A 144,179-nucleotide genomic window follows, 5' to 3' on the forward strand; every position below is an offset into this window, starting at 1 on the left:
CTGTTCTTAGCTATCTTTCTTTGTTTGTTCGCTAGGGTATGATAAGTACCCGTTCTGCTAACAAAGAAGTTTTGCAGTTTGATCCAGAAATTGAAAGGAATATTTCCAGGTTGCGAAAAGAGGCAAGAACAACCCCCAGTGAATCAACGTACTCCTTCAATATTCAAGAAGAAGAGGAGATGGCTGACAATCGAACTCTAAGGGAACTCACAGCTCCCAACTTGAACCAACAACCGTTGTGCATTGCATACCAGCAGTTGGAGGAAGGTACTAATGTTGAGATCAAATCCGGTCTAATTCATCTATTGCCGGCATTCCATGGCATGAAAGGCGAAGATCCGAATAAACATCTGGCAGAATTTCATGTGGTTTGCACTAGCATGAAACCGATTGGGATGACTGATGAACAAATTCAGTTGAGAGCGTTTCCTTTTTCTCTCAAAGATGCAGCAAAGGATTGGTTTTACTATCTTCCCCCAGGTAGCATAACAACTTGGGCAGATTTAAAGAAGTGTTTCCTTGAGAAGTACTACCCAGCCACTATTTCTGCAAGCCTTAAGAAAGCTATCAGCAATGTGGATCAGAAGGAAGATGAATCCTTGTATGAGTATTGGGAGAGATTTAAGAGATTGTGTGCTAGTTGTCCTTACCATGGGTATTCCGATCAAGACCTCATCCTATACTTCTATGGAGGTCTAACTGATGATGACTTGAGGATGGTGAATGCAGCAAGTGGAGGAGGGCTAGTGAATAAGACTCCAGGAGATGCAACTAGGCTGATTGCAGAGCTAGCAGAAAATTCTAGGCAATTCAGTCAGAGAACTCCCACGCGCCGGGTGAATGCAGCAAATTCAAATACGTCTGAGTTAGAAAGTCAAGTAGCTGATTTGACTTCTATGATGCGTGAGTTCATGGTGAACTCAAGGAATCCGCAGCAACTGAATGCTTGTGGTATATGCACCTCCATGGGACATCCCACTGATGCATGTCCTCAATTACAAGAGGAGCAAAATGAGCAAGCAAATGCAATGGGTTTCCAAGGGCAAGGTCCTCAGAGAAGATATGATCCCTATTCAAATACATACAATCCAGGATGGAGGGATCATCCAAATTTGAGATATGGGAACTCCCAAGGGAACCAACAACAACAAAATGCTCAAGGCCAGCAACAGTATCAGCAATATAGGGCACCATTACCCAAACCTCAAGGCCAAAGCTCAAATTCGAATAATATGTCAACTGAAGAAATGATTAGATCATTAACTTCTAATGTTTCTACTATGCAGCAAAATATGGTGCAATTTCAGCAAGAAACCAGATCAAGTATTCAAAACCTAGAGAATCAATTTAGTCAAATCTCTAGTGCAGTAAGCCGACTTGAAGCTAAGGACTCTGGAAAGCTTCCATCTCAAACGGAGCTGAATCCTAAGCAACAGGTCAATGCAATAACATTGAGAAATGGCAAAGAGTTGCAAGAAACTGCAGTTGCAACTAAGAGGGCTAAAGACTTGATTGGAACTGAAGAGCAAGAAGTAGAACATGAAGTTGTGGCGAATCCACCAACTTTTCCCTCTTATGAACCCACACCACCTTTCCCTGAAGCCTTGCAAGATACTCGAAGGTATGAGAAAGACAAGGATATTTATGAGACTTTTAGCAAATGTGAGGTAAATATTCCCCTCTTGAATGTGATTAAAAGTATTCCTCGTTTTTCTAAGTTTATGAAAGAACTGTGTACTATCAAGAGAAAGCATAGGTTGGGAGGAAAAGAGAAGGTAAAGGTGAGTGCTCATGTTTCTGCGGTTTTCCAAAAGAAAATCCCAGAAAAATGTGGTGATCCTGGTATGTTTATTGTTCCTGTTACAATAGGAGACACCACATTGCACCGAGCTATGTTGGACCTAGGTGCATCAATCAATGTCATTCCCTACTCCCTGTTTAAATCTTTAAAACTTGGACCTTTACATGGAACTGGGGTAGTGATTCAGTTAGCGGATAGGTCTAATGTGTATCCTAAGGGGGTGGTGGAAGATGTGTTGGTTAAGGTTGATGGTTTGATTTTTCTTGCTGACTTTTATGTGCTTGACATGGAACATGACAAACAAGCAGTCCCCATCTTGTTAGGAAGACCTTTCTTGAAGACTGCTGAAACAAAAATCGATGTGTCCACCGGTTCCTTGATTATGGAGGTTGATGGGAAAGCAATTGGGTATAACATTTATGATTCCATAAAGTATCCTGTCAACACTCATTCTTTATGTTCTCTTAATGTTGTCGATCCAATGGTGCATGATGTTCCTAACAATGATCGTGGGGATGAGTTCCTCACACCTATAACTAATGTTGTATCTGGTGATTGCTTGGATTTCTCTATGCCTACTAATGTGCAGGTGAAGGTGGGGGAATTGAATGAACATTCCAAGCTTCCACCTATACCACCAGGTTCAACAATCGGCCCGTCTGCAATTCCGGGCAAGAAATTGTCCCATTTATACCACAAAGCAAAGAATAGGTTGTGGCATGACAAGATGATTGCTAGGAAGAAGGTTAAAGTCGGTGAAAAAGTACTCCTATATCAATCCCGACTTAGATTATTTCCGGGAAAACTTCGGTCCCGTTGGGAGGGCCCTTTTCAAGTGGTGAACGTATATCCGCATGGAGCAGTTGAAATTCAAAGCCCCGAGACCGATAAGGTTTTCAAAGTCAATGGACAAAGGCTCAAACCCTACTTCGAGGGTTTCAAAACCGAGAACGTGGAGAGCATCGATCTCTACGAGCCATCAATGGAGTAGCGAAGTGGGATGAGCCGCGTCGAGCCAACGACGTAAAACAAAGGCGCTAATCGGGAGGCAACCCGATCGAAAACTCTTCCCCATTACTTTTCGTAGTTTAGTTTTTATTTTTTCGTGTGATGTGAAGAGTGTTTTTATTGTTTTTGTGTAGGTGGAGGCCTTGGGAGCAATTTTTATGCGCGAAACGCAGCAAAAAAAGAGCAAAACAGAGACAAGGGGGGCCTTCCCTGCAGAAGCCGCTGGCAGCTGCTCTGCAGCCGCTACCAGCGGGTCTTCTTGCAGCCCAAACCCCTTTGTATCTGTCCCAGCCGCTGGTAGCTGCTCCTGAGCCGCTGCCAGCGGGACCCCCCTCTACGTTTTTATTTTTTTTTCAAAATAAAAAAAAAAAAAAAAAGTTGGTTTAGCATCAGCCGCTGCCAGCTGCCCCTTACCCGCTGGCAGCGGGTCTTCCAGCACAAAAATCTTTCAAAACCTACCAGAGCCGCTGGCAGCGGGCCTCAAGCCGCTACCAGCGGCTCCACCAGCTTCCCCGAGTTTTTTTTTTCCCCCTATTTCCCCTTTTCCAACTCCAACTTCATTATTTCTTCCCTCAACCCCAATTCACATAAACCCTTACTCCTTTTCTTCTCCTTCTCTCTACTCATTCATTCCCCTACTCCAATTATACCAAATTCCTACCAATTTCCCTTTCCCAAATCTTCATCTTTCATCAAATTCTCAATTCCCATCACAATTTCACCTAAGGTTTACCATTTTTCTTGATTTCAATTGTGAAATTGAGTTGGTTGTGTGGAATTGCAAGCTTAATTTATTTTCATTGAAGGTGAAGGTGAAGGTGCAAGTGAACATATTCCTTTTTATAGCCATGGGTAGAGACAACAAGAGGTCTAAAGCATCATCTCCATCAAGACCCCCAAGGGGCAAGAAGCAAGGTGCTTCTTCTAGTCATGGTGAGGCACCTCCATTGCCTCAAGGAGATGCCTTCATGGGTGTGAGGTTGAACTCCAAGGAGAAGGGTATTTGGACTAGGCTACAACAACAGCGACGAATGGTGCAATGCACCAAGTTTTTTGACTTAGAAGCTTTGCAAGAGCTAGGCATGGAGGAAGTAGTGCGGCTCTTGCTACGGAAAGTGGGTCTGGAGAATTTCATGACCAAATGCGCCCCCACCTATGTCAGGTATACCTATGAATTCCTTTCAACTCTTACTAAAGGACGTGATCAAATATCCTTTAATTTGAATAATAGGAATTATGTTGTGTCTTATGATGATATGCGAATGGCATTTGGTTGGGATGCACCCCCATTGGTGAACCATTAGGGTGATTATAGCACGTACTCGTCCCGAACATTTTGGAGGGCTATAACTGGTTGTGAAGTTGACCCTCATGGTGATCATAGCTTCAAGATCACTCACCCATGCCTTAGACTCGTTCATAGGTTTATTTCTTCCACCATACTATGTCAAGGAGAAGCTACTAAGGTTCCCAAGGCTACATTATCTTATTTGTGGGCGATGACCCCTGAGGGTGTCGGCACCCCCAATTGGGTCGATATTTTTGTAGATAGCTGTGTGAAAGTGCGGTCAAATTCAAGTGGCCACATTAGCATGGGTGGTATGGTCTCCCTGCTCGCTTGTTATTTAAATGTTCCACCCCCCGCAGATCTTGTGCCAGTAGATTCGACGTACCTAACTTATAACATCATGACTCTGGTCAAGATTTGTTTGTTATCGCGTTCCCCCGTCGTCGGTAGTTATTTCTGGCGATATGGGCCACAGGGCCTGAACTATTTGAGAATTCCTCGTCCCGAGGGACGAGCTTTGCCTTATGGCCCTGCCATCACAGACTTCCTCCTTGCGCCCGACCCAGATGTTGCTCCTTATTTAGGAGATGCCAAAGTGATAGTTGAGAACATGGGGGAGGAGAATCCCGATGTTCAAATGGGCGGGGAGTATGTGGATGAAGAAGGGGGTGAGGATGCTGCTGGAGTGCAGCACGATGATTGGCCTCACTGGAGGGCTGATGTAGATGATAGACTAGAGGAGGTGTGCGATGGGATGCAAGAGCTGCTTGCATATCATAGAAGCATGAGTCAGTTTTATACCGCTCAATATCCACTGTATGAGCCCCCAACTGAGGCGTTCATGGATCACCTGGCATCCCGTGCTTTGCGTCGTTCCGAGAGGCGTGCTTCTCGGGGTGATGCCGGCTCTTCTTGCTCTGGAGGTCCCTCTCATTGAGATGGTAACGATTTTCTTCCTTTTCCCTTACTTTTGTTTTCATTGTAGTTGTTCTTGCATCGAGGACAATGCCTCATTTAAGTAGGGGGGGGGAAGCTTTTCATTGCATATTTTTGAAATTTTGTATAGTTATCTTGATTTCATGATTTGTATAACTATCTTAATTGTGGTTCAATGAAAAAAAAATGCAAAAAGAAAAAGAAAAAAAGAAAAAAAATTGAAAAAAAAAGAAAGAAAAAGAAAAAGAAACCCGCTAAGCCGAAAACCTAAAAAGGCGGCTTAGGCAAAAATGGGGGCCCGGTTAGGTTGAAAACCCGAAAGGGCGACCTAAGCAAAAAAGTGGCTAATGAGTGGGTGAGAAAGTGAGATTTGGAAAAAGATGAGAGGCTAGGATGAAAACCCGAAAGGGCTCCTAGGCAAAATGAGAGAAAAGAGAGAAAAGTTCGTGAATTTTCAAATCTATTTGCCGGAGTCGGTGTCATAAGGGGAGGAGATATAAGGAGGTGTCGGGTAGGTCTCATCTTGATGGTTTAGGGAGTTAGTTGAAGTTGGGGGAAGTGTTGATCATGCTTAGAAAGCTAGAGTTATTTTTCTTGACTTTTGAGTGTGGAAGTGTTTTCTTTTGTGGACTTTTGGTTTAGTTGAGTCTTGTTTGCCCAATTTTATCAAAAGTTTCGTGTGGTAGGATAGTTGAGAAAATCTATGCTCTTGGCTATGTGCTTGTTGTTCTAGGTTGGTTTTGGGGGATGAGTTGAATGTAAAAAAAAAATGAAAAAGGGAGTTTGTGAAGTGAGAAGGCGGTTAGTTGGTGGTTGCTAGGATGTCTTCTTGAGTTTGAATGCGTAGAGCTTGTTCGGTTCCGCCATCTTCTGTTTTGAACCTTAATGGGGAGATGTGTTCTATTCTCTAAGTTTACTCGAGGGCGAGTAAAGGTTCAAGTATGGGGGAATTGGATAAGCCGTCTTATCAAGGGTTGAGAGAAGAGTTTTAGGGTGTGTTTTGATGTTGTGCATGAGTTTTTAATAGCTTTTGTGAGTTTCGGGCGGTGATCTCACTTGTGTGCAAAAGCCGGGATTTATAGGTGTTAGTGAGTGAGTTCGGGAACTAATGAGGAGGATTATAGAGTATGGACCTTAGCTCGTGATTTGAGAAGCGTGATGGAGCTTGGAAGAGCAAGGGAGAAAGCTTGAGTAAAGGTGAAGCAAAGCTAGAAGAAAGACAGCAGAAGACAGCAGAACCGCTGCCAGGGCCGCTGGCAGCTGGCCAGAGCCGCTGGCAGCGGGTCAGCCAGAGAGGACGAAGTGTTTTGCTGCTTTAGCCGCTGCCAGCGGGTCCCGAGCAGCTGCCAGCGGGTCTTCCAGATTTCGGGGCCTGTTTTGGTTATTTTTCAGTAGTTTGCTTTGTCTTGGCTCGTGTTTTGTATTTATTTATTATTTTTATTATTGTTTTATGTTATCTTAAGTATGGAAACATATATATAGTCTATTTTTATGAAGAGTTAGAAGAGGTTAATTAGTGAGAATTAAGTTAGAGAAAAGTAAAAGTTTTCTAGGGTTCTTGGCAAATTTCAGAAATCTTTGTTTTTGAATTAGAATCCATGGAAGCTTAATCTTCCGGATTCTTGGTTAAAGATTGAAGCTTTTGGCTACGAATTGTGAGATTTCTCTTCTCTTTATTATCTATTTAATGTTTATTATTCCTTTGAATTATTTCATGATTTGCTTTAATCAATTGCTAGGTTAGAATTGTTAGATTCGCTTGCATCTAATTAATCTTTCCAAAGTAGCAACTTTGGGTTATGAATGCATGCTTTTGATTGATAACTTAAAGAGGGAATAATATTATTGAAGAAATTAGACCGCTTGTGTTAATTTATTCAATCCTTGTTGATTTCTCCGTTTATGTTCTTCTTGTGGATGATTTAAAGCGCTTGTCTTAAATTATACATTAGAAAGGGTTAGAAAGGAGCGCTTTGCTATTTCTAACTAGCTTATGAGAATTTAGAATTTAGAATTCTACAACAAGGTGTTCAATAGTGTTTGATTGAAGAGGCTTCTATGATCAATTTGTATGTTCAATTGTGGATTTCGCATAACCAAGACCGTTATTCTCATTGATTGCATACTATTTACGTTCATTGTTCTGATTTAGTTTAATTGTCACCATTGCTTGTCAAAACCCCCTTGTTACTTAGATTACTACGTTCCTAGAGTAATTCCACTTAGGTTTGCAGTTATTAGTCCCTTTTTCCCTGTGGATTCGAACTCGACTCCCCTAACTACGTTTATTTGCAGTTAGCTTAGTTGTGATATTTTTGGTTGCATACGACTGAGGCACACCAAACATATGTCTTTATTTTTTTAGTCGTCCCCATTTTTGACATAAAAGTTGTGTTTTGTAGGTCGACCTTCGCCCTTGGGGCTTGGTCGTAGGGGTCCCTGAAGCCGTCTAGGCAGACGATATTCGCTCCCGTTTTCGGGCACTCTATTAGGGACTCTCTTTGTTTCATCGGTCGGACGCGTGGTTTTTAGGCGAGCGCGTCGTCTGGCAGTTCTCGTCCGATTAGCCATGGTTTCCGCGGACTCTCTAATCCGGTTGCTGCGTCTGGTTCCGCTGTTTACCGAAGATCGAGCTCAGGCAATCCTTAGTTATCAAACGGAGCAGCTGGTGCTGCCTAAAGCATCTTACCGGGAGTTTGTCGCATCCAAACTGACTCCATATCCAGCTTTTGTACCGGTTAGTCTTTCTTTCTCTAGATTTTGTTATATTTTTTTTTTCGACATTCGAAATCTAACCTCTTGTTTGTTCTTGTTTTATTATTATTTTTTTAGAGGGTCGAGCTGGGTGGTTGGGTGCCTCCTGTGGCAGAGATCTCGTATACCGACGCTTTCGGATCGGTGGTTCACGAGACTCTTCCAGCAACGGAGGACGAGGACATACCGTATGTCCCGGAGACGGTTAAGTCGGTATGTTTTGTTTCATATACGTACATAAGTTCTTTATTTATCATATACGTTTTTATAATTGTCCTATTTTGGAACAAGTTCCGCGGGAAACTGCGAACGGCATGGTGAGGACCGTACGTGATTTCCGAGCTATTTATCGGAGAGCCCTCGTGGCTTTGTCATGCCGTGATCATCGGATGGTTGCGGTAAGTTTATTTTCTTTCTTCTTTTTATTTTATTTTACCAAAGTTATTACATAAATGTGTATTCATCTTTGATTTGGATTTTGCAGGATGTGCAGCAGCCTTCCAGGAGCCGCCGGGCACCCTGATTCCATTATGTATATATTTTTTCTTTTATTTATGGAAAATGTATATATATTTTTTTTCATTTTTATACATACTATTTTTATACATATGACGTATTTTGTATATATCGCCATTTATCATATTTTATTTTCCATAAATATGTGTGCAAAATTTTGCAAAAATTTCTGAGGGAGGAAAAGGGTACCCGACTTACCCCCCCTTGAAAAAAAAAACAAAAAAAAGGAAAAATGATAAAAAGTAGAATAAAAACGAAAAATAAAGAAAAGAAAAGAAAAGAATAAAAGGAAATAAAGTAAATAAAAAAAATAAAAAAAAAAGTAGAATAAAGAAAGGAAATAAAGAAAATAAAAAAGAAAAAAAAATAAGAAAAGGAAAAATAAAAAATAAAAATAAAAATAAAAAGAAAGGAGAAGGAAATAAGAAAAAAAGGAAGTAAAATAAAATAAAAAATAAATAAAAAAGCAAGCGTATGAGTTAATCATAAAAACCGTAATAATGTTTGTATTATTCGTTAAACGAAACACGGAAATAACCAAAAATAAGCTGCGAAAGATCAAGCGCGCGCAACTCTGCGGGTTGTGCGCGTGTGTTGCGTGCATATAAATGGGTAGCGCACGGATGGCGCGCGCAACTGCTTGAGTTGCGCGCGTAACCTGCGGGTGAACTTTCCGTCGTGCGAATTTTGCCAAAAATCGGATCGTTTTGGTCTATTTAAACTCGGTTACGTCTAGGCCTTTGATCATTTCACATTCATTCGACACCAAAACAATACATTACTACAAATCTCGTCCTTTTGTGACGCTTTTTTCCATTATTTACGACATTGAAAAGCGTCGCTATTTTTTTCCCGACGCTGTATAAAAGCGTCGAGAAAAAGTGAGTCGAGAAATTCGCGACGCCTTTTCGTGTCACAAATTTCAACACCCTTTTATATCCCAATATTTTGTGACGCCTTTAAGTGTCTTCAATATCAACGCTTATTAATGTCTAATAAAATATACTAACCGTCGAAAATATCGGTATTCAAGCGCCACCACCAATTTTCTAAACGCTTTTTCCCGTCCATATTGTCGACGTTGTTTACAGTCCCAATATCAATTGAGACACTTTTTTATGTCCGTACAAAAATAGTGTCGGGAAATTTTGAAACTGATTAAAGCAAAATTTCTTGACAAGAAAAAGCGTCTAGACTTATTAATGTTTTTTTTATATAATTTAAATAAATTTTTTTTCAAAAAAATAAATAAATAAATATGTGTGTGTGTGTGTGTGTATATACATATATATATATACATATATATATACATATATACATATATATACATATATATATATACATACATATACATATATATATATACATACATATATATATACATATATATACATATATATATATATATATATATATATATATATCATAAAAGCAACGATAAAACATATATAAAATAATAAAATTTCTGTCAAAATTAACGAACAAAAAAGAGTTGAAATCCAATCCCTGGCCTACATACTATCAGCCTACTATCTCTGATGGATGTTCAAAAAAAAACCTAGCCATGTCCAAAATATCATCATTATTATTATTACATATATCAACTGCCAACCAAATTAAAAAGTTAGATTGAAGCCTACATAAGTTAACTACTATCTAACTAACTATAAACAAATGAAGGTGCATAGTAGGCTAATTTCCAGCTTCAGTAGGTTTCCTTTGTTCTCCTATTGCATCCATAACCTTCAAAAAATATAATTAATAAGTATATAAAATAATACAAATAGTCATATAATACAAATGAAACCACACAGACACCACTCCTTTTAAAAAGAAATTAAAAATCCAACAGAATTTTCACAACTAACCTCCCTCTCCCTGAGTACAAACCTTCCCTCTCCCTGCCTACACACCTGCCCCCCTACCCTGCTTGTACACTACCTCATTGCCTGCCTGCACACTCCTCCCCTCCTCGTCTGCCCCCTTACTTGCACACTGCCCCCCCCCCCCCTTGTGGCACACCTGCCCTCTCCCTTCCTACACACCTTTCCCCTGCTTGCACACTTAACTCATCCCCAAACTGCACTTTTATCCCATCCCTGAATGCCCCCATCCCTGGCTTCACATATGCACTATCCCTGGCTTAACACCCCTCACCTGCTTGCACACAAAAGTCATGAGCATCATCAAGTGGCAACAAAAAAGCTAAGACGTACATAGCAATTAAGCATAGCAGTTTTTATCCAGCCAACTTAGCTCATTAATTACGCAATAACATGGAAATTAACAACATAGAAAAAAAAAAAGCTATACAAGAATTGCACCGATCATTGGCAGCATTGCAGCTATACAAGCTATACTCAAAATTTGAATGTAAAGAGGCAAAGAATTAGCTGGTAGACTTTCTGTGAGGGAGACATAATTTGATGATACCTTATGATCAATACCATTCAGTTTTATAAGCAAAGTCAGCTAAAATGACCCAAATGAATATATATTCCACATAATTCAGGTAAACTACAGAACTTAAATTCTAGCACCTAAAGTTGAGTAACAAGTTAATTAGATAAACTGCAGGAATCAAGTTACAATAAAAAGTTCAAAATCAACATATCAACCGTAAAAAAAATAAAAAATAAATAAATAATAATAAAATAAATAATAAAATAAAATAAAATAAATAAATAAATAAATAAATAAGTCAATTAAGTCATGCTCGAGGAGAATAAGATATTAAAATTTTCAACTTCATTGAATTTAAGCAAATACTCAGCATTTAACTTCTGAAAACGTGATTATCAACATGTTACTTCTATAAAGTAATAACTGTAACAACCACAAGAACTTATAAAGTTAAATCAACTAATACAAATAGTCATATAATACAAATGAAACCACACAGACACCACTACTTTTAAAAAGAAATTAAAAATCCAAATGAATTTTCACAACCAACCTCCCTCTCCCTGAGTGCAAACCTTCCAAGTATTATTCAAAAGAATTTTATCACTCTCTCTTTTAATAATTACAATGGTGAAAACTTTTGAGCAACGATTGAAATAATGAGGCACCTCCCTTTCTAGTGAGGATAAGCTAGCTTTCAAAATATTCCATCTAGATGCCCAGTTAAGCTATATGCAACTCAACATTAACTTTGATTTTCTTCATGCCGCCGTTAATCATTGGGACTCTAACCATCATCTTTTTCTCTTCAAAGGGAATGAAATAATCCCATTACCCGGCGAGTTTGAGGCTCTACTAGGCTTCCCTGCAAATACTCTCCCTGTGACTTATGCCCCTACCTTGTCAGATTCCAAACCTGATTTTCAGGGATTTTTTGGCTTGAATGACAATGATATGGCCACAATTGATACGGAGCATAGCGTGAACTTGATTCAATTCATCGAACACCTTGTAACTCCTCAAAATAATTTGACTGAACAACGTTTTAAGATTCGTGCTTTGTGTTTTTGTCTTGTTGCCAATTGTTTACTTAGGACAGGCAAAGAATTTGGAGATTATTCAATGGTGTCCATAGTAGAGAAAATAAAGGAATGTCATCCACCCGCCCTAATGGCCTTGGCGGAAATCGTGTTGTGCTTGAATCGGCTTAGAGGAGATCCAAACAAGAACGGCTTCACCAGAAGTCCACTGCTTTTACACGTACATTTCTTTTAACGTACTCGTCTACATGCGCAACTTTGGAAGTTGCGCTGGTATGCCCAGTGCAATCTTCATGGTTGCGCGCGGATGTCGCGTGCGACTGTTACCCTTGCGTGCCACCTGCTGTTGTAATATTCGCAATCTGACTTTCGTGTTTTGCTTATTTTAGATTTGGCTCATGGAGCGCTTGCGAATCCTTGATCAGCCACAAAACCTTGAGGCTAATGGAGTGAGATCTTTCCCTGGTCATCGTATTCTTTACAAGCATAAGAATGAAGAAGAATAGACGGTCTTTTTCTGTCATGGGGTTCCTAACATACCCTTAGTGATTCCTTGGTGGAACATAAGTAGTATGGTTGGGAATAGTTCTAATTGTCTCTATATTCGCCTTTTAGGCCTTTCTAGTACTACTTACATATTTTCTTGTAGGGTTATGAAACAATATGGGATGAAAAAACTTATCCCTCCACAAGATTGTGATGCTCCCAAGGATGTGAATTTTAGGGCCGAAAGAATTCCCCGGGATTGAGTATTGGACTAGCCTTCCTAAGTGGGTAGTGCAAAATCCCACGGCAAGCATAGTTTTATCTTCCTTTTATAAGGCTTGGATGAATGCAACTGACAAAGGAGAATTAAATAAAGCTCGTCAACAAAACCAAACCGCTTTGGCTTGCAATCCACCTAAGCCTTTAGTGCAATCGGCCACCATTACTCCTACTAGTGGCCAAAACAAAGGAGTGAGGAGAAAATTTGTCCACATCTCCTAAGGCTCGTCCAAGAGAACTTAAGAGGAAGGTTGCTCCTAAACCTGCGCAACAAGGAATAAAAATTAAAGAGCCATCCTCAAATCCTCGAAAAAAGGCTCCTTCAAACTCCAAAGATAACGGGAAAATGGTAGAAAGGGCTCCTATTCCCAAGTTGAAAAATAATGTGTGGGTCAAGAAGAAGGGAGAAGGCAAAAATTCTAAGGTTGCTGAAAATACTACAATGGATACCACTCCTCCTTCAACTGTCACGATTGAGGATATAGTAAAACCTTAGAGTGTTACACAATATTTAGTAGTACTTTTTTTTTAATAAAAAAAGTGTAATCACTACTAGAAGTTTTTTTTTTATTATTATTACTATCTAACTTTCAAGATGTACTTTTTGAACGATTTTATGCTTTAGAATAAAGAGCTCTTTTTATTTAATTTGTTATTTGATTTGACCGGATCAAAGAATGCCTACGTATTCGTATCACGAAATCAGGTCTCGCGTAGTTCTTGCGCAAATTTATTTTTTTGTTTTATTTTTTCTTTAATCCTACTTGTAAGAATTAAATGAAAAATTAATCAAACTTTGTTCAATAATCAAAGTTTAATTTTGTTTTCCGAATATAAAAATTGAATACCTCTTCGTTTTATCGCTAGTAAAAATCGTAATGAATTTTCTTCAAGCGTAAAACTTCAAGTTCACAGTCCATCATCAGGTGGCGCGCGCAACTACAGGGGTTACACGTGCTTACTACGCACAACTAATTCTGTTGCGCGCGGCAGCCTGGCGCAACCTTGCTGCAAGTGTTATTTTTTATTTTTTCGACCAAGGTTTGAAACCAGTGAAATTTTTTTTTTGATATCTTATTACCCCTCCAAGTGTGAGAAATTTTTCGTGGAGTTCGAAAAAATCTGAACACTTGAATGGCTTGTTTCGATTAACATTTTTTTTTGTCTGCCCCCCCCCCCCCAAGTATTATAAATTTTACCGTGGAGTTAAGTAAAATTTAAAACACTTAGGATCTTTTATTTGAATGCTATGAAATTTGATTTAGAATATTTGAAGGAATGAGTTTATCCGAAATTTATATGTAATACTTTCTAAGATGATCAATGTTTATTAGTTGACGGATTTCATCGCCACCAATATCCATTAATCTAATTGCCCCTCCTGATAGAATTTCAATTACACGGTATGGTCCTATCCAATTGGGTTTGAATTTCCCTCGTGGATAAGTCGGAGGACCTCTAACCTCTTGTAGTACAAATTCACCTTCTTTAATATTACGGGGTCGTACCCGTTTGTTAAAATGTCGCACAATGCGTTGTTGGTAGACTTGTACATGATGCAAAGCTTTTAATCATCGTTCATCGAGGAATAAAAGCTCTTCATACCTAGCTCGTACCCATTCAACTTCCGGTAGCTTACTTTCGAGTACGATGCGTAGGGATGGTATTTCCAATTCAATCGGTTGAACTGCATCCATGCCGAACACTAAGGAGTATGGAGTTACCCCTAGTGATGTTCGTATGGACGTTCTATAACCCCAAAGAGCAAAGTGTAGTTTATTCGGCCAATCTTTATAATGTTCTGCCATTTTCTTAATGATGACTGTTATGTTATTGTTTGTCGATTCTACTGCTCCATTCATTTAAGGTTGATATGGGGAAGAATGGTGATGTTTTACTTTGTAACAAGCTAAGAGGGATTCAACTTCCGCTTTGAATTGAGATCCCTGGTCACTAATTAGTTCGTGTGGAACTCCATATCTATAAAATATGTTTCGTTCGAGAAACTTTGCAACATGTTTAGAAGTAATATTAACGTAAGAGGCGGCCTCGATCCACTTAGTGAATTAATCGATGGCTACTAATACGTACTCGTGTCCTCCCGTTCCTATTGGAGAAATGTTACCTGTAATGTCAATTCCCCAAGTCGAGAATGGCCAAGGGGAAATGAGATATTATATAGTTCAGATGGTGGAAGGTGTTTAGGTTAGCAAACATTTGGCACTCTGGACATTTCTTGACCTATTGAATGCAATCATGTTCCATTGTGGACCAAAAGTACCCTAAACGTGAGATTATTTTGGCAAGAATTTTTCCATTCATGTGAGGTCCACAAACACCTTTGTGAGTATCCTCTATAAGGCGTGTGGACTCGGGTTGGTCTATACACAATAGGCTTTGACCATTTGGTCCCTTTTTACACAATCGACCATTAACCATCCCATAATAGGCTGCTAGCATTCTCAAGGCGCGTTGGTCTTTAAATGAAGTATTTGCAGGATATGTGCCATGAGTAATATATTGGAGGATATGATCATACCAGGGGCTTTCCCCTTCGATGTCATTCACTTCCTCTATTGCGTTGCAATAAGCTGGTTCATCTCTTCTTTCAACGCATAATGGCATCATATTTAATTGATCGTTAATGTTGATCATAGAGGCTAATTTTGCTAGTGCATCGGCAAATTGACTTTCATCCCTTGGAAGATATTTAAAATCAATATAATCAAATTGCTCGATGAGTTGCTCTAGGTGTGCTTGGTATAATAACATTGTGGAGTTTTTTATTTTCCATTTTTTGGGTATATGATTTATTATTAAATTGGAATCTCCATATACCTCTAATTTTTGCACACCTATGCTAACAGCTGCTTCTAATCCAATAGTGCATGCTTCACATTCTGCGGCATTATTAGTAGCCTCAAAGTCTAGTTTGGCAGAGGTTGGAGTATCTGCTCCCTTTGGACTTATGAGTAACACTCCTACGCCACACCCCTTTTGGTTAGATGCACCGTCGAAATACATTACCCATTTGTCGTCTTGTGTCATGAGAATTTCCTAATCTGGAAGATGAGTGGTTTCTGCACGACTTGTTCGAATAGGATGTTGAGCGAGGAAATCGGATATTACCTTTCCTTTTATTGATTTTTCAGGAATATATTTGAGTTCGAATTCGGCCAACATCACCAACCACTTGGATATTCTTCCTTGTACAGGTGGTTCTTCAAACAAATACTTTATTGGATTGTATTGAGAAATCACATGAGTGGTGTGGGGAAGCATATAATGTCGTAGTATTTTAGTTGCCTACACTAATGCTAAACACTTTTTTTCTAAAGTGTTATACTTTGTTTCATATTGAATAAACTTTTTACTTATGTAGTATATTGCACGTTCCATTTTATCTACCTCTTATGCGAGCATAGCTCCTGTGGCCGTGTCCGTGACAGTGATATAAAGTTTAAGAGGAAGTTTGGGTACTGATGGTGCGAAAACTGGAGGACTTTTGAGATAGTTTTTTACTTCCTCAAAGGCCTCTTGGCATTGGTCGTCCCATTCATGTTTTTCTTCTTTTTTCAATTTTTTAAATATTGCTTACAAGTCATTGTCAACTTACTAATGAATCGACTAATGTACTGTAATTTGCCAAGAAACCCCCTAATTTGTTTTTCTGTTTGTGGGGGAGGCATGTCAACAATTTCCTTTATTTTTGAGGGATCGATCTCAATGCCACGTATGCTTAATTACTACGTATCCGAGTAACTTGCCGGAAGTTACTACGAAAACGCATTTTTGTGGGTTCAATCTCACCTTATATTCTTTGATTCGAGTAAAGAATTTGTGTAAAGCTTTTACATGACCCATTCTATCTTTGGATTTTACGATCATATCATCCGCATATACCTCAATTTCTTTGTGCATCATATCATGCAAGAGAGTCGTAGCCGTTCTTTGGTACGTAGCTCCTGCATTTTTAAAACCAAATGGCATGACTGTGCAGCAATAAGTACCCCAATGGGTAATAAAACATGTCTTTTCTTCATCTTCTTTTGCCATTAGAATTTAGTTGTAACCTGCGTATCCATCCATAAAGGATAACATCGCGTGTTCAGCCGTATTATGTACCAATATGTCAATATGCGATAGAGGGAAATTGTCTTTGGGACTAGCTTTGTTAAGGTCCCTAAAGTCGACACACATGCGAACTCGTCCATCCTTTTTAGGGAGTGGGATGATGTTTTCTACCCATTCCAGGTAATTACATACGTGAATGAAACCTGCATCCAATTGTTTTTGTACTTCTTATTTTATTTTTAAAGCAATATCAGGTTTCATTCGTCGAAGTTTTTGTTTTACTGGTTTAGACATAGGGTTCAAGGGAATGGTATGTTCCGCAATTTCCCTATCTATTCCAAGCATGTCCTTGTATGACCAAGCAAACACGTCTTCGAATTCTTTAAGCGTCGATATGAGAGTCGATCGCTCTTCCGGATTTAAAGTTAATCCAATTTTGACTTCTTTCTTGTTTTCGTTTGTTCCTGTATTGATCGTTTTAGTTTCTTCGATCATAGGATTCTTTGTTCTCGTTCATTCATTAATTCATTCAATTTATTAATATCATCATCTTCGTTAGATTGACTGTTATAGCATTCAAAAGATTCAAGAGAAGGCATATACTCGAAAATAGAGCTCATATTATTGAAATCAAAATAAAGTACATCAAGAGAGGAATCCTTTTTGGGATCCTCATCCTTAGAACTAGAAAGTAAATACTTAGTAATGGCCACAAGGCCTAAATTCTTAGCTTCCTTAATCTAAACTAGACTCATCGTCGGATTCTTCAAACATTTGTCCTTTGCTTGTGGTGATTTCCAGCTTGTCACCCTTGTGGTTAGTCCACTTGAAGGTCTTTCTCCATCCATGCTTGAAAGTGTTATTGAAAGGGGTGATCAATGAGGTTGGGTCGAAAGCTTCATCTTGGATGGCAATTTGATAGATCATGGTGGCAACATGGTTTTGCTTTAGTCCAAATAGCAAGTTAAAGGCTTGCCTATCATAGCACCCTAGGGTAGGGTGTTTTGATTGAACGACACTTAAGTCATCATTCAAGAAGTAGAAATTGTGAAAAATCTCGAATCCAGGCTTCTTAATACCTTCAAGAACTAGTGGTTCTGGAAAGTCATAGCATAGGTAATTATCCCCCTCCCTAATGAATTGCTCATTAAGGGTTTGATTGTAGAATGGGACTAAGGAAATTATCCTTTCTTTTTGTTGTTCCTACGTGCCTTTATTTTGCCATCATGGGCTTCAAGTTCTTTAGTTGGCTTATATCTCAATCTAAAGGAGAAACTTTTATTTGGGATAGGAAGTAAGATAGATTTCTTCATTCCTATTCCCAAAGGCATCCCAGGAAAGTAACTGCTCTTGAATAATATGTTGTTTACTATTGGGGTGGAATATGGATCAAGCTTGAAAGGTACTTCAAGATTTTCATCCATTTCTAGTGTGCAGATAGCCTCGCGGCAAATCCCCACATATCTTCTTCATCATTGTCATGATTTATCTCTAGAAGAGATTGATCGTTTATTGCGACTTTGAGGGGAGAAGCATGTATAGTCATAGGAAGACCTTGATAGTTCAATCTAATCATTTGATGGAGCGAAGATGGTATTGCTCCAAGTTCATGTATCCAAGGACGTCCAAGAAGAAGGTTAAATGTAGGTTTTATGTCCATGACATGGAATTCAACCATACATCTTTTGTATTGGGCTTGTGGTAATTGGTAGCTTAACGGTTCCACACACCGATCTCCTTGAATTATCATAGGCCCTAATGCTTCGTGTTGTTGCATGAAAATCATTTTCTGGGTCTAGGCCTAGATATTTTGCGGTTTGTAATGGGCACACATTGACGGCGGACACATTGTCCACTAAAGTAAGAGGGATTTTGTATCCCTTGCACCCCACAGTTAGATATAATGCATTATTGTGAGTGGTGTCTTTTGATGGAAAATCATCCCTAGTAAAGATGATTGATTTGTCGGATTTCTCACTAGTAAGCAAGCTAATGAGATCCTGGGGAGTTGTATCCGTGCTTACAGACAAAGCAGTTAGAGCATTCATTAGAGAATTCCTATGTTCCTTAGAGGTACTTAGGAGTTCCCAAATTATAAAATTCGCCCTAAATTGACGAAGTTGTTTAACAAATGGATCTTCTACCTCAGGTGCAGGTGGTATTGGATTTTAAGTTTGACCTTGATTAGTCGAAGGTCCATTTGGTTGTGTTTGATAGACTCGCCCAGAACGAGTTATGTGATCAATCTCGTTTGGATTAGTCTTGGTACTCGTGAACCAATTTTCTTCTAGAGGCGTTGAATGTGCCTCCATTTCTAAATGTTCTATGAGTTGTGCTTGATGTCATTGTTCATCTAGGGAAAGGTTTTGACAAATCTTGTAATTTTCCCCAAAAATGATCCCAATCAAGCGCTCCACTTGTTACAACTTGGAGACAAGGTGGAGGTGAGACGGCGGCATATTTTGAGACATATAAGTCTTTAAAGTCATCGTCCCATAATCCACACACTTCATTAGTTGCCCCTATGAGTGTTGTGGTTAGAGGTTTCCTTATGGGAGTGATGTAATCTAAGGGATTGAACACATCGCTCCTCACATGGTCCTCATTGATATGAAATATTCCCAATAGGGAAACATTATTATTAGGCGTGGGAATTTTCCCATCGTCTACTAGATCTTGAACCTTGTGTTTCAAAACAAAACAACGTTCAATATCATGCCCAACACCCCTATGATAAGTACAATAAGCATTGCCATCCCATTGAGGATTTCTTCTTTCTATGGGTGGAGGAGGTGTTGGCCCAATTGGTGAGAGTAACCCTTTTTCATTTAATTTTTCCAATAATTCTTTATAACTCACAGGGAATTGCGTGAATTTTCTTTCTCTTGTCCACCTTTTTTCAGGATCATTATTATTATATTGTGTGGACGTTGCAAAAACATCAACAGAGGATGAAGTGTTATCATTCCCCTTCTTGTAGTTATTCTTAGGTTGATGATGATGAGGCTTGTTTGCCTTTTCTTTAGCAAGATCATCTTCAATCCTAGTGGCCACAGAATAGACCTTTTGAAAAGTGTCTAGATCAAGGTAGCGTAGATGCTTGTTGTACTTTTCATGACAATTCTCAATGAACTTTTGTACTAAATCGAGTTCTGGCGGCCTTTGGGCAAGGTGAGCCGCCTTTTCACGCCATCTACCATAGTAAACAAGGAAACCTTCATTGTCTCCTTGCTTAAGCATTTCAAGTTCACGAAAAGTTGATTAATATTTGAACTCTACGTTACTCTTATATTAGGTGATGAAAGCCGAGACTACATCTTCCCATATGTTTTTGAACTTGGCATCTAGCCCATAGTACCACTCTCTTGCGGCTGGGTCTAAAGATAAAGGGAAAGTCAAAGCATAAAGCTTAGGATCAACCCCCTTTAGAGCCATGGTGCTAGTAAAACTCATTAAATGATTTTTTGGATTATTGGTCACCTTAAATATTGGTAAGTCTGTAACTACAAACTTTTCAGGTAAAGTAAGTCCCACATGAGGAGCAAACTTTTCTGCATCGAAATACTTGTTCCCTATTGTAGAATGAAGAACAAGTTTCTCTAACGACTTCTCTCATTCGGCTAAAGCATCCATTTTTTATTTTAAAGCTAGCGCCTCAGCTTCTTTCTTTTTGGCCTTTTCAAGTTTCTTAATTCTTCTAGCCTCGGCTTCTTGAGCCTTTTCCTCTCTCATAAGAATATTCTCTTCTTGGAGTTGTTCGATAATTGACATTGTTGGACTAGGATGAGTTGACAAAGCGAGATGGTTCAAAAGGGGTGGATTGTTTGATGGTAAACGTAGAATGCGAAGTGCCCGAGTGTCTTCGTTCCCAAGCTTGGTAACCATCCCTAAAGGAAGTACGAGAAGTTAAGAAATCTGACACGCTTGCTTCAAAAAGAAAATAAAAGAAAAGAAAGAGAAAGGAAAAAAGAAGATGCAAATTACGTTTCAAGGGATATTATCGCCTTTTAACAATTCATTAACAACGATATTGTTTGGACTAGCCAAGTAGTTCACAAAGAATCAAAATGGTCTCGCAACAGAAGGCGCGCAAGCTACTAAGTCGCGCGCGGTTGGCGTGCGCAGCCCCATTACTTGCACTGGGTGTGGTCGCGCAACTCAATGAGTTGCACGCGCTACCTGTTCGAGCAGAATTTTTTTTTTTTAACGATGGTATTTTCTTTATATTTTTTAAATTTTTTTTTGAACGTTTTTTTTCATATGGTATCCCTTGAATGTGAGTCAAAACTACGAAGGGAAAACATAGTAGTTGGGAACCTAAGTTAAGACTAAAAGGAGAAAAGTTATCCTAAACACGTCACAAATAGTCATATAATCACATAAGCATACGAGAAAACCATTAAATCACATAATGTCACTCTAAGGTCAAGGTTTTGGGTGTCCAAAGGTACCATATCTTAAGAAACGATGCATGAATCAATCACTCAACGTGTTGACCCATGACATAGCTTTCCCAACATTTTGTTGGCGGTATGGGTGGGATGATTGTTATTGATTTTGGGATAGAAGCCTATTGTAGGCGACCCCTAGTCAATGAGCCAATCCCCAATGGTTAAAAGGTGCTTATGATTATGCACGATGCAATCTTGCTTGTTTGGCTTTTACTTTTGCGAAAAAGGAAGATATTATGCTTTCAAGTCTCGCTCTCTAACTAGAGATTATCCAAGTTAGCTCTCGTTACAACTCATAGGTAACCTAAGTTGGAAACCTTGAACCATAACTAAGAACTAATCCTGTAACCTCTAAGTCCTCAGTGGAGTCGCCACTATGAGGAGGGTGTTCCCATCATAGGGGATCCTTCTCCTCTACGCCTATGTCCCTTTAAAAGCCTAGGACTTTACACTTTTTAGGGTGTATTAGGATTTGAATTCCTAACTGTTTGGAAGACCTTGAATTAGAGTTGATCCTATCATTACGTTTTTTTGTAAGAAACTAATAAGGAGTCGCTAATGAGTTTTAGGAAAACTCATAAACCTCGTTCATGCCTTTCTCCCAAGTAGAGTTCAAGGGATGTTTAGCATGAATCATAAGTTTACCCGTGCCCAAATTGGTCTACTTGTACCAGAAATGAATTCGGGAACGAGGGTACTAAATTAATGTTCCTTTTAGGGAGAAATCGCTATTCTGGCCCAAGTGTGGCCTCTACTAGCTCTTCCTTTTTCACAATTTTATCACCAAAAAATATATGCAACGTGATACCTAAAACTAAGTTAGTTGATTTTATTTACACACGTTAATCACATATCGATTACATTACAACGAATGTCATTATTCTTATTTATTCAAATTCGTGAAAGAACAAAAGTAAACAAGATTCGCCTTGGCTTAAGTGATAAAACAACAATTAATTATTCAAGTTCTAGTCTTGATTAACGCAAGAATACTATGTGAATTAATTAATTATAGTTTATTTAAAGTGATCAAACAACACTAATTAATTAATTAAAGTTGTTTAAGTAAGAAAAGAAAGGTGATTTATCTAAGGTGCTCGGGAATTTACCACTTTTCCTTGCTAGATCTTCGTTTAGAACACTTATGGACTCCTACTTGTTCGGGAACCTCCACCGTAAGCACAAATAATTAAAGGGTGAGTGTTTAGGACAAGGGAATGATTAATGCATAAGTTCATAAAGTTTCTGCTGACTTCTTAGGTTAATTTTTGTCTGTTCAAAGCTCGTATTGTACCTTTATTTATAGGGAATGAGTGAATTTAGGGTTTTGAATATTCGGCCGTAGCATGTGGCGCGCGCATCTCAATATGTCGTGCGCGACTACTGCGCGTAAGTGATTAAGCTGCGCTGATTAGGGAAGCGTAACCTATTGTCCTGCGCGTGGCTTTATAGTAAGATTCGATTCAGTATATTCATGAATTCTGAATCTTCCGCAAGCGCACCACTGGAGGTTGCGCTGGGTGTTACGCGCAACCTTGTGAGTCATACGCGCAGCAGACCATTGCGACTCCTTGTGTTGCACGCGGATTTTCCTGCGGCAACCCTAGATTTTAACCTAGGTGCTTCTAAATCCGTCAAAATTAGGTTTAATCTCGGGATTAGGCCTAATTGCTAATCGGGCTTAGTAATAACAAGCTTTGGTTCATTTCGTATTGGGTCAAGTTAGTTGTTTATGTGTTTAAGCCTTAATCAGTGGTCCTTAAGTATTTCTCACTTCAATAATCTAGCACAAAGATGGAATTATTTATCGTCATAGCACTTCCAGTCGGGACGGGGTACCAAATAGTAGTTCTCTACAGTAGTATTGTTAGAGGGATTTGGAATCTAAATACCCCCTCTAAAAAATAGTAATCTTATGGAAAATGATCTATAATAGTCTTCCAACTAGAACAAATCTTGCTTATATAATAATAAAATGCTTCTAATTACAACTATTAGATTAAGTATGTGTACGTTTAAAAAAAACAAGAATAGAGATACTTAGTGAAAAATATTGATAATTGGGAATTCAATTTGGGGTAATGAAAAAATAATTCAGTGTACATTTAGTACATATATACATAATAGGAATTCAAAAATAGAATATGGAAATTTTTGTTCTAAAAATGTGCTATCATTATTATTAGGAAGATTCTTGATAGAAAGAATTTTTTTAATTTTCCCAATGGGGGAATATAGGAAGAACAAAATAAAACAATAAGGGAGTATAAGTATTATACGAGTATATGGTTTGAATATATTTCATCATGATCCCTAATTAAAATATATTGTAATTATAGTTGCATTGGAATTTTAAATTGTTTAGATATTTGCAAAGCTATTTTCGATTTTTATAAAAGAATTAAGCTAATTCGTCCAGAAACTTAGAATTGATTTCTATATTGTAAAGTCCCGCATGGAATATTACTATAAGACAAAAACTAAGAGGCTTATAAAATCAAAATTTGACGGTCTAGGGATTTCACAAATTAAGACCTCATGTTAGGGCTTTAGGTTATTTTAAAGTTCTTATAGGATTTTAGATCTGGTTAGAAAAGAATTAAGTACTCATATTTAAAATTATTTTTCATGAATTATTGTACTTAAAGTGTGAGTAAAAAGTTAAACAATGTTTGTTAATGAGATTATTAATCTATTAAATTTGACTTATAAGTAGTGCATGCATAGAATATAACGTGTGGCAGAATCTCCCATTCTTGATTAGATTTTTTTTTCTTAAAAAATGATTGTATAATAGAATCTTCTACAAGATCAAAGTTCAAACTTTATTAGATTAGGAAACCATATTGGATCTTTAATTTTATTAGTAATATGAGATTTTCATATTTTCATAGTCATTATTTTTGAAAACTCCAACCTATATTTAAATATAATCTCAAATTTTAACTCATTCAAAAGTTTACATATATCAAGTAGTCAAACATTCACCCAAGGATAATTAACAAAAAGCTACAAAGTATTAAGCTATTAAGTAGATAAAGTAAATAAATAATTCTTAGAAAAAAAAAGTTGTATTATCAGTTTGTTAGGACAAAGTAACATATTTTTACAAGAAATTAATTCAATTACATATAAGAGTTTAGATTACTTAAACTAAACACTGAGTCTTAACAAGAATATACATAAATTTGAATTTCAAAGTTATAAAAAAAAAAAAAAAAAAAAAAAGAGAGAGAGAGATGGGTGAAAAACATTTCATGTTAAAGCTAGGTCAGGAAAAGAAATAGATAGGATCTGCTTAGGTTATGAGTAGGTTGAAGTCAAGTAAAGTAAAAAACAAGTCAGGATCGGAGAAAATCAGATATTTTTTGTGTCTAAGTGATTTCGTGCAAAGTTTCTTTTTGAGTGCAAATCGGGTTTAAATGAAGATTATCGGGTCTAATCAGTTCCGGTAGACTAGGAGTCAAATAGTAGATTAACAAATAACGTCGATTTAAGACTAATTGTGGGCTAATTCATGGTTAGTTTTAGAGCAAACTTCTCGGATCAAACCAATTTGGGTTCAATTCAATATCGAGTATCTCCACTTCTTTCCGATGTGGTCAACTTTTGACACCTTTTTCGATAATCCATTTAAACAACTTCCATATAAAGTGTAACGGACTAACGGTAAATAAATTAAAATTGTGACAATAAACCGGGTAACACTCCTCCTTAATTTACCCCCACAATGATCAAATGTTGAAACCCCAGTTTACCGGGGATTTGAAGTTGGACAAGCAAAGCAGCATAAAATCCGCTACAAATTTCAAAAATTAAATACAACTCCGTAGTTCTTGCTTCCTTACTTCCTTCCATCAAATGTCTTCCAATTCTTTCTCACTCTACTGTAAGTCATACTACTACCATTGAACTCATCAATCTTTTTTTGGTTTTTTTTATACCCAATTAAATATTGGAAAAAAAAAAACCCAATTTGTAATTTTTTCTACTCTTTCAACTAAAACTATTCTTTAATATTCTAGGGTTTCAAAATTTTGTAAATAATTCTTTAACTTTTGAGCCCCTCATCTTGTTCTTCCCCAAAAACCAAGTTCTTTACTTTCTTTTTTTAATTCCATACGCACGTTTTTCCTAATGCACGTTTTTCAGAATTAGTCTCTGAATTTGGATTTATTTGGGTTCATTTTTTTTGGGTTTGATTTTTGTTGTTCATCATTTTTGTTTTGAAGGGAGTATCAGAAGAAAATTATCAATTGGGGAGTTTGTTTCTGTATTTGATTCTTGCAGAAAAGTTGCTGATTCTTGTAAATCATCTTTCTATTTCTGGTATGAAATTCTTTTCTTTTTAAGCTAGATTATGCTGATTCTTTGATTACCCATTTGGGTTTTTAAGTAGCTTCAATTATTGTTTTTGTATTTGTAATTCATGCTTTGTTTGTTGTTGATTTTGTTTGTTTTGGGTGTTTATTTTCGCAGTTCATGTTCTTGAATACTGTGTGTTTGGTTTGAAGATGTGGAAATAGAATTAATCAGTATATAGTGTAACTGTATAAACGATGGGTTGTGTTTATGGTAAATGTTGTAAGCGACATCACGGTAAAGGGAAGGAAAATGGTGTTGTATATGGTCAATCTGGGGTCCAAGGAATGCCAGTTTTTGCTGAGAGAACATTAGAATCTGTCTCTGTGCCTTCACACAATTTCTGTTTGGAGTATTCGGTCCTTACGCAACGAGGGTATTATCCCGACTCACCTGAGAAAGAAAATCAGGATTGTTATTGCATTAGGACACAATTGTGTGGCAATTCGAATGTTCATTTCTTTGGAGTGTTTGATGGACATGGTCAATTTGGTGCTCAATGTTCTAATTTTGTGAAGGATAGATTGGTAGAGATCTTGTCTAATGATTCCTCTTTGTTAAAAGATCCTATAAAAGCTTATAATGATGCCTTTCTTAGGACGAATGAGGAATTACACAACAGTGACATAGATGATGCAATGAGTGGTACAACAGCGATTACTGCTCTTGTTATTGGGAATACCCTTTATGTTGCTAATGTGGGCGATTCTAGAGCTGTGATTGCTCTTAAGAAGGGAAATCAGATAATTGCGCAAGATCTATCTCGTGATCAGACTCCATTTAGGCAAGATGAATATGAGAGGGTGAAGTTATGTGGGGCTAGAGTTTTGAGTGTTGATCAAGTGGAGGGTTTGAAGGATCCAACTGTACAAACATGGGGTGATGAGGAGACTGAAGGCAGTGATCCTCCTAGATTGTGGGTTGAGAATGGAATGTATCCTGGCACAGCTTTCACAAGGAGTGTTGGGGATAGCACAGCTGAAAATATAGGTGTTATAGCTGCTCCAGAGGTATCAGTGGTTCAACTTACACCAGATCACTTGTTCTTTGTTATTGCAAGTGATGGCGTCTTTGAGTTCCTACCAAGCCAGGCAATTGTTGATTTGGTATGTAATTCCAGTTACAATGGAATATTTGCTATCTTCTTATTAATCTTATGCATATGCATCTTTCTGTTGCTTCCAGCGGATGTCATTCTCTTTGGTTGGTCTGAAAATTTTCTACATTGAGTATGCTTCTTGTGTATTATAACTATTTTGAAATATAAGTAGCTTTTTTCTCAAAGTGTTACATATTTCTTTTTTGGTGCTGTAATGCAGTATCACATTGCAACATGTGACAGGACATTGTAACTGTTTTAATTTTGCTCTTTGTAGCTTCTGAGACCAACTGTACAGACTAAGCCATAACGAGTAAGATAGTTTGAGCGTAGATGCTCTAAAGATTGAAACTTTTTTAATGGTTAACATCACATAGCTGTTCGGTTTTTTTTAAAAGTTCTCTGTAAATTGCTACTTAAATGGTTTGTTATAAACAATTGCAAAACTTTTCAATGCTACCACAAATGGCAGCATCTGCCTTTGGTGTATGTCATTTTAAAGCAATGGCATTTGGATTTCTCAGTAACATCATCATTTACAATGTGCTACGCTGAGAAAAGGAAAACATGCTTGTGCACTATTAAATTGTGATCTGATGCCTGTTATTTTCTTAGCTATATGTGATCACAGTAGAGACTTTCATTGAATGAAATTGAAATTAATTTATAGCAATTTCCATATCTTTCTTCATAACTCCCTTTTGCTTGTAACTATTATACTCTTGGGCTAGCCCAAGGGTCCTTTGTTTGTTATGTGCATCTAATACTGTTTTCGATTTTTGTGTTGTGTGTTTAGGTTTCCAGTAATCAAGATCCTCGAGATGCATGTTCTGAAATAGTAGGAGAATCATACAAACTATGGTTAACTCATGAAAATCGTACTGATGATATTACGATCATCATTGTGCACATCAAAGGTCTTTCTAATGTATGTATGCCTTAAACTTTTTTTAATGACCTTTTCATTTGGATCACTAGCTGTTCAGATGTTTTAAAATCATGATCTTTATCACATACTTAATCAAATTATAATGACATTGGAGTACTAAAACAGCCTCTAATGTCATTCTAATTTAATGTATACTTTTGTACATATTTATTCAAAATCTTGCTAGATATTGATCTTTTTTGTCACTGAACTTGTCGTACACTAAACTACCTATTGTCCAGATTGATTTGGCTTGTTTTTCTATATTTCTCTTTTTGCTTCATGATTCTTTGGAGGAAAAACAGATGGAGTGTATTGGTCTTGCATGAGTAGGCATCACAGGTTTTTTTTTTGGTGTTTTCAAACTAAAATTAAATCTCCAGATCCCAGAAAATTCAAGAGGTTTTGTCACACTTCATCATTATTTAGTTAACGAAGGTGATGAAGCTAGTAAAATTAGTTACACTTTCTATTTAACCCCAAATGTAGCAACTCTTTTACTAAAAGCTAACTAAAACTATGAATTCCATATCAAAATATAATGTACTATCAAAAGTCTTGCACCTCTGACAGTGCTGTCCCCAATTACTTGCAACACTTCTATGAAATGAAATGACTCATTTTTGTTAATATTAATTCATTTCCTCCCTCAAATAGTAAATAACTCATTACTGTCTAAGTATAATACGTCCTCTCTTTTTTTTTTTAAGTTGTACCATATTAACTTACATTTACATATTGATACAAAATTAGCAAGATTACCCATGACTACATTTGTTCAGTTGTATAAATAAATAAGATAATCAAATGATAGTGCAAAAAGGCAATGGTATAACTAAAACATAGAGGAAGTCAAATAATTACCATTCACCACAAAACACAATATGAACTAAATTACCTAAAACCATGCAATGGTCAAGTAGTGCGACTAATTTGGGACAGGATACTAGGTTTTTTTTTTTTTGAAAGGGACAGGATACTAGGTTAGAGGAACTAGTTTATTTATTTTTCATCATTTTTTACTTTTGCACTCTAGTTTACACTTTGGACTCTTTTGTGTTTAGTTCAAATCTGATTTGAACTCTTTAAACTCTAATTCAAGTCCATTCTAAACAGTTAGTCAAGTGCAGCTTGATTAGCACTCTACTTTGTCTGATTAAACTCGAATTGTGGTAATTTTGTGAAACTTGAGATCTTTGGGAAAAAAAATATTGAGTTTTGGGTAGTGGGCAATTTATTTTTTTGATTGTGTAAGGGTGATGGATTTGGAGGGAAGAAGTTGGATAGGGGGGTAGGTTCTGTCTTAGAGTTGGATAAAGTCCAGTTAGTCTAAAGTAGCTGCCAATATGTGCATACAGTTTGCCAGATTTGAGCTAACTGCAGCCACATAGCTTCAAATAGAAGCTTGAAAACAGAACTAAAGCTTAGTGCCATTAACTGTAATTCAAATGATGCAGCATTTGAGATTTTGATATATTTGATAATTATGTCTTCTTATTATGTATCAGTAGGAAACTAAGAACACTGATGGGATGAACTAAGCATGTTCATCTGGGGTTATGGCTCTGTTAATAGAAACAAAACAGTCGTGTAACTCTACAGATGATGCTGCTGGTGAAAAGGGACTCGACACACTCATGTTATTTAGCACTGCTTATGCATATTTGCATGACCATGCTGTTTATACAATTTGTAGCTGTCGATCCGCTGCAGCTTAGCTGCTGCAGAAGAGGGGTTATACTGCCAATTGCTCTAAAATCTCTCTGTTTGCTCTGTGTTGATGGTTTTCTGATTCCTAAGCAAGTATAGGCATGTATCCGTAGCAACGTTTATCAGTTAATAAGTAAGAGGATGCCATTGATTGGAAACGATCCTATATATGTCATTTGCACTTAGTTTTCATGAAGAGAACAGCATGGGAGGGATGCTTTCTCATCAATTAGGGAGAGGAGGAGGAGGATGGGGGGGGGGGAGACCCACTTTATAATTGGTAGCAAAGCCTGGTTTTATTGTTTGTGACATTTTCCGAATGATTTATTTGTGCTCAGTAATGTTACAAACAAGCTTACAACTTATACTTGCTTACTGTTAATAGGTAGCATTTAAAGTTTTAAACTCTTTCTTAAAAAATGTGAGCTTCTTTACATTTTTGTTTGTTGTATTTATTACAGTCGTATGCAGGGCTCTCTGGTCAAGTGAGTAAGGGAGATGCAAAACCACCTGCAGCGAGGATGAAAAATGCTGCTTCTGACTTATCTGTTACTACCAGATCTGACTTAAACCCTTCAGAAAGAAATAGTCCCTCAGATCAGCAGCCTTGTCGACCTATAATTTCTGTTGATCGAAGTGCTGTTGCTCTGTCTCCATCGTATTCTCAGCCAGCATGATGATTGAGGTTTGTCTACATCTTTTAAGCAAGACTCTTATTTATTGCAATTGGAAGATGCAAATGATTTTCTGTGTCTATTCGTGACAGTTGCTTGGCTTGGATTAATTTTAAGAAGCACTGCATCATTTTTGCTGATCTCCTCGTGAAATGGTAGGGCTCTTGATTCATGCTGTTTGCTTTATCAAATATCCATGCCTTTGATTATGCTAGTTAATTTAAGCAGTCATGTAGTGCTCTTCATTGTTGTTGTTAGTGGTGTAACATGCTTTATGACAAAAACACTACCATTTTATGTTGGTTTTCTAATATTTTCTTTTTCACAAGCATCCTGATTATAGTGAGGACATGGTCCAACTCATCCAATCGAGATAATTAAAACTCAGAAGCACTTATCAGCTAATTTCAATTAACACAAATGATTTAGTTATTCTTTTTCGTCTTTTTTTATTTTATTTATTTTTTATAAAGTTTAGACTATTAGTCAGTCATGTTTTGTAACAGTTTAGCACAATAAGAATCTCATATGTAATTCTGTTTGTCAGACTAATGGAAGTTGTTGAATGCAAGCTACGGACCAGAAAATGCAGGAACTTCTGTCCAAAAATAATCTGTTGGCCTTGCTTCTGAGCTTTTTTGGGAGCGAAATACCCCCTTTTTTGAAGTATGATCTTAGGAGTAAATAAGATGGGATTTTGCTGGTGATTTGCCTTCATTTGTTTTTATCTGTCATCTGCAACATACGCTTCTCAGTTTCATGTCTTCTCAGATCAACATTTGCCAACGATAGCTACAAATGAACACTTCAGCATAGTGGGACTCTGGGATCTAACTGCTGACTGTATCAATGTATGTGAAAGAAAATCATGTTTGACAACCATGACTTTAGTTCAAATTCTGAATGATTCTATTTGTGAATCATCGATTATTGAATACCATATTGTTAATTCATGGTTATGATTACTGATTCTCACTGTATATCTCCCTGTACAATTATCAATTTGAGTAGTTTGCTGGTATATTCTTTAGTTATTCAGTTATTGTCAATATATTCTTGATTAATGGCGTTTATTGAATCTACTATACATAAGCTAAGGGGAGGTTGTGGTGTCCCCCTAAAATTACCTCAATCTCAATTTTCATTTAGCTCTAATGAGTTGAGACATTTTAGACAATTAGTTATCCCACATTATTATTTTAAAAATAATAAATAAGGAGAAAAAATAATGACATTAAATTGCAACCAAACAATTTTTAAAATTTTTGCTACTTTATTAGTAAATGACACAGGTTAACATTTATCAATCAAAGTTCAAAATTTCAAAAACTATTAATCATTGACATTATATTTTTCCATTAATGTCTCAATCACTAAATATCATTGGCATTAATTTTCCAAAAACACAATTAATAACCAAAGTTTTATTATTAAACAATACTCCTTCTGTTTCATAATATTAGTCTCATATACTATTTTGGACGTTTTAAAAAGATCTACCCATATTGAATATGTTATAATTTTTAACTTAATTTTTTTGGAATTAATTGAATGTGGATTGATGGCATGACTCTAAATAAGGAAATCTCTACCTTAAATTATGCATTATGATTTATGCTTTCCCCAAAAAAAAATCAAAAAACTTAAATAAGATAAACTAATTATGAATTATTTTGTACTTTAATGTTAGATTCCAAATATTCTTCTTTTCTTATTTCATGTGATTGATTCCATATGGGACTAACATTATGAAATGGAGGGAGTATTAAAATTTTACCCTCAAATTCAATTTCTTACCCTCAAATTGAGTAAATTACTAATCATACAAACATAATACAGAGAGAAAGAGCAATCAAAATTACAATACTACCTCCGTTAATTATTTGTGCAACTCTGGAATATTTTATATCTCACAAATAATACCCAAAGGCCAAAAGTTACACAATAATTAAATAATATCCCGCCTTCAATATAGCCATTTTTTTTAATAGGAAATATAGCCAATCTAATATCATAGCACTAATATATAAAGCCGGTCTTGTAGTCAGGCCACGAAACAGCGACACTTGGCATTCAAATTTTTTGCCAAGTGTCTAGCCACGTAGACGACAAATAGATATTATTGTGACACATATGATGATAAGTAAGCAAATTTTAGATAGATTTTTTTTAAGATAAAAATATTGTATAGAGTTTTATTATGGATATACTTCTAAAGTTCTAATATTTATATAATCATAACTTTTAATAAATATCCTATTCTCGATTGTCATTTCCATTATAAAATTCGTTTTAAAAAGTTCTTTAAAATAAGAACCATTTATAATATATTTAATTTATTTAAAAATTACGGAGTAATATTAAATCAATAAAAATAAGTATTAATCAATAAATATAATTTTAGTTTGGTAAAAATACTTTTATTTCAGTATATAAAATTTAAGTTCATAAAATAATTTCAACTTAATAATAACAAAACTACTAAAAGTACACTATTATATAAATAAGCGATATGATATCATGTCTAAATATTTTTCATTTTCAAAAGGTAAAAGTTTACCTAAAATTTTATCAACAATCCAGGCATCACCCGGGCACAAGGGGAGTTTTTCCCGAGTTCTTAAAGAGCTACGTAGGATTAAATTTTCTTAGTAGGATTATAAATGTTAGCTACAACCAATTAAATAAGAGATTTATAAATTCTTTTAGAATTAAATAATTCAAATTCCACATAAGCAAAATTGTCAAATGAGATTTTAAAGTTTAAATTAATTAAATATAAATTCTTATCTTTTGATATTAGGAATTTTATCTAAATATATAACGAAGGGAAGGAAATTCACAATTTATTTTAAAATAAAAATATTAATTAATATACTAATTACAACGAATAAAATTTGTTTTAGGTTTCAAAAATAAATTATGTTTAAAAAATAAAAACAAACCGTACATCGCACTGGCTTCATCTAGTATATATATAAAGTGGAGTTTTTTCCCGAGTTTTTAGAGAGCCGCGTAGGATAAAATTTTCTTAACTCGTCACAGTTGATAATAAATTTTTGTGATAGCCAATCAAATAAGAGATTTGTAAATTCTTTTAGAATTAAATAATTCAAATGCCACAAAAGCAAAATTGGCGAATGAGATTTTAAAGTTCAAATTCATTAAATATAATATATTATCTTTTGAAGTTAGGAATTTTATCTAAATATATAACCAATGAGAGAAAATTCACAATTTATTTTAAAATAAAAATATTAATGATATATTACGCACAACGAATAAAATAACAAATTAATCGCATAAATACAAAAAATATTTGTTTTGAAATCTAGAAATAAACTGTGCTACTTGTCTTCTTTCCTTGATATAATACTCCTTCCGTATTTTAATACGAGTACTTACTCCACTTTCATTTTGCGACTGTATTTTAGAGGGCACCCCAAGCAATCAATCTGATGGACGAAATATTGTCAACCAGTTGCTTTTGTGGGCCCCGTTGCCAGACAAATCTAATCTAATCTAATATATCTGGTAACTATAACTAAAACTAAAACAAAACATTGCTGCACATTATCAAACCTCAAACTATTATCAAACCTCAAACTATCATACGTGTCATTTTCACATTAAAATTTGTCCCTCCAATTCTCTATATGATGTCATCAATTATTATTATTATTTTTTTAATCTACTTTTTAAGTGTATGTATTGAATATCCAAGTTTTTCTCCTAAATTATAGTTTTACATATCTAATTTGTTTGATATTTGATCGTAGATTCAATTTTTTTACTTTCCAATAATGTAAATTATTTTTATATCTAATTCTAATCTTCATATACAATGTAATGCAACAGAACATATATTACAATAAAGATTAATTCTAACTATGCATTGCACGGGTATAACCTAGTATATATATAAAGGGGAGTTTTTCCCGAGTTTTTAGAGCGCCATGTAGGATTTTATTTTTTAAAAAATTATTAGAGCGCCACTTAGGATTAATATTTTTAGAACGCTACAATCAGATTTTGCCACGTATAATTAGTTTCTTTTGAAACGCTACGTAGGATTATTATAAAAAAGCGCCACGTAAGATTAATAAATTTAAAACGCTATAATAGAGTTATGCCACGTAAGATTAATTTTAGAGCGTTACCTAGGAAAATGTTATATTTTAGCCAATGAAAAAAAAAGAATTGCAATTTTTCTTAGATAAAATTTTTTATATTAATTATTAAAATAAAATCAGCACATTTTTTGTGTGGCTGACCATATCGTGTGGTCGATTGAGACAGACCGAAACACTGACCGAGTAACTCTAACCGTCTGAGTAACCCCTGATCAATTGTGTAACCCTTGATCAACTAAGTAACTCCTGACCAAGTAATCCCGACCACACGGTGTGACCAGCCAGCCACATATGAAACTTTGTGAAATAGAATGTTGTCTTTTTATATTACGAATTTTATCTAAATATGAGAAATAAAGTTAATAATTCATTTCATAATAAAAAAAATTCAAGTAGTAAGCAAGCCAATATCACAACGTTTATTAGATAAATATATATTTAGTAAAATGTTTTATTTGAAAAAATACAAACATAGCGTGTATTAGGGGTGAGCAAACCGGGTACCCGGTCAAAATTTTAGGATCCGGACCCGGAATTGGTTGGCACCGGGTCCTAAAATTTGGAACCGGAATTGGAACCGGTACAACCGGGTCCTAAAATTTAGGAATTGGAATTGGTTCCACCGGGTACCGGTTTCGATTCTGGGTAACCAACTAATATATATAAGTGTTGAAATATAATACAAATCATAATATTTTTTTTATTTTTTTTGGTTTATTTTTACTTTTAGCGTTTAATACTTATATTTTTATATATACATTAAGCTATTTTAATTATATTTAATATTAATATTTTTTTTTTACTAATTAGTTACGTTCAGCATATTTTTGTTTTTTTAAATATATTTTGTACAATATATGTTGGGTAACCGGTATAGTTGAGCGGAGAGAAAAATCTAGAAGTTTTAGGGTTTTGTTTGATAGTGGGTTGGGAGATTTATAAGCAATTGGGCTTAGAAATTAAAATGGGCTGTTGAAAACTCTTTAATTTCTTAAAAACACAATCAATCCACATACTATATCATATACAACCGGGTACCCAATGGGTACCGGGTCCAAAATTTTAGGATTTGGAACCAGAACCGGTTACAAACGGGTCTGAAATTTTGGACCCGGTCCCGGAATCGGTGAGACCAGTTCTGGGTCCGGACCCGGCGAGTCCTAATCGGTTCTGGGTCCGGTACCGGGTGCCCTGGGTCTTTACTCACCCCTAGTGTGCATTGCACGGGCTTCATCTAGTATATTTAAGAATGCTGAATTTACTTTTAAAAAAAAGTTTTAATTTGTTGCACTGTGCAACATCTTTTTTAGCAAATATTGTACATAATATGAAACAGGATAGGTTGTTTTTTTTTTGGGAAGGGGAAAGTATTTGAATCACTATTTAAAAACGGAGATGAGTATTAAATTACTCCGTATTTTTCAATATGAATTTCTCGAAAAAGTAGAACAAGTTTGGAGTAGGGGTGTCCATAATTTGGATTAAAACCGAAATCCAATCTAACCCAAATCGAATTATCAATTCGGATCGGATCCGAACTTTAAATCGGATCGGATTAAGATTTTTTGAAAATTCGGATTTTCGGATTGGATCGGATTGATCCTAATTGGATCCAATCCAAACCGAAAACCGAATTGTAAAATTAAGCTTGTATAAATATGGATTTCTTTGTTTTTTAAAGTTTAACTCAAATACTTACTACTACATAAAATTAATTAGGGAGACTTTGTATTAATTAATTAATGACTTGATGTTGAACTATTTATTTTAATCATGATTTTGAAGACTTGTATTTATATTAAAGCTTAATTTTTATAATCGTATTAGGCGCTAAAAAATAATACGTATATTATAATTCGGATTTTCGGATCGGATCCAAATAACCGAATTTTAATTCGGATTGGATTAGGAGAGAAATTCGGATCGGATCGAATTGGAAAATTGAAAACCGAATTATATTTCGGATTGGATCGGATTTAGACTAAATCCAAACCGAAAACCGAACGGACACCCCCTGGAGTGCAAAGCAATTGAAATTTGTCAAAGTTAGCAAACTGGTGTGCCACACTAACAATGAACAAAGCTGTTTCCTCCGATTTCAGAAAAGGTGAAGAATTTGGGTTTGTTCTTTGAATTCAACTGAGCTTCAAAATATGTTATGTCTTCAAATTTGTTCAAAACCACATCAATAATTGTGGCAGCTGTAAGAGCAGGACAAATAGTGTCTGCTCGCAAGATGTTCGACGAAATGCCCATTAGAGATACAGTTGCTTGGAATGCGATGCTCACATCTTATTCTCATCTGGGTATTTACCCAGAAGTGTTTTCGCTGTTTCGGAAGATGAGAATTGCTAATACAAAGCCTGATCATTTCACATTTACTGCTACTCTAAGTGCTTGTTCTGGTGCAGGAGATGTGAAATATGGTTCTGCAATTCATGGTTTAGTAGTTATTTCTGGGTGTCAGAATTCACTTCCTGTTGGTAATTCTCTTATTGATATGTATGGAAAATGTATGATTCCTTACAGTTCTGAGAAAGTGTTCGAGGAGATGCAACTGCGGAATGTAGTATCATGGTGCTCACTTCTGTTTTCCTATACAAATGCTGGTCATTTAGGTGTTGCTGCAGAAGTATTCAGCCGTATGCCGGAAAGGGTTGAAATATCTTGGAACATAATGATTGCAGGTCATGCGCGGCATGGAGACTGTGAGTCGTGTTTGAATTTGTTTAGACAAATGAGAGAAAATGGCGGTTGTCCTGATCAATGGACTTTGAGTGCCCTCGTAAACTCGTGTGTTGGAAGGGAGGAAACCAAATTTGGACGCATGATCCATGCTTTTGTGACTAAAAGCGGATGGTATACTTCTGTTGAAGTGCAAAACTCAATTTTAACCTTTTATACTGAGTCAGAATCTCGCGATGATGTTAGCAAGGCCCTTCAGTCCATGGACTGCTGGAATCAGGTTTCCTGGAATTCTGTCATTGATGCTCATATGAAAATGGGGAATACCCATGATGCATGGATTCTGTTTCAGCATATGCCAGAAAAGAATGTTGTTTCCTGGACATCGATGGTTGCTGGATATGCTAGAAATGGACAGGAATCAGAAGCTATTTGGCTGTTTGTTCATATGATGAGAGATTCTGTTAAACCTGACGAGTTAGCGTTTGGTGCATTCTTCCTTGCATGTTCTGGTTTGGCTTTACTTGGGCATGGTTTGATGATACATGGATGCTTGATACGGCATGGTTTCCGTGCCTCTGTATATGTAGGGAATGGTTTGGTTAATATGTATGCTAAATGTGGAGACTTACCAGGAGCAAGTAGAGCATTTGGTGATGTCGTCAGCAAAGATTTAGTGTCATGGAACACAATGTTGTTTGCATATGGGTTGCATGGACGGGCCAACCAAGCCCTGCAGCTTTATGAAGAAATGTTGGCACAAGGGAATAGACCAGATGTTGTGACATTCATTGGTTTACTAATGACTTGCAGCCACGCTGGTCTTGTTGAGGATGCTCAATTTTTTCTGGATTCTATGTCATCAGTTTATGGCCTATCTCATGAAATGCATCATGTAGCATGTATATTGGATTTGCTTGGGCGTGGAGGATTTTTAAAAGAAGCCAGATCATTAGCTAAGGGAGTAAAAGCTTTCAAGGGAAAGTCATCTGAAACAATGCTTGGAGCATGTTCCATAAACTTAGACGTACCATTAGCAAAAGAAATTGGGGATGATTTGATTATAATAGAGCCTCTTGATGAGATGAGTTATGTTTTGATGTCAAATTTCTATTGTGCTAGTGGGCAGTGGAAAAAAGCTGAGACGGTAAGGAAGATTATGGCTGATCAAGGAGTAAAGAAAACGCCTGGATGTAGTTGGATTGAGTTAAAAAATGAATCGATAAGTTTTGTTTCAGGAGATTTTTCACACCCATACATGGGCAAGATGTGTAAGATACTAAGCAATCTTGAACTTGAATTGAGATATCCATGCATTTTGAATTGCAACAGTTAAAATTTTTATCTCTGTCATCTATATCTTGCCACTTTTCCTGCTTCATACTGAACACATCTAACTCACATTATATAGTTGATTCGGTCTATAGTTCTATACTATACTTTGTGCTCAGAATTATGCTAACATTTTCTGAATACATGCATGTGTATTTACTTTTGTTCAAGTTTTACTTTGTGTTGCTTCAAGAATATCTTTTGCTGATGCTGAAGCCAGACATCCACACTTTTGTACTTTTGGCAAGTGAGCTGTTCACTTATCTCAAACTTACTTGGTGAGTAAACTTTCTTACTGCGTGTTGTTCATGGAAAGGCCTTGTGAAATCCAATGAGAAGAGGAACATCAAACTTCCCTCTGCTCATTGAAAAAGAATGAACTCCTGGCTTATAGCTTCACAATGAATGTTTTTCCATTTTTTGAATTGTAAAGATGATATACAAGCACTATATTTCATTGGCGATTAAGACATTTATGGGAACACAGCTCTTGAATCTGAGCTGAGCAGTAACACTCAAAATAATAAAAACCTTAATTTTTTTCTTTTTTTTTTTAAATTTTTTTTTAATGCTATATTGCGATACAGGGTACTCTTTATGAAATCAACAATTGAAAAAAGTGACCTTTTTCTCTATGCTAAGGATCCCCTTAGTGCTTTACGCATCACACATTCACACCTCTACTAATGCATAGTATCAACTGATGACTGATATGTATGATGTTTATACTTTCTTCTTATTGGCTGCACTAAGCCACTGTCTATAGAGCTGATTTCTCTATTTGAACTAGTACAAGTAGTTGCTAGATTTGCACATTGAAAGATCAAATGCTCTAGATGAATATGTGAATTACAGAGTGTATATCTAATTGTGATTGATTTATAGGTATACAATTGTGAATGATTTTGCTAACAAATTTGTATCCTCAAAAAGCATATGATTGTGAGTGATTTACAGAATGTTATGAAATACCAACAGAACCTTCACTACTTGAAAACCCTATTAGCCAGGCAAACCAAAAGGAAAAAAGCGGTCATATGGTAGATAACCAGGAACCAGAAGAGATTTCAAGCATCTAGAAGTCTACAAGTAGTGAAGCACATATTGGGAAGGTTTACCTTCATAATCAATGAAGGGGTTGGACTGAGTTGCCTGTGGGACATTAGAAGAAGCAGCAAAGGGATCCATCAATGCTCCACCTCCATTCTTAGCTTGGCTGATATCTTCGTCAAATACCTCCCATTTATCTGTAATTACTGTCTTCAAGGATGGCTTATCTCTTTCCATTTGATCAATATCTTTTCTCTCACTAACTAACACTATTGTTCTTGTACCTGTACCAGGATTCTCCTGATTGTAAGAACCTTTTTCTTCATGATCAGCTTTACCTGACATTGCTGCTGAAGGCGAGACCCCATTTCCATTAATAATTTTCTCAAGTTCTAATAAGTCGTCCTCTAGGATTTGCTGGATTTGTGGACATTCAGTTGCATGAAGCACCCCAATTATTTGGCAAAACTCAAAATAATCAGACAAGTCTTGTCCTTGTTTGTTGGCTCTATGTACTACATCCAGGGCCATAGAAGCTTCCACTTTTTCCATCCGATTAGAGTAGATTTTCACTAGAGCCTTGGCAATTCCATCACAAATCTTACTATACAATTCAAAAACCTCAATAACCATACAATCCATAGCCTCGAGGACCACCACTTCATCTGTCATCCTGATGCTCCCATATGGCCTGACATGTAGTACGGCTTCAAGCAGATCCTGCCACCGTTTCACCCTTTCTAGTTGCATCCTTATTCCATCTTTCTCCTCTACAATCACTGGGAGCGCCATCTCATCCTGCAACTCTGCTGACAGCGTGACAGACTTTAGGTCTGAGAACAAGAAGTAGGCCTGAACAAATGAACTGCAAGCCCCACGATGAGGTCCATCACGAATATACCCATCCTGAAACCCCGACAGATCAAAGGGAAGCCGTCCAATCTTCCGTGTGCCAGGAGCCTTGGTGCAGAGGACTCCATGGAGGAGGATCAGAGACTTAAGAGCCACAATCCAGTCATGTGTACGTTCCAACCGGCGTGTTAAAGCCCACAGCAAAATGATCAAATGAGATGGTGAGGTCCTGACCCACATGAACACCCTCTGAGCATTCTTGTAATCCACACAAGAATCATCATGACTTGTTGCTCTGATCAATGCTGCCTCTAGATCAGGATGCCTGTGCCTCGTCTTCCTCGATAGGCTTGCCATTATAATGCTGTTTCGATCCTTTATTATACCCGATGCTCTCTTCCATAGCTGCTTCATTGTGAAGACTATCTAGCTGTTTCGAGTCACCGGATGATCGAATATGATTGATGATATTGAGTTTTTGATTTCGTTTGTTGTTGATTTGTTTGAGTATTGAAATTGTTGATATGATATGAGGTGTTGTGGAAGTGGCAAAATCGAAGGAAGAAATCAAGAGGGAACAGAAACTGCTGGTCGGCAGAAGGCTGTTTCCTCTTGATTTCCTTCTTCCTGTTGGAGTTTCAAGCCAACAGCCTGTTGAATATAAACGTGCGCGCATGCACTTTGAAGCAATATGCCTGATTTTTTTTTTTTTTTTTTTTTTTTTGATCTTTCTATCTAGTTTTATCTGATTGAAACTATGTTTTTTTATTTTCTATTTACTTTTCTTTAAAAACTAAATTTATTTATTTATTTATTTTTATTATTGAAAACAAAAAACTAAATTTAATTTTGGTAGTGCTGGAAATTACATTTAAAAATAAAAATAAAAATAATTAAAATCTTGTTAGATTTGGTTTAATGCATATTATTCATAGTATCAACTTCTTATAAATTTAACTTAATAATAATTATACCAGTGGATCGGCAAATATAAATATCAAACAGTTGCAAGCAAAATATTGTTCTATAGAACAATGGAAGCTTTATTAAGGGGACTCCATTACCGAGCCACGCTCAACCTAGCAAGGTGCACGGACCAACACACTTTTGTCCTTTTGTTGGCAACCTTTTCTCCTTTTGTGATACTATATTGTGAGCAAATGACAATAATAACACTAACAGTGACAAGATAAATATTATCAAGGCAATATTCATACTAGTATTGACAATATTGTTTTTAGTGTTTAATCAACACAAATTCACTTTTATGGTAGTAGTTATCTCTACTCTACTACTTATATGCCATAATGAATCCTCTTTTCAAGTTTAATGCCCACAATGCTTCGCAATAATAACTGTTTACTAAGAAAGTTTTGACCAATATTTGAACTTAATTGGCAATGGAATCTCCGGCGTTCTTCAGCTTCCGGCTTTACCAAGGTAGCTAACCCCAACCCTGCTTTCCTTAGATCAAGCTCAGCACAGATCTAATTCGTTTCCTACCTTAGACCGTAATTTAATTTCTACTTAAACAAGTTATATTGTGTTTCCGATGAACTTTCGAACAGCAAAGTAAGAGATATAAGGTTCGAGAGGATAACGTTCCCTCTTGAAAGAAAACTTTTTATTTAATAAGAAAAGATTACAACACTCATATCTTACGATACTCAAACTGAAAGCTTAAACAGACATGAATTGAACTATAGTTTCTCTACTTTAAGAGAGATGGAGAACCGATCTGTCTCTTAAGGTAAGTATTTTTCTCTTGAGGACTCTCTCATGTTTTCAGAGAAACGCTCTAGCTTGCTCCTTCAATTCCACCCTTCTTCTTATTCTCTCATCCTTTATATAGCAAAGGATTATCCTCTACCGACACTCATGACTCAGCAAGTTCATAAGAACCACTGCTTTTACAAAGATATTTTCAAAAGAAATACAGAAGATAAAAACATGGCTACTATAGACTGCATGATTGTTGTTGTGGGCTCAAGAATCCATTATCTCGCCCATCATCATGTCTTGTAAACCACCTTCACTGTCTTTACTGTCTTCATAATGGACATACATAGGATTATCATCCTCTATGCCGAGATCCTTAACAAATTTGGCAGCATAAGATTCGTCCCATGTCATGAAAGCTTCAAACAGATACTCATGTCCTTCGAACGATAGAAATTTCCACTCTCAACATCTTCTAAATATTTGTAGATCGACTCGGTATTGTTTATGCCATCTACTAAATATTCTCTCATTTCGTTTGGTGCTATAATTGTTGTATTACCCACATGGAATATAATAGGAGGATTGTCGATTCTGTTTATAAAATCATTGAGATATTGCGAGATGTAGAAGAATCCCAGTGCTATTGCTTCAGTAGGAATTTTTAACAGTCTTCTGACGAACTAATATGGGATCGTGAGTACTAAATGCAACTTTTCCAAACATTATCAAATAATGAGGCGGACTGATTTTTCCTTCTACAACTTCAATATTCGCACATTGCACCCTTGCTTCTAACTGAAGATTTTCCTTTTTGTCATCAAAAAATCTTCGACCTTATTGAATGCATATTGTTGGAACTTTGTATGATTTGAAAAGAATGAATCATTAGGAGTAGGGAAATCATGAAAGGCATATACCATTCCATAATCCCAAGCTTTGTAATGTATCCAAATGAATATAGCATCCCGACAGAGTGGATACGGATTAATGCGTAATGATGCCACTTTAGAGTTTGTAGGAAACTCTACTTATTCTCCCCATAGGTCTCGAACATCAAAGAATCGACTGGATTTTGTTACTACCAGCTCGTACCATGTTCTAAAATCATTATCCCTTATTTTATTGAGTATTATATTTTGTAAATCAGGAATGAGTTGAAATAACATAATCGTTACTTCAAACATCAATAGCCTTTGGACTGCTCGATGGAAACCCTTGATTAAACCATCTCGTGATCGTTGCTTTGCTGAATTGATCAAGCCCTGCATTAGGGCCCAACTGGAGGGTGAAGCCCGCTCCATTGCTTTCTCTGTTTCATCAATGAGAGTTTTTCTCTCTGCATCCATCTTTTAAAAATGGTGTGCAGGAGGTTTTTGTGTTGCCTTGAGCTTCTTTGACATTGGTTAATACTTTGGTCAAGCTGTCTGCCAAAGAATTCTCTGATCCCTGAATATATTCAACAGTAAATAAAAATTGGTTAAGCCATAATTGCCAATGCAGGAGTCTCCCTTGCGCTTGCATATTAGACAAGTTCTTTTTAACAAAACCAAGTATGCCTTTGCAATCTGTTTTAATTAGAAATTGCTTTGGGGCTAAGAAGATTAAAAACTTCTCGATCCCTCTAATTTTCCTTTTATTGTAGGATAATTTAACTCAGATTTATTAAAACTTCCACTGCTGTATCTGCAAAGTCTTTCTCCTTCTTTGATTTTTAACACAGCACCCCAGTGCTCATCACTAGCATATGTTTCAAGGATTATATCATCTTCCCTAGTAAGAAGTGTTAGTATAGGAAGATTTTTACACATAGCTTTTAAATCTTGAACAAGTTTGAAATCATTTTTCTTCCAATTCCAAGTTATTTCTTTCTTGAGTGTTTGTTGTAATGGTTTTCTTAATAGAGCACGATTTTCTGTGAAATCGGAAGTATAGGTTAAACATCCTAGAATCCTATCTAGTTGCTTTCTATCTTCAATTTCATCTAGGAATTTTTCAATCTTTTCTTAGATATGTTTTTGCAAGATTATTTGTCCGCTTTAATTTCTAATCCTAGAAACTCAATTTCTTGTTTAGCATAGACACATTTATCCTTTCCAAGATAATACCAAGTTCAACACATTTCTGAGTTACTGCTTTAAGATCATCTTTATGTTGCTCTAAATCTTTTGAGAAGATTAATACATCATCTATATAGACTAAACAACAATGATTAAGTTCCCTAAAGATGTTATCCATTCTTCTTTGAAATATTTGTGGGGCATTTTTTTAATCCGAATGGCATTACTAGCCATTCGTAGTGTCCTTGAGGGGCACTAAATGCAGTTAATGGAATGTTTTCTTCTTCCATTATAATTTATCAATAACCTCAATAACCATTTTTACAATCCATTTTAGAAAATCACGTGGCTCATTGTATTCTATTGAATAATACTGTTTTATTAGGAATGTAATAGCCATCAAACACAGTATTATTATTTAGCTGTTTATAATTAATGACCATCCTAGCTAGCTTTACCTCTTTTTTCTTCTGCATGATTTCTTACCATGAATGTTGTACTGTTATGAGGACTCTTGCTATTCCTAATTAAATTCTTATTCAACAATTCTTTTATTTGTTCATCAAATTCTAATATATCTGAGTAGGTATAAACCATTTGTCTTACTCTGATAATCTTATTAGGATTTGTTAGAGTTATCTTAGCAAATGCCTTATCCTTTTCCCAATGTTCTAATGGGTTTGTTGAATATAATTTTTCACATAATTTTTCTTGTTGCTTAATTATCTGATCTATTAATGATGATTCACACTCAGAAATTCTAAGTGCAACCTCTCGTTGTGTAGGTGTAACCTTATCACCACGCTGGTTGCGCGTAAATTCCGAAGTCTAATGAATATAAGCCTTTGTTATTTTCTGTATAGGAACCGAATGACCATTAATAGTAAAAATTATTTGATCAATAGTTTGAGTGCATGGAGAGTACAGTCTTTGAAAGTTATTTCCTATTATCATATCATGACTAGGCTGATCAGTTGCCCATTAGATAGGAATAACACATTAAACACCTCCAATTTCTATATATTGGCAATTCCTCTATTATTTCCGTATGCATCATAACACTATTATTATTAGCAATTCTTACCTACATAGGATTTTTAGCCTTTTTCCACAAGAATTCTGGAAATGATGACCTTTTTCCAAAACATGTAAAACAACCATTATCAATATATGCACATAATTTATATCTATTATAATCTTCAATGCATATATAAATTGGAATATAAATGCTATTAGGATTAGTACTAGATATTTCATTATAGGCTTCCATTTGCATATTAACTTCATCTTCATATACTGGTTCACTCACAGTTTTGGTCTTATATCCAATTACCTTTCTTTTTTCAAAAATAGGATTATTTAGATCCTTATTTATCTCTAAGTTAGAACATGAACCAATATCAATACTATGTCTTGCTGGTTGTTTCAAGGCTGTCTTAATTTCATATTTTTCATTTAGCTTCTTTATTAAAGCTAATATTTCTTCTTCATCCTCTTCTGGCTTTTCATCGACTTGTTTTTTTCATCTTTATTATAGTTGAATTATGTCTACTTAGACTTGGTGATCTAAGACTCATACTTCTCTGTATTTTAGGTTTTGTAGTTATCCCAATATGAAGCAATCCTGATTCATCAATTAACAACTTACTTGACCTATTTTTACAGCAGGATTCACGAAGAATTCTTCCCAAGTTTTTTCAATTTCTATTTCATTAGGATTTTACCTTTATAAGGACAATCTTCTTCTTAAGACCTCCTCCTTGGTCATATTTTTGAGCATCTACTATTTGTTTCTTGAAAGATGTATCTATAGTGTTGACCAACTTATAGACTACCTTCCATCTTAATTGTGTAGGTCGAGTTCCTTTATGCATGTTTACTCCATCAGTTAATAACTTGATTGCTAGAAACTTTGGAGCATATGAATCTTCTAAACTCACATAATATTTCGGTTCACATATATGACTTACCGTTCCTTGACTTAAGCTACATGTGATACCACTAATAATATGTTCATAGAACTCTTTATGTCTAACATCACAAACAAAACTTAAACATTTAACATTTTTACCAAAATCTTGTAAAGTAGCTATGTATACTTGTACTGCACCAATACAAATATAACTATAATTTCCTTTTTCTTTATGGTTCTTAATGCTTTTCCAGTTTATGATATTAATTTCTACTGCTTTCTTTTAACAATCCTCGATTATTATACTTCCTTCCATTTCTTCGCATACATATTTAGTTCTAGTTTTAAAGAAAGGAGTTTTAAATGTTTTATCTTTAGTAATCTGGGGGAAATTCCAGCTTTCTTGTTCATTTGATGTAGGTCTTTATCCTCAATTGAATACTCAGCTCTTTTTAGTTGACCTATAGTCATTTTATTTTTATCATCTTCATCATCTGACTTAGAGTTTTCTAATACTTCTCATTCCATCATATTATTTATTTCTTCATAATTTTCTTCTTCGAATTCACTATCTTCAGGTTCTTCATTATACTCATTTTCTTCCTCAATTATTTCTACTATTCCTTTATTATTATTATTCAAAGCTAATTCTAAAGCTTTATCTTCCTCTATTTATATATAATCCCAACTACCTAAGGCTTCCATTAGTTTATGATTAGCTTTCTTACATTCATTAGCATAATTCCCTAGTTCTCCACAAGACCAACACTTGCATGTTTTCTTTCTCTCAGGTCAATATGTTGCTTTTCTAAAGAATCTACTAAGTTTTCTATATTTATGCTTATAATACTTCTTCTTATAGGTTTCTCCTCTAGATCTATCAAATTTATTTTTCTTATAGTTTTTCTTCTTGTTATAATTCCTTCTTTCACATCCATAGTAATTTGGGAAATCCCAACAAGTGAGAAATTGTCTCTTCATTTGTTGAGTTCCTACAACCTCTCTACATTTCTTTTCAATCCACTTTCTTAGGAAAGCAATTCGGTTACCTAGGGAATCCCTAGAGATATATTTTTCTCTCCATTCTTGATATTTTTCACTAATTTCTTCATTTAAAGGATTTGGTAATTTATCATAAAACATTCCAAGGTTTGTTTCATTTTCACCAATTTTATAATAGTATGTTTCAAACTCCATAATGTAGTTCTCAACGTATTTCATATTACAGATAGATAGACAGATTACTTAATTTCCTTTGATATTCCATCCGTTTTTCATTAGGGTTGGCTCTAAGACCAATGAATTCTAACTCAATGTATTGACATAATTGTCTAAGCATTCTAGTAGGAGATTCACTAGTTCATAATTCAATTTTAACTTCTTCATCGATACTGTTTCGGGGTTTTTTGATGTGTCCTGCGGGAGAGTTACAATTCCAAGAATGCCCTTTGCCGCCTGTACCTGCAAAACCACGAAGACTACGGTTCGTTGGAGCTCCGCCTCCGACGATCAAGTCAGTTACGTACGGGAAAAAGATAGTGCGTAAAATAGTGAAATTACTTCTCGCATAATGGGAGAATTCCGCAATTAATATTGCTCGGTTTTTGTGTAAGTCTTTATGAATGTATTGAATATTCTGAATTGAATTCCCCATTAATGAGGATTCTCCCACTATTTATAGTGGGGAGACTTGGTTCCCCATTTAGGGTTCCTAGGACACGTGTCAGCAGAGGATTGGAGCCCTGCTGACCAATGGCGGGGTGCCACGTGTCGCTCTACCATAGGGCCACGTGGCTGGGGTAATTCTACCCCAAACATTTGCCCCTCTCAGGTGCTGACGTGGCAGGGTGCCACGTGGCGCCTGAGAAGAGAGCTGACGTATGCAACACTTTTTTTTTTTTTTTTTTTTTGAAACCTCTTCAAATTCTAACTGAAACAGGGAAAAGCAGAAGGGGAAGGGTCGCGTCCCTTCGCCTTCTGAGGCAACCCCTATAAATAGGGGGGAGACGCACACAAGAGCTCATTTACAAACTTCGTGAATTTTCTTAAATTTTAAGAGCATCCGGTACTTGAAATTCAGAGCAGACGGAGATTTGAAAATTTAGAGCAGACGGAGATTTGAAAATTTAGAGCAGCCGTTTTCAGACCGCCTGTAAGGTAGCAAGCAAGCAAAAGTTTTTCGTGAGGGTACCCAAGAGAACCCAGCCGGTCTTCAAACCGTCTGTGTCTTTACAAGCATCCCTAAGAAATTTATTGAGGTTTCAGCAATCTCTTCTACTCTAGGTACTGTCTCTATTCCTTCTCGCTTTTCCATGTATTTCCGTTTGCGTCTTTTGCTTGCATTTTTGTTTATTAGTCCCATAGGTATATGGACCCTTTATACCCATACCCGGAACATAGTTGTGAACTCAGCCGGTCAATTAGTACGGCTGAGTCTATAACCGGATCTGCCGCCTCTGGTCTTTGGAATTTCCCCTTTTCAACGCCTGTATCGACCGACTCCGTGTCTGTGCAGGACACAATGGCCAGAATTAGGGGAACAACTATGGACCCCAATTACAGAGGCGGAGACTCAAACGAGTTATCGCCTGAGAGACAAGGCCCAGACGAGGCGGCTAGAGAACCATCCGGCGGCACTCCCGCTACCCCAAGCGATAGCATTTTAGGCTCCTACAACGAGGAGACCTCTCCTGCTCAGGAGGCTGGGCAGCCAGGAACCGCCAATGAGGGTCCCAACTCCCCATCCGACTCTGATGACGGTCGCGTAGAAAGCAGTAGCTCTAGCTACTTGACCATGTCTGAAGATAGTGAGGAGGCGGAGAGGCCTTCGTGGCAAAGCAGAAATGACCCTCTCATGATCGTCGTCTCTCTCAAAGACCGGGCCCTCATGCATTCTTCTCTAACCGATTTCATTACCAAGCGACCGCTTGGTGGAGGGTACAAGCTACCCGTACCGGGCGAGTTCGGGACGGTTGTATGGGAGGATGACCAACCCAACGCTAACAGTTGGTTCGGATGCTACGAGGCGGCTTTCCTAGCCGGTGTCCGCTTCCCTCTTCACAACACGATTAAGGCCATACTTAGGGGATATGGCGTAGGCGTTTGGGAACTCACCCCTAATTCTTGGGTGAACATTCTAGGGTACATCGCCGCCTGTGAGATGCAGGATCTCAACCCCGGCTGGGAAGCGTTTGCCCATATGCATTATTTGAGTCGGAGCCCAGGCGGCTGGAGAGCCTGGTACACCTTGACGACTCATCCTCAATATATGATGACCTTGGATAAGCCGTCTAAATGGTCGGACTGGAAGAACTGGTTCTACCTGGTCAAAGCTCCGAATGAGGAGGAGAACAAGGAGTACCGGACCTACAACCGGAAACCCGAGCTTTTGGGGCAGAAGTGCCGGCTGCCCCCAGTGCCTGATAATGATAGGGAGGCCATCTTGGACTCCGGATTTTTCGAGCTGACCTCTTCCTCTCTCTCAACCGGAGAGATAATAAGGGTACCCAAGAACTGGGTGCCCAAACACGAATTTTTTAGAGACGAGTGCTTCTTGTCCGCCTGTGGGCTTAGCAACATGTTTGAAAGACGTAGGTTACAAACCTTAGCCGATTAATTTTATGCCGGCTAACCTTTTTCTTTTGCTTGCAATGCAAAATTATCACGATTCTGACCGGATGTATTTGCGTTTTGCAGAAGAAGCTAAAAACATGCTGCCCACCGCCAAGACACCCGCAAAGAAAGCTTCAGATATCCGCAAGGAGAATCTGGAGAAAAAACTTGCCGCTCAGGCGGCTAAAAAGGTTAGCCCGCCTGACCCTCTTTATTTGTTTGCTTTGATGCTATTTTGACCATTTCTTCATCTGACCGTTTGTGATCTTGTTTCAGGATGGGGGCGTTATCCCTCGCTCTTTACAAAAACAGATCCGGCAACGGCCGTCTGTTGAAGAACTTGCACTTAAAGTGCAGAGAACCGCTTCCACCGCACGGACTACAACTGGCGGTAAAACAATAAAGACCCCAGGCGGGTCTAACACTGAAACGGCCTCGAAAGAGGTCACTCAAATAAGGACCGCAACCGGTCCATCTGCTGCCGGAGGCCAAAAGGCTTCCCAAAAAGGTACAAACCCCTTCAACCTCACGCTGCTTGACCTACCCATGTGGGTTAAGTCATATTCCGCGTCTCAGCCGGGAGATTCTCCGATCAGCCGGATGTCCGTAGGCGGAGCATACGCAGCTTTCTCACCGTCTGTTTCTGGTGCAGATAACTCTCCATGCTGGCCGGATGCTGCTCAATACGCCCGGGCCATTGTGAAAGCCGTCCCCCGGGACGAGAAGGAGGCGATTCCTGGAATCAATACCTTCAATGCCGACCGTGTGATGGTCGGCCTGGCCGATGTAAGCCAATGAGTACCCACCCGACATTTAATTTGTAGTATACCCATCCGGTTTTTTACTAATACCGGCTGTGTTGTTGCAGGCACTGCTCCGCGTGGAGGGGCTCAAGAAGGCCTACATCCGCAAACAGGAGGAGGTAAGAAGAGCCAAAGGTTCTGCGGATGACGCACATAGCGTTACCCACTATTCAATGATTGTGCATGACTTAGAAACTAAATCTATAATCATGCAACAGGCGGATAAGGTCAAGTCCCTCCAAAATTCCCTTAAAGAGTCGAAGACAAAAATAGACAACCTCCAGGCGGCCCTGGACAATGCTGAAGATGAGCTTAAGAAGCACGAGGAGCCCCTCAAGCGGCTTGACCAGGCGGAGAAGAGCAGCAAACGGCTGCAACTAGAGAATGACCGCCTGGTCAAGGAGGCTGCTGATGCTCAGCGCAACTTCCAGGCCACTCTTGAAGCTGATCAGAGCCGGCTCATTGAGGAGAATGAGCAGGACTGCGAAAACCGAATGAAGAGGGAGTTCTCCATTATCCATCCGGTTACAGACTAAAACGTCTGGGAGATCGCCTATAAGTACGCAGACCTTGCCATTCTAGCTGAGGAGGAGGGCAAGCCGGGGCCTGAACCCTTTGAGCAATGGGTTGAGGCGGAGTTCAAGCGGATGCAGGAGGAGGCGGCTGGCAACGAAGAGGCAGTCGAGGATTAGGTTGCTCCCGGCTCCGTTCCCACCACCGAACCATCTCATCCGGAAGGGAACCAGGCCCAGGCTGACCGGGTGACTGTGTAGCTAGAGTAGCAACGACCTCCCGGCCTGCGCGTCGTGCATTATTTTGTAATAGCGCCGGAAGGGTCGGCTTACTCTGCTATTGTCTTTTATTTTGAATACTGATATATTTTCGCCGGCTGTGCCCGGTTTATTCTGTAAACAATTTTATATTTTCACCGGCTGTGCCGGTTTATTCTGCTACATTTCTACCGGCTGAGCCGGTTTTGAATGTATTTTTGAATTTCGTTTTTGCTGCTTACTAATTTTTGAATGAATGTGTTTGTGTGTTTCCGCATGACTGGTTGGGGTTAGGGTAGGTAATTGCCCCTGGCTGGCATAGGTGAGATGGTGCCAGGCGGCTATCCATATGCCATAGCACAAATGTTAACCGATTTAGCTAAGTGATAAGTGCTAATCATAAGAACGAAAGACAGCCGGTTTTTGCTGATTTGCCGGCTGAGGCTTCTGGGAAAGGCCTTTTTGTAAGATTTAGGGTGTCAAGTTGCCGATTAGGCCTTTGCAAGAACACCCCATAGATTATGGCATAAATCAAATGCTTGATGCCTGCCTTCTCTTAGTCGATTAGGCGGTACTTTAAGTACCGGCTGTCTGTTTTGAGATCAGCTTTTAGTGGTACTTAGTCCGAAGAGTGGGACGGCTGCATGTTTTGGAATGCTAGCCCACGATTCTTTGGTGCCATGGATCATTCAGGCGGGTAGGACCGCCTGATTTTTGACCACTAGAACAATTTTCCACCCGAATGGGAGATGTTCTCTTCGATGAATTCACCCGAATGGGTGTCACCGGTTGATTCATTAGTTTTCAGGGCCGTTTGTGTTGGGCACAAGACATGGCGCATGAAAAATCGGTAAATGGAGCCGCTTGTGTTAAACACAAGGCATGGCGCATGTAAGCATAATATGTAGTGAATCTTCTCATTAATTATACAGAAGTCTACAAAAGCTATACAATTTCTAGAAGTAGTACTTTTTAAGATTGTCTACATTCCAGGTTCTAGGCAGCTTTCTACCGTCTGGGGTTTCCAGGCGGTATGTGCCGTCTCGTACTTCTTCAAAGATCCGGTAGGGTCCCTCCCAATTTGGGGTCAATTTGCCTTGTTCATTGGCCCTACCGGTTGCTTCCACTTTGCGAAGCACAAAATCTCCTACTTTCAAGGGCAGTTTGTGAACCCGCTTGTTGTAGGCTCTTGTCATTCTCAGGCGGTAAATCTCGTGACGCAAGGCTGCTTTGCCCCTTCGCTCTAGGAGAGCATCCAGCGTAAGCCGCATGGCTTCCCAGTTGGCCGCCTCATCATATAGCATGATGCGAAGTGTTGGCTCATAATGTTCAATAGGGAGCACCGCCTCAGCGCCATATGTCATAAGAAATGGGGTTTCACCGGTTGCCCCTTTTTCAGTGGTCCTGATGGCCCAAAGGACATGAGGTAATTCCTCTGCCCATAGTCCACCGGCTCTTTCCACCTTCTTTATACCGTCTGAGATCAACTTGTTGAAAGCCTCAACTTGTCCGTTTGCCTGAGGACGACCAACAAATGCAAAAAAAATGGGAGATTCCTTGGTCCCCCAACCAGCTCTTGAGAACAGGCGTTTCAAATTGCGGTCCTTTGTCAAAAACCATAGACATTGGAACCCCAAACCGGGTGATGACATTTCTCCAAATGAAGGAGATAACGTCCTTTGTTTTTATGCCTTTGACTGCCTCTGCTTCAACCCACTTAGTGAAGTAATCCACTTCCACCAAAATGTAGCGGCGACCGCCTGATGCAAGAGCATACGGACCCAAAATGTCCATGCCCCACTTTGCAAACGGAACTGGACTGTGGATGGCTGTCAAATCAGTTGTCGTTCGATGTATCAACCGGGCGAACTTTGGCATTTGTCACACCGTTTCACCAAATCCATGGCGTCTGCCTCAAGAGTGGGCCAAAAGTAGCCCTGTGGTCTGGTTCTTCTTGCCAAGGACCTGCCGCCTATGTGTGAGGCACAAAAACCCGCGTGCAGATCCTCTGGAACCTCTCTTCCCCTTTCAGGGGTTACACACTTTAGAAACGGTTGTAGGTATCCCTTTCAGAGAAGTTCTCCATGATGCATAACGAAGCTCAGAGCACGCTTCTTGAGCGCCATTGCTTCAGAAGGGTCATCCGGTAAAGTGCCGTCTGCCAAGTAATCCCGGATGGGGTCCATCCAGGTGGCACTTCGGTCTAGGATACCAATGGGGTCATGATCAATGCTTCTTTTCTCAATGACTTCCCAAAAAACAGTCCTAGGCGCATCATAGGAGGCGGATGATGCCAATTTGGAAAGGGCATCCGCCTGATTATTCTCGGACCGGGGCACCTGACTTAGATGAAATTCATCAAGTGACACGGCCTCTTCCCTGACCGCCTGCAGATATTTGATCATAGCCGGATGGGTGGCTTCGTAGTCACCATTGTACTGGCTAACGATCAGCTGAGAGTTTGAGCAGGCGCTGACTTTTCTTGCCCCTACTGCCTTACACATGCGTATACCGGCTAGCAAGGCCTCATACTCGGCCTCATTATTTGAGGCCTGGAACTGGAACCGTAGTGCATATTCAAACTTATCCCCTTCCAGAGAGTGGCAAATAACGCCTGCACCACAGTCGTTCACTGTAGAGCTACCGTCTACGAATAACTTCCAAACCTGATCAGGATTTTCCGGTTGCACCGATCTAGTCATCTCGACAATGAAGTCGGCAAATTCCTGACCTTTCACTGCCCGCCTAGGTTCAAAAGTTATCTCGAGGCTCTGTATTTCAACATCCCACTTGATCATTCTGCCGGATGACTCAATGGTGGTCATTGGGCGCTTGAGCAGCTGGTCTGTGTATACAATCACCGGGTGAGCCAAAAAGTAGGGCTTTAACCGCTTGACTGCGACGAATAGGGCCAACCCAAATTTTTCGATCATAGGGTACCAGAGTTCAGCATTTTTAAAAACATGGCTGATGAAATACACCGGAAGCTGATTACTGTCTCTCTCCGCAAGGAGAACGGCACTGAGGGCATGATCAGAGACGGCTAGATACATATAGAGGACCTCCCGGGGCAGGGGGCTCACTAGCCTTGGCAAAGAGTGCAAATGTTGCTTTAGCTTCTGGAATGCCATTTCCGCCTCTTCACCCCACTCGAATCTGGACCTCTTCCGGATGGCCTAGAAGAAATAGAGGCACTTGTCACCTGACCGGCTGAGAAATCTTCCCAACGTCGCCAAGCAACCGGTCAATTTCTGGACTTCTTTTACAGTGCGGGGAGAACGCATGTCAATGACCGCCTGTACTTTTTCCGGATTAGCCTCTATGCCCCTTTGGTCGATCAAAAATCCGAGGAACTTCCCAGACTCAACACCAAAAACACACTTCTTTGGGTTAAGCATGACCCGGTGCCGCCTGAGTGTGGTGAATGTTTCTTGGAGGTCCAGTAGGTGATCTGCCTGTAGCTTGGATTTGACTATCATGTCATCAATGTACGCCTCTACAGTCCTTCCAATCTGATTGATGAAGACGGTGTTATCATGCGATGGAATGTAACCGGTGCATTTTTTAACCCAAACGGCATCACCTTGTAGCAAAATAACCCCTGATTAGTGACGAAGGCCGTCTTTTCTTGATCTTTCTTCCATAGGGGTATTTGATGGAAACCTGAATAGGCATCCATGAAACTCATCAGAGCATGACCGGCTGTGGAGTCGACCAGACTGTCGATCTTTGGAAGCGGGTAACTGTCTTTTGGACATGCTCTGTTCAGATCTGTGTAATCTACACACATCCGCTAGGTACCATTCGGCTTTTTCACGAGGACAACGTTTGCTACCCAATCCGGGTAGTAGCATTGCCGGATGAACCCAGCATCTAACAATTTTTTTACCTCAGCCGCTGTCGCCTGAGATCTCTCTTCACCGTGATCCCTCTTTTTCTGCCTGACCGGCTTCTTTTTAGGGTCCACGGCGAGCTTGTGGACAGCTAGATCCGAGCTGACGCCTGACATCTCCTCCACTTCAAAGGCAAAGATGTCTTTGAATTCTCTCAGAAGCTGGAGCAAGTCTGCTCCCAATCGCTCATAAGCAACCGTCCCAACCTTGACAGTTCTGTCAGGACGGCTGTCGTCTAAGACGACATCTAGGCAGTCACCAGCCGGCTGGGGACGTTGATCATCTGACCTTTCCCCGGCTAGTGATTGCTATTTTTCTTACTTGACGGGTTCCGTTTGGTCCGCCTTTCTTTTCTTACCGGCTACCCTTGGAGCCGGGACTGCTGTATCGCAGTTATCAAGGTCTATGGGCTTGCCGTCTCCAGCTGCCCCCATAGTAGGTTTGACATCAGAGAGATAGCACTCCCTAGCCGTCCTCTGGTCCTCTTTCAGGGAACCGACTGTACCATCGTCCTTTTCAAATTTGACGAGCATGAGTGAGGGAACGATGACAGACTTGGACTCATTGAGGGTCGGACGGCCAAAAATCATGTTGTAGGCGGCGAGCTCTTCTACGACCAGGAATTTTATCACCATGTGGCGTCCTTCCCCCTTTTCACCCAGTCGGATGGGAAGATCTATGCTTCCTACCGGATGCACTACGCCTCCCCCAAAACCAACAAGCGAGTGAGGCGCCTGGTGCATGCTACTGGATTTGTACTTGAGCTTGGTCAAGCACTGATATATGATTAGGTCAGACGAGCTCCCGGTATCTATTAGGATCCGGCCAACCTGCTGATTGGCAACTTTGCATTCGATGACTATGGGGTCATCATGAGGCCGCCTGACCTTGCCTCGGTCCTTTTCAGAGATAAGTACCTCAAGAAAGGTGTCTTTCGACGCTTGGCTCTCCTCAACTGAGTTGACCAGCTTCCTGATATTGTCTTTGGTGCCCCTAATAGTGGGACCCCCTCCAGCGAAGCCACCTGCTATGGTGAAGATTGTCTCTTCATCCGTCTCAGAATTGGCAAGCACAACTTTTGCCGCCTGACCCTTCTTGGCCAGGGTGTTACCCTTGACTTTGGGTAGATAGGACTTCAGGGCCCCCTCATCAGCCAGACGGTCTAATAGCCGCCTTAGGCTATAGCAACCATTAGTGTCGTGGCCAACGTCCTCATGGTACTGGTAGTATATGCTTTTGTCCCGGCTGCTTACGGGACTTTTCATCACAGCCGGTTTGTCGAGAGACATCTGGTCCTTGATCTCCATGAGGATGGAGGAGCAGTCCTTTGTGAACTCGTACTTGGGAACGTACGGTTCTGATTTCCGTCTGAGCTTCTGAGCCGGCTGACCAGATCGGTCTGCTGCCCAGACCTCTTTTCTCTTCTTTTCTTCCTTTTTAGCCGACTGTTGTTGTTGCCGGATGTCCCTTCTGTCGGATTTTTTGGAATCCGACGGCTGCTTTACAGCATAAAGCTCCGTCTCCTGTATATAGGCTTCAGCTTCCATTAACGCCTCTTGGAGGGTGGCTACCCTTTTCCGGACGAGGTCGAACTTGAAGGTTGACCCATCCTTCAGACCCTTAAAGAAGTCATTGTAAGCAACTTCGTCAGACAGTCCTTGAATCTGAATTCTCATCAGATTGAACCGCCTGACATAGGACCGGAGCCCTTCTCTGTCACCCTGCTTGATTGCCCCTAGATCGAGACTAGTCTTTTTGGCAGGGATTTTCATTGAGAAATTTGACGTAATTAAGTACACCAGTGTCTTAAAGCTGTTGATACAGCCGGCTGGTAGATTACCAAACCACCGTTGGGCAATGCCCTTCAGGGTAGCCGGAAAGCAGCGGCACCAGACGGCATCGTCCAACCCCTGTAGGTACATGAGGTTGGAATAAGCCATTAGATGATCTTCTAGGTTGGAGGTACCATCATAGGCCCCTACCAACACGTTTTTAACCTTAGCCGGCTGTGCCGCCTGGGTTATCTCAGGGGAGAACGTCGTGGGCTGCTCTCCCAAGTTCAGCAAGCGCTGCTGCCAGTCCATGAGCTGGAACGGCTGCTGCAAATTCCTGCCAAACGGACCCGTTTGGGTAAAAGGGGATCCACCCAACCCATTTGGCGAACCAAATAGACCAGGTTGGATCACTTGGGGTCCCGATCGGGCGGATGGTTCGCCCATCTGACTCCCTAAGCTTGTTCCCGTACGCCTGTTAGAGGTGTCACGGAAACTGTCTGGGAAGGTCGACGTTGAAGCCAACGCAGACGCCAGACTTCTCTTTTCTTGGAGAAACGTCCGGGCATCAGAGAATATCTTTTTTGAACCATCCGGCTGCAAGTGTCGGATGGGTTTTCTGGGATCCGCTTGCGGGAAGCGGAGCCAGTTTTGATCAAACCTGAGGCCCTCCCCCTCCTTCGGCTTTGGATGAGGGGTAGGGACCCGGTCTTTAATCGCCTTCTTGCTAGAAGAAAGCTTCTTGGCCGGCTGACTCTTCTTGGGAGTAGCTGACCTAATAAGGCTCTGGATTTCTCCTTTGAAACTATTCATGAAGGTCATGAGTTCGTTCCTAATGACGGGAGCAGAGCCTTCTGCCGCCTGAGCAGCTCCAACCAGGTTGCCGGCTGGGTTGCCTGAAGCAGCTTGGATGTTATCCCGTTCCCTCTTATCCCTGGAACGAGTGTGCTTTGTTCTGAAGGACCCGTCTGGGGCCACATAAGTGTCGATTCCGTAACCATCACCGCTTTCATGGTCCGTCTAGACCTCAGGCTCGGCCGATGGCCGCTTGTCCTGATCCGGTGGTACAGGATTAGAAGTCATCTCAGAAGTACTCTCCCCACAGACGGCGCCAAATGTTTTGGGGTTTTTTGATGTGTCTTGCGGGAGAGTTACAATTCCGAGAATGCCCTTCGCCGCCTGTACCCGCAAAACCACGAAGACTCCGGTTGGTTGGAGCTCCGCCTCCAACGATCAAGTCAGTTACGTATGGGAAAAAGATAGTGCGTAAAATAGTGAAATTACTTCTCGCGTAATGGGAGAATTCCGCAATTAATATTGCTCTGTTTTTGTGTAAGTCTTTATGAATGTATTGAATATTCTGAATTGAATGCCCCATTAATGAGGATTCTCCCACTATTTATAGTGGGGAGACTTGGTTCCCCATTTAGGGTTCCTGGGACACGTGTCAGCAGGGGATTGGAGCCCTGGTGACCAATGGCGGGGTGCCACGTGTCGCTCTGCCATAGGGCCACGTGGCTGGGGTATTTCTACCCCAAACAGATACCATCATATCAGTCTTCTACACAACCATAGAAGCTATGTACAATGTAATTTAAGAAATTTTCAAAAGTCCATTCAGTGTTTAGGTTAAGTACACTACTCATGCTCTTTTTCCATTGATCTAAAACATCTTGTTTATCTCTTACTCCATCTGTTTTGAGTTTATAACCAGGTTGGCTAATAGGTTCAAGAATCACTTCTTCTTGCTTTGGTACTTGAGTTGGCATAACCTTGACACTAAACCGGGTAGTCTTCCCTGGTATGTATTTTGGTCGTGTACAACTTCTTTCTCCTTGATATTTATGCCTTTAGATAACATTGCTTACGTTATTTATTATTTCTTCTCCAACATCATTATTATCCATGACTCTTTTACCTAATTTGTTATCAATCTTTTGTTGAACAACTTCAATAGGTAAAAAAGCTAAGTCTTCTAGTTTCATTAACCCCATTTATTGATATAAATCCTCTTCTAAAGTAACATAATTATTTTCTTCTAATTCATTATAAGGAACAATCCCTTTTTCAGAAATTATTTTCATGATCTATTTTCATGATCTCATTAGTTTATCAGGATCTTTCTAAGTACATAATAGAGTTAAGAAAGTGATGTTCATATGATATGTCCAATGTGCCCTTCGTAGCTTTTACAAAAAAAAATAATAATACAAAAAATATCAATTTGTTAAAAATATTTTACTGATGGTAAGATATTTATCAGTGAAGGGATGAAGATAGGAAGTAAGTAGTAGAATGGTAGGAAAACTCTTTTCTTGTTTTTCAACTTAAGTTTACAATACGTGAACTTTCATTTATATAGCCAAAATAATTGAATTCAATAATATACATTATTGTACTTTATACAAATTATTGTACTTAGTCACATGTGAAGTTCAATTCAATCATGTTTCTCAACACTCCCCCTTTGAACGTTCACATGGAATGGGGTACAAGTTGCCTCATTAAAAACCTTGCTAGGTGAAACCCTTATGGGGTAAATACCATAGCTAGGGAAAAAGAGTACAACGATATAGTATTATATGCTTTGGTATACTGCCTCGTTAAAAACCTTGTCAGGAAAAAACCGGTGGGATAAAAACCTGATCGAAGGGAAAAAGAGTGCAGTACATATAATACTCCCCCTGATCTCAGCATAGTTCACGAAGATGTCGCATTCCGATTTTGTGAACTAACTGTTCAAATTTCTTTGAAGGAAGTGATTTGGTGAAAAGGACGGCAAGATTTTCACAAGACTGAATTTGCTGGATATTTATTTCCTTGTCCTTTTGCAGATCATGTGTGAAGAACAGTTTTGGGGCAATATGTTTCGTTTTATCTCCCTTAATATATCCTTCAGTTACTTGAGCGATACATGTTGTATTGTCTTCAAAGATGATGGTTGGGTCTTCTGTTATTGTGTTCATTCCACACTCCTTTTGGATATTACTGGTCATCGACCTCAGCCACACACATTCCCGTCCTGCTTCATAGAGGGCTATCAACTCTGCATGATTTGATGATGTCGCGGTCAATGTCTGCTTTGTTGATTTCCATGATATTGCAGTGCCGCCATAAGTGAACACATATCCATTTTGTGACTTGGCATTTTGAGGATCTGATAAGTATCCAGCATCTGCATACCCAATGAGAGCAGCATCTTGTTTTGGTTGGTAATATAAAGCAAGGTCTTGTGTCCCTCGTAGGTACCGGAGTAAGTGTCGAACTCCCTTCCAATACCTATATGTTGGTGCATTGTTGTGCCTGGCTAACAAATTCACAGAGAAAGCTATGTCGGGTCTAGTATTGTTAGCTAAGTACATTAAGGCTCCAATTGCACTTAAGTATGGTACTTTTGGACCCAAAATCTCTTCATTTTCTTCTCGGGGTCTAAATGGATCATTTTTCATATTCAAAGAACGAACAACCATTGGGAAGTTGGTTGGGGTTGCTTTGTCCATGAAGAAACGTTTCAAAACTCTTTCTGTATAGTTTGATTGATGGACAAAAATGCCATGACTCAAGTGCTCAATTTTTAGTCCAAGGCAAAATTTAGTTTTCCCAAGGTCTTTCATCTCAAATTCTTTCATCAAGTATTTTGCAGTTTTCTCGAGTTCATTTGGGGTTCCGATGATATTTAAATCATCAACATAAACTGCAATGATAGTGAATCCTGATTGTGATCGCTTTATGAAAACACAGGGACTAACTTGGTTGTTTTTGAATCCTTCTCTCATAAGGTATTCACTCAGACGGTTGTACCACATCCTTCCAGATTGTTTCAATCCATAAAGTGACCTTTTTAGTTTTATGGAAAGCAGTTGTCTAGGCTTGTGTTTTTCTGGTAGTTTTAGTCCTTCGGGGACTTTCATGTAAATGTCCGTATCGAGTGACCCATACAAATACGCAGTCACTACATCCATTAATCGCATTTGCAGTCCTTTTGTGACTGTCAAACTTACCAGAAATCTTAATGTAGTTGCATCAACCACTGGAGAATATGTTTCTTCATAATCAATCCCTGGAATTTGAGAAAATCCTTGGTCTACAAGTCTTGCTTTGTATCTAACTATTTCATTTTTCTCATTACGTTTTCTCACAAATACCCATTTGTATCCAACGGGTTTTACACCTGCTAGTGTAAGGGTTATTTTCCCAAAAACTTCTCGTTTTTCAAGTGACTTTAACTCAGCCAGCATTGCCTCCTTCCACTTTGGCCAATCACTCCTACATCGACATTCTTCTACAGTTCTTGGTTCAACATCATTTTCATCAGACACGATGTCGATTGCGATGGAATTTGCAAATGTTTCATTAACGATAACATCTTTCCTATTCCACTGAGTCTTTGTAGAGACGTAATTCATTGAAATTTCATTGTTATCGATGTTTTGAACATCTTGTTCATTCCCCGTAGGGTTTTCTTCTTGTTCGTCCCCTTTTGGATTATCATCATTTTCTTTACTTTCATCCACATTTGGTTTTTCTTGACCTTCTGATGGGGGAACATCATTAGTCTCATTTTCTTTCCATCCAATCTTTTCAATTTTCTTGGCTTAGAATCTTTTGAGCCAAGTGGTCTTCCACGCTTTCTGCGTGCCTGAGATTCATTTTCTATGGCCTTATTACCAGTTGGGATTTCAATACGTGCAGGGGCATTTTCTGCTGGTATATGTGATTTTGTCACCTTCTTTGTGTCTACAAATGCATCAGGCAATTGATTTGCAACACTTTGTAAATGAACAATTTTCTTAACTTCTTGTTCACACATATTTGTTCGTGGGTCTAACATCAACAGTTGTGTTGCATTCCAAATGAGTTCAATTTCTTTCTTACGTGGGTCCACTTTCTCTCCCCCTAAGGCTGGGAATACTGTTTCATTAAAGTGACAGTCCACAAATCTAGCCGTAAATAAGTCACCAGTCAATGGTTCAAGATATTTAATTATAGAGGGGGATTCAAACCCGACATAAATTCCCAGCCTTCTTTGTGGACCCATTTTTGTTCGTTGGGGTGGAGCAATGGGAACATATACAGCACAACCAAAGATTTTTAAATGTGAGATACTTGGTTCTCGACCACAAACAAGTTGCAGTGGTGAGAATTTATGATAAGTTGTAGGTCTCAATCTAATTAGCACTGCTGCATGTATTATAGCATGTCCCCAAGCAGATGATGGCAATCTTGATCTTATTAATAATGGTCTTGCAATCAATTGTAATCTCTTAATTAGTGATTCAGCTAGACCATTTTGTGTATGGACATGAGCTACTGGATGTTCAACATCAATTCCAATTGACATACAATAATCATTAAATGTTTGGGATGTAAATTCCCCAGCATTGTCAAGTCTTATTTTCTTTATTGTATGATTTGGGAATTGTGCTCTTAATTTGATGATTTGGGCAAGTAATTTTGCAAAGGCAACATTTCTACTTGAAAGTAGACTAACATGTGACCATCGTGTAGAGGCATCAATTAAAACCATGAAATATCGAAATGGTCCACATGCTGGATTAATTGGCCCACATATGTCTCCCTGAATTCTTTCCAAGAATTTTGGAGATTCAGTAGCAATTTTGTTCATAGATGGCCTTATTATTAATTTGCCAAGTGAGCATGCAGAGCATGTTAATTCATCTGATCGGGGAATTTTGACATTTCTTATTGAATGTCCAACTGAATGTGCTATTATTCTTTGCATCATCCCAGTTGCTGGATGTCCCAAACGATCATGCCATAAAATAGTCAATTGTTTGTCATCTAACTTCTGGTTAGATACCATATTGATTTCCACGGGTCGTATGTTTATACGATATAACCCCAAAGAGTATGCTGGCAATTTCTCATATATATGTTTCTTGCCATGTTTTTCTGCCGTGAGGCATATATACTCTTTTTGATTTGTTGTCATTGTTTCTAGATGATAGCCATTTTGGCGTACATCTTTAAAGCTTATGAGATTTCTTCGAGATTTACTCGAATATAAAGCATTATTGATTATTAATTTTGTTCCATTTGGAAGCATTATACAAGCCTTTCCAGATCCTTCAATTAATTTAGCTGACCCGGAAATGGTGTTTACATTTGCTTGAAACAACTTTAGTTGTGAAAAATAATTTCTATCTTTTAAGATAGTGTGCGTTGTTCCACTGTCCAAAAGGCATTGATATTCGGAACTAACTTCAGGTAGATCCATATCTTCATAAAATAAATTTGAGATTAGTTTAGAATAATATCATACAAACTTTTATTGATGATAGAGATTAAAAGTACATTAAAATACAGGGAACTAAGAAAATACATTAAAACATAGCATATGTTACATTAGTAGATGAGAAACCTAAGTATTGTTGTTTTCTCCAAGAATGAAATCATTTCCAATTTCAGCATTATCCATGAAATAATCAAACACATCAAGGCTGGGCCAAGGAGCATTTTCCTCATTAACATAATTTGCTTCTGCATTTTTCTCTTTGCCTTTTACAGAAGCCTGGTAAAGGTCTACCAAATGTTTGGCCGTTCGACAAGTACGTCCCCAATGTCCTGTCATGCCACATCTGTAACATGTGTCTTTTCCTTTCGAAAGAGTTTGTTTGTGGCTTCCAGATAACTGTCCCTTCTGTTTTTCAAAATTTTTGAAATTACTGTTTCTTTGAAAATTATTTCTACCACGACCACGGCCGCGTCCGCGATAATTTCCACGGCCTCTTCCACGGCCATTGTAATTTCCACGTCCACCTCTTCTTGTAGCATTTGACTCGGGTGGATAGGAATTTGTTGCATTTGCCTCATGATGAGTGGCCAAAGACCCAGTTGGTCTGAGATTATGATTTTTCAACAAAAGATCGCTATTTTGTTCCGCAACAAGCAATACACTCATTAATTCATTAAACTTCTTAAAACCTCTTTCACGATATTGTTCTTGCAACAGTATGTTGCTTGCATGAAAGGTAGTGAGTGTTTTTTCAATCATTTGTTCATCGGTGACTAGATGATCACAATATCTCAATATAGATACTATCTCATGTATGGTTGAATTGTAATCTATTACAGATTTGAAATCCTGGAACCGTAAATTTGTCCAGTCAAATAATGCCTTAGGAAGGAGCACCCTTTTGTGGTATCCAAATCTTTCATTAAGGCAGTCCCATAATTCTTTGGGATCTTCAACCATCATGTACTCAGTTTTAAAGCCTTCATGTAAATGATGCCTTAGTAACACTAAGGCTTTTGCCTTTTCTTGTTCGGTAATGGGTTTTTCAACCGTCATTGCAGAAGTGGTAGTATCAGTTGTTTGACCAGGGGGACTTTTATTTTCTTTAACAGTGTGCTCCAAGCCTTGAGCTTTCAAATTCATCATTGCGTCCACTTTCCATTCCAGAAATTTCTTTCCAGATAAATCTAAGATGCTGAACTGTCTTTTCATAAGGTCTCCCATTTTAGCTACAACAAATTTCGTGATAATTAGATTATAATAACAAATTATATGTACAACTCACATGTTTAGTTCTTCCATATTTATATTTAAGTTAATAAGACACGTGATAATTAAATTTAATAATAATAAACCATAAGTAATATAGTCTTTTCTCCCCCTTGGTTTATTATTGTGAGTAATTATATGATTAGACAAAAACTAATCATGTTAGTTGCAAAAAAAACAGCAAAACGACAACAATGACAGTAGTAACAATAATTATAATGATAAAGGTAATATTATACAATGATGATTAATAACAACAAACATACATAATAAAACAAAAACAAGCTTTTAATATACTAAAACGACAAAATAAGTGAGTTTTACTTATACATAATGACAAAAATTAATATTGCTACTAATAAAATTACAAGCGCCGTAATTAGAAGGAAATATTGTTTTATCTTCATTAAATCTTCCTCAAAAGTGAAGTTGTGGGTGTTTTGGTTGCCGTCGTCGGGGAACATATCGGAGAAGAAGGGGGTGAAAAAAAAAATTTTTTTTTAGGTGATTTTTGGATAAAAAGTGGGAAGAGATAAAGGATTTGTGGTGAAATTGGGGGAAAAATCCATCTTTTATAGAGGTAGGTTTATCCGTTACTGTTCTGTACAACTATAAAAATATCATATAACAATCTAATATACTGACAAAAATTATGGTCTAAATATATATATTTATAATTGTAAAAGGTTATCACACTGGGAATGCAAGCCATAGTGGTCCGAGAGCCCTAATATCTATAAAAGATCATCGGTTCGAAAACGGAAAGAAACACAAAAAAGTATGTAAAAGTAAGAAAAATAATAAGTATAAAAAGGCTGCATCTTTTTGTTAATCTAGTTAATAATATGCATGCAAAGTTACTACTTAGCAATTATAATAACTAAGATCAAAATTTACGTAAAATGAGTATGTAATATCAACATGAATCAAACAAAGAAACATCAACATGTATAAAACAAAAGATGATAGTAATGAATTCACAAGTAAGAGAACTTTCACCGTTGTTTTGAGGTATATATAATACAGTAAATGTTTGAGTTTCTGGTATAGAGGATCCCAAATATGGGCAACTATAGAGCATACTCCTCGAAACATTTAGAAGTAGATAGTATTATTTGTTATAAATTTTTAGAAGTAGGTAAAATATACCTGACTGAAAACTGGTGTTGATAACGTGTTAAAAATATTTTACTGATGGTAAGATATTTATCAGTGAAGGGATGAAGATAGGAAGTAAGTAGTAGAATGGTAGGAAAACTCTTTTCTTGTTTTTCAACTTAAGTTCACAATAAGTGAACTTTCATTTATATAGCCAAAATAATTGAATACAATAATATACATTATTGTACTTTATACAAATTACTGTACTTAGTCACATGTGAAGTTCAATTCAATCATGTTTCTCAACACAATTGATTATGTTATGGAAGTAGTAAAAGTTTGGCAAAAGTTGAAATTTTAGAAGTGTAATCCGCAATCTGAAATTATTTAAATGCTTATTGGTCAATTTCAGTTAATATGGATTGCTGACTAATATGTCAGCATTTATTATCTATCATGAATCTTTGTTTTTCAGTTCTTTCAAATTTCCTTTTCTTTATTCCTCCCATATAAAATATGAGAAGAACTTAAAGGAACGAAAAGAGAATAATTTGGAGTCAATTATGTTTTTATGTACATTGTATATTTTTCTTAATACATTTTTGCTCTTCTTAAGATGGATCAAGAAACTTATTTGCTGTCAAGTTTCCTTAAGATTTATTCTATATTACATCTTGCTACAACTTGATTTGTATTTGAATTCATTTAAGGAAATAAACAAAAAGTAAAACTAGTATATGAAACAATGACAAATGAGTGAATGACCCAATCTATAAGAATATACTAAAAGTGAATAAAAACAATGGCATGTGTCTATGTCTGGTTAAAACAATTCCCGTACTTTTCCCAAATCATCTCAGAAAATATTCATTCACTATAATATTTTTGTTCCTAATTTACCATTATATATATATAAATTTAAGTTAAATGTTACGGGTTACTCTTAATCTTACACATATTTTATACAGAGTATTAAGAAAAAATAATAATTAGTGTAATGCAATCTTTTCCTCCTAACAGTGTGTTTGGATAAAGAAAGAGGAAGGAAAAGAAGGGGAGGGAGGAGAAGAGGAGGGGAGGGAAGAATGATGAGTTTTCCTTCCAAATCTATCAATTGTTGGAGGATCATTTTCCTACAATTTAATCCCTTCATTTCTCAAAGGGTTTACAAAAATAATTTAAAACTTAATTAATTTTTGGGTTGGAGTAAAACTTAATTACAAAATTAGTGTCTACGCAGGCTTATTAAGAGTTTGTTTTTATTTTTTTGCTTATTTATTATTTTTCAAGGCAAAACCACCATTATCTACCGAAATCGTTATCTTAATATTTAACAAAACCGCTATGTGTCCAAATCATTAAACAAAATCACTATCTCACTTCTAAAAAATTTGAGCAACATTGCAAATCAAAATTACAAATTTAGTCCAATCAAACAAGATTATCACACAATCCTACCATGCTTCTAAAAATTTTAAAAATTCATACAACATACAAAAATATTATGAAAAACGGTATGGGCTTAACCTTATTCCAAAAAATTAAATAAATAAATCAATCAATCAATCCTACAACATAATTTGAATGATTTTCATGGTAAAATTCATCTTTTTGTTGGATAAATAATACTAATTTTGACAACATGATGCAACAAGGTAATTGATTTTAACAAACAATAAATTAAGAAAGAAAATTAGGGCAAAAATAAACCTTTTTTTTTTTGTTTTTTTTTTTTAAAACTGTGGGTGATAGCTTAATGACGGCGGCAATAATAAGTGTAGTTGACGGTTCTGTTCATCGCGGCAATAATAAGTGTAGTTGACGACTCTGTTCATCGCAGGTAGGCTGCTCGGTGGCGAGGCTGCTTGGTGGCGGGGCTGCTTGTTAGTGGGCTACTCGATGGAGGGACTGCTAGGGGAAGCCAAACTGCTTTGCAATGGTTTTACTCTGCGCTTTTTTTTTTCCTGTTTGTTGTGAAGCTATAAAAGAAGTAAATTCCTTCCAAGGGAAAAAAAGAAGAAGAAAACACTTATATCATAAAAAGAAGTTAGATAGCTGTTTTGTTAAATATTTAGGTAGCGGTTTCGGTAGATAATAGTGGTTTGGCCTTGAAAAATAATAAATAAATAGAAAAAATAAAAAACAAACCTCTTACCAAGCCTACGTGCACACTAATTTTGTAATTAAATTATACTCCAACCCAAAAATGTAATTAAGTTTTAAAATTACATTAATTTTGTAAATCGCCTCCATTTCTCTCCCCTCCAATTCCCTTCCTTCCTCATTTGTTATCCAAATAAAAGATATCACATCTTTCCATTTCCCTTCCCTTCCTTTCCCTCCATTTCCTTCAATCTAAACACACCTTAAAATCAATTAGTATTTTTGTAACCACTTATAGAAAATTAAGCAAATACTTATAAAATACTAAAACTATATTCATATTGACATATTGCATATCATACATACGGTCGTACGGATACAACTTAAAATCTACTATTTAATTTTTTTTAATAATACTTGTTATAAGAAAATAATTTGTAAGAAAAATGGTTGAATTATAAATTGTTGTAAATCTTTAATTTGTAAAATATGGTAAAACTGACTCAGCAAATCTGATTTTTACTACGGAAAATATTGATATCAAATTTCATATAGCATATTCAGATTGGCATGCAAAAATATACTAAGTATAAAGATATGTAAGTTCTTCATATTATTTACTCGAATGACAATAAGGTAATCTTCAGTAAGGGACACTTTCCCCAAATCCAAGCAAAACTGAATACACGTAAAGCCAGATTAGAAAAAATGCTAACACGAAAGAGTTCTAAAAAAGCTTGAATTCAATGACAGCGAGGAAGCCGATCCAACTCAGGGGCTACAATAGAAGCTGCACCTACTAGTGCAGATATACTTGATTTCTTAATCTCAGATACAATGATTTTGAGTTTAGATATCTCTGAACCAGCCATCGATAATATCATAGCATGTGAAAAGTATTGCATGCAGGAGTAACCAAGAGCATGTAGCACTCGCTGCACCAATAAGTGAGAAATTCCCTGTTGCCAGCACTCGAGGATAGCACCAACCTTTGGAAGATTGGTGAGGAAATTAGTAGTGCCTTCCCTTGGAGCCACCCTTAGCAGCAAAACCACACATTCAGATGCTATATCAGCAATATTTGGATCGTGAGACCTACTCAATTCCAGTAACACACCAACAATGCCGCCAAAGTCAGCAATATCTCTTATGCATTGCTGCTGATCTATAGGAGTGCTTGCCTCAGCAGAGAAATCCGACAAAAGAGTTGGTTCTTCAGAATAAGTGGATCCTTTTCTATTATATACTGAACGCAAAAGGAATGCCCTACATAAGCCAAGAGTTGGTTCCATAAAATCATCCATTTCTCTTGCACTCACAAACTCCAAAAGGTTACCAACTCTGCGAACCACTTTAAGTTGAGAGAGGATTTTTGTTTCCAATTCTGGAGCAGATGCCAGTGCCAGACAGAGCTTTACATTATTCACGTTCGCACTTGCTAGATCCCCAAGAAGGAATTCAAAGCACCGCTGGACTGTCTTCATGTGTAAGATGTCTATGATCTTGATGTGATCAAAGTCAATAAGCATCAGAAGCAGCTTTTGAGCATATACTGGAATGGGGTCCTCATCCTCAACAAACATGGGATAGAGAGGCAAGAAATGCATTAAAGATATGGACTTCAATTCCTCAGATTGCTGTTCATCTTTTGATTGTTCCTCCAAGAAAATAACCATCACATCAAACAAAATCTTTAAGCACAAAAATCTTGCATCACCATCCTTGTTCCCCTTGTAAATAACAGACAAGCTTGGGAGAATTTCACGGATAAAAACATTAGGCCATTTAAGGACATGAGACTGGTCTTCCACAATGGACTCAAGAACTCGAAGGAGTGTTATTTGAAAGTCATCCCTTCCCTGTCAAAGTCAAACATAGTATACGATAAAGAAGCACATAAAGCAAGAAATCAATGCCATGTTACTAAAGCTTTCAAGGATGGAAGATATACATCTGCAAATTCATCATGTAATAGATTTAACATTATTAGTACTAGTGCATCAAATGGAAAGGTTCATGGGGTATATAGACCCTTAGTAAAATGCATGATAATGTGGTCCACTATATAGATATATGGATCCATATAAAAACACAATTGTGTTAGGCTATTTGTCATAACAGATGTGTTTATCAACCCAAATGTATCCACCGTTAACAAACAACAAAACATTCTATGTTTTGTGGAATTTCATTGTGCACTTAATTACTTATACTCCCTCTTTCCCAAATTATTTTTACCATCTTCTTTTTCATCTGTCTTTAATTAGTTTTTATACTTGTAGTTTGCAAAAGGCTGCAATTATAAAGCATCTCTTTTCCCAATACTTATATGTTAGGGTCTCACATCCTCTCAATTTATTTATAAATTACCCACAACCATCTATCAAAACTACTTTTGGATTATCTCCAAAACATCTACTCTCAATGGACAGTTGAAATCCAAACAATAACTGTTTACCTGAAACATGTGTCATGACTGACGTCAAGTTTCAAAATAAATATGGGATGGAGGGAGTAATCTGTGATTCAGACGTTCTTACTTCAAATGACTATTAAGACATACTCTAGAAATCCAGATCTATATATAATTCTATATATTGAAGGTTCCAGACAAAATAAAAAAATAATTTCGGTGAAGCAGAATATTGGTCAAATTCCATAATAAGAGACAGTGAAAGGCTGCTTACCTGAAATGGAGACTCCACATGCTTGACCAAGGTTGCCAAGTGCTGCAGGACCTGATCACAGACAACTCTGCGTTTAAAGGACGAACATCCTAGAAGATGAAGGACAACTGGAAACAAATGAATATTTGTTTTTGGCGTAGCTCGAGCAGCAACATGACCATGGCGTCTACCCCCCATAAGTTGCTGAATGTCATTGCTGATTGTATCCAGCAAACCTGGCATTGTACCAGCCACAGTATGCAAAAACACATCCAGGCACTGATGAATGTAACCATCCTTTTCTTTACTGAGCCGGTCCACTGTGGAGAGAAATTTTGCATTGCAAAAAAAATGAGGCAACCACCTTCTAGAAATCTTACAAAGCAAGGCCACAAATACAAGAGCTTTTCCTCTTAAGACATCATTACCCTGCTCTATGAGAGAAACAAGACTTGGAACCAGATTCTTATCCTCTACTAAAGGCATAAGGTAACGGCCTATATTTGTAAACATATGACTACAAATCATGGCCATGTTTAATAGGTTCAGACTTATTTGTTGTTCACGTTGACTGCCTTTTACAAGAGCAGCTGCGATGTCCTTGAATGAGAGCTTTTCAATTACTGATTGAATACTGGGGGGATTAAACCTAACCAAGCGTACTAAACAAGAGCCAGCAGTTAATCTCACACTTTCTTGCTTCCCTACAGCTCTGAATATGTAGCAAAGATTACTAATAACATCTTGGCTGGTAAAACGAGCTACCCATTGTGCTCCTTGGCTACAAATATTTTCCACAGTTCTTAATGCATACACTTGGGTTACATCATCCTCCCCCTTGCGCAACATTGAGACAACATGGGAAATCAATGCATTTGGAACCTGTTCGGCCATTTGGGAAAAAATATAAATAAATAAAATAAAGACAGTATCAAACTATGTGTGATTCATAAAGTAAAGAAATCTATAAAGCCCAAGAGCATCAAGAAGAGATGAAGTAAGTTTTATTACCTGCCACCCAGTTGCAGAGCGGCTGTCCTTGTGTTGATTTTCCGTACCTCTGTCTTTAGTCTGATCAATTTGAGTGGATATGTAGAACAGCAATTCACCCAAAGCAGCCATTGAGTATCTCCTCACCTTTTCTTGTCTGTCTCTAAGGCTATCAATTAATGAGCTGATTAATCCAGAATTGGCCAACTCATCTTGAATGTATGTAGAATGTCGAACCAACAGCCCAATAAGAGAAACTAGCTGGATTCTGAAAGCTGAAGCTTTAGACTGTCTAAGGAGTTTAATAAGAACCAGCATTGCAGGTCCATTTGTAATCATGTTAGCAACTTCAGCATTGTTGCTTAATGTCTCAAGGTACCGGATTGTATTATGCTTCTCTCCAATATTGGCATTCCCATTCAAAATGATTACAATCTTATTGGTGAAAGCGTCAAATTGGTCTTTAGATATTTTCTCAAACTCAGAAGCTGGCAGTGCATCAAATGGAAGAGAAGGAATCGTTTCAGACACTTTAGTAGCTTTTCTGCTGGGCATAACAGGTCTGACTGAAAGATCAGATGGATGCCAAAACACATCAGAAAGCTCATTTGAAGCTGTTGGAGATTCAGATTCCGTTGCAGGCACTACAGCTGCCTTACCCCTTGGATTTTTAGACTGAGGGCTGGCACTGGGTGGTGTAGCCGATATGTTGTGATCTGAAGAAGGTTCCTCAAGTGTTCTGATATCATTACTGACATTAGATACATCAGACTCCTCTTCAATTCCCTGATTCTGATCTGAAGTTGAATTGTTTCCTTCGGGAGTAGAAGAAAAGTTATCAGATGCATCAGGCTCATCTTGAGTCTCTTCATCATCATTCTCATTAAAGTCAAGTTCCATATCAGTGTTCTCTATTTTTATCTCAGCATCATTCTGTACATTATTAGCCAAAGGTCTCCGATAATTTTCCTTCTCATTCTCTTTTTGTAGATTCGATTTTGCTATTCTTGAAAGACGGAGAATATTCACACCCCTTGCACTTGAAGGATTGGCTTGCTTATCATCCACTACCCTTCCACTCTTCGTTTGAATTTTGCGACCACTGGTGGTACCTTTAACAGGTGTTCCAATGCCTCTGGACCCTGTATTACTGTTCTCATCTTGTTTGGAGCATCCTTTGATTTCTTTCTCACGAGATTTTGGGGGAGTTCTTCCATGGGGATGTCTTTCACCATTGCGTTCCATGAGATATGGTCTAGATGTAATCCCAATCATGTTATCAAATGCTGGCTGAGGAGGCAAGGAAACCGGGGAAATTTTTGTTCCCCAAAATGCATGTCCACAAAGCTCTGTCCATTGTATCCTTTCTGCTGGATCTTTCACCAATAGAGAATTCACCAGATTGACAAAAGGACGGCTGGGGTCACCTGGAAGAGGTGGAGTTGGATCTGAGAGTATAGATTTTGCTAGTTGGGTAAATTCTCTTCCCACAAAGGGAGGCCTCCCAGCATAGCATTCATACAAGACACAACCAAGAGCCCAAAGGTCAGATGCATAAGAGTGCACACCCCCATCTTGAAAAAGCTCTGGAGCCATGTAAAAAGGTGTTCCACGCTTCGCTTGTGGCAGCTGAAAAAAGCACCAATAAATAAATAACCAGTAACAGATTATTAAAGTAGATGAACAATCACAAATGTCAACTCTTCTTGGAAAAGCAGAAAACGCACCGAGGATGAAGGTGTTTTTGATATATCACTTAACTTTCTGGCCAATCCAAAATCGCAGAGCTGCATGACAAATAACAAGAAGGAACAAATAATCAGTATGATAAAAGCAATTACATTAATGTGTTCTCTAGAAAACTTGTCTTCAATTACCTTTGTATGGCCATTCTCATCTAACAGAATGTTGGATGGTTTCAAGTCACAGTAGATGATTCCTTTTGAATGTAAGTACCTGCAGTGTAGTCGTAATCAAAAGTCATTCCAACCAACTAAATATCTTTATAATGTATAAGAGAAATATAAAATGCCACAGTTCAAAACAAAGTATACTGCGTTTCTTACAGCAAAGCTTTGATAATGTCAGTGGCTAGGTCGTGTATTGAATCTTCTGGAAGATGCTCATCCTGAAAACCCCAACATCAGATCAAAAGAGATAGATCAAAACTAATTGAATAGCACACAATTTCACTAAATTACGCCATTCCTCACAGCCTCTCAAAAAATAAAACATTGTTATTCCACCCATCTGCCCAAAATAAATGTCTGAAGTGCAATCATTAAATTGTAACAATTCCAACAAGGTTATTTTAGAGTTACCAAATAATTTTGTTTACATATTTGAGAAAAAACAAACCTGTCGCAGTAAGCTCATAAGGTCTGCTCCGACACAATATTCTAATACTAACCATAAGTGAGCTGAAGTTTCGTACCTATTCACAGTGCAGAGAATTAATCAGTTGAAGTAAACATGAAATTTTCTTTTGCTTACTTTGTGACAGTAAGTATGAAATATATGAGTTATACTCAAATATTAGTAGTAAAAAAGGCACAGGATTGGCGTACCATGAATAAAATTTCAGCACATTTTGGTGATCTAGAGCATGAAGGATCTTGACCTACAATAGCAACAACATAAAATCTTTACATAACATGAAAATAGTTATTTCAGGAAGCAGATTAAACAAATAATAGATATACTGCTTCTATTGTTGTATTACAATTGTATGTCACATGAGACTTTAGTAATTAATAGTCTTAATACTCACTACATTTGGCAGCATATTCATCAAAAACTTGTGATGTGATAATAACGATTCTAGATTTAATTACACTGCTCGTAGAATTTGTAAACTAAAATTTACAGTATGATTGAATAATAGATATTGTTAGGCATAGTTTGACAAAGAAATTTGAGTCTTAGATACCCCGTTTCCTTAGATGAAGCAATTCTAAAGTTACAATACTCACACTATATACAATAGTGATTTGTAGTCAGGTGAAAACTTGTTAGATTCGTCTTAATTTATGCTTTTCACATAACAACCTTTTAAAATTTTAACTTACTAATAACTAAAATATTAATGGTTGAATATATACATTGGCAAACTTGAAAAATCAAGTGTTCCATCAAATTAAATACAAAGGAAGTATAATTCTATTAAAGGCCGATCCAGTTAAAAATTTCTAAACTTAGGTATGATTGGAGGTTCTTAAAAAAATTTGGTATAATTCAAAACTATCGAACACTTGAATTTTTTTTTTTTTATTAAGGTAAGGAAAATAACATTAGGAAGCCTTCCTCACGAGGGGAAATCAAACACTTGAATGTTAACCTCATATATTTATCAAATTATATTTTGCTTTCACGAATTATTTTTTTTTCAGATCTGCCACTAAGCAAATGCAGCACCACTCCACCAATGTCTCTCAATTTCATACGATATCGAGCTTACGGATCAAGAAAAAAAACATCTTAGCATTTGGCAACAATAATACAAGAATTTACTTAAATTGAAAGCTCAATATATAACAATTAAACATCAATTTACATAAAAATACCCAAACAAACTTACTTCTTGAAGAACCTTGCTCTTTTGAGATTTATCAACGCTTTTAATAGCAAAATACTCGATCGTCTTCTTCTTCCTTCCTTTATAAACAGCCTAAACAAAACAACAAAATTCAAAATTCCAGAATCATCAAAAACTAATCAAACACTTAAAATTCAATCAACTAGAAATGCAATTAGGGCTTAATTTTGAAATTTGAAACACATTTCAACAAGAAATAGTGATGCATTTTCTGATTATCAATTTCAAATTTCAAAAAAAATTGAAAATAAAAGCAAGGTAATGAAAAATGGAAGAGATGTAAGATTGTAGAAATTACCGAGTGTTTTCCATGGCCGATAGCTTCGTAAACGTGGTATTGATTCATTGTCTAGAGTATTAGAGGATTTACGAGGGATTGACTACAGACTGAAAGAGTGTGAGGAGAGAGAGAGAGAGAGAGAGAGAGAGAGAGGGAAAGGCGGTTTTGGAATTCAAAAAGAGGAGAACTGAAATGGTAAGGAGCAACTATTCTCAACGGAAGGGTGAGAATAAGTCGGGTACCCGTATAGTTAGCACTATCAGTTCGGATCCCCAATAAACAATAACACTAAAAATGATATTCATTAACCGAACCGATAAGTTCAGGTACTTAAACTTCGGGTATCTAAATTTTCGGATCGGTTATCGGGTACCCAATATGATATCTAATAATGAAAATTTAGACTTTATAATATAGTTATTACTACGTATGATGTCATTCAACACTAATTATCAATAATATTGTTTCGGGGTTTTCTGATGTCCTGCGGGAGAGTTACAACTCCGAGACTGGAACCGGACGCCTGTACCTGCAAAACAAACGGATGCTCCGGATGATTGGAGATCCGCCTCCGACGGTCAAGTTAGTACTTGCTTAAGGAGTAATTAATGCGGAAATTAAAGTGATTGGGTCTCTCTAGGTGAGAGTGTTTAATGTGTGTACTCTCCCTTAATGAGGATTAAGGGAGGTATTTATAACCTCGGGAAACGTGCCAATCCTAGGTTTAGGTTAACCTTGGGCTGATTGGGCTTCCCTCGGAAGTTGGGCCTAGGTGGCCGGTTTCTCCATTAGACATGGAGTATGCCACGTGTCATGACATAATAGGTCCAGGGTGGACGAATAAGCGTGTGCCACGTGGCAAGCCCTGACAGTTCCAACTAGGGGACACTTGGCAGGTCCTGATTGGCCCACGTGGCGCATTCTGATTGGTGGGAGCAAAAATCCCCTAATCATTTGCCCCTCACAGGTGGCACGTGACTGGTCACGTGTTACCTGTGACAGGTGTCGCCCTGTAACAGGCGACGACCTGCTACAGGTGTCACTCGGCGAAAGGCCGAGAGATTCTCCCGCCAAAATTTTGAATTCTGGAAGTGACCCTTCGCCTTCTCACTTCGCCTATATAAAGGAGTGTTGACTTCGGTCATTTTCACACTTGAGAACTTTGTGAGAGAACATTCGGACCCCTGAACTTGCTCTGACATTTTGGACCTTTTCTGCCTACCGCCTGCTCTGACAAGCCGACTGCAAAGGATTTTCAGAACTTCATCAACGTCACTCGTTCAGGTAACCGTCGGTTCTCTTACTCTTAATTTTCTCTTTATTTTATTCTTTTTTTGAAATGGCACCACGGAAGCACACGACACGACCTAGGTTAGTGATCAGCCGGTCACCGGGGACGGCTGAATCTAGGACTAGGAGTGCCGCCTGCCCTTTTCCGGACCCATCTTTGCCCTTTATACAAAGTCCGGCTGTCTCTGTGTCTATGCAGAACATGATGGCCAGAACAAAAAGAACTGCTAGGATTTCGAATTCAGACGGCTCCTCCCACAGAGTGCCGATTAGTGAAACATCTGACCAGGCGCCAGATGTGGAAGTAAACCAAAGGGCTTGAAAGCCGGCAGTTCTGAGGGAGGAGTCAAAGTGACCCCTTCCAATTTTACAGTTGACAAGTCTACATTCTCTCCTGCTCCTTTTAAAGGAGAGGAGGCGGGCCCCTCTGGGAGAGGGGAGGAGTCGTCTTCTTCGGACTCGTCAGAGGACGAATCCGAATCTAGCTCTTCTGGTCATGCTTCTCTGGACACAGAAGAGAAAAACAGTCGCCTACAAGAGGCGAGGCTTTCTCACGCAGTTGAGAAGGGGGACAATTGGGCGGAGCCATCCGCCTCTCACCGAGAGCAAAATACCCCCTACTACTGCACTGTCCCACGGGGCCGGATAACGGCCATGCAAGAGAAAGTGGGGAGCTTTATTGCGAACCACACAATGGGCCCCGGCTTTTTAGTGTTCGTGCCGGATCCAGAAGACACAGTCGTCTGGCCGGCTGGTACTAGTTATGATGGCGCCTGCTTTGGCTGCTACGAGGCGGCCATCAAGGCTGGGCTGCGCTTCCCACTACATCCGGCTGTTTAGCGGATCTTGGATGGGTATGAGTTGGGGTTATGGCAGTTAGCCCCGAACTCCTGGGTCAACGTACTCGGCTATGTGGCCGGGTGCGAACTGCACGGGGTGGAGCCGAACTTCGAGGCTTTCGCCCACATGAACTACCTCAGCCGGACCCCTAAGGCAGGCGGTACCGGCAGGTATCAATTGACGAGCCACAGGGGCTACCTCATGACAAGAGGTAAAGAAAACAAATGGAAGGACTGGCGGAGCACCTTCCTTATCATTGAGAGTTCAGACACAGAGCTGAACAAGCGCTTCAACAGGTGGAACAGGAATCCGCCCCTTCTTGCAGGCGGCCGCAGCATGCCGCCTGTTCCCCCCAAGGCTAAGAAAGAGATCCTAGATAAAGGACTCTTCAAAGTAGAGTCGAGGGTGAACTCTACTTCAGGGGTACGAGAGCAAGTACCCCTGCACTGCGTCCCGAGCTTCAAATGGCTCTACGACGAGTACTTTTTGGCCGCCTGTGGCCTCAGCACTCGGTGCTCAAGAGGTAGCCGGCCTGTCGAATACTCTGTTTTTCCATGCATTTCTGTGATGACTTTTTATTAACTTTGCTATTTGTTTTTGCAGCGGACGCCATGAGCAAAATTACTGCCTCCAAGACTGCGGCGGCCATGTTGCGGGCCTCCATCATGCAACAGTCTTCAACCGACTCCCCCAACAAGGGGGTACCCTTGGTGAGCTTCGAACCCTTCACTCTTTTTTTTGGAGTTGGGTTTATGCATATACTGACCGAGTGTGTTTTTTTTTTTTTTAGACGGGAGCTCCAAGAGCTTCTTCTTCCCAACAGTCGGACTCCAAGACCCGGAGGACGACTGTTGCGAGCTCTCCAGGTTATGCCAGGAAACATGCGGCGGCTGAGAAGCAGCCGACCACTCCTTCTAAAACTCCAGCTGGGCCACCTAGAAGTATGAAATTGTCCTTGTAAATTTTAGACTTGCTCCCTTCTTTACTAGGTCTAATCCGTTTGTCTATGCTTGATGCAGTCGGCCCTCAGGAGCCTGACTTGGTCGAGGTGGCCAAGTCTATGATCAAGGCCGTTCCTCCAGCTGAAAGGGAGGCGGTCAAGGGTGTCGGCACCCTTGACCTAGACGGGATTGCAGGGGTCCTTGCTGAGGTATACTTAGCATATTTTTGAGTATTTGAATTCCAGGACGCCTGTTTTTTTTTTTTGTTTGGAAACTGACGCCTGTTCCCTTTTTACTTAGGCCCTGCTCCGAGTGAACGGCCTCCGTAAGCCGCTTGACAGGAAGAACAAAGAGGTAAAGGCCGCAAAAGCTATGGCCGCCTCTGACTGTGATAAGACAATGTTTCAAATTGCCCAAAATGAGGTTCTGACAATTGACATTCTTTATTATTAGGCGCAGGCTACTTCTGCCATCCGGGCTCAGTTAGAGGCGGCCCAAAAGAGAAATAGCGAGCTGGAGACGACCATCAACAATCTCAAGGCCGAGCTGAGACCTCTTCGCCAAAAGATGTCCTCATACGAAACCTTGGAGAAATCCTTGGCGAACGTAAAGGAACGCCTGGTGACCCAGGAGAAGAGTCTTACTCAGGAGCTCTCGGAAAAGGCCGAGCAAGAAAAGAAAGAGTTGGTCCGGGAGATGATGGAAGACTCTGCTCAAATCCAGCGCATGACCTGGGGCCGCCTCTTCCCCAATGCCGACTATTCCTCCTGGGAAAAAACGTACCGCCAGTGTTCTGATAGATATAATTAAGAGATCCTGGCGGCTGCTGAGGACGAGGCGTTGGAGGAGGAGGAACCGGTAGTGGCACTTGTGCCGCTTGGGGGTAATGCATCAAAGAAAGATGCAGCTGAAGCCGAGTCAAGCAAGAAGAGTGCTGACCAGGCGGCAGCTGCTAATATTGAAGATCTGCGCCCTTCTTAAGCTTTATGTCTTCTTTCCACGGCCTGCGTGCCGTTTGTTTGTATTTACCCGGCCAGGGGGCCGGGGTTCTGAATATTTGTCCGGTCTTTAATGACCGGCTTCTTTTTATGCCAAAACATTTCATTTTTGTTTTGTTTCAAATTTGTTTAAGTATCGAATATTCTGATATCCAATTGCAAACTATACCGACTGTTTTGCATGGCCGATAGTTGCGGACAGATACAAGATAATTAGTCACGCCACCTATGCCCCTGGACGACTGGTTGTCTGTTTCCAGGCTAAGCGATCAGTCGGCCACTTTAAAGAATGGATTTCCTTCAACCAAGTAGAAAGGTAGTTTCCTACCCGCCTTGTTTGTTTTTTAAGCTAGAGACCCTAGTCGGTCCAGGCCGACTGTTCCCCGCCACTTTTAATCTAGTGTGAACAGGCGCCGTATGAACACCTTTTTAGCTTCATACTAAATTTTTTTTAAAGAGTGACCATGGAAACATAATTGTTACCTAGTCGCCAAGTGACTGAGTAGTAGAGGTATCATGCGGTGGGTACCGGTTGTTCCCCTTTATTCGCCAATGTTTGTTGGCTATTAACTCATAAGATACCAACTGTTTTTATCCCAAGTAGTTCAGTCGGTCGGTTGACACGGATGGTTACTGCGAACACTTCTTTGACCTGATTAGTCAGTTAAGTGAGAGGTATCCTTGTCCGGGAAACGGCTACGTGGTTGTCTTGGTTAGACAGTCGTATAGGTGCCGTGTAATGATTTTATAGAACAATGTTCCACCCAAAAGGGAGCTGCTCTCTGCGACGAATTTCATCCGGATGGATGTCGTCGGACGCCTGCTATAACGTTGGGACAGGTCGAATTGAATTATTATATTTTGATCAGTTGGCTTGGCGCCTGGTCTGATCATATGAGCCTTTGATAGTTCTTGGTGAACTGTGTTCTGGGAGAGTAGCCGATTGTGTGGAACAAGCGGCGTGCCCCTCTTAAGTAAGAATGAAAATTAAACATGGAGAGTAGCCGACTGTTTGTCAGTAGGCATGCCCCTCTTAGGAAAAAATGAAAATTAAATATGGAGAGTAGCCGACTGTTTGTTAGTAGGCGTGCCCCTCTTAGTACAAAATTGAATGAAACAACAAACTTTTATTAAGTAGCCCTTGACTATTTACATCCCTCAAAAGAAATATTTCTTAAGATTATCTACATTCCAGGTTCGAGGCAATGGTTGGCCGTCTGGTGTTTCCAGACGGTAGGTACCGTCTCTGACCTCTTCATAGATTCGGTAGGGTCCTTCCCAGTTGGGAGTTAATTTGCCAGACTCATTAGCCCTACCAACTGCTTCCATTTTTCTAAGTACAAAGTCCCCCACTTTGAGTGGGCGCCTGTGTACTTTTTTGTTGTATGATCTAGTCATTCTCAAGCGGTAAATTTCATGGCGCAAGATAGCATTTCCCTTCCTTTCTGGGAGTGAGTCTAATGCCAGGAGTATGGCTTCCCAGTTTGCCTCTTCGTCATATAGCATTACTCGAAGAGTCGGCTCGTAGTGTTCTATTGGAAGAACAGCTTCCGCACCATAAGTTAGGAGGAATGGAGTTTCTCCAGTCGCCCCTTTTTCAGTCGTCCTAACGGCCCAGAGGACATGTGGCAATTCATCCGCCCATAGGCCGCCTGCTCGTTCAATCTTTTTCTTGAGACCGTCTGAGATGATTTTATTGAAAGCTTCTACCTGGTCGTTTTCTTGTGGACGGCCGACTGATGCAAAGTAGTGTGCAATTCCTTGGTCACCCAACCAGCTTTTGAGAACAGGCGTCTCAAATTGGGGACCATTATCAAAGACCATAGACATGGGAACCCCGAACCGAGTGATGACGTTTTTCCAGATGAATGAAATTACATCCTTCGTCTTGATTCCCTTTACAGCCTCCGCCTCCACCCATTTAGTGAAGTAGTTGACTGCAACAAGTATGTACCTCCTTCCGCCTGTAGCAGGCGTATAGGGACCCAGAATATCCATGCCCCACTTAGCAAACGGTAGTGGGCTATGAATGGTAGTGAGGTCAGTAGCCGGACGGTGAATTAGTTTGCCAAACCTTTGGCACTTGTCACATTTCTTCACCATCTCCATTGCATCTGCTTCTAAAGTAGGCCAAAAGTAGCCCTGCCGCCTTGCCCGTTGAGCAAGCGTCCTACCGCCTATATGGGAAGCACAGTAACCAGAGTGAAGATCGTCTAGTATCTCTCGCCCCTTTTCTGGAGTAACACACTTTAAGTACGGTTGAAGGTACCCCCTTTTGTGAAGTTTACCCTTAATTATTTCAAAACTGGCTGCTCGCTTTTTTAGCGCTGCCGCCTGGTAATGATCATCCGACAGGGTACCGTCTGTCAGATATGCCCTGATTGGATCCATCCAGGTTGAGCTTCTGTCTAGGATTCCAATAGGGTCTTCCTCGATGCTTCTCTTCTCCATTACTTCCCAAAAAACAGTTCGAGGAGTATCACAAGAGGCGGACGATGCTAATTTTGAAAGTGCATCCGCCTGGTTGTTTTCTGATCTCGGCACTTGAGTCAGATGAAAATTTTCAAGGGAACCGACTGCCTGTCGTACCGCCTGTAAATACTTGATCATGGCCGGATGGGTTGCTTCGTATTCGCCATTATACTGACTCACTATCAATTGTGAATCGGAAAAGGCGTTTATCTTTCGTGCCCCTGGCGCCTTGCACATGCGTATTCCGGCTAGTAAAGCTTCATATTCTGCCTCATTGTTTGAAGCCTGAAAACTGAAGCGTAGAGCATATTCGTACCTGTCGCCTTCTAGCGACTGACATATGACGCCTGCTCCACAACCATTTGAAGTAGAGCTTCCATCCACAAATACCTTCCAGACTTGGTATGGATCTCGAGAATCAGGGGGACGAGTCATCTCAACAATAAAGTCAGCAAAGGCTTGCCCTTTCACTGCCTTTCTAGGCTCGAAAGTAACTTTGAGGCTCTGAATTTCTATGGCCCATTTGATCATCCGGCCTGACGACTCCATGGTGGTCAGTGGCCGCTTGATAGGTTGATCTGTATACACGACGACTGCATGTGCCAAAAAGTAGGGCTTCAATTTTTTAACAGCCATGAAGAGTGCAAGACCAAATTTCTCCACTAAGGGATACCTCAATTCGGCATTTTTCAATACATGACTGACAAAGTAGACCGGGAGCTGACATCCGTCTCTTTCAGCAAGAAGAACAGCGCTTAACGCATGATCAGAGACAGCCAGGTACATGTAGAGTACTTCCTTGGGCAAAGGGCTGACCAGCCTTGGCAAGGAATGCAAGTGAACTTTCAATTTCTGGAAGGCCGCCTCAGCATCCGGCCCCCATTCAAACCTTGCCTTCTTCTTAATGGCCTGGAAGAAGTATAAGCATTTGTCACCTGATCGGCTTAGAAATCTTCCCAAGGCCGCCAGACAACCTGTTAACTTCTGAACCTCTCGGACGGTACGAGGCGACTGCATATCGATGACCGCCTGCACCTTCTCAGGGTTCGCCTCTATTCCTCTCTGATTGATAAGGAATCCGATAAATTTCCCAGACTCAACTCCAAATACACATTTCTTGGGATTGAGCATGACATGGTGCCGCCTGAGTGTGGCGAAAGTTTCTCGGAGGTCTGACAGATGATCCGTCTGAAGCTTAGACTTGACAATCATATCATCAATGTATGCCTCGACATTTCTCCCTATTTGATCAAAGAACACAGTGTTTATCATTCGCTGGAAGGTGGCCGGGGCATTCTTAAGACCGAACGGCATAACCGTGTAACAGTATAACCCTTGATCAGTGACGAAGGTCGTCTTCTCCTGATCTTTCTTCCATAAAGGAATTTGATGGAAACCAGAGTAGGCGTCCATAAAGCTCATCAAAGCATGGCCGGCCGTTGAGTCAACCATGTTATCAATTTTAGGTAGAGGGTAACTGTCTTTGGGGCACGCCTTGTTTAAGTCTGTGTAGTCTACACACATTCGCCAGGTGCCATTCGGCTTTTTAACAAGCACCACATTTGCAACCCAGTCTGGGAAGTAACATTGCCGAATGAACCCTGCATCAAGTAGTTTTTTGACTTCGGCAGCTGCCGCCTGACTTCTTTCATCGCCATGGTGCCGCTTTTTCTGCCTTACCGGCTTCTTTTTCGGATCCACAGCCAGTTTATGTACCGCCAGGTCAGGACTAATGCCTGGCATTTCGTGGACTTCGAATGTAAAGATGTCCTTGTAGTCTTTAATAGTTTGTGCAAATCATCACCCAGGATCTGCAGAGCAGTCGTCCCAACTTTGACTGTTCGGTCAGGACGTGAGTCGTTTAAGATCAGATCCGTATGCTCACCAGCCGGCTGAGGGCAAAATTCGTCCGACCGCTCCTCTGCCAATGATTGCTATTTTCTGTCTTTTCTTGCGCCCCCGTCTGGGCTGCCTTTCTCTTCTTGCCGCCTGCTTCTTGAACAGGCGCACTCTCCTTGACATTGTCAAGGTATGTTTTTCCACCACTTGATCCAGCGGTCATAACAGTGGGTTTGATATCCGAGAGATAGCACTCTCGGGCCATCCTATGATCTCCCCTTAGGGACCCGACCGTTCCATTATCCCTCTCAAACTTGAGCAACATAAGTGATGGGATTATAACAACCTTGGAATTATTCAGGGTTGGTCGTCCCAGAATCATGTTGTAGGCCGAGAGTTCTTCTACTACCAGGAACCGGACTACCATGTGTCGTCCTTCCCCTTTTTCACCCAGGCGGATGGGTAAATACACTCGTCCCACTGGGTGGACGACTCCTCCTCCAAACCCTACTAAAGGGTGGGATGCCGGATGTATGCAATCAGTCTGATATTTTAATTTTGACAGACATTTGCTACTGATAAGATCTGAGGAGCTTCCCGTATCTATAAGGATTCGGCCAACTCTTTGGTTGGCCACTTTACACTCAATAACGATAGGGTCGTCATGCGGCCCCCTTATGCCTCCTAGATCTTCTTCGGTGATGACAATCTCAGGAAATGAATATTTGGAGGGCCGCTCTTGGTGAACGGAATTTACATCTAACCGCCTGATATTATCTTTGTTACCCCTAATAGTGGGACCGCCTCCTGCGAAGCCGCCTGCAATGGTGTAGACGACTGCATCATCTATATCAGAACTGTCGGCCTGTTGACTCTTTTTAGCCGACTGCTTTTTCAAGGAAGTGTTCCCTGTGGATTTCTTGACATAAGAGTCAAGATCGCCTTGCTCAGCCAAGCGGTCCAGATACCGCATAAGACTGATGCATTCGTTGGTGTGATGACCAACATCTTCATGATAATCACAGAATTTTTCTTGGTTCCTGTTGCTTGCAGAACCCTTCATGGGGACCGGCTTCTCAATTGAGATTCGTCCCTTGATTTCCTTTAGGATAGCTTGGCTATCCTTGTTAAACGCATACTTTGGGGAGTATGGTTTGAATTCTTTTTTCTTCTTCTGGGCCGGCTGTTTAGAGGAATCAGCTGCCCATACCTCTTTTCTTTTCTTCTCATCTTTGTTTGACAACTGTTTCTGTCGCCCTTCTTTTTTGTCGAACCTTTTCCCGTCCGACTGTTTTGTACTGCAAAGATCAGTCGCCTGTATATAGGCTTCTGCTTCAATCAAGGCCTCTTGAAGAGTCGCCACCCTCTTTCGGACCAAATCAAATTTTAATGTCGATCCGTCTTTGAGGCCTCTGAAAAATTCAGTATAGGCTACCTCATCCGGTAACCCTTGAATCTGTATTCTCATCAGGTTAAACCGCCTGATGTAAGAACGAAGCCCCTCCTTCTCGCCCTGCTGAATCGTTCCTAAATCAAGGGTCGTCTTCTTCGCAGGGATGTTCATGGCAAAGTTGGAGGTGAATAAGTAAGCAAGCGTCCTGAAGTTATTCACACAACCAGTCGGCAGGTTGCCGAACCATTGTTGTGCGATTCCTTTGAGAGTCGCTGGGAAACACTTACACCAAGTGGGATCATCCAACCCTTGAAGGTACATCAGGTTGGTGAATGCCATCAAATGGTCTTCTGGGTTAGTAGTGCCGTCATAGGCGCTTACTAATACATTTTTCACTTTGGCCGGCTGAGCGGCTTCAGCAATTTCCTTGGAGAAGGTCGACGGCTGTTCCCCAAGTCTAAGCAACCGTAGCTGCCAGTCCATAGGTTGGACATTCTTTGCTGCATGCCCACCAAACAGAGGTGGCTGCAAAAAATATTGTTGTTGCGGTACAAATGGTAAGTTTGGTACCGCCTGGTCACTATGAAAGCCGGACTGACAGGAGGTGCCGCCTGACTAACTCTCATGATGCGCCTGAGTGTGTCTCATCGAGGTATTGCGCAGACTGTCTTGGAAGTTTGAAGTAAAGGCCGACTCTGACAATCGGTCACTCTTCTTCTGTTCTAGAAATAACCGAGCATCTGTGTATGTTTTCTTCGACCCGTCAACCTGAATATGACGAACAGGTTTCCTCTTTCCTGGAGTAGGAAAACGGTATTTTGTGAAATCAAGGGCAGGCGGCTCCCACTTCCTAGATTTAGGATGAGGGGTCGCCTCTCGCCCTTGAACTGACTTCCTCTTCCCTGAAGTGGAGGGTTTCTTAGCCGACTGTTCCTTGGCCAGAGCAGGTTTCTTGTTGAGCAACTCTTGAATCTCTCCCTTGAAGTCCCTCATGAAGGTCATGAATCCGTTCCTTGTGATGGGAGCAGACCCATCAGTCGGCTGCTGCCGAACAGGCGGTGCGCCTGCTGGCTCACTTCCAGTTTGAAGATGTTCATGTTCCCTCCTTTCGGTATGACGGGTGCGTCGGGCCCTTAGGGTCCCGTCTGAAGCTATGTGAGCTTCAACTTCAAATTCATTCATAGTATCATGGTCCGACTGAACTTGAGGGTCGTCTAGGGGACGCCTCTCTTCAGGAGTCGGTACAGACATGGATGCCATCTCAGAAGTACTCTCCCCACAGACGGCGCCAAAATGTTTCGGGGTTTTCTGATGTCCTGCGGGAGAGTTACAACTCCGAGACTGGAACCGGACGCCTATACCTGCAAAACAAACGGATGCTCCGGATGATTGGAGATCCGCCTCCGACGGTCAAGTTAGTACTTGCTTAAGGAGTAATTAATACGGAAATTAAAGTGATTGGGTCTCTCTAGGTGAGAGTGTTTAATGTGTGTACTCTCCCTTAATGAGGATTAAGGGAGGTATTTATAACCTCGGGAAACGTGCCAATCCTAGGTTTAGGTTAACCTTGGGCTGATTGAGCTTCCCTCGGAAGTTGGGCCTAGGTGGCCGGTTTCTCCATTAGACATGGAGTATGCCACGTGTCATGACATAATAGGTCCAGGGTGGACGAATAAGCGTGTGCCACGTGGCAAGCCCTAACAGTTCCAACTGGGGGACACTTGGCAGGTCCTGATTGGCCCACGTGGCGCATTCTGATTGGTGGGAGCAAAAATCCCCTAATCAAATATCACATGTTCATGATCAAATTACTAATATTATTACCAATCATTTGAATTATGAAATGATTATGATGTAAAGTAAGAGTTTAGATTTTGGATAAATAGATTTAAGTAGGAAAAAAAAAGAAAAAATTGCTTATCGGATCGGATCGGATACCCGTTAATTTTAAATTGATACCCAATAACCGTACCCGATAACAAATTATTGGATCGGGTACCCAAACCGTTATGGTTATCGGAACGGGTACCCTAATTTTCGATTCGATTACAATTCAGGTTTTCGAATAATTTTGCTCAGCCTTACTCAATGGTACTGTTTGTGTGAGTGTGTCACAAAACATGGCCTCGTATGATTAATGAAATTTTGTATTTTATCACCTACAAGCTAATAGGTACACGCTACAGGGATTAGAAAGTACTCCCTCCGTTTTTTTTTATTTGCATCACTTGCAAATGCATGGAGTTTTAGAAAAATGAATTTGATACTCCCCTCGTCCCTTTATTTTTGCCCATTGCTATTTTTTTGGGTCAAACTTTGAAAACTTTGACCATAAATGACCGTTAATCTATAAAAGATTATATAGTTATGAGTGGTCTTGTTAGATCCGTCTCATTGTATATTTTATTAATGTCACATTTTTATAATTTTTACGTGTATGGAAATAAAGATATAGACATTTTAAAACGCGTCTTGGAGACCGTGCATAGTTAAATGAAGCAAAAAAATAGGGATAGAGGGAGTATAATATAATGTGAGTGGATGAATAATTTATTGTGGTAAAAGTAATGTGGGATCATGAAAGTGAAATTATGTGAGAGAGAGTAGTGGGGACCATGAGAGAAAGAAATGATAAATTAATTTGAGTGGGGTTTGAAGTAAGAGAGAGAAATAATAAAATATATTATAAAGTTACTACATAGAAGTGATGCAAATAAAAAAAACGGAGGGAGTATACATTTAACATGGGTAGTTTTTTGTTTTATTTTTATTTTTATTTTAAAAAAAAAAATATTTTGTTCCTAATTCTAAAAATTAACCATGGCTAAAAGATAATTATTGTTCATTTTTGTTTTGAACCAGATAATCTTTGTTCCTAATTTATATGTATGATTAAAGAGAGTAGTTTTTTTTTTTTTTTTTTTTTAAAAAAAAAAAAAGCAGTTTTTGTATTGATTTTTATTTTTTTAGTTTTTTGTAAAAAAGCAGTTTTTAGTGGAAAGCTAAACGGCGCCCTCGAATATCTAACTAATGCCCGCAACATAAAATATATTTTACAAATTTACCCTTATATTAAAAAAAAAAAATTTACCCCCCTCAAACATAATTTACCCCCCAAACCCTCACTCCCTCTTCTCTCTCTTAAAATTAATTCTCTCTCTAAACCACCTCCTCCTCCTCCTCTTTTAACCACCAACCACCACCTCCTTTAACCTCCGGTTTCTCGATCTACACAGCCGCGGAAATGACAAGGAAGGACAATGGGAAGGCGGTCGCCGGAGACAAGGTTTTTTTTATTTTAATTTTCTGAAAACGAGTTCAAACGCCCTGTTTTTTCGAACATCCTAGGCTCAAACTCCTAGTTCGTTCGAACAACCGTATGGTTGTACGAAAGATCTGGGCGGTTGAGATGAAACACCTAGAAAATTCGAACAACCACACGGTTGTTCGAACGAACTAGGCATTTGAGCCTAGGTTGTTCGAAAAAATAGAACGTTTCCTGGGTTTTGAATTATTTTTTTAATTCGTTTTTTAAAAAATTTGTTTTTTTTTTTAAAAAATGATTTTTACTGTTATTGATTATTATTATTATTATTATTATTATTATTATTATTATTATTACTATTCTAGTTATTATTAAATTTTTATTATTGTTTTAGATTTCTTTGGAAAGAAACAAATTAAGCATATTGGGGTTGTTTTAATCCAACTGTTTTTGTGAACTTGGGTGCAAAGTTTTGTTTAGAATTATGGTTTGCATTCTTGCAAATGTTGTGATTACTGTATGTTATGGCAATACAATGTAGAATTATTTAAGTATAAAAGTTAGTCAAGAATGGGTCGTAGCTTGTTAGTTTTATATCAATGTCATTTTAAACTCATAATATTAAAAAGCGCAAGTTATTGTTATATCACATTAGTTTTTATTATATCTCATTAGTTTTTATTATTAATATTAGTTTTATATCTTTTGTTTTCAATTGTTTGCATCACCTATTTTGTTTTTATTATTAATATTAAAATTTATTCTAAGTTTAGAATGTAGCCGAGGGTTTTGGTCCACGACATGCTAGATCACGCGGTATTAACGCGTCGATTAGGATAGACGGGGAGATTAATATACGGGAAGGTAGTTCAGTACTGGAGCGCGACAGGGTAGTGGATGATTCTGGGACTCATTTGGATGAGCAGGAGGGAGCTGGTGGTTGGCTTAATGCTTTGTTGAGGACTCCTGGCTCGGTTTCGGGTTCGACGTACGAGGATGATGGACCCGAGGACGATGAAGATGAGGGTGAGGCTGATGCTGAGGAGCAGCCAACTGTCGTGACGAGAGGTCCTGATTGGAGATTTACGAGTTCACGACCACCTCGATCTGCAGCTTCTTGGCTTGTTCAAGGGCCAATGGACGGTGAGCCCGAGGATGGGAGCGTTATTCCTAGTTTCGGGGCCCATGTTGCTCAATATATTCGAGATGGGGAAGATCGACGATTTTTGCGGTGTTAAACTAGAGCTGGTGTGTGTAGAGAGTTGAGTGAATGGCTAAAGCGATTTACGGCTACCACTACTACGCGGATACTGCAGACTGGGTTGTCGCACATGCCGAGCATTATGCACGACCACCTTGATTTTCCGCTGATTTCTGCTTTTGTTGAGAGATGGCAGCCAGACACGAACACATTCCACCTACCTTTTGGTGTGATGACCATCATGTTGCACGACGTACACCACATACTTGGTATTCGGGTTGATGGGGATCTGGTTGTCGGTGATCTCCCTATTGACCAGTATAGGACATTGGTAGCTTGGTTGTTACAGTTGACTACGAAGGAGCTACAGGTCAAGACTCAAAATGTCATCTACAGGAACGGTGGCATCCATACTGACCAGATTATTTTTAGGTGTCGTAGTGAGGAGCAACTAGAGGCGGTTCAGGTCATTGGTTACATGTGGGGTCCTTTTGGGTAACACGCTCTTTACTGACAAGAGCGGTACCCGTACTCACCCTTCTTTTCCCAATGAGTTGTGTATGGAGGATAACCTGGTGAGGTTAACGAGATACTCCTAGGGTTCAGCCACACTAGCGTACTTGTATCGTCAGCTCAGGCATGCCACCCGAAATGGATGTGATTCTATTGCGGGTTGTCTGACTCTTCTACAATCTTGGATATACGAGTACTTTCTATGTTTTCGGCCTCACCAGGGTGTATTGACACGAGACGTCCCTCATGCTTGTGCAGGGTTATGGGATGTTGGTATGACACGAAAGCATCAACAGCGTCTCGTGTCCTTTCGTACTCGACTTGATCATCTGGGTGACCATGAGGTATAAATAGATACGTAATTACTATTTGTTTTATATTGCTTTTATTTACAGTTCTTTTACACTTGTACTAATTTGCAGGTACGCTGGTTGCCGTATGGAGCTTTTCCTGCACAATAAGTGCCTAAGACTATGTTTATGGGATGTATTCGCTATCAGGGCATCATAGAGCCATATATGCCCGATCGAGTTGTTCGACAGTTGGGTTTTATACAGGAGATTCCTGGAGACATGATTAGGCCTGATGATGCTCAGAGACCACTTAGTGTGAAGTCTTATAGGGTTAGTTTTTCAGCCCAAATGACCACTCTCATGTGGGATAGATTTGTCCCCGGTGCTGCGTTCAGTCTTCTGCTTGGTGGATATACTAGAGTTCCACGTGGCGGACATACTTGTGCGCCCGACTACCTACCATGGTTTAGGAGAGTTAGCCATCCTATCGTCACTCCTAATGTTGAGGATGATCACGGTCTTCCTGAGAGGACCAACGTTGATTACGTAAGTTTTTTGTTAGTTTTTTTTATTTAATTATTTTTTTCCTATTATTACTATTAATACAATTATAATGGTTTGTGCAGTGGGTAGGGCGATTCATGGTTACGGCGCAGTGATCACTTAGTGAGTACCCTACGCTATCAAGGAACACCAAAGCAATGTTGGCGCAGGTGATTGATGATTGGAATGCAATAAATGGACTTAGAGATTAGTTGTAATATGTATTTTAGCTTTGACTTTGTTGTTTTATTAGACTATGTTTTGGATGTTGTTAGTGGACATTTATGTTTTACACATTTGTTGGGAATTATCAAGTTGACATTTATGTATTAGTTTTTTATTTTCTAATTACGTAGTACTTACTTAGTAAATTTTAAAAAGAATTGCTTACAAAAAAAATTAAAAAAAATAATCATGTTTATTAATAAAGTTATATAAATTTTAATAAAAATCCATAACAGTACTCAACGGTACTCAAGAGCTAACTAATGTCTGCCACAATTGAAGCCTTCTCTCATACCTTGCCTCCCATTCGTCTACACTTGCCTGACAAGCGTTAAACCACAATGGTGAAATTAGAGGAAGTGGGTGGTCACGATCCATATGCAAACGAATGAAATGCGATCCACTAACAGTTCCAATCACGAACTCTGCACTAGGCTTGTCTAAGCGTCCACGATTGTTCAATGGTAAAACAGTGGTAGATGGATAGTAGCGCGATCGTCTATTTCCTACTCCATAACAAATCACTACCACATTCTATATTGTGGCAATAGCAAAAAAATCCTGTTGTGCTACCATCCAGTGCTTCTGTCCACACGCATCACCGTCCCATCTGATCCGGTCTACCTCCCTCTGCAGTCTTGAACCAAGCTGTTGACCCCATATGTCGTAGTAAATCATGTTGTACAACCAAGGTTGAGAACCAACCTCATTTGTGATTTGATGTCGAACCAATCGCCACTCCTCCTGATCTCCGTAACATAAATCTACTACACACCGAGATCCGCAGTTCCCATCTCCAATTACGTCCTTAACACCTACAACGTAAGGCCAAATGATGGTGGGAATCGCGTAGCTGTATCTACATAGTCGCATGTCGAACCCGGTACCTACAAAATAAAAAACATAATATGACATATTATTAAGTTATTACACAAAATAAATTAAAATATACGATGTATAAAAACATTATTTATATCGATAATCACCTGTATCAGATGGGGGTGATCTACTTCTGGATCGATTATCTCGCCATTACGTTGAACATGCTCGAAAAACGAAGGATCTCGCCTGTTCCTTCTCTTAGGAGGTCGTCCCCTTACTCGAGTGTTGACTCAAGGCTCCTGAAGGTCATCATAGTTAAAATATATCTCACCCTCAATCACTTGAGACACGTGCCTAAGCATCACAGGGTCGCTGGTAATAACCTGATCAACAAGGGTGCGGAAATGAGCTCGATCCTCATCATTTTCATAAACTATATCAGGAATGTCGACACCCGCTCCAATGACAAGGGTCCTCCAATATGGATAAATGTTCTTCGTATACAACCCCTTCCCTGCAACAATCGAGTCATATATTTGGCACGCACAAGGTAACCGTGGGTAGTACGTAGAGCACACCCACAACGTCGATGGACATCTGTACTCAACCCTCGCATCCTGTTCGTCTCACTGAGAAGAATAGACAGACAATAGTGGGATACCTTTCCATTCAGCTAATGCAAAGGCTTTTGCTTGTACTTCTGACCATGAGTTGTTCTACATGCCTCCAACCCATTATGAATGGCTATGATTTGGTTCTCAATTGAGTAGTGCACCTGAGCCCCAACTGTGTATAAGGAACCTGTTGAGCTATCAATCCAACATTTCAACGCCGAATGCTAGCTCTCAACCCTGCAGTTGTTAACATTGCCGAAGTGCAGTACCTGGTTCGTCCAAAACATCACAAACTTCTCCTTGTGTATGAGCCAAGTGTCCACAACATATTCAATCACTTTCGGCCATCGACCCCACTTGGTTTTCAGCTCTACAAGTTCTCTTTTATACGCCTCTTCAGATGTAGCATTAATCACATGCCTCCACCTCCCATTTTTGAACTTGGCACCAATCTCCTTCTTTTTTTCAAACATAGAAGTAACCTTCGCCTCAACATCTTTGTTAATATGCCACATGTTTCGGGGTTTTCTGATGTCCTGCGGGAGAGTTACAATTCCGAGACTGGAACCGGACGCCTGTACCTGCAAAATAACGGAGACTCCTGAGAGCTCCGCCTCCAACGGTCAAGTTAGTACCTGATTAAGGAGTAATTAATACAGAAATTAAAGTAATAAGGTCTCTCTAGGTGAGAGTATTTAATGTAGGTAATCTGCTTTGCTAGCGAGATCAGCCGGTTATTAGTGTGTTCTGTAAATTATTCGGTCCCCCGATTAATGAGGATTAATCGAGTATTTATAGCCTTGGGAAGCGTGCAACTCTCTAGGTTTAAGGTAAACCTAGGGCCGATCGGGCTTCTAGACTGAAATGGGCCTTGATGGCCGGTTGTCCCATTTGGCATGGGTGGACACGTGGCGTGTCTTAAGTGGTCCATGGAGGACGCGTGGCGGAACCTGGTTGGTCCACTTGTCAAACGGCGCTTGGTGGATAAAAATCCCCTAATCATTTGCCCCTCACAGGTGGCACGCGACTGGTCACGTGTCGCCTGTGACAGGTGTCGCACGGTGACAGGCGACGGCCCGTTACAGGTGTCACCTTGCAGACGGCCGGGAGATTCTCCCGCCCAAATTTGAATTCGGAAGCGACCCTTCGCCTTCTCATTTTGCCTATAAAAGGAAGTGCTGACTTCGGTCATTTTCACATTTGAGAATTTTTGCGAGAACATTCGGACCCCTGAACTTGCTCTGACATTTTCGGACTTTTTCTGCCTACCGCCTGTTCTGACAAGCCGACTGACCCGAACTTCCAGGACTTCATCAACTGTCATCCGTTCAGGTAACTCAGTTCTCTTACTCTTAATTTTCTTTTTATTTTTTGAAATGGCACCATGGAAGCACACGACACGCCCTAAGTTAGTGATCAGCCGGTCACCGGGGACGGCTGAATCTAGGACTAGGAGTGCCGCCTGCCCTTTTCTGGACCCATCTTTGCCCTTTATACAAAGTCCGACTGAATCTGTGTCTATGCAGAACGTGATGGCCAGAACAAAAAAGACTGCTAGAATATCAAACTCAGACGGCTCCTCCCAAAGGGTACTCCTTAGCGAAACATCTGACCAGGCGCCAGATGTGGAACGAGGCGACTGTCAAGCTGACAGTTCTGAGAGAGGGACCAAGGTGTTCCCTTCTCATCTAACCGTGGACATGTCCAATTTACCTTCTGCTCCTTCTAAGGGAGAGGAGGCGGGCCCCTCTAGGAGAGGGGAGGAGTCGTCCTCTTCGGACTCGTCAGGGGACGAGTCCGATTCCAGCTCTTCTGACCATAGTTCTTCTGACTCAGAAGAAAAACATAACCGCCTACAAGAGGCGAGAAGTTCCCATGCAGTGGAGAAGGGGGATAATTGGGCAGAGCCGTCCGCCTCTTACAGAGAGGAAAACACCCCCTACTACTGCAGGGTGCCCCGGGGCCGGATCGCAACCATGCGAGACAACGTGGCGAGCTTTATTGCTAACCACAAAATGGGCCCGGAGTATTTACTGTTTGTGCCGGATCCAGAAGATACTGTCGTCTGGCCGGCTGGTACCAGCTATGGTGACGGCTGTTTTGGCTGCTATGTGGCGGCCATCAAAGCTGGTCTGCGCTTCCCATTACATCCGGCTGTTCAGCGGATTTTAGATGGGTATGATCTGGGGTTATGGCAGTTAGCCCCCAACTCTTGGGTAAACGTACTCGGCTATGTGGCCGGGTGCGAACTGAACGGGGTGGAGCCAAGTTTTGAGGCTTTCGCCCACATGAACTATCTCAGCCGGACCCCTAAGTCGGGAGGTACCGGCTGGTATCAACTAACAAGCCACAGGGGTTACCTCATGACGAGAGGTAAGGCAAACAAATGGAAGGATTGGCGGAACACCTTCCTTATTATCGAGAGTTCAGACACGGAGCTGAACAAACGTTTTAACAAGTGGAACAGGGATCCGCCTCTTCTTGCAGGCGGCCGCAGCATGCCGCCTGTTCCCCCAAAGGCTAAAAGAGAGATCCTAGACAAAGGACTCTTCAAAGTAGAGACTAGGGTGAACTCTACTTCAGGGGTACGAGAGCAAGTACCCCTACACTGCGTCCCGAGCTTCAAGTGGCTCTATGATGAGTACTTCTTGGCCGCCTGTGGCCTCGGCAGTCGGTGCTCTAGAGGTAGCCGGCCTGACGAATACTCTGTTTTCTCACGCCTTGTTTACTTGGGATTTTTACTAACTTTGCTGTTTATTTCTTTCAGCCGACGCCATGAGTAAAATAACAGCATCTAAGACTGCGGCGGCCATGCTGCGGGTCTCGCTAATGAAGCAGTCGTATGCCGACTCCCCCAGCAAGGAGGCACCCTTGGTAAGCTTTGAAAACTCTTCCCCTTTAAGTTGTATTATGCATATACTAACTCTTTTTGTTTTCAGTCTGGCACTCCAAGGGCTTCTTCCTCGCAACAGCCGGACCCCAAGGCCCGGAGGACGACTGTTGCAAGCTCTCCTGGGTCTTCCAGGAAAACAGTGGCGGCTGAGAAGCAGCCGGCCACTTCTTCAAAAACCCAGGCGGGGCCGCCTAGATGTATGGACACTTGCTTGTAAAAACTCACTCTTGCTTCCTTCTTGATTAGGTCTAACTTGTTTTTCCTTCTGCTTAATGCAGCCGGCCCCCAGGGACTTGACTTGGTTGAGGTAGCCAAGTCAATGGTTAAAGTAGTTCCTCCCTCTGACAGGGAGGCGGTCAAGGGTGCCGGCACCCTTGACCTCGATGGAATTTCGGGGATCCTAGCTGAGGTATACCCTTTTGAAGTTCCAGGACGCCTGTTAACCCTTTTGATTGGAAACTGACGCCTGTTTTTCTTTGTACTTAGGCCCTGCTCCGAGTCAACAGCCTTCGCAAGCCGATTGATCGGAAAAACAAAGAGGTAAAGGCCGCAAAGGCTATGGCCGCCTCCAGCTGTGATAAAGCAATGTTTCAAATTGCCCAAAATGAAGTACTGACCATTGATCTTCTTTATTATCAGGCGCAGGCGACCGCCGCTGTTCGGGCTCAGCTAGAGGCGGCCCAAAAGAAGGTTGACGAGCTGGAGGGGACCGTCACCAAACTTAAAGCCGAGCTGAAGCCCCTTCGTCAGAAAATGCACTCTTACGAAGCCATGGAGAAATCTTTGGCTAACGTAAAAGAACGCCTGGTGAACCAGGAGAAGAGTCTTACCCAAGAGCTCTCGGACAAGGCCGAGCAAGAAAAACAAGAGCTCGTCCGGGAGATGGTGGAAGACTCCGCCCAAATCCAACGCATGACCTGGGAACGACTGTTCCCCAGTGCCGACTTTGCCTCATGGGAAAGAACGTACCGCCAGTGTTCGGAAATATATAATCAACAGATCCTGGCGGCTGCTGAAGAAGAGGCGATGGACGTTGCGTTGGAGGAGGAAGAGCCTGTTGTGGCGCTTGTGCCACTTGGGGGAAAGGCATCAAAAGATGATGCAGCGAAGGCCGAGTCCAGCAAGAAGAGTGCTGACCAGGCGGCTGCTGCTGATACTGAACTGCCCCCTTCTTAAGCTTTAAGTATATTTTTTCTTTTCACGGCCTGCGTGCCGTTTGCTTTGTAATTACCCGGCCAGGGGGCCGGGGTTTTGAATATTCTGCTGGTCTTTATGGCCGGCTCATTTTAATCAAATTTTTTGTTTTTGTTCAAATTTGTCTAAGTATTTGAAATTTGCTCACTAGACAGACTGTTGTGCATGGCCGAACGTTAAGACAGGTACAAATAGTAAGTATGCCGCCTATGCCCCTGGACGACTGGTTGTCTGTTTCCAGGATAGATGATCAGTCGGCCATTTAATCAATCGGTATTCGAACTCTTTATTCAATTTGACCAAGTAAATAGAATTACCAAGTAGCCAAGGAATTTAAGTAGGAAAACAAGCGGCGGGTACCGGTTGTTTCCCTTTATTGCCAATGTTGGCCTCTAATTTGTTATTTGTTAACCTAGCAAGAGTATTGGTTGAGAGCCTTTGTTTATTAAAAACAAGTGGACGACTCGTACCTTTTAGGCTCAGTACTAAGTTTGAGTGACTATTAAGTTAACATAGGAGTTACTTAGTCTTCGTCACAATCTTGATTGAGTAGTAAAGGTATCAGGCGGCGTAGGCCGGCTAGACCCCTTGATTTACCAATGTTTGTTGGCTATTTACTCAATAGGTTATCCAGTAGGAATAGGGGTTCGAGTGCCCTTGTTTGTATAAAACAGGCGGACGACTCAAACTTTTTAGGTTCCATACCAAATTTGAAGGAGTGACTATGAGTTAACTTTGGAGTTACTCAGTCGCCGTCACTTTTGTTTGAGAAGTAGAGGTACCAGGCGGCGTAGGCCGGCTAGACCCCTTGATTCGCCAATGTTTGTTGGCTATTATCTCAATAGGTACCCCCTGCATTTATCCCAAGTAATACAGGCGGTCATCTGACTCAGATGTCAACTGCTACCACTGGTTTGGTTAGTGATAGAGTTATCCTTGTCTCAAAAACGGCTACGTGGTTGCCCTTTGGGACAGTCGTATAGGTGCCGTGTAATTAGTTTATAGAACAATGTTCCACCCAAAAGGGAGCTGCTCTCTGCGACGAATTTCATCCGAATGGATGCCGCCGGACGCCTGCTATAATGTTGGGACAGGTCGGATTAGTTTTTAAAAGTTAGATCAGTTGACTAGGCGCCTGGTCTGATCATTCGGCCGGTGGCCTTGGTAAGTTCTTGGTGAACGTAGGTGCTAAGTCAAAGAAGGGTAGCCGCCTGTTAGGCACAGGGTCGGCCAGGCCCTAATCTTTTTAGCTAAGTATTGTGAGTAAAATACTCAATGGAGAGTAGCCGACTGTAAAGGTACAGACGGCATGCCCCTCTGAAGATAGAGTGAAAAAACTCAATGGAGAGTAGCCGACTGTAAAGGTACAGACGGCATGCCCCTCTGAAGATAGAGTGAAAAAACTCAATGGAGAGTAGCCGACTGTAAAGGTACAGACGGCATGCCCCTCTGAAGATAGAGTGAAAAAACTCAATGGAGAGTAGCCGACTGTAAAGGTACAGACGGCATGCCCCTCGTAATACAAAATTGAATAGTAAGTGCCAACTTTATTAAGTAGCTCTTTACTTTACATCATTCAAAAGAAATATTTCTTAAGGTTATCTACATTCCAAGTTCGAGGCAACGGTTGTCCGTCTGGTGTTTCCAGACGGTAGGTACCGTCCCTGACTTCCGCATAGATTCGGTAGGGTCCTTCCCAGTTGGGAGTTAGTTTGCCAGACTCGTTAGCCCTACCAACTGCTTCCATTTTTCTAAGTACAAAGTCCCCTACTTTGAGTGGACGCCTGTGCACTTTCTTGTTGTATGATCTAGTCATTCTCAGGCGGTAGATTTCATGGCGCAAAACAGCATTGCCCCTCTTTTCAGGAAGTGAATCTAATGCCAGGCGCATAGCTTCCCAGTTTGCCTCTTCGTCATATAGCATTACTCGAAGAGTCGGCTCGTAGTGTTCTATTGGAAGAACAGCTTCTGCACCATAAGTTAGGAGGAATGGAGTTTCTCCAGTCGCCCCTTTTTCAGTCGTCCTAATGGCCCAAAGAACATGTGGTAGTTCATCTGCCCATAGGCCGCCTGCTCGTTCAATTTTTTTCTTGAGACCGTCTGAGATGATTTTATTAAAGGCTTCTACCTGGCCGTTTGCTTGTGGACGGCCGACAGATGCAAAGTAATGTCCAATTCCTTGGTCTCCCAACCAGCTTTTGAGAACAGGCGTCTCAAATTGGGGACCATTATCAAAAACCATAGACATGGGAACCCCGAACCGAGTGATGACGTTTTTCCAAATGAATGAAATTACATCTTTCGTCTTGATTCCCTTTACAGTCTCCGCCTCTACCCATTTAGTGAAGTAGTCAACGGCAACAAGTATATACCTTCTGCCGCCTGTAGCAGGCGTATATGGACCCAGAATGTCCATGCCCCACTTAGCAAACGGTAGTGGGCTGTGAATGGTAGTGAGGTCAGTAGCCGGACGGTGAATTAATTTGCCAAACCTTTGGCACTTGTCACATTTTTTCACCATCTCCATTGCATCTGCTTCCAAAGTAGGCCAAAAGTAGCCCTGCCGCCTATATGGGAAGCACAGAAACCAGAGTGAAGATCATCTAGTATCTCTCGTCCCTTTTCAGGAGTAACACACTTTAAGAAGGGTTGAAGGTGCCCCCTCTTGTGCAGTTCCCCCTGTATCATTTCAAAACAGGAGGCTCGTTTTTTCAGTGATGCCGCCTGTTGAGGATCATCCGGCAGTGTACCGTTTGTCAGATATGCCCTGATTGAATCCATCCAGGTTGAGCTTCTGTCTAGAATTCCAATAGGATTTTCCTCGATGCTTCTCTTCTCCATTACTTCCCAAAACACAGTTCGAGGAGTATCGGAGGAGGCGGATGATGCTAATTTCGAGAGTGCATCTGCCTGGTTGTTTTCTGATCTCGGTACTTGGATCAGATGGAAATTCTCAAGGGAGCCGACTGCTTGTCGGACCGCCTGTAAATATTTGATCATGGCCGGATGTGTTGCTTCGTATTCGCCATTGTACTGACTATCAGTTGTGAATCAGAACAGGCGTCTATTTTCCTTGCTTTTCTGGCGGACTCTGTCTGGGACGCCTTTCTTTTTCTGTCGCCTGTTTCTTGAACAGGCGCACTTTCCTTGACATTGTCAAGGTCTGTTTTTTCTCCACTTGACCCAGTGGCCTTAGCAGTGGGTTTGACATCCGAGAGATAGCACTCTCGGGCCATCCTCTGATCTCCCCTTAGGGAGCCGACTGTTCCATTGTCCCTTTCAAACTTAAGCAGCATAAGTGACGGGATTATAACAGCCTTGGCACTATTCAGGGTTGGGCGACCCAGAATCATGTTGTAGGCAGAGAGTTCCTCTACAACTAGGAATCGGACTACCATGTGTCGTCCTTCCCCTTTTTCGCCCAGGCGGACGGGTAGATCAACTCGTCCCAGTGGGTGGACGACTCCTCCTCCAAACCCTATTAAAGGGTGGGAGGCCGGATGTATGCAGTCCGTCTGATATTTCAGTTTTGACAGACATTTGCTGCTGATGAGATCTGAAGAGCTCCCAGTATCTATGAGGATTCGACCAACTCTCTGGTTGGCCACTTTACATTCAATAACGAGAGGGTCGTCATGCGGCCCCCTTATTCCTCCTAGATCCTCTTCAGTGATGACAATCTCAGGAAATGTATATTTGGACGGTCGTTCTTGGTGAACGGAATTTACATCTAACCGCCTTATATTATCTTTGTTGCCCCTAATAGTGGGGCCGCCTCCTGAGAAGCCGCCTGCAATGGTGTAGACGACTGCATCATCTGTATCGGAACTGTCGGCCTGTTGATTCTTTTTGGCCGACTGCTTTTTTGAGGAAGTATTCCCCGTAGATTTCTTGACATAAGTGTCAAGATCACCTTGATCAGCCAAGCGGTCTAGGTACCGCATGAGACTAATGCAGTCGTTGGTGTGATGACCAACGTCATCATGATAAGCACAGATTTTGTCTTGGTTCCGGTTGCTCGCAGAACCCTTCATGGGGAGCGGTTTCTCAATTGAGAGCCGTCCCTTTATTTCTTTTAGGATAAACTGGTTATCCTTGTTAAACACATACTTTGGGGAGTATGGTTTGAATTCCTTTTTCTTCTTGGCCGGCTGTTTAGAGGAATCAGCCGCCCAGACCCCTTTTCTTTTATCTTTGTTGGACGACTGTTTCTGTCGTCCTTCTCTATTGTCGAACCTCTTTCCGTCCGACTGTTTCATTGTACACAGATCAGTCGCCTGTATATAGGCTTCTGCTTCAATCAAGGCCTCTTGAAGAGTCGCCACCCTTTTTCGAACTAAATCAAATTTGAAGGTAGACCCGTCTTTGAGACCTCTAAAAAAGTCAGTATAAGCTACCTCATCCGGTAACCCTTGAATCTGTATTCTCATCAGGTTGAACCGCCTGATGTAGGAACGAAGCCCCTCCTTTTCACCCTGTTGAATTGTTCCCAAATCAAGGGTCGTTTTCTTCGCAGGGATGTTCATTGCAAAGTTGGAGGCAAATAAGTAAGCAAGCGTCCTGAAACTGTTTACACAACCAGTCGGCAGGTTGCCGAACCATTGCTGTGCAATTCCCTTGAGAGTTGCTGGGAAACACTTGCACCAAGTGGGATCATCCAACCCTTGAAGGTACATCAGGTTGGTGAATGCCATCAGATGGTCTTCCGGGTTAGTAGTGCCATCATAGGCGCCTACTAAAACATTTTTTACTTTGGCCGGCTGAGCGGCTTCAGTAATTTCCTTGGAGAAGGCCGACGGCTGTTCACCAAGTCTAAGCAGCCGTAGCTGCCAGTCCATAGGTTGGACGTTTTTTGCTGCAGGTCCACCAAATGGAGGTGGCTGCATAAAATATTGTTGTTGCGGCACAAATGGCAAATTTGGTACCGCCTGCGCACTATGAAAGCCAGACTGTCGGGAGGTGCCGCCTGACTGACTCTCATGGTACGACTGAGTTGGCCTCATCGAGGCATTTCGCAAACTGTCCTGAAAATTTGAAGTAGAAGCCGACTCTGATAATCGGTCACTCCTCTTCTGCTCTAGCAGGTGCCGAGCATCTGTGAACGTTTGCTTTGACCCGTCCGCCTGAATATGACGAACCGGTTTCCTATTTCCCGTAGGATAACGGAGTTTTGTGAAATCAAGAGCAGACGGCTCCCGCTTCTTAGATTTAGGATGGGGAGTCGCCTCTCGCCCTTGAACTGGCTTCCTCTTCAATGAAGTGGAAGGTTTTTTGGCCGCCTGCTCTTTGACTGAAGCAGGCGGTTTTTTGTTGATCAACTCTTGGATCTCTCCCTTGAATCCCCTCATGAAGGTCATGAGTTCGTTCCTTGTGATCGGAGCAGACCCATCAGTCGGCTGTTGCCGAGCAAGCGGTGCGCCTGCTGGCTCGCTTCCTGTTTGAAGATACTCCCGTTCCCTTATTTCAGTATGACGGGTACGGCGGGCCCTTAGGGTCCCGTCTGGAGCTGTATGAGTTTCAACTTCAAATTCACTTTCGGTATCATGGTCCGACTGAACTTGAGGGTCGTCTAGGGGACGCCTCTCTTCTGGAGTCGGTACAGACTTGGATGCCATCTCTGAAGTACTCTCCCCACAGACGGCGCCAAATGTTTCGGGGTTTTCTGATGTCCTGCGGGAGAGTTACAATTCCGAGACTGGAACCGGACGCCTGTACCTGCAAAATAACGGAGACTCCTGAGAGCTCCGCCTCCAACGGTCAAGTTAGTACCTGATTAAGGAGTAATTAATACAGAAATTAAAGTAATAAGGTCTCTCTAGGTGAGAGTATTTAATGTAGGTAATCTGCTTTGCTAGCGAGATCAGCCGGTTATTAGTGTGTTCTGTAAATTATTCGGTCCCCCGATTAATGAGGATTAATCGAGTATTTATAGCCTTGGGAAGCGTGCAACTCTCTAGGTTTAAGGTAAACCTAGGGCCGATCGGGCTTCTAGACTGAAATGGGCCTTGATGGCCGGTTGTCCCATTTGGCATGGGTGGACACGTGGCGTGTCTTAAGTGGTCCATGGAGGACGCGTGGCGGAACCTGGTTGGTCCACTTGTCAAACGGCGCTTGGTGGATAAAAATCCCCTAATCACCACACACACAACATTTGTCTTGTGTTTGGAAACACGCTCTTCAACGCTGCACAAAGGCCAAGCTCCCTATATATCAGTAGTACCGACGGCTCTCTATGATGACCGATCAACAACCTCAAGCACTGAAGCACCCACCGATGACTTTCTTCGGACTCCGACCTCATGAATGCGTATGCAACAAGAAAGTTCTGATTAGTCAGTGTAACCCCAACAATCTCAAAGAATGGCATGCCGTATCGGTTCGTCTTGTAAGTGGAATCCATAACATCACGTACGGGTATGTGCGTAGCAAATTTGTCATGATCGGGTGTGCCATGAAAGCATGTTGCAACACATTGTTGGTATAAGTCATAACCCAAATGAGGTAGTTGCTCTGTCTAGCCAAATGAAGCACCTGGTGAACCATCTCTCTTCCCTCGAATCGCTCCATTCTGATGTTACTTCTGCAGTTGTAGACATGCCTGATGTTTGGATGGTCTCCAAGAAACTTTTCTACAAGAGTTCTCATGATATGCCAAGGCGGCACCTGTGCCTGAGTCATGTCACGCACTACCGGCTTAGCAGTAAGACTAAGACCTCTGATTTGTCGATGTCCCTTGGGATACACAACCAAAGAATGATTGTGAGTGTCGTTCAAGCAACTGAGCTTCCAACCACTAACTACTCTGACATAATCAACCTTGAGTTTAAAGGGACAACTGTTTGCCTTGCTTTTCGTGTCTTTGCGTATCGCGTGCATCATGTCTCTTATCATGCTCTTTTTTCCACGCTCACAACTTACATATCGATACGGCCGACCACTACGATCGGTCTTGTAAGAAGCCTTCACTAACCTAAATCCGAGCGGCCGACAAACATTTTGTGCCCATAGAACAATATCCTTAAAAACTCGGAAACACAATGTCTGTCAAAAAATGTCCGCTGTAGTCCATACCATCACCATCCCCGAACTTAGAATCCTATATAAATATTAACAAAAGTTTAGAACCAACAAACACAACTAATAGTAATAATAACACACAACTAATAATAATAACAATTCTAACAACACAACTAATTATAAACAATTTAATTATCTTCAACAATACCCAAAACTTTTTAACCTTATAATAATTCTAATAAAAATATTCTAATAATATAATATAATTCTAATAACAATAATAATTTCGAATGCGTGAAATCCAAAACAATAAAAAAAAATCGAAACCCAGGCAAACGCTTAGGTTTCGAATTTTTTAAAAAAATTATCAGCACGCACTGAGCCGTATGGTTCGACGAGCCTTCGGCAAGTAGCATAGGTTGTGTTTCCGGTCTTTCGTCGTCGTCCATAAGATCCAATAAATTTGATTTTGCAAAATTTAAAAAATTTGTTTGATTTTGAAAATCACGGTGGTTGGTGGTTGACCGATGATCGTTGGTGGCTGTTGACCACTAGAGAGAACAGTTAAAATTTTTGTGTACGGTAAAAGTGTGAAATTGAGGTAAAATTAATTATTTTAATAATTGTTATTATAAGGATAAGTACTAAATTTTATGTTATTTTGCGGGCGTTAGTTAGATATTCGAGAGCAATATTTAACAACCCCTAGTTTTTATTGGTGGTTATTTTTTCTACGTGGCATGAGTAAATGTTTTAAGGGTAGGGTTTTTTTTTTATTTGTTTTTTTTTAAAAAAAAAACAGAAATAAGGGGTAGTTATTATAAAGAAAATATTTGATATTTAATTGTGCATAAAAGATAAGTAATTTTGCATTTTTAGAGGGGTATTTTGGGAAAAGTCAAATTTATCAACCAAGATGCCTTTTCGCTTTATATAGTGCTATAGATTAATAACACACATTTTGAAATTACCACCTAGAGAAAATTTTATCTTAAATTATCAGCTATCAAATTAAATAAATATTAAAATCACCCCCTTTTGCCACTTTGTGATCATTTTTTTTTACCGTGGGGCCCACTTTTATCATCTCACTCCTTTTTTTTCTACTATTCTCTCAATTTTCCTCTCTTATTATTCCATCCATACTCTACTCTTCCTCTATTTAGGGTCTATTCTGTTCACCTTATTTTCACTTATTTCAGGTGAGATAAGTTCAGATAAGTTCAGTTAAGTTAAGATAAGTTCAGTTCAGGTTTAATAACTTCTGATAAGGATTACCCAAATACAAATTATAACTAAAATAAGTTTCAATAAGGTCTAATAAGTTTAGATAAGTTCAGGTAAGTTCATATAAGTTCAGATAATTTAAAATAAGTTTAGATCAGTGAAAGTCAGGTGAATAGAGCACACCCTTAATTTCTTCATCTTCCAACATTAATTCCCTGTCAATTGTTCAACCTCCCCACCATTAATGAAACCAAACCCTAATTTTTTTTCTTCTCATCAGCAACATCCTAACTACACTGATGTACTTGCAATATCTAGAAAGGGGGAAAGAGGAAGGACAAGTCGCCATCTTTGGTTGTTGAGAGGGAACTAGAAGGTGGGTATCTTCGGTGACATTGCGTTGAACATCAAAGTTGACAGAGGTAAGCAATTTTGAAATTATTGAATTTTTTTTTTTTTATCTATTGGTTTATTGATGGTATAACTGCAATTTTCTGAAATGTTAGGGTTCATTAATGAGTTGTGCTTAAGCATAGAATATACAACATGATTAATATATAATCAATAACATAATACTAAAAGCAAATCTAACATTGTCATGTTCTGATTAAAAATTTTCCCGCCACTTTTACTTTCCCTTTTTTTTTTTAACAAATTTTCATGAATATTAATTTATATATCCTATAATATTTAACTTTTAATTTGGAAAATATATACGAAGTATATTCTATATGCATTCAATAAAAATATTTTAACAAATCTTTCATACATTTTATAATCGACATTTTTCTATAATAAACAACTATGTACTACGTGCAAGGTAATATATTAGAACAATGTACTACTCCAATACTTCTTATCATTTTACATCGTATTTTATTTTTGAAAGTTTTTTTGCTCCAACTAGGATTGACACTTTAGTTTTTATTATATATTTGTGTATGGGATAGCTCCCGCTGAGCTATCACCAGGCTCCCGGTCTCGCTCATGGGGTGCACACTCATCGTTGGAAGAACACCCAGAGGGGCTCACCTGCCCGATACAGTCAGCCTGCAGGCTGACCAAGTAGGACTCCTCTCAAAGGAGATCATACATCTATAAATAAGGAACCAAGTACAACGGAAAAGAGGTTAGACACACAAGTTATGACACTCTCTCTATCTCTCTAAGTACACTTTCTCTCTCTAAACACATTCTAACTTAAGCATCGGAGGGGGGTTTCTCGAGCCATCCCCGAAGGCAGTCACGTGTGTTCCTTTGTGCAGGTTACCAGCTAGACCCAGCCTGCCCAGTCTGAACCCTTAGATCCGTACCCAAAACAATTGGCTCTAGGAGGGGAAATGATCATCACAACCTTAGGTTCGCCAACTGAGCAGGGACCGGCTGGTTAACCGCCATGGTCGGAGAGGAAGCAACGCAAACACCAGTTTCAAATGTCACTGAGACTAAACAAACACCACAAAAAACAACATCAATAACCATAGATCCCAAAGGATCAACCGAAAAACCTTAATCAAATATATCCCAGAAAACCAACCCCGTCGGATTAACACTTGGTGTGACGAAAGCGGTGGTAAAACTAGTAGATCTGGTGGGATCTAGCTCTTCTTTTAAGTTTGGAATTCCATCGACGGGTCCGAACAATGAACCCATCATCCAAACACCGGTAACCTAGGAATCTCAGCCCGTCAATATGCCAGCCATTCTTTAGAACCTCTCTGAGTGCAACAAGGAGCAATTGGCGGCAATGACGGTGGTACTCACTAACTTTGGCAAAGGAATAAGCTCTGCGTCAACAGCTCTGCTTCAGAACCAGTAACCAAGAAGGCTACATCTCCAAACCTCACCCCGGAGCAGAAGGAATTAATCTAGTTAAGGAAGAAGTTGCTAGAGCTGGAAGCTCGGAATCTGAACCAGGAGTGGGGAGAAGATGTAGCAGCATACAAAGGCAGTTCAGAGGCACGAGTCACTCGCAGCAGATCCCCAATCTCAGAGCGAGGGCCAAGCCATGACAGGGGAAAGCGTGCGCGGCTCCAGGTGGTTCCAGATGATTCCCCATTTTGCAGGGAGATTCTAGAGGAGCCGATGGAGAAGATCAAGATGCCCAGTTGTAAGTACAATGGTACAACAACACCTAAGAATCACGTTTCTGTGTTTGAAAATCACATGGTGTTGTACACTATGACTGACTCGGTTTGGTGTAAGGCATTTCCACCAACCTTGGAGGGACTGGCTGCTTAGTGGTGCAGAGCCATCTCGAAGGGATCCGTCTACTCTTACAACTAGTTGAAGAGGATGTTCATGGAGCACTTTGTCACGCTGGTGGATCGGACCAAAATGACTACTGAGCTGATGTCATTAGTCGAAGGAAAAGAAGAACCCCTGCGGGATTTCATTACCCGGTTTAACAAGGAGGCAACAACCATCCCAGACATGAGCCAGGAGGTGGCCCTACTGGCCATGCAGAGTGGTCTCCTACCCGGCTCACCATTCAGAGCATACATGGGACGAAAAAGTCTCAAGATGCTGGCTGAAGCGCTAGGAAAAGCTCATGAGTTCATAAAAGCAGACGAGACTAATAGAGCCATGTTGAGCAGGAGGGCGCCAAATGACCCAGTCAAGCGGGCTAAAGTCACCCGGGCTGAGAACTCAGTTAGGGTGGATCAACCAGGCAAGGCTGAACAAGGTCGAAGGGATGCAGATAGGTCAGTGGGAGTCAGGAGAACTGACCAAAGACGAAGAGCACGAGCCGAGAAGTTCGAGCAGTACACTCCGCTGACTCATTTAAGATCTTACGTCTTCAGTGTGAATAAAGCTGATGAAAAGTGGCAGAGACCACCCAGAATGGTGAATAGAAACCGTGATCCCAGCAAGTGGTGTGACTTTCATAAGGATCATGGACATACCACTGATGAATGTACGCACCTGAAGGACAACATAGAGGACTTAGTCCGACGTGGATACCTGAGCAAGTTCAAGCAATACTCTGACTACAGCCGACGAAGAGAAGAGGATAAGTCAAGCTATGACCGCAGAAGGGGTTAGAAGGATCAGGGTGAAGGCAGAGACTAAGACAGCAAGCTAGAATGCAGGGTATACGTGATCAGTGGTGGACCAGTGCACGGAGGAACGGTGAATAGGGCAAGGGCTGATCTGCGAGTAATGGTTCACCAAATAAATTACAATGAAAGGCGTAGATGGCCGCCACTACCACTACAACCACGAGCAGTGTTTGACGATTAGGACCAAGAAGGCATAATCTATCGTCATGATGATCTCCTGGTAGTCACGGTGAGAATCGTAAATTGGGAAGTGGATGGAGTATTGATAGATGGTGGCAGCTCAACCAATATAATCTTCATCAGCGCGTTCGAGGATTTGAAATTGGACAAAAAGGACCTAAAAAGGGTGAGCTATGAAGTCACTGGGTTCAACGGATCAGGCCTCATACCAGAGGGCATAATGGAGCTGTCAGTCCAAGTAGGGGAAGGGTCTCGGGGATGTGATGTCCGGGCTGAGTTCTAAATAATTAACTTACCCTCACCCTACAATGTGATCATGGGAAGACCTCTCATTCACAAGATAGGTGGGGTAGTCTCTACCTACCATCTAGCTATGGCCTACACCGCCAATGATGGAAGATCCGCCAAGCTCAAAGGAAGCCAAAAGATAGCACAACAGTGCAACATTACAGCCCTAAAGCAGCCAGCTAAGGCAAAATTGCAACCCGGCTTGGAGCCGAAACAAGAGGGTCAGGGTGAAAGAAAATCAAGAAAAAGGAAACGAGAAGAATACAACAGAGAAAAAGATAAGCAAAAGTTGGCCATGGAAAACTTTAAGCCTACGAAAGAAGAGGCAGCTACCATTACCCAGTGGTGAGCATGAAGTGATTGAGCTCACAGAGGGAGACAACTCTAGGACAGTGAAAATCGGAAAGGACATTGAGCCTGAAGATAGGATAAATATCGTAGAGTTGCTAAGGAAAAAAAGAGCATCTTCGCATTTTCAGCAGATGAACTGCTTGGAATTGACCCAGAGGTCATGGGTCACAAGCTGAATGTGAAAGAAGAAATCAGGCCGGTCAAGCAGAAAAATGAAGCTTCTCCACATACAAGAATCAAGCCATATAGGAAAAAGTGGATAAGCTACTGGAGGCCAAATTCATTGAGCCATGTGATTACCCGGAGTGGCTAGCAAACATAGTCATGGTCAAGGAAGCAAACGACTAGTGGAGGATGTGCGTGATTTCACATATCTCAACAAAGCCTGTCCAAAAGACTGTTACCCGCTGCCACAAATTGATCAATTAGTGGATGCAACAATTGGGCACGCATTGCTAAGCTTCATGGATGCTTTCTCAGGGTATCACCAAATCAGCCTGCACAAACCGGACAGATAGAAAACTGCATTCATCACTGAAGGGGGAGTGTACAATTACATTGCTATGCCCATCGGGTTGAAGAATGCAAGGGACACATTCTAGAAAACAATGGATAGAATGTTTATTCACCAAAAAGGGCGAAATGTAGAATGGGATCACCAGTAGAAAAAAGTAAATGGCAAGCGGTTCAAACCCCCTAAAGGGAAGCAGTTTTGAACCGCTTGGGCTTGGGGGGCTTCCCATTGCCCATTTAAATGGCAAGCGGTTCAAACCGCTTCCTATTTAAAGGGAATGGGAAGCGGTTTAATGCCTGAACAGCTCCCCATTATGGCTTTAAAAACTAAATTTTATTTTTTTATTATTTTTTTTTATTTTTTTTGCTTTTTTCCACAGAAATTGATACACAAAAATAAAACATATGTATAAAAATATATATTTCCATTTATAATTAGTTGTAATATTACATTATAATTCAACACCAAAAAAAAAAAACTACTAAAGTCACCACCACGCACCGCTATTCCGCCACCACCTCATCTGACGCCACCACCGCAACCGACGCCACCAACCCACCACTGGAACTGACGCCACCCCGCATCCGAAACATAAAAAAAAAAAAATTATTAATAAATTTGTTGCTGCTCTCTTCCACCACCAGCCACCTACAAACATGCATATTCCAGCCAACATAAAAATAGTAAAAAAAAAAAAAAAAAAAATCAATAACTACATCAAAAAATACAAGATGGAAGAAACTAAATCTGAAATTTGATAAAAAAAAAATAATAAAAATAAATTAAAATTAGATCTAAATACTTACCTAATTAAATTTAGATCTGAAAAAATTTGAGCCTAATTCCTACGCCTGGGAATAAAAATTTAGATATGAAAAAATTTGAGCAAATAACAAAGAACGAAATAGCATATTGATGAAGTCGAAACTCTAAATAAACAAAAATTACCTACCCAGTCAAATTGAAGAATAATAAGACCTTAACTATAGTATCTAAAGATGAAGAAGCAGCTAGTCATTGATGAGTCAAGTTGATGTGGGTAGTTGCTCGGTGGTGGGTTGGGGTGTTGGGATGTTGCTCGATGGTGTTGCTTAGTGGTTGTGGCCGGTGATAAGAGGAGAGAGAAAACAAAGGGAGGCTTTGAGTGGAGAGGGGAGCGTAGAAAGGGAATGAGATGGAGAGAGGACGTGAGAATGGAGAGAGGAGAGAGAAGGAGATGGAGAGTGGAGAGGACGTGAGAATACTGAAGGGAGAGAGGAGAAAGAAGAAGGAGCTGGAGGAGAGAGAGGAGAGGAGAGGAGAGAGAAGAAGGGCGTGAGAAATGATGGGAGAGAGGAAAGAGAAGAAGAAGGAGGCGTGAGAAATAGGAGGGGTGAGAAATTTTAGGGTTTTTTAGCAAATGGAGAGCGGTTCACTGTTTGAACCGCTTCCAATTACATTTTTGGGAGCGGTTCAACTCAAACCGCTTGCCATTTGATGTCTGATGCATGTTTTTTTTTGGTGGGTTTTTGTAGGGATTTCGAGCGGATTTTAATAACCGCTCCCCATTTGGGGCTTCCCATTTACTTTTTTCTACTAGTGTATGTTGACGACTCGATTGTCAAAAGCATCACACAAGTAGGACACATCCTGGACCTGGAAGAAACATTTTCCACATTGAACAAGTACCACATCAAGCTGATGAACTCGAAGAAATGTGTTTTCGGGAAAATTTTTGGGCTTCATGGTAAGTGAAAAAGGAATTGATGCCAACCCTGAGAAGGTAGAAGCAGTTCTCAGTCTCCCGGAGACTAAATGCACCAAAGACATTGTGCTCCTGACAAGGAGAATGGTAACGCTGACTCGCTTCATCAGCAAGTCGGCAGATAAAGCATTACCGTTTTACCAGCTGCTGAAGGGAAACAGAGAATTCAAGTGGGGTGAGGCAGAAAAGAAAGCTTTCGCAGGAATCAAGGAGCATTTAACCAAGCTCCCCACCATGATTAGTCCGGAGCAGGGTGAGAAGCTTCAGTTGTATATTTCAGCCTCGACACAAACAATTGGAGCAGTTCTCTTGGTTGAAAGGAACAAACAACAAAAACCAGTATACTTTGTAAGCCATGTGTTGACTGATGTTGAGCAGAGGTACCCGCTGGTGGAAAAGTTAGCTTTGGCAGTGGTGACGACGACAAGAAAGCTAAAACCATACTTCGATGCACATGTAATCCAGATTCTTACAAATCACCCGTTGGAGAAAGCCCTGCAGAAAATGGACGCCTCAGGAAGGCTGCTGAAGTGGGCAATTGAAATTTCTGAGTACGAATTAGAAGTCAAGCCTTGAGCAGCCATAAAAGCCCAAGCTCTGGCTGATTTCATAGTGGAAGCCTCATATGAGGAAAAAGAGGATGAAATAGGAATCTGGAAAGTAGTAGTGGATGGATCATCAGCTCAAACAGGCAGCAGCGCCGGAATAATCCTGACTTCACCTGAAGGCAATGTGTTTGAATATGCCATCAAATTCAAGTTCAAGGCATCAAACAATGAGGCTGAGTACGAAGCAACCCTAGCTGGATTGAATATGAGCATTGCAGCCGGAGCAAAGAAAGTACACTTGCAGACTGACTCCCAGCTGGTAGTCAGCCAGTTGAAGGGGGAGTACGAGGCTAGAGAGCCTACGATGATAAAGTACACAACTAAAGTGAAAGAATTAGCAGCTCAGCTGATGCACTTTCAAGTACATTTGGTCCCCAGAGCAGAAAACTCTCAAGCTGACGCATTGTTAAAGTTAGCCAGCTCCACTCTCCAAAGTCTCACGAGGACAGTTGTGGTGAAAGTTCTAGAGGAGAGAAGCATCGCCAAAAGCAAGCAGGTGAACTATACCACGCAGCAACATGCATGGTTCTCAGACATATTAGCATACAAGATGCACGACGCGCTGCCAGATGACACAGTAAAGGCCAAGAAGGTTAAGAGGGATGCCAACTGGTACGTTGTGATGAATGGAGAATTAAACAAAAAGGTTTCTCCTAACCAATCTTGAGGTGCATCTCGGAATGGGAACAGGACGGAATCATGGAAGAGGCACACTCAAGAATTTGCGCAAATCACATCGGTGGAAAAGCTCTAAGAGTTGAAGTACTTCGAAGAGGAGCATACTGGCCAACATTAACGCAGGATGCTTTAGCATATGTCAAGAAATATGAAAAGTGCCAAAAGTATTCCCCACTCATCAATCAGCCAGCTAATGATTTGACTCCGATCCTCAGCCCAATCCCATTTGATCAGTGGGGAATGGACATATTAGGACCCTTCACCACTAGGTCAGCGGGCAGGAAGTATCTCATAGTGGCTGTGGATTATTTTACCAAATAGATTGAGGCTGAGCCCACAAAATACATAAAGGCATCTCAAGTCAGAACATTCATATGGAAGAATATCATCACAAGATTTGGGGTGCCATAGTGCATAGTTTTTTTTTTTTTTTTTTTTTTTTTTTTTTTTTTGTTTTTTACCATGGGTGCCAGTTTGACTATGACACCTTCAAGGACTACTTGGAGGAAATGAACATCAAGTACGCGAGGGCTTCAGTCTGCCACCCGTAGAGCAATGGCCAAGCAGAAGCAGCAAATAAGCTGAAACTAGTAGCCTTGTAGAGAAAGCTGGAAGAGCACAAGGGCCTCTGGGCCGACTTGGTGCCAGAGGTTCTATGGGCAAATTGGACAACTAAAAAGGAAACCACCGGTAGGAGCCCATTTGCCTTAGCTTACGGAGCAGATGTTGTTGTCCCAGAAGAAGTGCAAATTCCCAGCCTGAGAATTCAATACTATGAACAATAAGGAAATGAGAAGAGCCTGCTAGATTTCCTTCCAGAGATGCGACTGAAAGCAGCTCTTAGACTGGCAGCCCAGAAGAGCAGAATCTCGAAGGCTTTCAACAAGAGAGTCAAGCATCGAGAGTTTCTGCCCGGAGACCAGGTTCTCAGAAGGACTACAGCAATGGGAAGAGGAAATCAGCACGGAAAGCTGTCAGCCAACTGGGAGGGCCCCTTCCTCATCCATGAGCAAGTAGGACCAGGTGCTTTCCTCCTCTCTGACCAAGAAGGTCAAATTTTAAGGAAAGGTTATAATGCAGATGTGTTAAAGAAATATTTTGTTTAAAGTCGTATGATCAAGTAGAAGCATAGAGAAACTTTGTTTAAATTATGCAATGTTAATCAAGGCAATTTAAGCCGTTTAAATTCAATGAAATACGAGCCTCCACGTGAGGAGTATCCTACATAAACTAGTCTAAACATGTTCACTTATTAAATTATGCTTCAGCATTATATGCTAACATGTAGGAAAATTAGAATATACTTAAAGCACCATGTCAAATGCTAAAAATACCAAGGCAAGACATGGGAGGACACACCATCGTAAAGGGTTGATCTCAAAAATCACCCAGGCTCAAGAAACAGGCGTCATCACTACCTAGTTCAACCTGCCAGCTTAAAGTAAAACAAGGAACCACCTCGGGGACGCCTGAGGTGGCTGCCTGACATGTTCAACTTGAGATGGCTGGAGTGAGTGAAAGACGAAAACAGAATTGAGTAGGCAACACCAAGGCTTCTTGGTCACACCCAAATCATTTTTCGTGGGGAGTAGAAGGGATAGCACATTGGTAAGCTCTCACATAAACTAAGTGGGAAGCCTAGGCAAAGAAGCCATAGCCAAACAGGTTGAATGGCATACCAACAATTTCAACGCAACTAAGTAAGTGACACAAACGCAAGCCCTCATCATGAAAGATGAGCAGCATAAACCTAAGTCCTCACCTAGCTAAGTGAGTGACAAGGTCAAAAGAGTCCTCAGCAAAATAAGAGACAAAAGACAAACAACACCATGTAGAGCTAAAAGCTCAGTACTAAAGCCCCATACAACTAAGTAAAGGGCAAAGAGGTTAAACGTAGCAGAATACGCAAGCCCACATTGGAAAAGAATTGTAAAGACGACTAACTCAGTGGGTAAGCATAGCAAACATGGTGAGAAGCGCTAGAAAAGAGTACACGTTTCCCAGCCAGTGTGAAACCCAACCTAAGTGGTTTCACCCGGAAGGAGAAGGGGAATGCTGAGTTAGGGTTTAGGTACTGTATACCGTAACTCAGCAAAAACCCCAGCGAAGAAGTCGGTAGGAAGAAATAAATAATAAACAAGGTAACAGTAGAAGTTATCAAAATACGTACATATGACCAAGCTGAACCTCCACCCACCAAGGTGAAGAAACATTCAGCCAAGAGTTAAAACATTCACAGACTGAACCCTTACCCACCAAGGTGAAGAAACATTCAGCCGAAAGTTGAGGAAACAGAGAAACCAAGTTAAGCTGGACAAATCCAGCAAGAAAGAAATAAAAAGTGTTTAGTACAAGCACACTGACAACATAATCTTTGGCGGCTATACACCCCAAAGACAAAAACAAGCACTACCTAGTAACTATAGATCTAGGTGAGGGGAACTCCGAAGAACCACAGGAGGATGGGGAGACAGCCGCCTATTGCTCATCGGCCAAAGTCTCCGCTCCAATGGTGGCAGCAACGTCAGGGAAGAAGGGCACCTCTAAATTCAGTACGGCATGGTTGGGAACTTTGCAGTTGACAACGCGGGGATGGTCAGCAGGAAAGTTGTGGCGATCAGCGTGCCTAGCAAGGTCAACCTTAGCCCAAAAGGCCTTAAAACGAGTTGTTGTTCCTCACTCTCTCCTTATAGGCTGCACACACAGCGGGCTGCCGCTTCTCAGCCCCCATCATGGCGATCAGTAAGCAACCTGACAAAGACTGGAGAAAGCATAAAAGACTTAAGTGCTTCTTTCTTAGCCATTGCAAGCTCACCCTCTTGCCGAGCCTATAGTCGAGCCGCCTCAGCTTCCAAAGACTGCACCCTAACTTGAGACGACCCCAGTTCCCTCTCATAGTCTGCCAGCTTAGTCTTGAGGGGCTGGAGTTCCTCCAGCTGAAGTTGAAGGGCATCCGCTCTCTCTTTTAGGGGGGTCACCCCACCAGCAAGCGCATCCCTCTCAGGGCTGACCCGCTGAATCTCCTTGTCCTTCTCAATAAGAGCAGCACTCTGATTCTAGTACTGTTTCTCCATTGTAAGCAAGGCATTGGCCAAGTCACCAATAGACTTGGTAAGCTGCAAAATGGTAGAAAGTAGAAAAAACAACAAGTTAGAGAAAAAATACAAAGCAAGTGAGAAGGGGAGCAAGAAAAAAGCTAAAGCAAAAAAGAAAATAGCAAGAAATGAAGTAAACTAACCTTCTGAAGATTGTGGCACGCAGTGGCAGCGGGAAGACTGACTGAGCCACTAGTAGAGTCAACGGGAAGGGAATACCTTGAGTAAGGCGGTATCCCAAAGTACCACCTTGTTGCGGGTTATCCACAAAGAGGGCCTCGTCAGCCCGAACATTCATTAGAGGTCGAAAGAGAGCATTCTCAGCCCCAGCTGGGCATAGAACAGGACGAAAAGCATCATCAATAGGCACCTCCCCAAACTCTATAGGCCCAATAGGGAGATAAGTGCCTCTAGCAGATATAGAAGTCGCTAAGAGTGGATTCTCAAAAGCATCACTCAAGAATTGGTGAACACAACGGTTGAGCTCGCTATAGTTATGGGTGCCAACGTCCTTCACAACATTCTCACCAAGAAGCCCAATGTTAGTAGAGTGAGAGGTAAGGGGATCTAGCGCCGAAAAGGTGCGAGCCCTCTTGGCAGCAGGCTGCTCTTCGCCAGCCGAGGGCAAAACCATAAGATCATCCTCCAAGTCGATAAATTGGGGAGCCCACTGCTAAGTCCCCGCATATTGAGAATGACCACCCCTACTGGCACTCCGTAAGTGGCCTGGAAGCCCAATAGAGCGAGGAGTAATTTTAGGGAGCTCCTTATAACATCATCAGGCAACTCAAAGTCAGAAGTTTCAACAACAGGAACAACAGGTTCCTTAGCAGCAATAGAAGTACCAATGCTGGTGGTAGAGAGCAGAACATGCTCAGCAGAAGTTGTAGGTTTTTCACCCACCGTAGCATTAGTCTCAACCCTCATTTCAGGGGGAAAGTTGAGAATACTGTCAGCAAAATCATCAACATTATCATTTTTTAGATCACCAGAAGCTTGTTTCTACTTGGGAAGACTGAGGTGCCACCTGGCCGGAAGCCGTAGCAGGGTCCTTCATAGAAGATGAAGTTCTCTGCGCCACTAACGCCTCATATCCCGAAGTAACTTCCTTCGACATGTTTTGACGTTCTCGCCGACTCCCTACAGTAGAAGAGGAAGGCTTAACTAGGCCTAGCAAGGTCTGTAGTGGTCACAGTACCAAAAACAGACCACAATTTAGTAGGGGCCAAGCGAACTTCACCCTTTAAGGCACCAGCATGAACCTCCAAGGTATCGAAAAGCTCAGGAGGGTTGTCAGGGGCGGCAGTGATAGGGTCCTTCCAATTTTCCTGCAGGCTAAGAATCTACCTATCCAACTTGTCATAACCTGAAATAGCAAATAAGCAACAGCAGAAGAAAATATAAGACAAGGGCTGACAGAAACAAGAAGAAAAAGAAGCACTAGGAAGCAAGAAGAGAAGGACATACCAGGCTCATGGGTAGAGCATAAGCACATGGTAAAAAGTTACGCATTGCCTACAATATAAAGAGAGTTCGGCAGCCAGATCTTAGGATACTTAGAGTGTCCTGTACCCGGTCCCTGCAGCACATCAAAAGCGTGTGTCTCCCGGGCAGCCTTAGAGGGAGTAACAATAACCCCAGCCATGTTAGTGCGAACGAACCTAAAGTTGCGAGGCACTGCAAAAGAAGAAGGGATAGAAACCCAAAAGAATTTTCCAATCCAATCCTTGAAACGACCAAGCTTGGGGTAAGATAATACTCTCCCTTCCTTAGGGGCCACATAATACCAACCAGACTCAGAGGAGCCGAAGGATGATCTCTTCAAGCTCATCAAAGATCTGAACAAGTTCAGCGATTCTGGGTAGCGCTTGAAGCGCAAGAACCATAGCAGGCAAATCAAAGTGTGCAGGGAAGCAGGGTGCAACAAAGCGATACAGAGGTTGAAAGCACGAAAAACCTTATCCAGAGTTGGGTCCAAGGGAAAGCGTGAGCCCATGTCCAATTGGGAGGCAAAAACATCGATGTGCCCAGCAGGAGGAGGGGATATCTTTGAGCCCTTAGCAGGAAGAACCAGCTTGTAACCTAGCCCAAACCCATAGAATTTCTGACCTAATGAAGCCAGTTCCAACCCCTTAGCGTCCTTACGCCAGTTGGAATCTAGGGTGCAATTCTTGGGAACATGACATTAGTCGTCGAGATAGAAGTTAGATTTCCCTTTCTCCACAGGCTTAACAACATAAATGGGCTGGCAATCTTGAAAAGCTTGCTCATTGGGAGACTCAGCAGTTTTGCTCATACTCTTGGCTGGGGAAGGAGACGGTGAAGGAGTTGGAGAACGACCACCCCGCACTACATAGTGATCAAACCGATTCACGTCAGCCATATCATCAAGCCAAGCAAAACTGTTTAAACTGAACATGGGGAATGGGACTAATAAGAGACACATTAGGGGGATTAGGCTTAACCTCATCAGCTAATTGTTTATGGCGCATTGCGTGCATTCTCAAACACATAATATGCGGCATGGCAACCCTATTGTAAGTAAGTTCCCACTCACAGTAAGGATCAAAGAAATCAAGGAGAGTTTTAGAACGAAAGGGGCAAAAAGCGTTGCCGGTAGCAGGGCAACTACCGCTTGACCCAGATGCAACTGGAGGGGTCGCAGCAATACCTACCCCGCTCCCCGTAGGTAAGGTGTCACCTGGCATAACTACTTGCAAGGGAATGGAGGGAGAGGCAGGAGAAGCAAAAGAAGTTCATAAGCGAGACGGCTTAGGGGAAGAATCAGACTCAGTAGCACAGAAGGGGAACTCGGATTTTCACTATCAGTAGCATCAGACATCTTAAGATCTACAAACAACAAAAGAGCCCCTACAAGATGAAGAAAATTGGGTGCGAAAGCGATATCAGTTGCGCTCTAAGAGCAAATTTAGAAGGAACAGAGCGAGAAAAGAGGAAAAATTGCAAAAACAGAAGCAAAAAAGCACAGACAAACAACAATAAAGGGAAAAATGGACAGTAAAAATCAAACTCAAGAAAAGACTCAATCTTGCAAAGAAAAAACAAAAAGAAACGCAATTGAGTAAACAAAAGTGAGGAGAAAGGCACAAAGAAAGTACCTTTACGAAGAAAACCACAGGAGCAAAGGAGCACGACATCAATGTCGACACCAAAAAGCCAAAAATGGGGGCAAAGACTTCAAACTACAACCAAAGAAGAAAATAGTCCCAATGTGGGACAAAAAAATTGGGGGAAATAAGCAAATAAAGGAGAAAAAATAGAACAAAAACGAAGGCAAAAGAGGAAAAAGGAAAGAACTTACAACAACAAAAAGGAAGCGACGATTGTTTACATAAAATGGCGAGAGCGAAAAATTCGAAAAAGGAGGATGAAAAGTGAGAAATGAAAAGGGGGAAGTAAAAAGGAGATAGTGAAATTAATGCAAGAATTAATAGGCGGTTTAGCCAAACAATAAAGCCAAACCGCCATGTCACTTCAGTAAAAATAAACTGACCCTTAGATGATTGACACGCGTCCCACACATGCAAACACTGTTTTCGCTCCCAAAAAAAAACCTCCCTACAAGCTCGTCATTTATCAGACTTTAGCAGGAGTAATCGAAATTCCTCCCTACAAGCTCGTCATTTCTCAGACATCAGCAGGAGTACTCGAAATTCCTCTCTGTAAGCTCGTCATTTCTCAGACTTTAGCGGAAGTAATCGAAATTCCTCCCCGTAGGCTCATTTTCCCTCTAATGTCAGCAGGAATAATCAACATCCTTTGACACGTGGATGATAATTCCCTCATAAATAAGAAACGACCACCATCAACAAGTAACAACAAACTCCGTCTTCAACACTTTGCAGCATGACCTCCCAAGTCTCGGAATCGCATAAATAATCCTGAGACTTGAGGGGCTAGAGTTATGCAGGATGACTCAGTCGACGACCTGTTGAGCAATTACCAATAAGGTTACGCGCTTAGAATAGCTAGCATGAGAAACCTCATACCACCTCTCGAGGGGCTAGTTGTATGGGATAGCTCCCGCTGAGCTATACCCTCTAAACTAAGCTCATCCAGAGGGAGCACACCACTTAGACAAGAGCTGGTATGAGTGACCTCATACCACCTCTTGAAGGGCTAGTTGTATAGGATAGCTCCCGCTGAGCTATCACTAGGCTCCCGGTCTCGCTCACAAGGTGCGCACTCACCGTTGGAAGAACACCCAAAGGGGCTAACCGGCCCGATAGAGTCAGCCCGCAGGCTGACCAAGTAGGACTCCTCTCAAAGGAGATCATATACCTATAAATAAGGAACCAAGTACAACGGAAAAGAGGTTAGACACACAAGTTATTACACTCTCTCTATCTCTCTAAGTACACTTTCTCTCTCTAAACACATTCTAACGTAAGCATCGGAGGGGGGTTTCTCGAGCCATCCCCGAAGGCAGTCACGTGTGTTCCTTTGTGCAGGTTACCAGCTAGACCCAGCCTGCCCAGTCTGAACCCTTGCATCCGTACGCTAAACAATTTGTATAAAATATTATGCCGGTCAAATTATGCTATAAAACATTGTGCTGGTCAAAACATGCCAACAAAATAGAGATATATAGGGTATATAAGTACATTGCACAGGTTATAATTAACATAAAATTTCATTCTTATATAAAACTCTATAATCATCAAATTTTTGTTTTTTTTTTTTAAATTTTTAAATTTTTTTTTAATGATCAATAACTTTTGATATCAAATATAATATAAATTTCAAGTTAATTTTTTTAAAAATGAAACTCAAGTATTTATTTCAATTAAAAATTATCGTTAAATTAACATTGTAATTCATAATTAAGTTAAGTAAAAACCGTGCGTTGCACGAAACTTAAACTAGTTACTTTACTAAACCCAATTTTAGTGAATTATTGTTTAATTGACAATGTTAGTTTGTTGTTTGAATAGTTAATTAGGGGGATTGTCTAATTATTATATGGAATACATTGCAAATTATTTTATTTAGGGTTTAGTAAACAAATTGCTTTTGCAAATCAATGAATAACACCTGCCTTGTAATATGAATAGATGGTTGAGGATGTTGAATATGGGGATGTTAAGGTTAGGTTTGGTGGTGAGTTTGTGAAGAGAAAAAAAAAGGAAAAAAGAAAAAAGGGGTGAAAAATGTTTGGGTGTATGAGGGTGGATGAGAATATTGGACGTAAAATTGCAAGATTAGTGACATTTCAGTCCATTTTCTTAGAGAAGGTTGTATTTGAGGGTTTATGAAGTTAGATTTGCATGTGCCAAGCTTGTGGAACATTTGGTGTTTCACGGTTTTTTGTGTCATGCGGGAGAGTTACGTCACTAAGTCTGGATCCTCGTCGCCTGTACCTAAAACAAACAGAAGCTCTGGTTAATTGGAGTTTTTCCTCCGACAATCAAGTTAGTCTGTGTTCGGAGATTAGTGACATTTGGTGTTTGTGAAGTTAGATTTGCATGTGCCAAGCTTGTGGAACATTTTGTGTTTCGGGGTTTTTTGTGTCATGCGGGAGAGTTACGTCACTAAGTCTGGATCCTCGTCGCCTGTACCTGCAATAAACGGAAGCTCTGGTGATTGGAGTTTCGCCTCTGTTGATCAAGTTAGTCCGTGTTCGGAGAGTAAAAATGTGGAAAGTATAAGTATCTTCTCGGATCTCGAGATCAGGTGTTTTCTCTGTTGTTAGAGAATGGATTGTGATATAATAATTGAACGTGACCCCAAAATGGGGTAAATGTCCCTATTTATAGGGTCATTGGAAAACGTGCCCTTCCAGAGGTCATTCAGTCTTATGATGGTGGGCTGCGCCATTTTGCGGCGCCTTGGGAATTAGGCCTCGAAGGTCGCTAATTTTCCTTCGCTATCTGCATGCCACCTGTCATGTCCTGGTAGGTCCAATTTGGACTCTACCTAGGATGACACGTGTCACGCTCTTACTGGTCCACGTGGTTGGGTAAAAATACCCAAATCATTTACCCCTCACAGGGGTGACGTGGCGTGCCACGTGGCGCTTATAACAAGTGCCAGTCATGCATGGGTGAACAGTATTTTAAAAGTTTACTTTCTAGAGTAATTTTAGAATTGCCCCTCAAATTTTACCCCTCTATAAATAGTATTTCACCCCCTCATTTTCGCATATTCACAAAAAATCTTTGAGAGAATCTTTGACTTTTGAGAGAATTTGATTGTTGCCGTTTATGTCTGATCCGCCTGCATCGCAGCCGTCCCAAGCAGTTTCAACAGTACCTTCATCCTAAAGGTAACCACCTGGTTTCCCCCTCTTTCTTGCTTTTTAATTACCGTCTGTGTTTGTTTTTCCTTGTTTCGAAAATGGTTTCACAAACACACACGCCAAGGCCTAGGATAGCTGTCAGCAGGTCACCTAGGACGGCTGAATTTAGAACTAGGAGTGTCGCTTGCCCCTTCTTAGACTCCCCCCTGCTGTTTCGGGGTTTTTGATGTCCTGCGGGAGAGTTACAATTTCGGGACTGGTATCCTTGCACCTGTACCTGCAAAACAACGGAGACTCCTTGTGGTGGGAGTTCCGCCTCCGACGATCAAGTTAGTACTTGTTTGAGGAGTGAATAGTGCGGAAAAGTAAGGTTGGAAGATCTGGTTCCTCAAGGTGAGGAGTGATCTAAGTGTTTAGGTAAGTGTAATTAATTTGCTTAACCTTTAATGAGATTAATTAGTGTATTTATAGCCTTGGGAAGCGTGCCAGTCCTAGGTTTAGGTCAACCTAGGGCTGATTGGGCTTTTTCCGAAGACTGGGCCTTGGTGGCTGTTTGTAACCATTTGGCATAGGGGAGGCCACATGGCGTGGCGCAACTGGTCCAAGGTGGACTAATCATCGCCTGACACGTGGCAGGTCCCAACTGGTCCATGTGGCGGACACATGGCAGGACCTGAATGGTCCACGTGTTAGATGATGATTGGCTGGGGAAAATCCCCTAATCATTTGCCCCTCACAGGTGGCACGTGACTGGTCACATGTCACCTGTGACAGGTGTCGGCCTGTAACGGGCGGCGGACTGCTACAAGTGGCATCCTGCAATGGGCCGAACGTTTTTCCCGCTCATTTTTTGAATTTAGAAGCGACCCTTCGCATTCTCATCTTACCCTATATAAGGGCATGTTGACCAAGTCTTTTGTTCACATTTGCGAACTTTTTCAAGAGAACTTTCGGACCCCTGAACTTGAGCTCTGACTTTCTGGACGACTGCTTTTACCAACCGCTGTTTTTGTTGGACGCCTGTTCGATCAAGCTTTCTTTCTTAAGTTTCAGGTAACCGTCTCTTCCTTTATCCTTTTTTTGTTTTGCTTTTGCACTTTTTCTTTCTTTTTTGAAAATGAGACCTCAAAAGCATCCGGCACGACCTAGGTTAGCAATCAGCTGGTCACTGGGGACGGCTAAGTCTAGGACTAGGGGTGCCGACTACCTTGCGGTACTTCAAACTTTGCGCAAGTCCCGGAATCCAACTGTCTTTGTATTCATGCAGGACAGTATGGCAAGAACAAAAAAGACAAAGAGGATTAAACACTCTTATGGCTCCTCTTTTCGGGTTCAGATTAGTGAGCTGTCGGACTAGCCGCCTGATATCGCAGGGACCCAAGGTGGCCCTTCTGCCAAGAGCTCTGAGGGGGGAGCTAAGATAGCCCCTTCCCACTTCACTGTTAACCTGGCCAGTCAGCAGACGACCCCTGAAGAAGAAGAGGGGTCGGCCCCCTCAGGGAGAGGGGAGGAGTCGGACTCTTCTGATAGTGAGTCTGACTCTAGCTCTTCGAGCCGCCTCTCTATAAACTCAGAGGAGAGGCATTCTCGCTTGCATGAGGCAAGACTTTCTCATGCAGCTAAAAAGGGGGACGACAGGTCTGAACCATCTGCCTCTCATAGGGAGTTGAATACTCCTTTCTATTGTCATGTCCCAAAGGGCCGGATCAAGGCCATGAAAGAACGAATAGACTCTTTTCTATCGGACCATGTGATGGGTCCTGATTTTCAAGTATTTGTGCCGGATGATGAGGATACAGTCGTCTGGCTCGCAGGGACTAGCTACGGGGACGCCTATTTTGGCTGCTACGAGGCGGCCATTAAGGCTGGTCTGCGATTTCCCTTGCATCCGGTCGTTCAACAAATCCTCGATGGATACGAGGTGGGGCTATGGCAGTTAGCCCTGAATTCCCGGTTCAACATCCTTGGCTATATAGCTGGATGTGAAATGCATGGGGTGGAGCCGAATTTTGAGGCGTTCACCCATATGAACTATCTTAGCCGGACCCCCAAAGCAAGCGGTACCGGCTGGTACCAAATAACAAGCCACAAAGGCTATCTGATGACGAGGGGCAAAGAAAACAAATGGAAGGATTGGAGAAACGCCTTCCTCATCATTGCCAGCCCTGACAAGCTGCTGAACAAGCGCTACAATAGGTGGAACAAGGATCCGTCTCTTCTAGAAGGCGGTCGCAGCATGCCACTTGTCCCCCGCAAGGCTAGGGAAGAGATCCTTGACCGAGGACTCTTCAAAGTAGAGATTACGGCAAACTCTACTACTGGGGCACTAGAGCAAGTGCCCCTAAACTGCGTCCCAAAGTTTCAATGGCTCTATGACGAGTATTTTCTGGCCGCCTGCGGCCTTAGCAGCCGGTCCTCCAGAGGTAGCCGGCCTCTTGAGCATATGTGCACATCTTTGGCTTTGCTTTCAAATTATTCTAACTCTTTGCGGTTTTATTTTCAGCTGAAGCTATGGACCACATTTCTGCGTCAAAGAAGGCGGCCGCCTTGCTGCGAACCTCCATCATGCATCAGAAGCGGACCTCTTCTGATTCTCCTGCCAAGGAGACGCCCATAGTGAGCTTCTGATCTTTCAAACTTTGCCTTGAAAGTCTGTTATTATTAGTATTCACCATTTCATATTTTTCGCAGGCGGGCACGTCCAAACCCTCCTCTTCTCAGCAGCCGGATACGAAGGCTCGCAAGCTGGCGATTGAGAGCTCTCCTGGATCTGCCAGGAAGCAGTCGGCTGTCAAACAGCCAATCACCCCACAAAGTGTGGGTAAACCATCACAAGTCCTTAGGGACAGTCGGCCGCCAAGAAGTATAAACTGCTCTGCTAGACTTTACTTATTTCTTCATCTCTTTCTTCATGTTTTTGATGTTTCCATTCTCTGGATGCAGGCGGCCCTCAAGAACCAGACTTGGTCCAAATGGACAAGTCTATGATTAAGGTCGTCCCTCAAGAGGAGAGGGATGCGGTCAAGGGAATCGACACCCTTGACCTAGACGGCATCATGGGTCTCCTTTCCGAGGTAGACTTAGAATATTTTTAAAATGTTGACTTTGAGTGCCGCCTGTTATTTTCAAATCTGATGCCTGTTTTCCCTTTTTTAGACCATGCTGCGAGTACACAGCCTCCGCAGGCCAATCAGCGCCAAGAACAAAGAGGTAAAGGCTGCTAAAGTTATGGCCGCCTCTGACGTTGATAAGGCAATGTTTCAAATTTCCCAAAATGAAATTTTGACAACTGATATTCTTTATTATCAGGCGCAGGCCACTTCGACTGTTCGCACCGAGTTGGAGGCGGCCAAGAAAAAGAACAACAAGCTGGAGACGACTGTCAAAAATCTCCGAGAAGAGCTGAAGCCACTTAAGCTCATGGCGCACCAATATGAATCTCTTCAGAAATCCTTGGAGAGTGTCAAGGACCGCCTGCAAAAGCAGGAAGCGACCATCACCCAAGGCCTCAAAGCTAAGGCCGAGGCTGAAAAGATGGCTTTAGCTTAAGCCATGATGGAGGACTCGGCCCAGATCATGAAGATGACCTGGACAGCCCTCTTCCCAAAAGCCAGCTATGCCGCCTGGGATAAAAAGTTCAACGCTTGTACTGAAGAGTACAATCAAAGAATCATGGAGCAGGCGGCTAATAAGGACGAGAAGGAAGAGGAGGCGGCCGACTCCAGCTCAAAAGAGGAGGAAGAGGTGGTGGCCCTTCAGCCAATTCAGGAGGATGCGCCTACAGCTCCTGCCCTTGAAGGCGAGTCATCTAAAGGGGATGCACTCGATCAGGCGGCAGTTGAGACTCAAGCTCCTCCTAATGCTTAAAGCTTTATTTTTTCAAACTTTTCTCCGGCCTGCGTGCCGTTTGTTCTTGTATTACTTTACTCGGCCAAGGGGCCGGGGCTTATGAATATTTTGCTGGTCTTTGTGGCCGGCTATTTATATGAATGTGGCGACCATCTTTCGGTCGTCTTTGCTCAGTAAATATTGTTCATGCATTGTTTTTGCTAAGTATAGAGGATCCTTACAACCCGCTTGCGTACCATACCGGCTGTTTCGGCTAAAAAATGTTTTTGTAAGATAAAAGTTGCGAACAGGTACTAGGTACCGACTTCCTATGCCCCTGGACGACTGGTCGTCTTGGTTCCAGGTTAGGCAATTAGTCGGCCATTTTACCAGTCGGATCCCCAACGTATTTTAGGAAACCTGTTAGGTTTAATTTATTTAAGTTAGAAAGGAACAAGCCGCTTTTAACCAGCCCGCCTGTTTGGTTAAGTAAGAATAGTTCGTGAGTCCCTGTTTGCCAAAACACAGTCGGCCTACGAACCAGATTTTCAAACATGTTTGGTTTGAAAGGAAATCATCTTAGTAGGGGTCGTAGTACGAGAGCTTTTGCTTGCCTTTGGACAGGCGGACTCCTCATACCTTTTTGAATTCCTACTAAGTATGAGAGAGTGACTTATGAGTAATCTTTAAGATTACTCATTCATCAGCTTCTGAGCTTGAGTAGTAGAGGTACCAGGCGACGGAGGCCGGCTGATCCCCTTGATTCGCCAATTTTTGTTGGCTATTTACTCAAGAGGTACCGACTGTACTTATCCCAAGTAATACAGTCGGCCATCCGACGCGGATGATAACTGCTAACACTTGTTTGGTTTAGTGTTAGAGTTATCTTTGTCTCAAAAACGGCTACGTGGTTGCCCTTGGGGACAATCGTCTAGGTGCCGTGTAATTAGTTTATAGAGCAATGTTCCACCCAAAAGGGAGCTACTCTCTGCGACGAATTTCATCCGGATGGATGCCGCCGGACGCCTTCTATGATGTTGGGACAGGTCGTATTAGTTTGAGGATTGGATCAGATGGCTGGGCGCCTGGTCTGATCATTTGGCCATAGGCCTTAGGTAGTTCATGGCGAACTAAGTATAGGAGAGTAGCCGACTGTATGACTACAGACGACGTGCCCCTCGTAATTGAAGGCATATTTGAGTAAAATGAAGAGTAGCCAGCTGTTTTACCAGTTGGCATGCCCCTTAATTGATGAAAGAATGGAGAGTAGCCGGCTGCTTGTGAAGCAGGCGGCATGCCTCTCTAAGTACAATACTAATGAAGCAAAATAGCAAACTTTATTAGTAGCTTTTGGCTATTTACATCATTCAAAAATAATACTTCTTTAAATTATCTACATTCCATGTTCGAGGCAAGGGTTGGCCGTCTGGTGTTTCCAGGCGGTAGGTGTCGTCCCGGACCTCTTCATAGACTCGGTAGGGTCCTTCCCAGTTGGGAGTTAATTTACCTGACTCATTAGCCCTACCGACTGCTTCCATCTTTCTTAGTACAAAATCCCCCACTTTGAGTGGACGCCTATGCACTCTTTTGTTATATGACCTTGTCATTCTCAGGCGGTAGATTTCATGGCGTAGGGCTGCATTGCCCCTTCGTTCTGGAAGTGAGTCCAATTCCAGGCGCATGAACTCCCAATTCGCCTCCTCGTCATACATCATTATTCGAAGAGTCGGCTCGTAGTGTTCAATTGGAAGAACAGCTTCTGCCCCATAAGTTAAGAGGAATGGAGTTTCTCCAGCCGCCCCTTTTTCAGTCGTCCTAATGGCCCAGAGAACATGTGGTAGTTCGTCTGCCCATAGGCCGCCTGCTCGTTCAATCTTCTTCTTAAGGCCGTCTGAGATGATCTTATTGAAAGCTTCTACTTGGCCGTTTGCTTGAGGACGGCCAACTGATGCAAAGCAGTGTGAGATGCCTTGGTCTCTAAGCCAATTTTTGAGAGCAGGCATCTCAAATTGGGGACCATTATCAAAAACCATAGACATGGGCACCCAAACCGAGTGATGACATTTTTCCAAATGAATGAGATCACATCCTTCGTCTTGATTCCCTTAACAGCCTCTGCCTCTACCCATTTGGTGAATTAGTCGACTGCAACAAGTATGTACTTCCTGCCGCCTGTAGCAGGCGTATAGGGGCCTAGGATATCCATGCCCCACTTAGTAAACGGTAGTGGGCTATAGATGGCCGTGAGATCAGTAGCCGGACGGTGGATTAACTTGCCAAACCTTTGGCACTTGTCACATTTTTTCACCATTTCCATGGCGTTTGTTTCTAGGGTAGGCTAGAAGTAACCCTGCCACCTTGCTCGTTTAGCAAGTGACCTGCCGCCTACGTGTGAAGCACAATACCCTGAATGTAAGTCTTCTAGGACCTCTCGTCCTCTTTCTGGGGTTACACACTTTAAGAGGGGCAGAAGATAACCCTTCTTAAAGAGCTCACTCTTGCACATTTAGAAGTTGGACGCCCGTTTTTTCAGCAGGGCCGCCTGGGAATGATCATTCGGCAGGGTGCCATCTGTTAAATACGCCCTGATTGGGTCCATTCAGGTTGAACTTCGATCTAGAATTCCAATAGGATCTTCTTCAATACTCCTTTTTTCCATAACTTCCCAGAAGACAGTTCTTGGAGTGTCACAGGAGGCCGAGGATGCCAACTTTGAAAGAGCATCTGCCTGGTTGTTCTCAGACCTGGGTACTTGAGTTAGATGAAACTCTTTAAGTGACCCGGCCGCTTGTCGTACCGCCTGCAAATATTTAATCATGGCCGGATGGGTTGCTTCGTATTCGCCATTATACTGACTCACTATCAATTGTGAGTCAGAGCAGGCGTCTATTCTTCTTGCCCCGGCCGCCTTACACATGCGGATACCGGCCAGTATAGCTTCATATTCTGCCTCGTTGTTCGAGGCTTGGAAGTTAAAGCGTAGAGCATACTCGTACCTATCGCCTTCTGGCGAGTGACATATGACGCTTGCCCCACAACCACTTGAAGTGGAGCTTCCGTCAACATACACCTTCCAGACTTGGTCTGGAATTTGAGAATCAGAGGGCCGAGTCATTTCTACAATAAAATCAGCAAATTCTTGCCCCTTTACCGCTTTTCTTGGCTCAAAAGTGATTTCAAGGCTTTGAATTTCTATCGCCCATTTGATCATTCGGCCGGACGACTCCATGGTTGTCAGAGGCCGCTTGATTGGTTAATCTGTGTATACGACGACTGGATGTGCCAAGAAGTAAGGCTTCAATTTTCTAATTTCCATGAAGAGAGCAAGACCGAATTTTTCCATTAGGGGGTACCTCAACTCAGCATTCTTTAGCACATGGCTGACAAAGTAGACCGGGAGCTGACAGCCGCCTCTTTCAGCAAGAAGGACGGCACTTAGAGCATGGTCAGACACTGCAAGGTACATGTAGAGCACTTCTTTAGGCAAAGGACTGACCAACCTTGGTAAGGAGTGCAGATGGACCTTCAGTTTTTGGAAGGCCGCCTCGGCATCCGGCCCCCATTCAAACCTGGCTTTCTTTTTTATTGCCTGAAAAAAGTAAAGGCACTTATCGCCTGACCGGCTGAGAGACCTTCCCAGGGCCGCCGAACAACCTGTTAACTTCTGAACCTCTCGGACTGTGCGAGGCGAATGCATGTCTATGACCGCCTGCACTTTCTCGGGATTCGCCTCTATACCTCTCTGATTGATGAGAAATCCGAGAAACTTCCCAGACTCAACCCCAAAAACACACTTCTTGGGATTGAGCATGACATGGTGCCGCCTGAGTGTGGTGAATGTTTCTCGAAGGTCGACCAAATGGTCCGTCTGAAGCTTGGACTTCACAATCATATCATCTATATATGCTTCGAAATTCCTTCCTATTTGCTCAAAGAAGACCGTGATTATCATTCTTTGGAAGGTGGCCGGGGCGTTCTTCAAACCAAACGGCATGACCGTGTAGCAATACAACCCTTGATCAGTGACGAAGGCCGTCTTCTCTTGATCTTTCTTCCACAAAGGAATTTGATGGAAGCCAGAGTAGGTGTCCATGAAGCTCATTAAAGCGTGGCCGGCTGTTGAGTCGACCAGATTGTCGATTTTTGGCAATGGGTAGCTATCTGTGGGGCACGCCATGTTCAAATCAGTGTAGTCCACACACATTCGCCAGGTACCATTTGGCTTCTTTACTAGCACAACGTTTGCAACCCAGTCTGGGAAATAACATTGCCGAATGAACCCTGCATCAAGCAACTTTTTAACCTCAGCGGCGGCCACTTGGCTTCTTTCTTCACCATGGTTCCGTTTCTTTTGCCGGACCGGCTTCTTTTTCGGATCCACGGCTAGTTTATGCACTGCCAAGTCTGGACTAATACCTAGCATCTCATGTACCTCAAATGCAAAGATATCCTTGAATTCCTTCAAGAGTTGGTGAAGATCTTCACCTAGTACCGCAAGAGTAGTCGTCCCAACTTTGACTGTTCGGTCAGGACGTGAGTCGTCCAGGACGACATCCGTATGCTCACCAGCCGGCTGAAGGCGGAATTCGTCTGACCGCTCCTCTGCCAGTGATTGCTATCTTTTTTCTTTTCTCTCGGCCCCCAGTTGGGTGGCCTTTCTTTTCTTGGCGCCTGCTGTTTCGGCAGGCCCATCCTCCTTGACTTGTGCAAGGTCATTGTTCTCTTCACTTGGTCCAGCAGCCGCTACAGTGGGTTTAATATCAGGGAGATAACACTCTCGTGCCATCTTCTGATCTCCTCGTAAGGAGCTGACTGTTCCATCATCCTTCTCAAACTTGAGCAGCATAAGAGAGGGAATGATGACAGCTTTTGAGTTGTTCAGGTTGGGTCGCCCTAAGATCATGTTATAGGCCGAAAGTTCTTCAACAACTAAGAACCGAACCACAATATGGCGGCCCTCCCCTTTCTCACCCAGGCGGATGGGCAAATCCACTCGTCCTACTGGGTGTACGACACTTCCTCCAAACCCTAATAAAGGGTGAGATACCGGATGTATGCAGTCAGGTTTATACTTGAGCTTTGCCAAGCATTTGTTGCTGATGAGATCAGAGGAACTGCCAGTATCTATGAGGATCCGGCCAACTCTTTGGTTGGCCACTTTACATTCAATGACAATGGGGTCGTCATGCGGCCCCCTAACACCTCCTAGGTCCTTTTCTGTGATAACAATTTCTGGGAATGTGCTTTTGGTGGTCCGTCCTTGATCGACAGAGTTTACGTCCAACCGCTTAATGTTATCTTTGTTGCCCCTAATTGTTGGGCCGCCTCCAGCGAAGCCGCCTGCTATGGTATAGACGACTGCGTCATCAGTATCTGAGCTGTCGGGCGACCGGTGATTCTTCTTGGCCGACTGCTTTTGTTTGGGGGGAGCATTTCCCTTGGACTTCTTGACATAGGAGCCAAGATCACCTTTTTCAGCCAGGCGGTCCAGGTAGCGCATGAGGCTAATACACTCATTGGTTTCATGACCAATGTCTTCGTGAAAATTACAGAATTTCTTTTGGTTCCGATTACTCGCAGAACCTTTCATGGGGGCCGGCTTCTCAATGGTCATCCGGCCCTGGATTTCTTTGAGGATAGCCTGGCTATCCTTATTGAACTCATACTTCAGGGAGTATGGTTTAAACTCTTTCTTCTTTTTCTGGGACGGCTGATCAGAGGAGTCGGTCGCCCAGACTTCTTTTCTCTTCTTCTCATCTTTATTGGCAGTCTGCTTTGGTCGGCTCTCTTTTTTGTCGAACCTTCTTCCATCCGACTGCTTCCCAGTATTACACAGGTCAGTCGCCTGTATGTAGGCTTCCGCCTCAATTAATGCTTCTTGGAGAGTAGCAACCCTTTTTTAGACCAGGTCAAACTTGAAGGTCGACCCATCCTTAAGACCTCTGAAGAAGTTAGTGTAGGCTACCTCATCTGGCAGCCCTTGTATCTGAATTCTCATCAGATTAAACCGCCTGATGTAGGAACGAAGTCCCTCCTTTTCTCCCTGCTGTATAGTCCCTAGGTCAAGGGTCGTCTTCTTAGCAGGAATTTTTATGGAGAAGTTGGAGGTGAACAAGTAGGCGAGGGTCTTGAAGTTGATCACACAACCAGTCGGCAGGTTGCCGAACCACTGTTGTGCAATGCCCTTCAAAGTAGTTGGGAAGCACTTGCACCATGTAGGATCATCCAACCCTTGGAGGTACATAAGGTTAATGAATTCCATCAGATGATCTTCTGGATTCGTAGTGCCATCATAGGCGCCTACTAATACATTCTTCACTTTGGCCGTCTGGGCGGCCTCTATAATTTCCTTGGAGAAGGTGGACGGCTGTTCTCCAAGTCTCAACAACCGTAGTTGCCAGTCCAAAGGTTGGACGTTCTTTGCTGCCTGCCCTCCAAAAAGAGGAGGCTGCAAGAGATATTGTTGTTGCGGCACATATGGCTGTTGTAGCACATGCGAAGCCGACTGGTCTTTATGGGATCCAGACCGACGGGAGGTGCCGCCTGTCTGGCTCTCATAGTTCGATTGTGAATACCTCATGGAGGTATTTTGCAAACTGTCTTGAAAATCGGAAGTAGAGGCCGACTCTAACAGTTGGTCATTCTTCTTCTGTTCTAGCAACAATCGAGCATCTGAGTAAGTTTTCCTTGATCCATCCGCTTGAACATGACGGATGGGCTTTCTCTTTCCTAGTGAAGGAAAGTGGTACTTCGTTAGATCGATCACAGGCGACTTTCACTTCCTAGGCTTAGGATAAGGAGTCGCCTCCCGACCCTGTACAGGCTTCTTCCTTCCAGACTAGGAAGGTTTTCTAGCCGATTGCTCTTTGGATGGAGTAGGCGTCTTCTTGTTGATGAGATCCTGGATCTCCCCTTTGAAGATATTCATAAAAGTCATGTGTTCACTTCTAGTAATGGGAGCAGATCCCTCGGCCGCCTGTTGATAATCAAGCGGCTGGCTGGCAGGTTTGCTAGAACCAACCTGGCAATCCTTTCGTTCCTTCTTTTCAGAGGAACGAGTTCGTCGAGCACGCAAGGTCCCGTCTGGGGCCGTATGAGTCTCAACCTTGACCTCACTGTCAGTATCCTGGTCACTGTAGACCTGAGGGTCGTCTATAGGACGCTTCTCGCTCTGATTCGGTACAGACTGTGATTCCATTACGAAAGTACTCTCCCCACAGAAGGCGCCAAAATGTTTTGGGGTTTTTGATGTCCTGCGGGAGAGTTACAATTCCGGGACTGGTATCCTTGCGCCTGTACCTGCAAAACAACGGAGACTCCTTGTGGTGGGAGTTCCGCCTCCGACGATCAAGTTAGTACTTGTTTGAGGAGTGAATAGTGCGGAAAAGTAAGGTTGGAAGATCAGGTTCCTCAAGGTGAGGAGTGATCTAAGTGTTTAGGTGAGTTGTAATTAATTTACTTAACCCCCTTTAATGAGGATTAATTAGTGTATTTATAGCCTTGGGAAGCGTGCCAGTCCTAGGTTTAGGTCAACCTAGGGCTGATTGGGCTTCTTCCGAAGACTGGGCCTTGGTGGCTGTTTGTGCCCATTTGGCATAGGGGAGGCCACATGGCGTGGCGCAACTGGTCCAAGGTGGACTAATCATTGCTTGACACGTGGCAGGTTCCAACTGGTCCATGTGGCGGACACATGGCAGGACCTGAATGGTCCACGTGTCACATGATGATTGGCTAGGGAAAATCCCCTAATCACCTGCGAACGTCCCCGAATCCGACCGTCTCTGTGTCTGTGCAGGACACTATGGTCGGAACGAAGAGAACAGGTCGGGAGCTTAATGAAGATGGCACTCTTAGGGTGCCATTTAGTGAAATTTCTGACCATCCGCCTGGTCCCCCAAGCAGACCACGCGACAGTATTTTAGATGAGTCAGGGAGGGATCTAGTAGTATCTTAGAGTCCGTTCAGGGATCGCCCTATTCGGGCAATGAGTCAGGCGGCTCCAAGGCGGAAAGTGAGCCGTCTACTATGAATGAGGAAGCTAAGAGCTCTAAGGCTGAATCTTAGTCGGCTGAGGAGGCCTTTTCAGCCGGGAGAGGGCGAGAGGAGACTTCTTCCTCTGCCCAAGAGGAATTTACTCCTTAATTCACCCATATCTCTGCAGGCACACAGAGAAGCATGCGCAAAAAATTGGATGACTTTCGCACCACGCCCACGTCATGGGGGCCGAGTATGAAATCCACGTTCCAGTCTTGAATGACACGGTCGACTGGATGTTTGGGTCTAGTTATAAAGACCAATGCTTTGGTTGCTACGAAGCAGCCATACAGGTGGGCTTACGATTTTCCCTACATCCGGCTGTAGAAAATTTTTTGGATGGGTACCGATTGGGGGTCTGGCAACTTGCCCCCAATTATTGGGTGAACATATGGGGTATGTTGCCGCCTATGAAATGCTCGGGGTAGAGCCGGGCTTTGAAGCTTTAGCATCGATGCATTATTTAAGCAAGGCCTCTAAATCAAGCGGCCCCAACTGGTATACCTTGACTTGTTAAAAGGATTTATGATGACCGTGGGCAAGGAATCCAAGTGGAAGGATTGGTGGAACAAATTTTTACATCATTTCTTCAGACGACACTCGGAGGAACCGGAAGTATAATTCTTGGAACCAAAACCCATACCTTTTAGGTCAAAAAGCTATTTAGCCGCCTGTACCTGAAGAAGGTTGGGATCAAATCCTCACGCCTGGCCTTTTCAAAGTTACTACCAAAACCTTAGAGCGGGAGAAAGAGAGGGAGATAATTCCCAATATTTATATCCCTAGGTTTGAGTGGTTGATGGACGACACTTATCTTGCCGCCTGCGGCCTTAGTATAGAAAAACTTGAAGGTAGAGGGCCGATTGAATCTGTTAGCAAATTAAAAAAAATAAAAAATAAATAAACTGCACCTGGCCTATTTTTGCCGACAAAGCAATGGAGCACGTCTCCTCTAGCAAGAAACCTACTAACTCTGCTGCCGCCTATTGCCAAATGATCTGGCAGAAATCTCAGAATTTCAAAAAAGAACAGCTGGACCATGTAAGTTATCTACAAATTTTTTGTCCGTAGACATGCGAACTGCGCTATCTTATATTGATAGCTTTATCTTTTAATCTTTCAGGAGGGACAAAACAAGCCGCTTGTACCCCCAAATTTTGGCCAAAGGGCCATAGAAGTGCCCTTCTGCAACAGAAGATCGGACGCCTTCCAAATCACGAAAGTTGGTGGTGTAGAAAAACCCCTCGGCCTCCAAGTTTGGGGAAGACTCTCACCCCGCCACTAGCAGCAAGTCCCCTGCTTTCATTGAAGCTCTGAAAAAGTCGGACGCCTTTAAAGCGTCAAAGAGTGGCCAGTGACTCAGTGTTGCTGTCGGCTCAGTAGAAACAGGCGGGCTTGCCCAAGGCGGACGTAAGGAAAGGCGTCCCAGAAATTTAGAGGTTGACATTTAAGGTATTAATGTCTTTAACCCTTTACCTTACCCTTGTAGGGTAAAGTCTTATCAGCAGTCGCCCAACAACTTCGAAGACACCTGGTCTATAGGACGCGCTTATGCAAACTTCCTATCAGGTGTTGAATGTGCAGATTTGTTTCCCAGAGGCCGGATATAACAGTTCGCCAAGAACATGCTCAAGGCCATCTCCCATGAGGAGAGGGAGTCTGTAAGAGGGGTTAGCACTCTCAACTTTGACGCCATATTAGCTCTTCTGGCTGAGGAATAATAGCTAAGTTAGAATTCTTTTCTATTTTTCCTGTGTCTTCTGTTATTAACAATGCTTTTTGACGAATGCAGGCGATGCTGCGAGTTAATGGGCTCAAAAATCCGTTCTCGGACAAATAGAAAGAGGTAAAGAGTGCCAAAGAACGGGTCGTCTCTGCCGTTGACCAGCCATGTATGATATTTGTAAAAATGAGGCATCGACCCATGATCTTTGAGGCCAGGGCCGAGGAAGAAAAGAAACAGTTGATCTTTGATAATGAGGCCGACTGTGTCACTTGGATTAAGATGGACTGGAAGGTTTTTTTTTCCAAACGATGACTACTCCTTCTGGGAGTATCGTTTTGACGAGGCCACTGATGCACTTAACGAGCAAGAGCTGTAGCAGGAAATGGAGAATGTGGCCGAGGATGAGGAGATGGCCGAAAATCAAGGGCTCGAGCATAATGAGGAGCATCCGGCTAATGCTGGTGAACAGCTGAATGGTAATGAAGAGGAGCCCTCCCCTCGAGAAGATTAAGCTTTTGTTGTTCTTTTCTTTGGCTTGATGGTCTGATAATTACTTTTTCGGTCTGTGCGCCAAGTAACTTTGTATCTTAATCGACTGTGGAGTCGAGTTTTATCAACAATTTCTCTTTCTACTGATTACAATATCGGTTAACATTTTCTTTTGACCGACCATGGGGTCGGTTTTTAATATTAATGAACCAACCGACCTTTAGGTCAGTTCTATTTCATTGTTTTGCGAAATTTTTTGAAGTTCTTGAATTTTTACTATGCATAATTTTGACCAAGCGTATATGCTTCTTTGTTCTATGCATGCGGCTTTTTCATTTTACCGGATGTTCTTGCCCCTGGAAAGTTGTGCGCTTGGTTTCAAAAAGTGGGTTGATTGACTTGAAATTTTTTATACTTGAAAGAGTATGAATAATTTCCAAGTCAATCAATCACTATGGTGATTGCCAAACCAAGCGGTCAGTCGTCCATCGAGCAGACGGGTAAACTCTAGATATCAGGCGGTCATTGACCGTACTCAGTCGGCTTAGCCGAATGGTTTTTAGGTAAATCCAATCATAAGTGCTATGTTTTGGACTTAGCTTCTAATTTTGATTAAATGCCCCGGAGCAATAGCAGGCGTCTAATAGTGTAATTATCGAATTGATGGTGCTTTAATTTAAAATGAAATAATCGGCCAGTTACCACCTGTCATAGGACAGGCGGTTGATTAAGCCGTTTAGGTTCCATATTAGATTATTCAAGGCAAATAGCTACGAACTAGTCCTTAATAAGGCAGTCGGTTGGGCCATTTGTGTTATAAGTTTTTAGATCAATGTACCACCCAAATGGGAGATGCTCTCTGTAAGTAATTTCACCTGGATGGGTGTTGCCGAATGTCACCCTATTAGAGTGGACGGTTGGTTTAGATTTTAACGTCTGTACATTGCACAGGTGATGCCCCCATAGGGAGACGTATCCAATAATATGATTGCAAAACAAATAAATTGAAATAAAAAGAATCTTTCATTAATACGACATCCATTTACAAAAATTTTTACAAGTCTCGGAAGTAGTACTTCTTTAAGTTGTCTACATTCCAAATTCTGGCTAGCTTCCTACCGTCTGGTGTTTCTAGGTGGTAGGTGCCGCCTCTTACTTCCTCATAGATCCGGTAGGGACCTTCCCAATTGGATGTCAATTTGCCTTGCTCATTGGCCCTACCGGTTCCCTCCATTTTCCGTAACACAAAGTCCCCAACTTTCAAGGGTCGTTTGTGTACTCTTTTGTTGTAGGCTCTTGTCATTCTCAAACGGTAGATCTCATGGCGTAAGGCGGCATTGCCCTGGCCTTCTGGAAGTGAGTGTAATGCCAGTGGCATGGCCTCCCAGTGTGCCTCTTCATCATACATCATGATTCAAAGAGTCGGCTCATAAAGTTCAGTAGGTAAGACGGCTTCAGCACCGTATACCATGAGGAATGGAGTTTCGCCGGTTACCCCTTTTACTGTTGTTCTGATGGCCCATAGGACATGAATTAACTCTTCAGCCCATATACCGCCAGCTCTTTCAATTTTCTTCTTAATGTTATCTGAGATTATCTTGTTGAAGGCTTCAACCTGGCCGTTTGCTTGAGGTCGGCCAACTGATGCAAAGCAGTGAGAGATCCCTTGGTCTCCCAGCCAATTCTTGAGGTTAGGTGTCTCAAATTGAGGGTCATTGTCAAAGACCATAAACATAGGTACCTACCCCATACTGGGTGATGATATTATTCTAGATAAAAGAGATGACATCCTTTATCTTGATGCTCTTAACAGCCTCAGCTTCTACCCACTTGGTGAAGTAGTCAACAGCCACTAGGATATACCGTCGTCCGCCTGACGCAGGTGTATGCGGACCTAGGATATCCATGCCCCATTTGGCGAATGGTACTGGACTATGAATTGCCCTCAGATCAATTGCCGGACAGTGGATGAGCTTGCCAAATCTTTGGCACTTGTCACACTTCTTCACCATTTCCATGGCGTCTGCTTCCAAAGTCAGCCAGAAATATCCTTGCCGCCTGGCTCTTTCTGCTAGAGCTCTGCCTCTTATATGTGAGGCACATTAGCCCGAATGTAGATCCTTCAGAATCTCATGCCCCCTTTCTAAGGTGATACATTTTAAAAGAGGTAACATAAAGCCCTTCTTGAAAAGTTTACCATTGCGAATCTCGAAGTTGGCCGCATGTTTTTTCATTGCAACCATTTTTGGATATGTATCTAGCAGAGTGCCGTCTAGCAGATAGGCTCGGATACCGTTCATCTAGGTTGAACTTTGGTCAAGTACTCCAATGGGATCTTCTTCAATAATTCTTTTTTCCATCACTTCCCAAAAGACTAACCGAGGAGTATCATAGGAGGTGGATGATGCCAGCATAGATAGAGCACCCACCTGATTGTTTTTCGACCGGGGCACTTGACTCAAGTGGAATTCGTCAAGTGTCCCACCTCTGTTTTGACCGCCTGCAAATATTAGACCATAGCAGGATGGGTGGCCACATAGCACCATGGTACTGGCTAACAACCAATTGTGAATCAGAGCAAGCGTCAATTTTCTTTGCCCATGGCGCCTTACACATGCGTATACTGGCCAGCAGGGCTTCGTACTTAGCCTCGTTGTTTGAGGCTTGAAAATTGAAACGTAATGCATATTCATATTTTTCCTCTTCAAGAGACTGACATATAATCCCTACACCACAGCCGTTCATAGTAGAGCTCCCGTCTACATACACTTTCCAAACCTAATCAAGATTTTCCGGTTCAACCGGTCGTGTCATTTCAACAATGAAGTCGGTGAACGCCTGACCCTTCACTGCCTTCCTTGGTTCGAAAGTGATTTCAAGAATTTGAATTTCAATAGCCCATTTGAGCATTTCGGCCGGATGATTCTAAGGTTGTCATTGGCCGCTTGAGGGGTTGGTCTGTATAGACTGCCACCGGATGTGCTAAGAAGTATGGTTTCAACTTCTTGATTGCCATGAATAGGGCGAGACCAAATTTTTCAACAATAGAGTATCGAATTTTTGCATTTCGAAGCACATGGCTAACGAAATAGAACGGGAGCTGATTGTCTTCTCTCTCAGCAAGGAGAATATCACTAAGAGCATGATCTGAGATGGCTAGGTACATCTAAAATGTCTCCTTGGGCAGAGGGCTATAAGCCTTGGCAAGGAGTGCAGATGTTCTTTCAATTTTTGGAAGGCCGCCTCAGCATCATCTCCCCATTCAAACATGGTCTTCTTTCTGATTGCTTGGAAAAAAGAGAGGCACTTATCACTTGACCGGCTGAGGAATCTCCCCAATGCCGCCAGACAACCAGTTAACTTCTGAACTTCTCTGACAGTGCGGGGTGACTTCATGTCAATGACTGCCTGGATCTTTTCTGGGGTTGCCTCTATCCCCCTTTGATCAATAAAAAATTCAAGAAACTTCTAAACTCAACACCAAAGACACTTCTTGGAATTAAGCATAACCTTGTGCCGCCTGAGTGTGGTGAAGGTTTCTCGGAAGTCAGCAAGATGATCCGCTTGTAGCTTGGATTTGACTATCATATCATTGTTGTACGCCTCTACATTTCTTCCGATCTGATTAATGAAGACCGTATTAATCATTCGTTCGAAAGTAGCAGGCGCATTTTTCAAGCCAAACGGCATCACAGTACAATAGAATAATCCATGATCAGTGACGAATGTCGTCTTCTCTTGATCTTTCTTCCACAAGGGTATCTGATGAAAGCCTAAATAGGCATCCATAAAGCTCATCAGGGCATATCCGACTGTAGAGTCGACCAGACTGTCGATCTTAGGAAGCGGATAACTGTCCTTCAGACATGCCTTGTTCAGGTCTGTGTAATCTACACACATGCGCCAAGTCCTATTCAAATTCTTTACAAGAACAATATTTGCAACCCAATCTGGGAAGTGACATTGCCGAATGAACCCAGCGTATAACAATTTTTTGACCTTAGCGGCTGCCGCCTAACTTCTCTCCTCACCGTGATTTCTTTTCTTTTGCCTAACAAGCTTCTTCTTTGGATCAACGACGAGTTTGTGGACAACAAGATTCGAGCTTATGCCAGGCATCTCTTTCACTTCAAAGGCAAAAATGTCATAAAATTCCTTCAGCAGATTATGCAAGTCTGCTCCCAACTTTGCAAAAGCAACCGTCCCCATCTTCATAGTTCGCTCCGGACATTGGTCATCCAGAGCAATATCGATATGCTCACCAGCCGGCTATGGACGAAGTTCATCTGACTGTTCCCAGATCAGTGATTGCTATTACTTCTCTTTCTTGACAGTCACCAGCTAGTCGGCCTTTCTCTTCTTGCCGCTTGCTGGTGGGACCCTATTGGCTCCGCATCCTGGCCAACTGCCGTGGGCTTGACGTCTGAGAGATAGGACTCTTGAGCGGGCATTTAGTCTCCATTCAAGGAGTCAACAGAAGCATCATCCTTCTCAAATTTCAGCAACATGAGGGATGGAATAATGACGGCCTTGGATTCATTCAGAGTCGGACGACCTAAAATGAGATGATAGGCGGTCAGCTCTTCTACAACCAAGAACCGGACGACCATGTGGCGCCCCTCTCCCTTCTCTCCCAACCGAATAGGTAAATCAATACGTCCGAGTGGGTGCACAACTCCACCCCTAAAACCAACAAAGGGGTGAGTGACCTTGTGCAAGCTGCCTAACTTGTACTTCAGCTTTGACAGATAGCGCTAATTGATGAAATCAGACAAACTCCCAGTATCAATAAGGATCCGTCCAACTCTTTGGTTAGCCACCTTGCATTCGATGACTATTGGGTCGTCATACGGCCAACAGACTTTGCCTCGGTCCCTCTCAGAGATGACAACCTCAGGAAATGTATTGGCATACGTCTGACCTTCATTGACTGAGCTGACATTCATCTATCTGACATGGTCTTTGGTGCCTCTGATAATTGGGCCTCCACAAGCAAAGCCGCCTACAATGGTGCAAATCATGTCCGGATCTGTATCCGAACCACTATCAGCCTTTGCTGACTTCTTTGACGGCTGCTTGGGGTCTGTCTTCAAGGTCACCTCGGACTTGAGAATGTAAGACTTCAACACTCCCTTACCAGTCAATCTATCCAGCAACCGCTTAAGGCTATAGCAGCCGTTGGTATCATGACCAATATCCTCATGAAAGTGACAATACTTGTCCTTTTCCGGTTTTTGGTCAGACCTTTCATCGCCGTGGGCTTCTTAAGTACCACCCGGTCTTTGATTTCCACGAGGGTGGTGTAGCAGTCTTTGTTAAACTCGTACCTTGGGACGTAGTTTAAACTCTTTCTTTTTCTTTTTGGACGGCTGATCAAAGTTCTCAACCGCCCAAATTTCTTTTCTCTTCTTACTTTCTTCAGATTTTTGAGCCAGCTGATCTTGCCGACTCCCTTTTAGTTTGTCGGACTTCTTTGAGTCCGACTGCTTGCTGGTGGAGCAGAGCTCACTCGCTTGGATATAAGCTTCTGCCTCCATCAACGCTTCTTGAAGAGTGGAGATTCTCTTTCGGATGAGGTCAAACTTGAAAGTCAACCCGTCTTTCAGACCATTGATGAAATCTGTATAGGAAACATCGTTAGACAACCCTTGAATCTGGATTCTCACTAGATTGAACCGCCTGACGTAAGAGCGGAGCCCCTCCCTGTCTCCTTGTTGTATCGTGCTCAAGTCAAGACTTGTCTTCTTGGTGAGTATGTTCATGGATAAGTTAGAAGCAAACAAGAACGCATGTGTCTTGAAATTGTTTATGCACCCATACGGCAGATTGTTGAACCATTGTTGGGCAATGCCCTTCAGTGTAGCTGGGAAGCATCTACACCATGTGGCATCATCCGACCTTTAGAAGTACATGAGGTTGGTGTAAGCCATCAGGTGGTCTTCCAGGTTGGTAGCGCCATCATAAGCGCCTACAAACACATTCTTAACCTTGGTCAGTTGTGCCACCTTGGTTATTTCCTTGGAGAACGTAGAGGGTTATTCTCCAAGTTTGAGCAAACATAGCTCCCAGTCTAGTGGTTGGACTTGATATGCCGCCTGACCTCCGAAGAGGGCAGGTGGCTGGTAAGGTTGGGTAAACGGCCTGTATGTTTGTTGGGGCACATATGGGACCAAGCCTATCATTTGAGGACCTGTATGGACGGATTGGCCGCCTGACAAGTGCTCCTGTGTAGATTAGGAATACCTCGTTGAATTATTCTTAAAGCTATCTGGTATTGTCGGCATTGAAGCCGTGTCAGACAGTTGGTTGTTCCGCTTATGCTCAATGAAATGCCAAGCATCAGCGTAAGTCTTTTTGCTGCCATCCGGCTGCACATGCCGAATGGGCTTTCTCGGGGCCTCCCCTGGGAGACGGAGTTTACTCCCGTCAATTTTAGGTCAGTCCCCCTCCTTTTGCTTGGGATGCGGAGTGGGCTGCCTGTCCTTGACCGACTTTGTCTTCTCAGAGTGAGAAGGTTTCTTGGAGGACTGTGCTTTGCTTGGACCAGCCATTTGGGTCTTGATGAGATCTCTCATCTCACCTTTGAAGTTTGCCATGAACTTTACGAACTCCTCACGAGTGATGTTTCTGTAGCTTGAGGCTAGCCGGTTGACTTGATCGGCCCACCAAGTTTTCACCTTGTTCCCTATTATCTTTGGAATGTTTGCGTTTTGAAATAAGGGATCCATCTTTGGTCATATGAACTTCGACCTTTAGATCCGAGTCTGTATCGTGGTCCGAATGTACCTTTGCTGAGGGGTATTTCTCCTTAGGAGGCGGTCCAGTCTATTGAGAAACCATCTCAGAGGTACTCTCCCCACAAACGGAGCCAGTTTCAGGGTTTTTTGTGTCTTGCGAGAGAGTTACGTCACTAAGTTTGGATCCTCGTCGCCTATACCTGAAACAAACGGAAGCTCCGGTTGATTGGAGTTCTGCCTCCGACAATCAAGTTAGTCCGTGTTCGGAGAGTAAAAATGCGGAAGGTAAAAGTATCTTCTCAGATCTGAGATCAGGTGTTTTCTCTGTTGTAAGAGAATTGATTGTGATGTAATAATTGAATATGTCCCCAAAATGGGGTAAATGTCCCTATTTATAGGATCATTGGAAAACGCGCCCTTCCGTAGGTCATTTAGTCTTATGTTGATGGGTTGCACCGTTTAGTAGCGCCTCTGAAAATGGGCCTTTAAGACCGCCAAATTTCCTTCGCTATCTGCATGTCACGTGTCATGCCTTGGTAGGTCCATTTTGGACTCTCCCAAGGGTGACATGTGTCACGCTCTTATTGATCCACGTGGCTGGGGTAAAAATACCTAAATCATTTGGTATAAATAATAATAATAATAATAATAATAATAATAATAATAATAATAATAATCACTCTACTTTTCATTGCGTACTTGTCCTCCTAATACTTTTGAGGCGGCTCAACACACATTCAACGGGGCTCTTCGATCTTCCTTGGAGCGCATTATTACTGTTTCAGGGCCTGGGTTTGGCGATTGGCAGCAGCGGCTTGCCACCTTACCATTTGCGTTTGGAGGGCTTGGTTTTTATTCCGCAGGTGATGTTCGTCATTATGTTTTTCTTGCTTCTCGGTTACAATCTGCTGAGTTTTAAACAAAGCTTTTACGACATGTTGGCATTGTTGGTCTTGGATGAGCCTTTGAAGATGCTTTGAGTCTGTTTAATGGAACAGTGGAGTATAACATTATGAGTAATCCTAGTGAGGTCGCTGCGCCAAAACTCATGAAGAAACTGGCAGATATATATTTCACAAAGGTTACCACTTTTGCAGAATCCTCTTATTCGTTATCTCCTCGGCAATCAGCATTGTAAAAATCACAGCAGGGAGATCACACCTCTGCTTGGCTTCGGGCGGTCCCTATTTCAGGATTGGGTCAGACGATGAACACTAATGCATACCGATGTGTGTTGTGCTACCGGCTGGGTGTTCCATTGTTCTCTGTCTCGATGCTGTGCTCTGCTTGTTCAAGGGTTTTTACTGGGGATGTTTTCGGTGATCACGCGGTGTCGTGTGCTAGTATCGTGGGTATTAAACATCGGCATAATGTTGTCGGGATACCCTTGTTGATGTTTGCTATCGTTTTGGGATTTCAGCAAGGAAAGAGGTTGACATTGGGTTGTCCGGAGAGAACGACGAGGCCCTCAGACCTACAGATGTGGTGTTACTTTATTCTTGGGACCGTGGACGGGATGTATGTGTTGATTTGATAGGGTCTTCTCCTTTGACACATTCTAGGCTATCTGACTTATCCTGGACGGGTTGTGGCTGATGCAGCTCATCGAAAGCGGGTCAAGTATGAAGCTCGTTGTCAGGCGATGGGATATGGTTTCATTCCCTTCTCCTTTTCTTCACTTGGGGAATTAGAGAAGGAGGTTGTTGCATTGATGAAGCGGGTTCAGAAGTTTTCGACGACGCAAGACATTGGGGCACGTGCTGCTCCTCATATCTTCACTAGGATAGGCTTTGTTATACCTAGAGGAGTGGGGGCCCAGATTGTTTCTCGGCTTCCCACTAATTTTTTGTAGGTTGTATGCCTTTGTCTGTTTTTGAGATATAATAATAATAATAATAATAATAATAATAATAATAATAATAATAATAATAATAATAATAATAATAATATCTCCTCCGTAGCGGCATTTTCAACCGCCATAGGCTTTGTTGGCGCTGATGTGCAACTGTGCTCACATGGAGGAAGAAGGTGAGTTGACTATGATGGAGAATGGAGGTAGAAAGTGATGAAATTACAAAGCTACCCTAACTAAGGGTGTTTTCTATTCACTTAATTTTCACTTATCTGAATTTAATTGAATTTATCTGAACTTCTCTAAATTTTTCTGAACTTATTAAAACTTATTTAGTTGTAATTTGACTTTGGATAACCCTTATTGGAACTTATTCCTGAACTGAACTGATCTGAATTTTCCTGAAGTGAACTTATCTAAATTTATCTTAACTAAACTGAACTTATTTTAACCTAACAGAACTTATCTGAACTTATTAAACATGAAATAAGT

General features: G+C 41.3%; 6 protein-coding genes across 7 annotated transcripts; 3 read left to right on the top strand and 3 right to left on the bottom strand.

Annotated features, from left to right (window-relative positions):
• The first annotated feature begins 24,766 nt into the window (after positions 1-24,766).
• On the top strand, positions 24,767-30,843 carry LOC110728721 (probable protein phosphatase 2C 35). Of its 2 annotated transcripts, XM_021908365.1 has the most exons (7): positions 24,769-24,925; positions 25,269-25,365; positions 25,516-26,504; positions 27,294-27,425; positions 29,597-29,820; positions 29,902-29,964; positions 30,357-30,843. In XM_021908365.1, the coding sequence occupies exons 3-5, from the start codon at positions 25,596-25,598 to the stop codon at positions 29,810-29,812; spliced, it is 1,257 nt and encodes a 418-aa protein (XP_021764057.1). In that variant the 5' UTR covers positions 24,769-24,925; positions 25,269-25,365; positions 25,516-25,595; the 3' UTR covers positions 29,813-29,820; positions 29,902-29,964; positions 30,357-30,843. The 2 variants fall into 2 exon arrangements, with proteins under 2 accessions (XP_021764058.1, XP_021764057.1); XM_021908366.1 differs by lacking the exons at positions 29,902-29,964; positions 30,357-30,843 and having other exon boundaries at positions 24,767-24,925; positions 29,607-29,728.
• Positions 30,844-35,951: 5,108 nt separating this feature from the next.
• Positions 35,952-37,970, top strand: LOC110728705 (pentatricopeptide repeat-containing protein At2g36980, mitochondrial-like). Its single transcript, XM_021908347.1, has one exon. It carries the CDS (start codon positions 36,101-36,103, stop codon positions 37,961-37,963), a length of 1,863 nt encoding a protein of 620 aa, XP_021764039.1. The 5' UTR covers positions 35,952-36,100; the 3' UTR covers positions 37,964-37,970.
• Positions 37,971-39,042: 1,072 nt separating this feature from the next.
• On the bottom strand, positions 39,043-40,218 carry LOC110728756 (putative clathrin assembly protein At1g25240). The gene has a single exon (XM_021908405.1). It carries the CDS (start codon positions 40,216-40,218, stop codon positions 39,043-39,045), a length of 1,176 nt encoding a protein of 391 aa, XP_021764097.1.
• A 22,566-nt stretch (positions 40,219-62,784) lies between these two features.
• Positions 62,785-63,882, bottom strand: LOC110728757. Its single transcript, XM_021908406.1, has 2 exons — positions 63,090-63,882; positions 62,785-62,987 (listed from the first exon to the last, which is right to left on the bottom strand). The coding sequence occupies exons 1-2, from the start codon at positions 63,880-63,882 to the stop codon at positions 62,785-62,787; spliced, it is 996 nt and encodes a 331-aa protein (XP_021764098.1).
• Positions 63,883-67,715: 3,833 nt separating this feature from the next.
• Positions 67,716-74,893, bottom strand: LOC110728722 (serine/threonine-protein kinase RUNKEL-like). The gene is made up of 10 exons (XM_021908367.1): positions 74,681-74,893; positions 74,365-74,454; positions 73,355-73,407; positions 73,146-73,221; positions 72,854-72,915; positions 72,665-72,743; positions 72,515-72,574; positions 70,809-72,416; positions 69,819-70,679; positions 67,716-68,990 (listed from the first exon to the last, which is right to left on the bottom strand). Exons 1-10 carry the CDS (start codon positions 74,726-74,728, stop codon positions 67,875-67,877), a joined length of 4,053 nt encoding a protein of 1,350 aa, XP_021764059.1. The 5' UTR covers positions 74,729-74,893; the 3' UTR covers positions 67,716-67,874.
• A 14,877-nt stretch (positions 74,894-89,770) lies between these two features.
• Positions 89,771-90,598, top strand: LOC110728706. Its single transcript, XM_021908348.1, has 2 exons — positions 89,771-90,253; positions 90,334-90,598. Exons 1-2 carry the CDS (start codon positions 89,888-89,890, stop codon positions 90,364-90,366), a joined length of 399 nt encoding a protein of 132 aa, XP_021764040.1. The 5' UTR covers positions 89,771-89,887; the 3' UTR covers positions 90,367-90,598.
• Positions 90,599-144,179: the final 53,581 nt, after the last annotated feature.

Source organism: Chenopodium quinoa, unplaced genomic scaffold (assembly GCF_001683475.1).
Source record: "Chenopodium quinoa cultivar QQ74 unplaced genomic scaffold, ASM168347v1, whole genome shotgun sequence".
Taxonomy (NCBI): Eukaryota; Viridiplantae; Streptophyta; class Magnoliopsida; order Caryophyllales; family Amaranthaceae; genus Chenopodium; species Chenopodium quinoa.

Coding starts and splice junctions, on each gene's coding strand:
- LOC110728721 (XM_021908365.1), top strand. CDS start 25,596: ATGGGTTGTGTTTATGGTAAATGTTGTAAGCGACATCACGGTAAAGGG. Junction 26,505..27,293: donor GCCAGGCAATTGTTGATTTG/GTATGTAATTCC, acceptor TTGTGTGTTTAG/GTTTCCAGTAATCAAGATCC. Junction 27,426..29,596: donor ACATCAAAGGTCTTTCTAAT/GTATGTATGCCT, acceptor TATTTATTACAG/TCGTATGCAGGGCTCTCTGG.
- LOC110728705 (XM_021908347.1), top strand. CDS start 36,101: ATGTCTTCAAATTTGTTCAAAACCACATCAATAATTGTGGCAGCTGTA.
- LOC110728756 (XM_021908405.1), bottom strand. CDS start 40,218: ATGGCAAGCCTATCGAGGAAGACGAGGCACAGGCATCCTGATCTAGAG.
- LOC110728757 (XM_021908406.1), bottom strand. CDS start 63,882: ATGGGAGACCTTATGAAAAGACAGTTCAGCATCTTAGATTTATCTGGA. Junction 62,988..63,089: donor AAATAATTTTCAAAGAAACA/GTAATTTCAAAA, acceptor GTGGCATGACAG/GACATTGGGGACGTACTTGT.
- LOC110728722 (XM_021908367.1), bottom strand. CDS start 74,728: ATGAATCAATACCACGTTTACGAAGCTATCGGCCATGGAAAACACTCG. Junction 72,916..73,145: donor TTATGAGCTTACTGCGACAG/GTTTGTTTTTTC, acceptor TGGGGTTTTCAG/GATGAGCATCTTCCAGAAGA. Junction 72,575..72,664: donor ATGAGAATGGCCATACAAAG/GTAATTGAAGAC, acceptor TTTGTCATGCAG/CTCTGCGATTTTGGATTGGC.
- LOC110728706 (XM_021908348.1), top strand. CDS start 89,888: ATGTTTATGGGATGTATTCGCTATCAGGGCATCATAGAGCCATATATG. Junction 90,254..90,333: donor AGAGGACCAACGTTGATTAC/GTAAGTTTTTTG, acceptor TGGTTTGTGCAG/TGGGTAGGGCGATTCATGGT.